This window comes from Paralichthys olivaceus, chromosome 18 (assembly GCF_024713975.1).
Source record: "Paralichthys olivaceus isolate ysfri-2021 chromosome 18, ASM2471397v2, whole genome shotgun sequence".
Taxonomy (NCBI): Eukaryota; Metazoa; Chordata; class Actinopteri; order Pleuronectiformes; family Paralichthyidae; genus Paralichthys; species Paralichthys olivaceus.
Window position 1 is genome coordinate 1,432,513 of NC_091110.1, and position 135,094 is coordinate 1,567,606.

Consider the following 135,094-nt stretch of genomic DNA (forward strand, 5'->3'; position numbering starts at 1 on the left):
TCTGAATACTGGGATATTTCACTCGTTTATTTTTAATACATTTACAAAACACTCCAAAAACAGTTTTTGCTGTGTCATTGTGGAGTACTGTTGGTAGATTGATGAGAATAAAAAGTGAATTGAATCAATTTTAAGACGGGTCTTAACATAACGTAGAAAACGTGAAAGGGTCAGAAAGCTTTCCGGATGCAGGATTAACAAACTGATGGGCATTGTCATTACAGGAATTAAATATAGCAAGGAAATGATAGGCGTTGTGTAGAATCGGTTGTAAAAGTGAAGCTGATATATTATGATAAATATTTCTATTTGAAGCGATTTATGTCTAGTAGGATACTAGTCATCACTCTTTAATTAGTCTTAGAATAGTTTTCATCTGTACACTGACACAACAGCAACTATACCTGTAAAGAACCTTATGATTAGTGATTTAGACTTTTTGGCATTCACCACACAGATGTCCCAAGATCACCTGGAAACCAGTAAAGGTTGACAAGGAGTGACAGCTAAATGATTGCTCTAGTTGAAGTCAAAATGAGCTGAACTACAAACTGGTGGCAAAATTGTGAGAGCCACTATTTCTACTCTATGTACAATGGATATCACAATGTGTAAGCAGTCGGTAACTCATTAACCATCATTATCATCAGAGTAAGAATTGACTAAGGCAGATATGCGCATACATTAGCAGCAACATAAGTGAAAGCATCCTTAAAGATAGCACAGTATACATACAAGTGTTCTGAAGTGCCCATGTTTTTAATTAAAAGTAAATATTTAAAATAATTTGAAGGACATTACAGTCAATTGTAGGTTTGAAGGACTTCTTAAAATGTCTCTTTTTAAAAATGTAGGAAGACCCAAAAACAACAGAACTGTGCATAAATCTTCCAAAACATCAAAAGGTGAACCAAATGCATGATGAGATGTACCACATTTTGAAACGGTATCCTAATGCCATTAGGAGGTAAAATAACTACAGCAGATTACTGAGACATGGTAATTGTAGAACTTAACATCAATAAGACAAATGTTGTGAGTTTACCTCAGTAGGTAGTGTGTGCTATTTTGATTCACAAATCTATACTGATACTATATTGAGCACTATGCTGAAGTCATGGCATTAAAGACAGAGGACATGAGAGGGTGCTGTGCAATGAATTGTGTTGGCATCTGAACATCTTACACCACGTTATCTTTGTGTGCAAGTTCCTTAATAACAAGATATCCAAATTCAGCAGCATTCAGCAGACACACATTTTATTATTTTTGTTGATGGTAGTGGAGTGGAAAGGTGTGTGTGTGTGTGTGTGTGTGTGTGTGTGTGTGTGTGTTTTATCACATGACAGTTCCTACCAATGTGACAAGGGCCTTCTATTGCAGTTAATGATTCATCAACTCTGATTTAAATGCACATTTTTACTCACAACACACAAGAATAGATGAAAATCATGAAATCACAGTCTTGAGCAAAAGACAGAAATCACTGTTAAACTGACAGTAAATTTGTTCATGATTACAATCTATTTTAAGATTTTGGTAGATTAAGTTAAGAATCTGTTTCTGTGGATTTTCTAGATGTAAAGGTTGATTTAATGGAAAGATGTTTTAAAAGTGGGGCATATTAATCAGGGGGAAGCTGTGGCTCAGAGGGTAGAGCGAGTTGTCCACCAAACAGAATGTTGGCAGTTTCATCCCTGTCTCCCCCATTCCGAATGTCCTTGGGTAAAATATTTTAACCCCCAAAATGCCACTGACAGCTGTACCAGCAGTGTACGAATGATGGGTGATACAGAGAGCTGCACATAGATGCACTGTGTAAATTTGTGTGTGAAAAGGTGGCAAAACTGTACTGTAAAGCGCTTTGAGTGGTCATTAAGACTAGAAAAGAACTAAATAAATACAGACCATTTACCATAATATAGGACAAAGAGGTCTGTATGAGATTGTCTTTATTATTCATTGGGGGAAATTTAATGTACATTACGCAACAACTGTGCTGAGACATTTCATTTCGGTACTCTATATCAGTTAACAAAGACATTTTACACGGTAAAACAGCACTAATGAGCAACTGTTGTTATTTGCATCATGTCCAGTGGATCTATAGTTTCCTGTGAATCCCTTTTGTGTTTGTACAATATTAATTTCACAAAGATAAAGGCAGACTTCCAAATAATAAGGTAAACTACTACATTCAGAGATAATTAAAGAATCCAGATTCAAAGGCTGTTGCTCAAATATTGCTGATAAACTTCAGATGGATTGCGACAAGGTGTGGCTCTGACACAGCAACTACCGGACAGAGATTCCATTTAGACCTGGAATTAACATCTGTCCTGACTGATCTGATCACAATGGAGACCTTTAAGTACAGGCGAACATACCCAAGATGCACTGAGGACAAGTATATGCTCACATACACAACTGAAACAATATCCTATCATTCAGACCATTTGGAAGTGGATTGGGACATATGTCAACCTCTCTTTAGCAGTGTCAATGTGAACGTGTCTTGGACGACATTGAATGACCATGTATTGACCGTGTTTGACCTGCTGCAGTTTCATAATGAACCCTGAGAATTTTTACACTTCAGTAATTAAGATCTTAAAATTAACATTGTTTTCCTCTGTGTTGCTTCTCTGGTTGCCATGGCCAAATGGACAGCATCAGAAGAAAGATGTTCAGGCACCATCAACTCAGATTGCACTGGAAAAAAAACATACATGGTCATAAGAGCCATATACACCCTGTCTCCCCTTGCCACAGCAGTCTAATACAGTTGGCAACAGCAACTACTTACTACCTGAATTACCCTTCAATGTTACAGTGAGCTTAATAATTCCTGTCTAGTAGTTTCATCTAGCTTTTGATGCCTATAAGTATTGTATTTACTATCTCTGGTAGTCTCTACTTTACAATTCATAATAAAATGTTTTCTGGCTTGATGAAGTACATAAATTGTGACATAACCTGAAGTTAAACTGGCATAATGCATAATGGCATAATTTACCCAGCATGAGTTCACATTGAATACAAAACAAACATTTAAGAATTGAGGATTAGGACAATTCTTACAGAACTTTCAAGTTGCATTCCACAGCAAGTGTTACATGCCAGGTAAAGCTATAATTCTTCAATGATAGTGAGTTTCGTAAGCAGAACAGAGTGTATTATAGCTAATGTGTTAGTAACTGCAATAGAAGGTCTGGCTGGTTCCAATAGCGAGGAAAGTTTGTGTAGTGACAGAAAGGGCACCTCAACAAACTTTAGTCAAACGTTTCCCACCTCCTCCGAAAGTCCTCCACCTTCTTATTTGGGGGTGTAGCTGGCTTGACCATAGTCAGCAGGTCCCCAAAAGGATCCTGAGTCTTCTGGCAGTCTCTCTCTGTAGAAAGAGGCTTTTCCACCATGTTCATAGCTGTACTGGAGACAGACATGGAGTCTGCCAGGCTGGAAAGGGCATGATTACTGGCAGAGGAGTGAAGCAGAGAAGTTTCTGAGGAGGAGAAGGTTGACTGGAGCAGTCCATAACTGTGTGGCAGAGTTGAACTGCTTGGCGAATGCTGTCTGTAAAGCCCTGGTGGTGTAGAAAGGGACTGTGGCTGAGGTGGAGAGTGTAAGTAAGAGCCTACTGGAAGCCTACACACTGTACTGAAGGGATTACTACTTGCAGTCATTGAATAATGCATTTGAGGGGAGGTAGGTTGCAGAGATCGGACAAAAGGGTTAAGTGACATGTGAGGATGCATTGGGAAAATAGGTAAGCCCTGAGGGTAAGACCTAGGTGGAAGTGTTGGTTTGCAGGACGATGGCGAAATGCCAATGCATCCCCCATCATTTAGTGAAGTGGAGTCAATCTTTGCTGAGCTATTAAGGGGGTCTAGCAGGCTTATCAAATCTATACTGCCCTCAGCTATGTTGGTGGATTTCAGCAGTTCTCCATCTGTGGTCATACTCAGAGCTTGCCTAAACTCTTTCCCCCCAAATGCAGTCCTTCCTTCACCAGTTCCTGCTGCTTTCGAGCGTGACTGGGCCATGGGGGGAGCAAGGACAGTACCAAGCTCAGGTGTCTTTCTGCCATGGGGACGTGGGATAGTAATGTTGCCAGGGGTGGAAGGCTTGAAAGGGTCAGAACCCTGGCCAAAGCTTTCATGGCTTGGGGAGTGGGCTTCTGTCTGCACAGGAAGTTGTATAAATGCACGTGTTTCACAGGTAGGAGGTGCATAAATGGGCATGGTCGGTTCATATTGCCCTATACTCCATAGCTTATTATAAGGGTTAGAGAGCTTGAGGCCTGGAAATGTTTGAGAGCTTTCATCGACACACAGGTCCATCCGCTGCAAACAGACAACATAATTTAGACAATAATTGCTAATGTAGGAAAAGTAAAACTTGCAGAAATCAAGTGTCAAAGCGCTCTACTACACTGTGAGCACAATTATCAGGCAAGTGAGTATTTTCACCATATCATAATTTGTATGCATATTTTCCAACTCTAAGCTGTATTAACTTGACTGCCTATTGGAATTAAGCATATCAGTTGATGTGTATTTGTGTAATGAGGGGGGGTGTGGCTTAAGGAGATCAACACCCTATATCAAGGTGTGCATAATTATTAGGCAGCTTCTTTTCCTCAGGCAAAATGGGCCAAAAAAGAGATTTAACTGACTCCGAAAAGTCAAAAATTGGACAAGGTCTTTCAGAAAGATGCAGAACTCTTGAAATTGCTAAGATATTGGGGCGTGATCACAGAACCATCAAATGTTTTGTTGCAAATAGTCAACAGGGTCGCAAGAAGACATTAAGAAATTAACTGCCAAAGATTTGAGAATAACGAATCTACAAGGAACCCATTATCCTCCAGTGCTGTTATATTCCAGAACTGCAACCTACCTGGAGTGCCCAGAAGTACAAGGTGTTCAGTGCTCAGAGACATGGCTAAGGTATGGAGGGCTGAACCCCGACCACCACTGAACAAGACACATAAGTTGAAACGTCAAAACCGGGCCAAGAAATATCTGAAGACAGATTTTAATGGACTGATGAGATGAGAGTGGCTCTTGACGGACCAGATGGCAGGATCAGTAAAGGGCACAGAACTCCACTTCGACTCAGATGCCAGAAAGGTGGAGGTGAGGTACTGGTATGGGCTAGTATTATTAAAGATGAGCTAGTTGGAACTTTTCAGGTTGAAGATGGACTCAAAATCAACTCCCAAACCTACTGCCAGTTATTAAAATACACTTTCTTCAAGCAGTGGTACAGAAAAAACTCTGCATCTTTCAAGCAAACCATGATATTTATGTACGGCGATGCTCCATCGCATGCATCAAAGTACTCCACTGCGTGGCTAGCCAGTAAAGGCCTTAAAGATGAAAGAATAATGACATGGCCCCCTTCCTCACCTGACCTAAACCCTATTGAGAACTTGTGGGCCTGCAAATTTACGGTCAAGGAAAACAGTACACCTCTCTGAACAGTGTCTGGGAGGCTGTGGTTGCTGCTGCACAAAAAGTTGATCATCAACAATTCAAGAAACTGACAGACTCCATGAATGGAAGGCTTATGACTGTTATTGAAAAGAAGGGTGGCTATATTGGTCTATTAAGTTGTTTGTTTATTAATCTCTCTTTAACAGATGAAAATAAACAAGTGAGATGGGAAAAGTTTTGTTTTTCATTTAGTTGCATAATAATTTAGCACACTAATAGTTGCCCAATAATTGTGCACACATAGATATTCTCCTAAGAAAGCCAAAACCCCCCTTTAACTTTCTTAAATATTCAGGTTTGATTTGTATTAACATTTTGGATTGAGCACTGAAGTTGTTCAATAATAATGTACAAGACAGTGATGTTAGATGAACATTTTTTTGGTCAACAACCATAAGGACTCATTCTCTCAGGACCATAAATCATCCAACACAAATTTTATAGATATCCGGGAGAAGTTGGAATGAATGACAAGGTTCATGGTTTGATTCTAGCCATAGACCTTTGTTGTCATACCCCTTCTCTATACTCCACGTTTCCTGTCTGCCTTATCACTGAAAAATTCCCACAAGAATAGACATGTGGACATTAGTTGGTATTTTGCTCTTGTCAAAAAGAAAGATGTTTTATCTGAAACCTCTTGTTATTCTTTTAGGAAATAACAAAACAAAAATGATGTTAAGCTATTTTTGGCTGCAGAACACACTAGCCACTGACCTGGTAAGTAAACGTAGCTTGTAGCTCCCCAGGGTCTTTGGGAGTTCTCAGGTCCTCAAGGCTTTTAGCCAAGGTAATTGGTTGGATGTCAGGCTCATCTTGGCAGCTGAAAATATCCCCAAGCAAGTTGACATTGGAGATCCTCTCATTGACTGGGCTGGGAGGAGCAGTGTGACTCTCAGCCCCAATACTAGGATCATCCCCTTCTCTCAACTCTACCTCCTTCAGGGAGTGGTATGGCTGTGGCCTGCAGGGACAGTGTTTGAATTATGGTTACACACACTACAGGCTTCATAGGTCGTAAAAGATCATAGGACCATTGATCTTACAGGAATAACCAGAACCTCATTTTGGCAAAATATGATATCCTTCACAAACACTACACAAAAGCTCTCGCCCAAGGGTACATGCATGGTGCACGGTAGCATCGCTAATTTAGCTAGCATCACTACTTTAGGTAGCAGACATTTAGATTAAAACATTGTGTAAATGATGTTGCTTCGAGTCAATTTTGAATGTGGAGGCTTACGGACACTTGGATGACACCAGAGGAGCAAATCTAAATCATCTCATGGTATATGTTTTTCCTCATCCACACAACTTTACTGTCAGTTCCATACAAAAGACGCTTGCTTTCATGTACAATTAAGAGATTGACTGTCAGGTTGAGATATCAACTACACAAAGTGAAAAATGTGCTTTGTGAGGTCGCCTTGACCCTGACCTTTGACCACCAAAATCGAATCAGTGAATCCTTGAGTACAAGTGAATATTTGTACCAAATTTAAGGAAATTCTGTCAAGGCATTCTTGAAAATTTGCATTCACTGGAATGAGACGGGCAGACGAAGGGTCAAAACCCTAATGCAAAACTCTACTGTCAGTTCCATACAAAAGACACTTGCCTTCATGCACAATTGAGTGATCGACTGTCAGGTTGGCTTTTTAACCTTATTAAGACCTTTATCACAAACACACTAAGACAAACTAACAAAAAATAACAGATATGAATGAGTTCTACTCTTAACCCTATAGTCAAAATCTAATGCAAAGTTTTCCCTATACCATGAGCATAATACCCTCCTTGTGAAGCTGTTAAACACATGTACATACATGCACACATCAATAGAAAAGAGAGATGGTTTGTGAAAAGCTTATTCATAAGATAACAGTGCAAAGCCAAAGAGAAAGATGCGTACAGAGGTGACCACTCAAAAGGAACAGAGAAGAGAAAGCTGTCAGGAAACCCAGAGATGGAGTCATTGTCGTACTGGAGCTCATCTCCAGATGAATCTTCAGAGAGAAACACAGTGTAGTGACGAGTAGGACGGATAGGGCTATGGTGAGAAGAGGAAAGAACACAGAAAAATCATTAAATGTTTATTTATTAAATACATTAAAACAGAACAGTTAAGAAGAGTAAAATTAAGAGTAGAAATACCACACTGTGGTAGGATGCCTCGGCCAACCAGTGCAGTTTCCATCTGCATTTTTTACCCAGATTCATATAAGGTCACTGTAATCTTTGACCAAAGAAATCTAATCAGTTTATCTTTGAGTGCAAGTGACCTGATCAAAAGTTGGCGAAATTCCTTTTAGGCAGTCTTGAGATATCACTTTTAAGAGGCTAAGAACATGTTTTGTGAGGCAAATATGATATTTCCTTTTTATCACCAAAATCTTATCAGTTTATCTGTCAGTCCAAGTGAACATTTTTGGCAGAGATATCCGGTACAAAAGGCAAAGCATGTGTTCTGAGAGGTCACAGTGACCTTGACCTTTGACCACCAAATTCAGGTCATCATTGAGCCCAAGTGAAATGTGTCAAATTTAATTAAATTCCCAGGAACATGAAGTCACTGTGACCTTGAGCTTTGATCTACATGGACCAAACTCTGCACTGAATGTTAGTACCAAATTTCAAGACATTCCCTCAAACCGAGCTTAAAATATCACATTAAAGAAAAACATAAACAAACTTTGTAAGGCCACTGTGACCTTGATGTGTGAAATGTGAAAAAGATTCCCTCAAGGCATTTTCGAGTTATCGCGTTCACAATAATGAGGCGGATGGACAACCTCAAAACATAATGTTTCTGACCACTGGCTGTAGCCAAGCTTGATTTGTGGTTGATACCAAAGTTAATCTGCGAGTCTAATGTTGTGCCACATTTAAAAGGATTCATTCTTAAAATAACAATGTTCATAAGGCAAACCCCCAGATCATAGCACTGCCCCCACAGGCTTGTACAGTAGGCACTAGGCATGATGGGTGCATCACTTCATCTGCCAAAAAGTTTTTGTTCACATTTTGTTATTTTTCTGTTATGTGTATGTTTGTTTGGGGAGCTTTTATTTTTAAAATGTACTCTTGTTTGACATTTTGATGTCAAAGGTAGAGATAGTTTCTCATGCGGTGCCCTGTTCTATCTCTCTCTCCCTTCAGATGTGTGCATGTGGGAATCCTGGTTTTGAGATTCGTTGGTACTGATATTATTCTGTTATACGTGGGTATTTGGCTACGTCAATAGTTTTTTATTGAAAAGGTATTATTTATATAGAGTAAATCATTTTTATATGTGTTTCAAATTTTAAAGTTACATACGATTTTCTGCCAGCAGTTGGGAAAATTGGTTTTCAATTGTCACAATTGTAACTACATGATGAAAATGAGATGTTCATATTGAATGTGATACATTCTGTATTTAAATATGATGACCATTCAAAGGGCTTTACAGTACAGTTGGGAGTCATTTGCCAGGACTTTCAGATTGTATAATACAGTCTTGACTTTCATCCACAGGACGTTTTACTACAAATGGGCCTCTCAGGTAACAACTTTTAACAACCCTACAAGTTAAATACCTTTGACTCCCAGCAGTCAGTTTGAACTTAAGTAGACTCTTTAATGAGAATTGAAATATCTTTTAAAGAAACTCAACCATGTCCAGTTGACCTGTTTTTTAGCACTTGCATATACCATGACCTGAGAGACTGAGAATCTCCGAAGACACAATGGGCAGCATGTTTTCTATGAGGCAATTTGGGGGTCAGTATCGTGTCCAAGGACACTTTTGTATGCAAATGGGGAAGACTGGGATATCTACCCCCTCAGCCGCCATACATAATGATAGAGGTGGGCATGTGTGAAACCTGGTTTTGAGAAGTCTCTGTACTGATATTATTCTAACTTAACAGGCAAAGGCAGCACTCCAGCAAGTTAAAATTGTGTGCCACATTCAACAAGGAGCAAGGGGCTAGGCCTAGGTCAGAGCAGACCTTTGTGGAACAAGGCAACCCTATCATAACATTAAAAATCTGATGGTCCTAAAAGTCTGCTGTCAGGAGGAGGCAGCAAGATACGCTAAAGCTGTCACTTGGGCAAAACAAGGGGAGAGGATGAAATGAGAGAGCATAGAGAGAAGGAAGTTTAACAGGAGGGACCTGTGGAAAATGCAAGCAAGCTGAATTAGCTCCATGCTTAGAGCAACCTAAAGCATCCTTCCTTCACCCATAACCTCCAGCTGTGGCTGAATGACGATCCATATTGTCCACTATGCTTAACTCCAGCTACCATCAGACACATCCTAACTGGTTATAAAGTAAGTCTCTCCCAAGGTAGGTACATGTGGAGACACAATCAAATACAGCAACAATTGAAACAAAGAGAACCACTACCAATGCCTTGCCATCCAAAACCGTGGAGCAGGGACAGAGAGGGCCTTCGTCACTGATCAGGAGTGATCACTTGGTGCAAGCCCAAGACTGGGAAATGCTGCCAGGCTGCAAGCGGCTTATTGTCCTATCAAGCATTGTCACCACCACTTTAAGACCAGAAGGGTACTCTGGTCCAACACCATGCGCAAATTTACTGCATAGGATCAACAGTGCCCTAGGAGGATGTTGTTGATGAAGTATATGAGAGGAATAGGAGAGTAGAGATGCATCTGAAGCAGAACAACATTGCTTGAAAATAATAGATTGCCCTGTAAAAGTTTACTGCAAGGTTGCTCAGAGGTCTAGGAATCCACAGACAAACCCTGCGCCAGACCATAAAAAAAAAACATCATTGACTTCAGAATGCGGCAGCCAATAGCTCTGGATCAGGAGGAAAGATCCCAACTGGGCACCAAGATGTTAGGGACAAGCACCCAGGTCTGATCAGGCTGTGCTGGGCCTGCCTTAGAAGAGAGTGTCTTGAGATAAAAAAGCAAAAACAAATCAACAGTAGACGCAAAGGTACACAACTAAAGATATGTTGCTAACATCTGCTGGTGGTTGCTGACATCTACTTACATCTTCTGGCAGTTGGGAAGTTAAATAGTGTGAAAGATCTTCAACATACAAAGGATATTCACTATCTTGTCCTATGTTCAAAAGATCTTGTATGAAAAACTTAAATTGAAAATAAAAAGACTTCGCAATAGTGTGGATATTGAATTAGCATTCAAAGTAGTAACTGATCCTTAGTAAACCAAACTTAAATTAAGCAACTACAGATATTCTTTAAAAATGTGCACATCTGAGTTGAGTTTTCAAGCATAAGATACATTTTTTAAGAACAAGAACTAGGGCTGCTAGCAGAAGTTACGGGCCCTTGTACGTTCCCTTTGTGTCTGGTTGTAGACCTGTGGTTGCAGCTAGCCCTGAAATGCCCATGGCAACATCCAGACACTGACCAAGAGAAACAGTCCATTTTGCGTGTGTTTTAGGCACCACAGGAATGACAAACGTGTCACTTCCTGGGTCTGTGATGCAGCGTCACTTATCATGCATTACGGTCCACAGCATCCATTGTAGACCACACCTTGAAAATTGAATGTAGATCAAATGAAAGTTGTCACATGAGGCTTACCTCTTGTTACCAGTACGTGGTGCAATGACTATGACTAAATACACACAAATACATTTGTTCAGGTCTGGGCTCTGATCAAATTAAATTTGGGGCTAATTCGACAATGCACAGTGGACAATGTACAACTTATTGTTTGATCGCAAATCCTTTAAATCTGACGCCATGCCGCAGATGTTCAACGAGAACTAGGTATTCACAAGACTTCATCAACAATGTCTTGAGGCCATTCTCACAACATCTGACTTGGTTATGGTCAACAGACTAGAAGGAGTAAATCAAAGTGTAAGATATTTAAAAACAAGACTTGCTGTTGCCACTAGGGGGAGAATGTAATTGTAAGTCAACACTTCTGTGTAGTCAGGCGGGGACTCACGTCACACATTTGGAGTAGATTGGACTTCCATGGCAAGTCATTTATCTTTGACGCCATGCCACGGTCACACCGTGTGACGAAAACTCACACTTTTACAACATTTAATCTCCAATGGGTTAAGATGACACTCACCAAATTAGAAGTTGATGTGATGAAATCTCTAAGAGGAGTTATTTTGGATACATCTGCCAAAATGGCCACTATATTCAAAATTACTGGCTTCCTGTTGGGTTTAGCATAAGGTTTTTGAATATAAAGAGCTAGTGAATCCCCAAAATTTGGCAGGTTGACGCACCTGCGAAATTAACAAAGTAAACCAAACACTGGATAGAGACAATTGTTTTTTACAAAATGAGAGAATCTTAAAATCAACTTCTGGGTAAAATGAAGCTGTTCTGGTGGCACATGGCTGCTCAACACCTTCTACTTTGTTACCTTTCTGTATTTCTTCACACTTTGGGACTGAATGAAGATTTACTGGCATTTAGGTAAACCTATTTGCTTGATAACACATTTCTCTCTCATTAAACTGAAGACAACTTTTTTAATTTTAACGTTTTTTTCTTGGCATGTGTTTGTATAAAAGCTATATATATAAGTATAAGTTATATACAATCATATTTTATAATTTTTTTCTTCTAAAATTGATGCACTTTCCAAAATATGATTTCTTAGCTAGATCACGATCAGGGTGACAAAATGGATGTAGGCTTACTGGTCAAGGCTGGTTTCCAGACTCAGATTGCTTTTTGGTCTTTTCAACAACACAGGTGGCCGAGCCTGTGGAGGCAAATAAATGATATAAAAAACAGGGAGCAAAAGAACAGTATGCATGCTAACTCATCAGAGAGACCCATTGAGAAGTTAATACTGTAACATTGAATATTTCTTTAAAGATTTTTATGGAAAATAATTAACACTTGCAGTTTACAATGTGAACGTTTGTATGCATTATTTCAACATCTGACAAATCAGGATAGATCCTCATTTATACAAAAACATATGTTCAATATTACCAAAGACAGTCTGCTTACTGAATTAAGACATTCCACAATTGTCTGATATAAAGGTTTTTGAAATTCTGGTGGGAGAGACATGAGGTCAAAGATTCACATGCATGTTGGTGTGACAGAACAACAGGTCTAGAATTGTAGTTTGGCTGTTAATTCTGACCAGATATCTACATAGTGAGCAGTTAGAGCAGTGGCTGTAACACAATACTCATGGAGGATAAATCCATGGTCACTGACATTTCTGGACTGGGATTAGCTGAATGATTTTTTCCCCTAACTTTAAATAACTAACACCAGCAAGAGGAGATTTTAAAGTTAGGTTTATTAAAGCTGAAGAGAAGGAAAAGAGAGGAGGGAGGAAAATGTGTTTGTGTGTGTGCGCATGTCTATTTATATTTATGAGGGCCAATTTTGGTTCAAAACCATCATTGTGAGGACATTTTGGCTGGTCCTCAAAATTTCATTGGGCTGTTTGAGGGTTAAGAATTGGTTTAAGGGTTAGAATTAGGTCTAGGGTAAGGCTTAGACATTTAGTTGTAATGGTTAAGGTTAGGGTAAGGGGCTAGGGAATGTATTATGTCATTGAGTGTCCCCAAAACTATAGAGAGACGTGTGTGTGTGTATGTGGCAGAGCGAAAGAGAGAAGGAGATACCCCATGTCAAGATATAGGATATTAATTTATTTCTGCCATTAATGTGGCTACTTGGAATTCCCCAAATCTGTTTAAAAGTAGCAGCTTAAGCCTTACGCAGCTTCACAATAAACATGGTTTTCAAAACACTCGTCTCTAAGGCTGAAAAAAAGTCGACAGTGCATAGCAGACTGAAATGCATATTATGGCCAACTGCATAGTGAGGGGGAAACTCAAACTACATCTTTTATTAAAATTTTAAGATGGCTTTTGCAAAAGCTCCTAATTTTGTTTTTAAAAGCAAACGTTATTTTACTTGAAACAAGAAAAGATAATTTATTTTATATTTTAGTCCAGTTCAGTGTTGAATTTTGCATTTATTTTGTTGTTGAACAGCTAAATGTAGATTGATTTATTCCTTTTACTTTGATGGAACTTGCACTAACTTTATTTTGAAGAGATTTTTGTATGGGACTGTTAAAGGCTGATATGCAGTTCAGACACAAATGACACAAGTTTTTAAAATTGCATTTTTGATTAATTCATTATTATATTAATTGAGTAATACAAATGAATCGATAAGTACAGCCCTACTGTAATCCATTGACAGATCAATCACTGTCAATTTTTTAATACTCCTGGTCTATAATACCACTATACTTGTTAAAGGGTGTTTTAATGGTACAGAAAAACTAGAGAACATAATTTCATGGTATTATACTGATTATATTGCCCAAACCTTGTTCAAACAAAAAGAAACAGATTCATATACTGCAGCTCTTTGATATTCTTTCTCTCCATATTTTCACTTTACCACATTCCTCCTAAATTCTGCCAACCTGTCCAAAGTGCACAGTGATTGCCCTGTGGTCATCCCAGGTTTGCAATGGACCCTCCCTCCTGACTCCACTGGGGGAGGAGACAATGCCAGCTGAGCTTTCATCATTGATGACTGATGAAACCCCTGTAGAGAAACCATTTTCTGCCTGCTCCTAAAGAGGGGGGACACAGGGAGATGGAGGTTGACATATTGAAAGGAGTGATGGCAATGCAAGAGAAGGAGGACGGAGGAGGTACATTGTGGCTAGGGTGATGAGATTCAGTTAAGGTAGATATGGTGAGTTAGGGTTGTGTTCAAGGTATTTTTGTGAGGCAAAGGTCAAGCACTGTCACCTCCTTTGCCGCTGTCAAAACAATGTAACAGTGTATACAAAAACAAAACGTGATCCACAGTCGTGCAAAGCTACTTACCTTCTGCTTTAGCCGGCTCTTGACTTCTTTAATACGCATTTTTGCATGGTCCTTGGCCTGTCAAACAAACAAACAAAGCCAGATCACTGCCATTTGTATTTCTACCAAACAATTCATTCTTAGGATAATTGAATCCAGGATGTGCTTACAAACTTGTAAACAGTCCTCATGGCTGGGTTTGCCTTTGTCTTTACTGTATTGAAGATAGCACCACCCCCTCTCTGTAAGAAAAACATTCACAAAAAATGTAATGACTGAGACATAATAAATGATATGCCTGATATGTATTACAAAGTAATTATGTATGATGAAAAGTCTGTTCTCAAATTAACACTCCCATGACTTTGTGTTTGCCTGTAAGTCATAAAGACTGTCTAATTTCCCAACAATTTGTATTTTGAATATCATATAATAATATAATATACCATATAATATCATGTGTATGAAAACGGAGCAAACAAATATATCCATTGTGAAATTTGTGTGAATCTGACCAGAAGATGTTGGCATAGTTTTTCTGGACATAAAATAGATGGACTGACATACTGTACATTATGCCCCCACATCCTTATCCTTTCACAAAGGGAAAACCAGAAATGCCAAAAATGGGTGTAATGATGTGCTGTCTGTGTGGGTAAAAGATAGCAGACTAGCTCACCTTTACAGTGAACAGCCACTGGTGGTAGGTCTTGTCACTTCCTGTGGGAGAAAGGAGAAACAATTTAACATTAACAAGTGAGCATGCTGGGCACAAAATGAGAAGTGTGTCCATTTTTCTCTCCCACTTATCACCTACTATAAATGTTGATATTCTAGCCAACAATCTGAAAATGCTCATGTGGAGCCCTGAGTGCTAGTGTAGGGCTGCTGCTAGTGCTTGTTCAGGGCTGGTTCAAATTGAGAATCTTTAAAGAACCAGTTTGCTTTTCCATGGGCTAGAACATCATTATGTCACTATATACGTCACTGTATCATCTCTACACCTCAGACCTAAGCAGTATCCATGAAAAGATAAAGGGCACAATTGAGTTGAAGATTGAGAGGATGGATAACATCTACAACTATGGAGCAGAACATTTTGGAGTGACACAGAAAGGGATAACAGCAACGACGATTAATGTTGATGACGCTAAGATGCATAACTGAGGTTATGTAGCCCCTAACACCTGCTCACATCTAATGATAGTTGGTAACTTAAATAGTGCAGAAGACCTTCAAACGTACAAGGGACATTCACCATCTTGTCCTATATTTTAAAATACATTTGTAAATAATTATTATTTTGTCATAACAGAAACATCCACTTAAACATTAGTTTGATAGTGGCTGTGAGGTATCAGGTAACATGACCTCATAAACTTTGAGAAGTGTACAGACTGTGTGAACTGATGAGGACAGAGACATTTTACTTACATTTACTCTTGCCAATAAGAATAACCAGTGGTTAAAAGATGAACCGAAAATGGATGTATTTGCATGGTCTGTTATTTTTAAGTGCTCCTTCCTCTGTTGTATGTAGGCCTACTTGGGGACATATCACACAAACACATCATGACTGGCTCACCTGCATATTCGCCCAAGTTGATCTCCTCCTCAAAGATGTCACTGAAACCCTCTCCTGAGTTCAACAAGTCTAGACGACCATCAATGAACTGCAGGGAGAACAATAACGTGTAAGGGTGTAAAACAAAAGGTAAAATAAAAGTCTCTGTGTGTGTGTCTGTCTTTATGATGACTGATTTAAGGTTTAACTCAGTTTTATGTAGAGAGTATTTCTGTACTGAAAGGAGATTTTGGCTGGAACTGAATACATCTAAGGGCTGTTAGAAGGCTAAGACTTTGTTTTAGGGTTTAGGTTAGGGTTACTGCAAGATTTGGGATTGGGCAAGTTGTGCACATCTTCAAAGATAAAAGATGCAAGATAATAACTGCAAGATCCAATTGAGCACATGTTCAAGTCAGCAGCAGTTTTAGATTACCGGAAAAATAGAGGAAAGTTTTGAACAGGAACTAGTAGATACTTAGGTGCTATCACTGTTGTTTCCTCTTCCAAGATAAGCACTATTGTCATGTACTGTAAGGTCACTACTCTGTTTACATAGTCCGTAATCTTCACAAGGAACATTTGAAACCAGAGAACCTGGTACAAAATACACGCTAAGTAAGCCAACAAGTATCTGAACATTAATGCTGGTATTGCAACCATTGTCTATGCATACATATTGGTATCAAATAAATTTCACTAGTGACCTTAGAGAATGGGGTATGTATTAGTTCAATGAAGGAACTCATGAATATAAAAGATGATCAGCTGTGTGTATACCTGTTTGAAGAGCTGCAGCTGAATGGCATTCTGAAGGAACTGTCTCATGGCACTGGTACGATGATTCACAAATGTTTCTTCATCGAAAGTTATTGGCTCTCCCTAAAAATACAAAAAGTCACAACTCTGGAGAAGAGGACAATGAACAAAAATATCATGGATTAACCCAAGCACCCTCTCTACCACATTCTGGACAGACACTGGAGCACCTTCTCCAAGAGACTCTTACAGTTTTGCTATCACAAAGACAGTTACAGGAAATCATTCTTGCCACAAGCCATTTGATTCACTTTTCCTCTGAAATCTATGTTCAACTTTAATTCTTTCTCCAGCACTTTGACATCATCACTCACAATATTTCATCACAGATAATGAAACAAATTAGGATGAAAGAAACAGCACTAGGATGGTTTAAAGGTCCAGTGTGTAGGATTTAGGTGAAAGGGATCTATTGGCAGAAATTTAATGTAGAATAATCCTCATGATGTTTTCTCTAGTTCATTTCATCTAAATTGTATGAATTGTAATTTTCTTGACCCCAGAAAAGGCCCTTTATATTTAAATACTTTATATTTACATCGAGGGGGGTCCTCTCTATGGAGGCTGCCATTTTTTACAGTAAACACCTTTCGCGTTTTTATGACAAATGAAGGCTGCCACAGGTTCTTTTTTATGTTTGGAAGGAGAGGGTGAGGTGAGGGGTGTTCAGCTGCAATATGAAATTTCCACACTAGATATCAAAAAATTCTACACACTGTACCTTTAAGAAGCATACATCACACACCAATAATCAGAGCTGGAGGTTACTTTCGATTACATTACCTTGGGCTTTACATTGGAGTTTTTCATTTTTGACCCGGACACATTGCTCCTGTGTTAGCTTTTCTACAACGCTCAGTCCAGAATATATTTCAAAACATTTCTCCTTATATAGAAAGCTCCATCGTATATTCAAGAACTCCGAGAATAGAATATTTGGAAGCTACCTGGACCCTCTCCTGTGGATTCAAATCCCAGTTTGGATTTAGAAAGCCTCTCTTCTTAAACGGCGTGATTTAAATGTTTCCTCTTTGATAAAACTTTTAGGGTTAGTGGTGGCTCTGGTGAGCTTTGAACTATCCCTTTGTTTTGCTGCTACAGATATAAACTGTTCTCTGATGATCAACTCAGAATAATCAACTATTATTATTATTGATATCATTAGCCTATAATCAGCATTGTTACTGTCCCTGTAATAATGAGATAATGTATATTATGATTTTACATTATACAAATGAAGCTGATTTGAATTAGGCATGTCAATGTGGCATGAAGTGTCCCGTTATACCCAAACCTGAATGAAAGAACCAATGTCATCATAACTATGAACATGCATCACTCATGTTACTTGTTTACACCATGTACTGACCAACTCAATGTGCAGAGCGTTTCTGTAGCTGCCAAACAGAGCTGCCTGACTCTTGAGGAAAGCTAGAGCGACTCCATCCCCTGTTGTTGTTGAAACCTTCTTCAAACGACTTTTTAAAGACACAATCTGTGGGACAATAACTCACAGACATTAGAATACAGTATTATCTGAGAAAGTTTAAATCCACATTGAAAATTGTTTCTTATTTTTGAAATAAGTTGAGCACTTTGCAGAAGTTCCTCACCACATCATTGGGCAGGCTTTCCAGGTCATTATAGGGAGTTTCCAATGTGTTTGTGTCTACATTTAGGACCACCACATCATCCAGAGCCAACCCTCGAACTCTCTATTAGAAGGCAGGACATATTTCAGTATTGACAGGTTCAACAGAAAATTAGTCATTTTCGTTGTAATACAGATGGATAGATGCAGTTACCTCCATCATGCTGGAATGCACTCCAATGAGGTAGGGCATTGGGGCACTAAAAAATAGCCAGAGACATTGTTACAACATGAATGACAAATATAACAAATGGAGTTCTACAAAGTGTGTCATGATTTGCCTTGGTTGATATTAAATCAAGGATTGCTTTTTGTTCATATTTAATGCTCCCTCAAATCTCCCCGATCTGTCTGATCACCTCTCATGCCTAAACTGAAAGCAGGAAATCCATAATGTAAAATTGTTTTGCTTTATTGTTTGTTGGCAATGGACCAAATAAGTATTCTTGAGTTATAGACAAACGTGTTTTTATGAGTTTATATTGACTTAAAAGAACAAATCCTTATCTTCATCAGTTTATCCTTGAGTCAAGGTGAACATTTGTTCCAAATTTGAATAAATACCTCAAGGATTAACTAATTCTAACTCAGATTTTTTAAGAACTTTTGTCAGGTCATAGACAAATATAAAAAAAGGAATATAAATTATTAAACAGTACAGGAACTTCTCTGTCATACCGTTCTCAGAGCACTTAAATGCACCACCCATCACGGGGCAGACGGCCCCGGAAGGAAATGGTCTGTATATATATAGCGCTTACCACTCAAGGCATTTTACAGTACAATTTGCCATTCGAACAAACATTCATACATGCATCTATGGGCAGTACTTTTTTCTATGAGGGGCAATTCAGTGTTCAGTATCTTGCCCAAGGACACCTGTCATGCAGATGGTGAAGACTGGGATTGAACTGCCAACCTTCTGGAGGACAACCACTGTAACCCCCTCAGCCACAGCCAGAAGTAAAAAAACTTGCCAACAGGCAAACAACACTAATCAGTGAAGTCATGTAAAGTTGACACAACTATCATCTTTGGATAGGCAGCCATTAAGATTATGACATGAAATGACTCCTGACGTTTTCCTCTGTTTGCTGCTCACTAAAGACAGTGTTCATGCTAGGACTGGTTTATGCCACAAGGTCTGGATGCCTGTTTACATTTGGCTAGCAGACAGTTAGTTGTTTAGTTATTGTTGCATGTGGTTCAGTGTGGTCACGATTTGGGTCAAAAACTAAAAGTATTAGTACAAGGAAATGATTGTCCGGGTCAATATAACCATAACTTAGTATTATTTCAAACAACTAAAATTATAAAATGTTTTGTTATAAATGTATATAATACAATTGATTGAGGGTTAGTTTTCGGTACAGACGGTACAGAAAATGAACTGTACCTAAACTGCACCATTATTGTATGATTAAAATTAATAAATATATATGTGTTTCCATTTTTTTTTTTTTTTAATTTAAAGGAATTTAGTTGTCCACATTGTTTGCAGCTGCTGGCACTAACAGTGTCTGCCGCTGTGGAGAACGTTCTCACTCTTGTGACAGAGGTTTATAAAGGAACAGTGTGAATTGTTGGCTAAAATACGGACAAGAGGCACCTTTGTAATGGGGCTCGATTACTTTCAGCGTGAGTTGAACCCTGTGTTCTCAAAAACAGAGAATGGTCGCTGCTATAAAAATACCTATGTCGCTCGTTATTGCTTTGACACGGTAGCTGCAAGTAGCCCATAGCTGGAAATGTTCGGTTTTGATACATGCAACGTTACACCCCTAGTTTACACAGAAGAAAAGTTGACTTCACATCAGCAAAAAAAGGAACAAAGTAGAAAAGGATAAGATGTCTTACCATCTGTGTAAGAAAGAGGCTTAATTGGTGTGTGTAATGAGTACGGTCTTGTTTTTGTTGGCTACGTGAGTTCATCTTTGAAAGTATACACATCAGTTTTGTAGAAAAGATAAGCAGTATACTCACCAGCAGTAGTCTATGAGATGTTGAGGCAGGACAGGAATGTAAACATGTTGCCAGTGCATGGGATATAGCATGGCTGCAGACCCATGTACACAAGCTGTTAACTGTAGCCAAGAACACAGATTAAATATATGATAGGTAATGTTAAATTGCTGCTCTTTATATGCAGTTATTTTAACAGTGAACAGGTTAAATAAAATTGTCGAAATAAAAAAAACTAAATTAAAATTGATTATATCAGCCCTACTGTACTCAAACTATGGAGCCTAGCAGGTGTTATGGAGAAAGAAAATTACCTATACTATGCTTACAAATACTAAAATCATTCTTTCATATTATCATTGTTACTGCATGTGTTTTCTTACCATTTTAAACACTGTTTAGTCATGCTGCCAAAAGGAATGTAGTGGGCCAACACATGCCCAATCAGCTCAGCATCATAAAGATAAGACTGTTGTTTAAATCACTACAATGTAAAAATATTAATTATAGCTACTATACTCGTCTTAAATAACTAGCACCGGGACAAATCCCACCACTTCACTGGGCCAGTGGATTGTAAAGACATCTGCCTATCTCCTCATTATTTCCAATGAACTGTCAGAATGGTAAAACACTATCCTATTTTGTACCAAGCATGACCATTGGTTGTGGTGCTAGAGAAATTGGAACGTCATAACATAATCACAATTTTTCTGTTTGTCATTCAGATTTCCAAAGAGCTTGTAGGAAGGATGGGGCATTGGCCAAGAAAGAACTAATTACATTTTGGGATGGATAAAGATGTTTTGTTTTTTTTTCTTTCTTTTACACTGCAAACATCTTTTTTTTTTACATTTTCTGCCAATTTCCCAGGAAATTATGCATGGATACTGATAGAGAAATTTAGGAGACTGATATCTAAGACAAGAGGGAGAGACATACATTTTTCATTACTTTCTTTAACATTGTAAGGGAGGTTACTTGTTAGTAATGAAACTTTGAAATCTGTCACTCATTTCTGGGAATATTTGTTTCAGGTATCAACTGTGTGGAAAGGCTAGATTTCAGCAGCTATCCAAAGTGGTTGCTGCCAACTTGCTTTGAATACGGATCACATTTCCAACCCCATACCCTGAGCTAACAGTCTCAAAATCCCAGTTCAAATAAATCTTAAAGCCCTTTCGTGAGTTAACAACGTAAATGCAATCTTAATATTATAATAGGCCTTAGAAATAGAAATAGTCAGAGTTGTAAAAGAGAGAGGAAACAGGAAGTTGACTCTACTTACAGTGCTTAGCTTGCTACAGCAGATGAGGATTCGACGTTCATAAAGCATACTAGCGTACAGATGAAGCATGTTATTGACATCTACTGCTACAAAGTACTCAGTTAGGTTTCTCTGCAAGGAAAGAAAAACAAACATATTGATAAGTTAGTTATGAAGGTAAAGAACTACAAATTGTGGTTCAGTATGTACACTATGAACTGTGGTTCAAGTCATAAAACTCAACATTGCACTAAAAGTATCCAGTAACTATTTTAATTGACAAGTTTTACGCAGTGATGACTCATTTTCATAACAAATGATGGCTTCAGGTTAAGAAAAGTGAAATTATAGTTATTTTCCAAATAATTATAGCATCAGGCGTTAAATTTAATAAGTCTTGTCATCTCATTAATAACATTCAAAAGTTCAATAATGAAAATCTTATGGATCAGATGTATCATTTTAAAAAGTCACCATTGTTTCAATTCATTTGAAGGGATGGTTTATCCAAAAATGTATTTTTTGAGTTTTTAGACTTTCAGGTGTAAACAGTGTTCTAGCCAAATCCAATACAATTGAAGTAAAAGGTGGCATTCAAATTCGACTCGAAATGGTGTCATTTACACCTTGTTTTTAGCCTAAATGTCTGCTGTGATCCAAGTGTGAACGCAGCTCCAATGATATCAGAAGACATTTAGACTTTTAGAAAACTTCATTATTGGATCTCGCCAGAGCTTTCACTTTGACGACTCCAAACCAATGCAATCCATCTGGTCTTTAACTTGCCAGCCTTGCTAGGTCGGCTAACATCTACGTCAAACACAACCACACTAATGTCAACTTCAGATTATTAAACATCCCTTCACATACGAGCAAGGGTCATATCCTCCTGGATCTTCTGAACAATTGTAATTTTGACTTCTTGTGTTTGACTGAGACGTGGCAACAACCTAATTACTTTTCACAAGTGAATTAATCTACTCCTCTTGGCTTTGTTTACATCTATCAACCCAGTGCCTCTGGCACAGAGGGAGGTCTCACAATTATCTACCGTGAGAGGTGGAAAGTCTCGCCTGTGTCTGTACCTGCTTTCTCATTTGAATCTATTGTATTACAACTGAATGGGCCTACCCCTACTATAGTCGACACTGTTTATCGTCTTTCCCATTTATGCTCACTCTCCCCTAACATAATATAGCTGGGAGATTTTAATAAACATATAGACAATATCAAGAGAGCTCTCACTACGGACTTTACATTTGTCTTTTTTTAATGTTGCTTTTCAGCAACATATGTTTCTTAAAGGATAACTTAGTTATTTTTCAACCTGGTCCTTATTTCCAGCATATGGTATGTAGATCTACTCACCCATAAAGGTTTGGAGTAACTTGGAGTCCTTCGGAAGCTTTTAGATCCACACGCGATCAGCGTTTATCCATACAACACATGTGATTGGGGCACCCACAATACAGCCTCTAAATAACGCATTATCTGCCGTGAAACTCTTTATGTACTATGAATTGCCAGCACTAGTCCCCTGTCAGTCCAAGTTGCTTTGTTTACATCCCGGGCTTTCACTGGGCTAACGTCACCGAGGCGCGCAGCCGCAGATCAGCTGACAATCAGTTGTGTTTGTTTTGGAGTTTGCTGCTGCTAGTTTTGCATAACATGGCAGAATACTTATCATTGCTTTACAGTACAGTATTTTTTTAAAGCAGCTGTGTCCTGGTGCTCGGGCATATTCACCTGGTTAAAGGCTAGCTAACTTCAGCGGGCTTATGAGCAGCCTCGGAGCTAGTGTTAGCTTAGCGAACCAAGAGCGAGTTGTCTTCCTGTTTAATCAACAAACCGGGTGAATGCGTCCGAGCACCAGGACACAGCTGCTTTAAAAAAATACTGTACTGTAAAGCACCTGATAAGTATTCTGCCATGTTGCACAAAACTAGCAGCAGCAAACTCTGTGTAAACAAACACAGCTGATCGTCAGCTGATCTGCGCGCCTCAGTGACGTCACCCCAGTGAAAGCCCGGGATGTAAACAAGGCAACTTGGACTCAGAGGGGACTAGTGCTGGCGATTCATAGTAAATAAAGAGTTTCGCGGCAGATAATGCCTTATTTAGAGGCTGTATTTTGGATGCCCCAGTCACTTGCGTTGTATGGATATATGCCGATCACGTGTGGATCTAAAAGCGTCCGAAGGACTGCAAGTTACTCCAAACCTTTATGGGTGAGTAGATCTACATACCATATGCTGGAAATAAGGACCAGGTTGAAAAAAAACGAACTTCTCCTTTAATTTCCTGGTCGGGTGTTACTCCTCTTGATTGTACAGCAGCCGATCTCTGATCATATCTCTATCACATGTTGACATCTTTTAATGTCAACCAATTACTATCCAAAACAAATCTCTCGTGTTATTTCTTTTCACAATTATTAAGGACATTAATTTAAATGCTCTTTCCAGTGGTATTGATAGTCTCCCCAGCATAAACTGTTGATCCACCACTGATGAATTAGTATCTCACTACAATGGTCTTCATAGTCTTTTAAGTACCCTGGCTCCTTTAAAACCCAGTCTATCTCCTAGTCCCATTCTGCGCCATGGTTTACACCTGCACTTACTAACTCAATGCGAAAGGCTGTCGCTTGGAACGCCTCTGCAAGAAAACTGGAGTTATTGTGCACGAAGAAATGTACAATGATCACATTCTTTACCATAATGACTCTCTATCTACAGCAAAATCCACTTATTACTCAGGTTTAATCAGCTTAAGTGGAGGGAACACAATCCTTGGTTATATACTTCGACCACCAGACTCTCTTGCTCCTCAAATGCACTGGGTTCTTTTGCAACTTCCACAACAGTGATAAAATCGAGGTTCTCCTTATTGGCACCAAATCCACCTTATCAAAATCAGACAATCTATCCTTCAATATTGACAATGCTTAATTTTCTACCATATTTATTAGTGACCTGAAATTAGTCAGGTTTAATCCATACTACTATGTTTTATTTAGAAATCTGTTCACCAAAGCGTTTTGGCTCCATAACAGTTTTAATGCCCATCCATCCCCACCTGAAAATACCTATGACGTGACCATTCACGTAAACTGGGCATGCACATGCCAGTGTAAAAAGGGAAGCATTTACTTGTTAGTTTTAGATTACTCAATTTAGATTGCTAGATATGCAGTAACCGCAAAGACCCAATCAGTAGGAAGTTGTAAGTGTCTACGTTATCGTTTCCGGAAAAACATCTGTTTCTGTCAGTCCAGACAAAGACGCAGCCCAGGGGTTTTCAAACTAAAATGGGGCCAGCAGCATTTCCAAACTATTGAAAATGTACAAGTATGGATTTAGCCTCACAAAGAGATAAAAAACAACACTTACATTCTCAGGTATGCTGGGGAGTTCCCTCGTGTCAGGGACAGTAAAGAAGGAATGCTGGAGAAAAATTAATACAAATGTAAACAGTATTAATACCTACCAGTAGAGACCGTCTGGAAATATGCAGCTATACACTCCACCTGAAAATGTGGCCATCTATCTACAAATTCAGAAAACTGTCTATCTTTTTTTCATAGGGTTTGCCATTAAATTGCCCAGGACTACCTTAAAGGTCCAGTGTGTAAGATTTAGGTGAAAGGGATCTATTGGCAGAAATTTAATGTAGAATAATCCTCATTATGTTTTCTTTAGTTCGTTTCATCTAAATTGTATGAATTATAGTTTTCTTTACCCCAGAAAAGGCCCTTTATATTTAAATACTTTATGGTTACATCAAGGGGACCCTCTCTACGGAGGCCGCCATGTTTTTTACATTAGTCCAGACTGGATAAACCTTTTCAGTTTTTATGACAACTGAAGCTACCACAGGTTCTTTTTCATGTTTGGAAGGAGAGGGTGAGGTGAGGGGTGTTCAGCTGCAACATACAACAATTTCAACACTAGATATCACACAATTCTACACACTTTACCTTTGAACAACAAAATGTAGTAGTCAAACCAAAAATCTCACAAATGGCTTTAGCGTTGTTCTCTTTACTGCTCCAAATGTTGGTGATTTAATAAAACCCAGAAATTTGATGTTTCACACAGCTGGTGAGGAGTAAATGGTCTGTATTTATATGGAATTTTTGTTTTCTCAAAGCGCTCTGTAGTACAGTTTTTATAGCGCTTTCTCTATCATACATCACTCACACGCTACTAGCTTAGTTGGAGAGACTGGGATCGAACGGCCTACCTTCAGGTTACCACTGAGGTTTACCTCAGAGCTAAAAAAAAACCTCTTCTATCTCATTTGTCAACATTCCTGAAGGTTATAAAGCCAAACTATTTGTAGAATTGTTTTTCTTTGGGAAAAATTAAGAGAAATACCTGCAGTGTTTGTAGTTTAAAATGAGCCAGACTCACCACACCGAGATGAACAGGGACCCCTGGCTCAGGGATGGGGAGCAAATGAAGTGATACAAGGAGCTCTTGCCATTGGCTTTCCTGAAACATATTGTAGATCCACAATCCATGCATGGTCACATTCTCATGCAACACACAAAAACCCAAGTTCAACATTAAGAAAATCAGTGCAAATAATTTTTTAGGAATCCACACTTTATATTTCCTACCAAATCTCTTGGTCAAGCTATCATCAGACATAAGTGTGGCTGATTATAATGCTGGGTCATGTTATTATCGTAACTTCCATAGATATGTCCAAAGAGTGACGTATCTATGGAGGGACACACCGGAGGCGCTCAAATATGCATACTTATGATTTTCCTGCTATTCTCTGGAGAACTGGAATTTCATTTTCCCAGATTTTTCCCACACACAATGATATTTCCTCATCTGCCCCTCCACTATAATTGTTTTTTTCAATGATGTACTTATTCTTTACATTTGTCAGTTGTGTCTAAACAGACAGACACACAGAAGCGCACAAGCAGACAAGCAGACAGACAGACAGACAGAGAGGGGTTGGTTGCTGTAGGCTTGCGTAGGTCCGTCACTTGTGTAGACCATCATCATTTACCCACAAACCCCTACACACGTCTACTATATGTGAGACTACCAAGGAGCAAAAGAAGCAGAATCACAGGCTGACAGGTGTGGAGAAATGCGCTTCTGGTGTCAGCGCTTCGCAGCGTGTTGTTGTGCTAGTATTGTTTGTTCAGTGTTATACAAAATTTGAAAATCTATTATCAAGTTTTCCATATCTTAAGCCAACATGACAAATCAGGGCAAATACTGGAGCTAATACTGGAGCTTTCGAATAACGAAAAACTGTTCAGAACTGACCTGTTCACAATTACATGTTCATGCATTGAGTCACCTGTCACAACTTACCTGGCCTTTGATTGTGTAATCTGCAAGGATATTAAGTAGCTTGTAGAAAACTTCAAACCAGGGCAGGTAGCTGAGAGAACAAAAAGGTGGTTTGTACATGTTACAAAGCTGAGCATCCCACTTCTTCACTTGACTAATCAAAAATCTTACAGTTGTTTTAATTAGTCAATCCTAAAACTTGAAGACTCAGAATCTATTTTCCCGATTAACTCAGTGAGGCAACTTCAGAATTTACCTGGTTAATCTGGTTGTAAGAGAGAAGGGTTTCACTGGGTTATATCTAACAAGCTAAATGTAGTTACTATTTTACTGTTTAAGATCCCTGTGCTGTAATGGCTACATTTGGTAAATATAATCTACAGTATGCCACAACACAAATTCAAAAGCATTGCAGTGACACATATACTAACATGCCAATTTCTTAGGCACACCTACTGTACATAAAATGAATGCAGTCTTGCAATAAATACTCCTTCATTTGGATTAAAATGTTTAGTTTTTATTGTGACTGTTTGAAAGAGGAGTCAATTCATTTTTAATTTGTTGAACTGTTTAACTTCACTGGGTCATACTGAGTGATCTTCCAAATATTTTGTCAACCAAATCCAGCTCAGTTCTTCAGCTCCATAATATATATCCTCCAGAATAGCCAGTAAAATGAACATCCTCTTAAAGAGTTTTATTGCATGTCTTTTGTATTACACTGCATTTGTTGTATCTCCTAATAAGAGAGTAAGAGAGTAGATCAATTTGATCACTGTCTGACAAAGTAACCCTTTCCCTGAACTGAGGAACTTAAAATGGGTGTTACAAATTTACACAAACGCTTTTAGCCATTTTGTTCGTGATATACGGCTGTTAAAGGAAACAGAAATATACAATGGTGGAACAACCCTTGTTGACCCATAGTGTTGATAAGAGCAGCCAATCCTGACATATCAGTCTGGAGACAAAAAGTCAACATAATTGTTGTGCTTTGGTGTTGCTGTTTTTTTCAAATGGGAATGGGATGTTTTACCTGCAAATGACTAGATAGATGTTATTCTGCTCTATTGAGGTTTCATTAAAAATTCTTCAGATACCAGAGCTAAACTTCTACTTTTCAATCAATTAAGAGTTCATGTGCCTAAAGTGTGACAGAAACTATACTTTTTTTTTTTTAAAAACACAAAAACCCTAAGAGTGTAATTTTTTATTGCTTAGGAAGATTAGAGGTTGAAATTTAACATGAACTCAACTACAATAATTTAATACTTAATAACAGTTTCAGTGCTGAATACAGAAAAAAAAATCCAGCTCCAAACTCGTCATCCATTGTCTCCTGACTACTGGGGCCAGGGACACCCACGCTGTTGGCTGATGTGCTTGGCATGGGGTCACACAAGGAAACACAGATCATCCTTCTGCTTTCAAATGTATCCTGTGCATCAACAGGTGCTTCATTAAGTTTGTCATGTTCTTTACTTCTTTCTTCTTCTTCTCTTGGTCTTTGCAGATTGCAAACAAGGTGCATACCACCAACTCTACAAGGCATGGTTCCCGGGACCAGGTAGCAACAGCAGGTGCCAGGTCCCCCACTCTCCCCTCGGTAAACTTTTGCATAAATTATAACCATACTTTCGACCATTTAGCTTTAAGCAGTTTGAGGTAACTACTAGTTAAAGCGGTTTTCATGAGCTCCGCAGAGGATTTAATGTATAAATTCTGCTGCAGAGATCATATGTTTTTGTTCATAGCACATCAACAGCCGCATTTGCACTTATCTTCATCTGTTTTTTGCTTTAAGTATACCACCACTGTTTCATCATGCGATATAATTTTTGCTTGTTTTTTTCATTTTTGCATATTACAGACGTCATCAATATGTCCACTCACTCACTTGAGGATACCCTGCTGTTTTCTCCTGAGGAAGCAATGCCTGATAAGTACCAGATTTCAGTATCCAGCTCTAGCTGTAATAAATTGTTTACACTCTGTAAAGATGACACAACAGATGATCCTCTGGGAGCCCTAACCAACTGTCCCTCAGTATTTGTCTTTCTGAGTCTCAAGATCAACATATCCCAAAAAGAAATTAAGTGATATCATCAGTGACATAATAAAGCATTGTGTCTCAATTCAAAAGAACTGTAACCACAATTGCAGTTTATTGTTTAAAATAAATGGACGAATATGTTTGACTTTCTCTAAAACAAAGATCTTTTGTAGCTTTTTAATCCCCATTTACATTTTTTCCTAGAAACAGATCATTACTTCTGGATACCACACATGTACACACAGACACAATGACAAATGGACACACACTCACCTCAGAATGCAGTAGCAGGTGTGTGCACCTGAAGACAGTCGACAAAAGCCAAATCTCTGTTTGCTCTCAATGTCAGTCAACACAAACGTGAAGTTCTGGCCAACCTGGTTGACCGTTGGGCTGCAGAGTGAGAGAGGTTCAGTCGGCAGACAGAGATAGAAAGAAGAATTTTTTTTTTTTATCAAATCAAAGTATTTGGGAGATAGTTGTTCTGTCAAACTGAATTCTTCACTCAGAGAGGTGTTTATCAATGTCCAACATAAGTTTATGTTTTTATAAATGAGAACTGGCTATTCGGTTGGATCATTGTGGTGGTCCTGACCTCTCCCACCAAGATACAGAGGTGAAATGCTCATGATCTTGTACTATTTTTTCCTGCTGAACTAGGATGAAAGTGACAGCTGAACGTAGAAACATGACTGGCGCCTAATTTGTAAAACAGTACTTAGGATTAATAAAAAAGTGTAATTGCACAAAAAAGCCAAACTAGGGCCTGATACCAAGGTCCCAAAAAAAATGTGTTAAAAATTGCTGAGACGGTAGTGCCGGAAAATGCTTCCTTGGTAAATCACTTAGTTTGAGTTCCATCTCAATGGGGAGGTTCCAATTTTGACACAGTAGCATGGGTTTTTAACTGTTCAACTTTGAGTTCATTCCTTTCCTTTGGTGACCCTTCAGTTACTCAGTGTTTTAGTCTGCTGATTATATGGCAGGTTAACTTCAAGATAAGCTCCCTATGTTGGCTTTAACAATCTGCATGTTAAAGAAGAACAAAATCAATTCAGCTCACTCATAACCTTGCTAAATAAGTAAAGAAAAACATAGTTAGCCACACAGGTCTCATACAGTTGTCCACAGGACTACTTAAGAGTCAGACAGAAATAATAAATGCTTTCACATTAAAATTCTCATTTGCTATTTATCTTTTATACACATACTTACAAATTCTTAAATGAAACCACACACATGGCTGATCCCAATCTATCAATCATGGCAGATTCAGCCGATTTGAAACCTTTTTTGACTTGGTTTATTTGGTTTTTGATAAAGCAACATTTACAGAATAAATGCACCTGTAAATTATCCAGTAGAGTTACAAGTCAATAGATCTTGAGTATTCACACACCATGCTTATCCCCACCTCTATCCAAGAAGGATAAAGCAAGATAAAGTAAGAAAATAAAAATGCAATACATATACAAACATATATATATAGACATACATCATTCTGAGATCGCAGGGAAATTTAATCTCTTAACATAAGAAAAGAAGGGGGCCCACATTGTATTGAAATTATTTATAGAGCCATTGAGTGTGTGGCTGATTTTTTCCAATTTTATGCAATTCAAAACATCTGTAATCCAAATAGCATGAGAAGGGGGTACAGAAGATTTCCATAAAATTGACCGTCTTGCCAACAAAGTTACAAAGGAAATTACATCCTTATTAATTTTGGTCAATGGTAACTTGAGTGAGGGACCTGCAAATAGCGCAATAAGAGGGTCTAATTCGATTTTTATACCACTTATTTATGAGATTGTGTTAAATATGTCTTTCCAGAAACTGACAAGAGATGGTCGACTCCAAAACAAGTCTACATGAATAGCAGGAGACTGGTTGCATCTCACACAGTTTGTGTTCACATCTTTATAGATTCTGGATAACCTTGCTTTGATCCAGTGGGCCCTATGAACAAGTTTACACTGCATGATACCATGATGAGCACATATGGAAGATGTGTGTACCCTTTTAAGTGCCCCTTCCCACTATTCATCAGGGATTGCCTCACCTAGTTTGACCTCCCATGAGGATTTAATAATGCTTAATGATGCAGTTTGTAAGAGAAAAGTTGACCATAAATTATTTATAAGGTACCTTTCAGAGTAGGAAGTGGGGTAAGAAATATATCGAACTGCATTTCAACCGGGAGGATGGGGAATTGGGGGTCTATGCTGCAAACGTAACTCCGGATCTGTAAAAACCTAAAAAAGTGATGTCTGGGAAGACCATATTTATTGGTCAAATGTACAAAATGTATTGTTAATATAGAGATCTTTGAATGTTTTAATACCAACATTAGACCATGTTGAGAAAGCACTGTCAAACATAGATGGTGTTTTTTTCCCACAGTCGAATATTAATTTTCACAATCGAATCTCTGTTTTTTTTAAATATTTGAATATATATTTGAATTTAAAATATTTGTTGACAGCCCTAGTGTGAGTGAGTGAGTGAATAAGTGAGAGAGAGAGAGTAAAAAAAAACCTAATGAACTAAATTCAGTCCAGTTTTATTGCAGGGAAGCACATTGAGGGGATGGCTAGAGAAAAGTGTGAGTCTCTCCTATTGCTATTGTACTATTTTTTCAGCTATAGTAACATTAATTGTTGGTAATGTAGCAGCCTAGTTTTTAATGACAAGGTCCCTGCTATCACATGTTAAAATATAACATTTACATAATAAAATCAACTACAGGCTTCCCAAATGCTGTAATAAATTAAGCATGATGATTTGAGCATATGTCAGCATGTGGCCCCACTTTTAACTCTCTCTCTTTTTTTTAAACCCGTATTGCAGATGGATAGAGTTAAGTTTAAAAGTGCAGTATGGAAGTATTACACTCAACCAACACCAGAGAAGGCAGTTTGTAATACATGCAATGAAGGTGTCAGCATGGGAGCAACAACAGGAAAAAACTAAAATACTTCAAACCTGTGGTCCCATCTTAGGATTCATCACCCTGAGTTGTATGAAACAGCACAGAAGAAACAGGAATCTGACTCTCATGAGGATGAGGCAACTTCATTTCAGCCAACAATAGAGGACATGTTTCAAAAACAAAGAAAGTGGACAAACTCAGATGACAGGTCGAAACTAATGGACAAACTAGTCATGGAAATGATAGTTATTGACAACCAACCGTTCACGGTGGTGTCTGATGTTGGCTTTAAGCGCCTCATGGCTGCAGCAGAGCCACGATATGCACTGAAAAGTGAAAAGTATTACCGAACAACCACAAGGTTGTGGACAAGATCAAAGCCCTAATTCAACCAGAGAATGCTGGCTACTATCTCTCCTTCACCACAGACTGCTGATCTGGTGTGACAGAGTCTCTCATGAGCCTGACATGCCATTTCATTGACACTGAATGGACAAGAAAGCAGGTTGTCTTAAACACAAGAGCGATGCATGGGTCCCACACTGGGGAATACCTGAAGGAGACATTCTTCAGTATGCTTGAGGACTGGAAGATAAGCAAAGACCGTGTAGCACTAGTGCTTCGAGACAGCGGAGCAAACATCGTGCAGGAAATGAGGCTTGCTGAACTCCCAGACCTCAGCTGCACAGCGCACACCTTGCAACTTGTGGTGAAGGACGGTCTGTCAAGTCAAAGAGCCGTCACAGATGTCATTGCAATTCTTAAGAAGTGTGCCACACATTTCCACCACTCCATTCTGGCCAAACAGCGTTTACGAAACATTCAGAGGGAACTAGGCCTGCCAGAGCATAACATAATCCAGGCTGTTCCAACGGGTGGAACTCAACGCTCCACATGCTGCAAAAAATGCTGGAGCAAAAGCGTGCACTCTACTGTGGTGAACATGGAGGATTTGCAGGTCTCACTGCTCACCAGTGGGACCGTGTGTCCAATTTAATTGAAACTCTTCTCCCAATAGAGGAAGTGACACATCAGGTGAGCCACAGCAACTCATCAGCATCCTGCATCAGTCCATGCCTGACTGTGCTGAAGATGCTACCTCAAGATGATGAGGGGCCCTCCACAAAAAGGCATCAGAATGCTCAGGCAAGCCATGAGGGAGTGCCTGGACAAGCATTTCTCAAAAGTAGAAGACACAAAAGCTGTGGTGCTGGCCTGTCTCTTAGATCCTCGTTATATGAGTCACACATTCTCCTCTGTCACAACATTGAGCAAGGCCAAAGGATGGTTGAAAGAGGAAGAGGAGGCTGCCACACAGCAGACCACTGGAGAGGAGCATGCTACCACAGAAGGAGCCAGTACGGAGGAGCAGGCTGCTGCAGAGGAGGCCAGTGTGGGGGATGACGGAAACATCCACAAAAGGCAACGGAGAGAAGACACATCCTTCCACAGCCGTGTTGATGAGATGTTCAGTTCTCTGCTGGCACCCCACACTGATGACCGACCGGACAGTCGCTGCGTTGAGGATGAGCTACATCTGTACCTGAAGGAGCCACTTATCGACAGGCGGAAAGGAGACATAATGAAGGGCGCATCAAGTTACTTGCAAAACTAGCAAGAAAGTTTCTTTGTGCACCACCCTCATCAGTCCCAAGTGATAGAGTGGCGGTGCGCAATGCCCAGCTAGATGCACATGAGTGAGCGAGCCCTACTCTCAATTCGCCGAGTGGGAGCCATGCGGCGTCCAAGGGCGCCACAGGCCGAGCCATTGTGTGCAATGCCCAGCAAGACGCAAATGGAGCGAGTGAGCCCTTCTCTACACTCGCCGAGTGGGAGCCGGGCGGTGTCCACGGGCTCCACAGGTATATACGATATACCTGTGGATATGGCCAAGTGTATGGTGTCAGTTAATTTTATTTCCAGTGTTCCAGAGATCCCAGTGCCTTATAGAATTTTTGTCACGCAACCTTTTCCTTAAGGTGACATGGAAATTGTTGGTTGGGTGGTGTAAACTGAATGATGGTAGCTTCCTTGCTGGGAGACCTGTCATTTTAGTTTAGTTGCACCATTAAGACGTAAACTGATTTCTGAACCCCTTATTGTGATTCCTTTCACATGTCACTGGGGACAGCTGAAGTCAGGCTCTTATATTCCCCTTACATATGATGCACTTCTTGACACGGCCTCTGACATCACCTTGATGTAGCCGGCACTTTTCAATAAGTCGCAAAGCGACATTAGATCAGAAAAACAAAAACTTGAATCTCCAATCCTTTTCTCCTTAGATCCAAACTTATGTTCCTTCAGGTCACACTTTGAGTACAATGTTGCTGCAGTTGATGATTAGACCCATGACTAGTGAATGTGTCCTTTTGTTGTTATCCCTCTTCTCATTGGCAAAGACTTCCTATATTGAACTGAACCCCAAAATAAAAATCCACTAACCTCTGCAATTTTCTTTCCCATTGAACATGGATGCAGAGTGCTATTTTATCAACAGTAGCAAGCCTGCCACCCTTATTCCCAGTTCCCCAACCATACATGACAGAGGTCGGCCAAAAAAAGTCCAGCGTCTTTTCCCACCAAGCTCACCCACCCTCTCAATGCTATTGCTCCATGTCAAGCTGCGACTATGAACCCAGAGTAACTGGCAGAATCGCTTGGCCCATCAGTCATGCTTGCTTTCTCAGATTTTTAACCTTTGTCCCTTCAACCACCTGATCCAGCCAGTGAGAATATGATAATTTCTCTTCACATCTCCGAAGCCGGCCCGCTTCTTAGCCACAGCCATGGTGTAGTCCAGGAATATTGAGACTCTTCTACCCTTGTAGAGGAGAGGAGATGCTTCTCCAGATCTCCTGAGAATATCATTGTGGACATGGAAGATACAGTTTGTACCCTGATGACAAATGGTCGCGAATGTTCACCATCATAGAGTCGGTTATGCAGGATGCAGTGAGCCCGATCTAGCAGTGGCTTCTCTTTGCTGTATGGGTTATGTATGGTGATGTGTGTGTGTGTGTGTGTGTGTGTGTGTGTGTGTGTGTGCATACCTGTCCATGCTGAAGGGGAAGCAGAACTTGGGCAAGGTCTGAAGAGTTTCCTGTGAAATACAGATGAAATAGGTAAAATGTAAAACGTTTCACCATTAAAATGTAATCATTTCCTCTTTGAGTCCAAGTGACAACTGATGTTAAGTTGAAGAAATTCCAACAACTCCGTGTTGAGATAACATTCAAGAGGCTAAAAACATGATTTTGAGGCCACCTTGACCTTTGACCTACGAAATCCATCATCCATGAGTCCAAGTGAATTGTGCCAGATGTACTGAAATTCCCTACGACAGTCTTGATATATCAATTTCACTGTGAGCTTGATCTTTGACCGCCAGGGACCAAAATCTAATCAGTTCATCTTTAAATCGAAGTGAACGTTTCTACCAAATTTTAAGACATTCATGTTCAAGAAAAACATAACCATACTTTGTGATGCAGCCCTGACCTTGACCTTTGACTACCAAAATCCAATCCAAGTTCAATTGAATGTTTATGCCAAATGTGTAAGGATTCCCTCAAGGTGTTTATATCAGGTGAGATATCAGCTTCGCAAGGCAAATTTGTGAGGCTATCATAACCTTGACCTTTTACCAGCACAATCTTATCAGTTCATCCTTGAGTCCAAGTGAATATTAGTACAAAATTTGAAGAAATTCAATCTTGGCATTCTTGCAATATCGCATTCACGACAATGGGACAGACGAACAACCCAAAAACATAATGGCTCCGGCAACTGGCTGTCACCGGTGTGGAGGCATAAAAACTCACAGGGTGAATGGAGTGTGTGAGGCTTTACAGAAAAGCTTTTGCCATTCACCCATTCACACACACATTCATACTTCCTGCAGCTGTGGCTGAGGGGTAGCGGTCGTCCACCAACCAGACAGCCACCGGTTCGATCCCAGTCTTTCCCACCTGTACGCTGAACTCTCCTTTGGCAAGTTGCTGAATGCCTCATAAAAATAAAAAGTGCTGCCAATAGATGCACTGTATGAGTGTGTGAATGAGCTAATGGCAAACTGTAAAGTGCTTAGAGTGGTCATCAAGACTAAAAGAGCGCAGACCATTTACTTATGAAGGGGCAATTTTGGAGTTCACTATCTTGCCAAAGGACACTTTGGCATACGGAATGGGGTAGACTGTGTAAATCAAACACTGCACACAACAGTGCTTCTGTGTACATTTGGGAAAGATAGTTGTGAAGAGGGCAAGAAAAGTAACTTCTTTCAAACCTGGTCTGTGTAGACCTCAGGGAACTGCCTTCGCACTTCTGGCCCTGTTGTAAAAGACATGAAAAGGTTATGTAGCAGTGGTCAGGACAGAATGCAGCACATTTATTTAAACTTTGACAAATAGACAAAAGTATTCAATTCTGTTTCACAAGGTTTTGATTCGATTGCAGATTCTAAAGCATATTTTCCAAAATGAAAGTTGAAGTCTGACCAGAAGGACACTGTTTATGTGTGTTTTGATTTTGGTGACCCTACATGGGTGGAGTTAATAATTATTATTAATAATTTTTTTTAAATCCTCAAAATTAGGCCTGAATATATTTGTAAGATGAGGGTTATAGTCTGACCATTATGAGACCATTAATATGTGAAGGGATTTTGTTGACTCTACACCCTTTTTAAGCCAAAGATCACTTTTACATTCTAATATAAATGAATATTTCCTTGTATAAAAGTAGTTCTGCGTACTCAAATAAATACTATAAAAATAAGTAAGTATACAATTTGAAGCTGTGCATTTCCCGCTCCTGCAAATATTTCACAATAAAACCCAGACACAGATTTATTTTGAAACGCATACAGGGAGTGTTGCAACCATTTATGCTTGTGAGATAAATTCAACAGAAACATTAAAACTGAGGTGAAAGATACATTTCTCTGTTAATTCTGCTGTGAACCACAATTGTATCTGTCTATATCACAAACATACGTAAGTCCAGAACGTTACAGGGATCGACAGTGAAGGCTTTCAAGATCATGATCAAGGGGCTGGCTTTTGCAGTATATTTTTGGCTTTGCACTTTGTTGACAGTCCCTGCCTACTCATCTCAGTACCTGCTGCACAGAGAACAATAGTTTTCCTTACATGAGATGATAGGTTTGCATTTGTATTGTATTAGGTTAGTATACCCGCAATCCCTCTAAGATTGTGTTTGTTTTTGTGTCTGATTGTTTTTGTCTCTCCTCACACAAACTGACAATCAAATTTATGTAATTATCTAATTGATCGATTGTGTTGAATTGTTGTTGCGGTAACTTTAACCTTGATGTCATGGCTGTGTGCGTCTCATGATATGTGTTTGTGGCAGGTGAATTTAGTGCACATTAAATGTTGGACTTTGTATTTAGAAACATGCCTGATAAAGCAAATTAAACAAACACAGAGTAAACTGAAAGCCAATTCTTATGTTATCCTGAATATAGTGCATTACAGTAGTCCAGGGCAGGCGAGAAAGTACACTGTTATATTCAAACAGGTCAAGATCTCCAAAAGCACTGTCAGCACAGTGACATCACATTACAGGAGCACAGGGTGGTGTTTTCTCCACTGACGCACTGACTACTAGGGCTGTCAAAATTGCTTCAAAATGATGTTCCAATATTCGCTCTAAAAAAACACATATATTCGAACCATTCGAATATATGCGCATGCATAATGCACATTATGTCAATAACAGGAGGACAAACTAATACAACGAGACATAACTACTTGTATAGGTATTTTTATTTCAGTTTTAACATAAATCATACCTACACATTACAATATAAGTAAATGAACTAACCGTAAAACTTAGACCGTAAAAAAAGACCACTCCGTCGCTCGTCGCAAATTTGTATCCACCCGCCTGGCAACCCTGGTCGCGTCTCACTTTCAGCAGTGAGTCACGCTGTGCAAGTGCAACTCCTGTGGCCTGTCCTGTCATGCAGTGCGCCCACTCGCAAAACAGCCGCTGATGTGCTTATGTGATGTATATATTCGAATTTAGAATATTTGTTGACAGCCCTACTGAATACAATCTGCATCCAGAAGCAAGCATGGAAAAATGAAGAAAACAGCAAAAAGTACAAATGGGTTGAGCTTGAAGTTGAGGAATTGCACAAAGTTTAGGGATGTGGTATATGGATTTTTCCGATAAATGATAATTACATGCTTGTTAATGGCCTATACTGATACCAATAATAATTTCATGTTTCTTAAAAAGAAGTTCATGGCCTGTAGTTTATGCACACCTGAGAGTAAAATTGCAAAATATATTAAGGAAATATGGATGAATTAAAATTACATTGATAACACAACAAAAACAGTTCTGACTCAGAGTGTTCGTTTAGTTTTTTAGTGAAGTACATCAGAAAACTTCAAACAACTTTCGGTGGAGGATAAAAAATTATCCTTCTCTAATTTAAGTTTGACATGTAAAAAATAAAGGCTTTTATAGAACTGAAAGTGAGATAAAAACTGACAAAAGCACATGGAATATTATGCTCAATAAAGAAAAGGAAAAAGGTTGAAGATAGCTTATGTATTTTAAGTGCATGAGAGTAAGGAAGGTTTCTCTATACTTTGGCCTTCATCTAACATAAATCTTATCAAATGTTTTAAAATAAAACTAAATAAATTAAATGCACTGACAATATCTCTGAACAGAAATATCATCATTAAATACAATTAGTTGAAACAAAATATAAAGCGCATCTTATGTCTGAGGGCCATATGTCTGTGGTAAAATCGCTAGCATCTATCAGACTATGAATGTGTGCGGCAACCACATAATATAGGGCAGGCAGGGACACATCTGAAAAGTAGTGGCAATTTTGCAGAGTGTAGCAGGGCTCAAAATGTGCCATTGGCCGGCAAAATCCTTAACTTCTACCATGGAAAAAAGCTGGTCATCAATCAGTCATTAATTGCTTGAGCCTGTGGACTGTTTCTAGCAATATTCCTGCAGTTCTCAAATGTCTGCTGGATAGGCACTCGATATAATGCTGGCTGCAAGCGCCCTGGTATTCTCGCCACACATTGTCGTTGCAATGACAGATTCAAAGGTAACTTATGAGATTGGGAGTGTTAAAATTTGCAAATGTTTTTCCCCCTCTCGGAACCTTTTGACATTTGTTGCAAACTGCAATCCTAAAGTCGCTCTCAGAAAGTGTGAAAAACAGGCAAAGCAGTTTTCAGTTCTGACATAAACACATCACGCTGGTATGGACAGGCACGGATGTATGACATCATAAGCGTGACCTGTTTTTATCAGCTATAATTGCAGATACCGATAAATAAATAATAAAATAAAATTTCCATTATCGAGCCAATTATACAGTGGGTACGGAAAGTATTCAGACCCCTTTAAATTATCACTCTTTGTTTCATTGCAGCCATTTGCTAAAATCAAAAAAGTTCATTTTATTTCTCATTAATGTACACTCAGCACCCCATCTTGACAGAAAAAAAAGAAATGTAGAAATTTTTGCAAATTTATTAAAAAAGAAAAACTGAAATATCACATGGTCATAAGTATTCAGACCCTTTGCTCAGTATTGAGTAGAAGCACCCTTTTGAGCTAGTACAGCCATGAGTCTTCTTGGGAATGATGCAACAAGTTTTTCACACCTGGATTTGGGGATCCTCTGCCATTCTTCCTTGCAGATCCTCTCCAGTTCCGTCAGGTTGGATGGTGAACGTTGGTGGACAGCCATTTTGAAATTAAAAGTAAAAATTGGTGCAAATATTGTAAGGTGCAGAGATATGAATTATGACAGATGGGAGGAGTTTAAAAGTTTAATGGCCTGGGGGATGAAACTGTCTCTGAGCCTGGTGGTGCGGGCCCGGATGCTGCAGTAACTTCAGCCAGATGACAGTTTATGGTTTGGGTGATAGGATTCCTTTATGATCCCTTTGCTCTTCTGGGACCCCTGGGTGTAGAGGTCCTCCATGGGTGGCAGCTCCGTCCTGGTAATGCACTGAGCAGACTTCACCACCCTCTGTTGAGCCTTACGGTTCAGGGCGGTGCAGCTGCCATACCAGGCTGTGATGCAGCCAGTAGCCAGGATACTCTCAATTGTGCACCTGTAGAAGTTGCAGAGAATCCTGGGGTCCATGTTGAGCCTCCACAGCCTGCGGAGGAAGAAGAGCTGCTGTCTGACCGTCTTTGTGATGGAGTCTGTGTGGTGAGTCCAGGTAAGGTCATCAGTGATGTGAACCGCGAGGAACCTGAAGCAGCTGACTCCCCTGTCTTCCTGTAGTCCACGATGAGCTCCTTAGTTTTGCTGATGTTGAGTTGGAGGTTGTTGTCCTGGCACCCAGATGTCAGGGCTCTGACCTCCTCTCTGTAGGCCATCTCATCGCCGGTGATCAGGCCTATGACGGTTGTGTCATCAGCAAATTTAATGATGGTGTTGGAGCTGTGGGTGGCCACGCAGTCATGCGTGAACAAGAAGTACAGGAGGGGGCTGAGCACGCAGCCCTGGGGGGCACTGGTGCTGAGAATCAGGGTGGAGGATATGGTGCTACTTATCTGCACTGCCTGGGGTCTACAGTTTGCCCGTCAGGAGGTTCAGTATCCAATCACAGAGGGCGATGTTGAGCCCAAGGTCTCTGAGCTTGGTGACATTGAAATTGCCGGCCACAATAAATGCAGCCTCCAACCGTGAGGTAAGTGTCGGCATGTGGGGGAATGTGCATGTTATAATGACCGATGTACACTCCCTAAGGAGGTAATAAGGTCGGCATCTGATCATGAGGTGCTCAAGGTCCAAAGAACAGCCCGAAGAAATAATCTCCACATCTGAGCACCATAGATCATTCACAATGCAGCAGACACCTCCTCCCTTGCTCTTCCCAGAGTTTACTGTCCGGTCCTGGCGATGAATGGAGACCCCATCTGCAACAATGGTGGAGTCCGAGGGGTCAAGCCAAGTCTCTGTGAAAACCATAACCTTACAAAACTTGATGTCCTGTTGAAAAACCATACTGCTCTGAAATGTGTCCAGCTTATTATCCAGGGACTGAACATTTGCCAGAAATATACTTTGTAGTGAAGGCCGGTTCTCGCGTTTCCTTCGTGGCCTCCGTGCTCCAGGTACAAAAAGTTAACACCACCATCAGTATTCCCTTTTGTTTGTTGGTGACAGTGAAAAAGTGTTTTCCACCATCGACCTGATGTGCAGAAGTTGTTCTCTATCATTTCAAGTGATAGGGCACGCTTGGTCAGTTTTCATAGTGCAGAATGAAGTAGAATAAATAACAAAGAAAAGAAAAAAGAGCAAAGCTGTGCGAGAGCTTGAGACACGGCAGCCATCCTCGGCGCATTTGTCTTATGTTATCACAATTGTTTAGAACGATTACTCATTGACTTTGGAAACATCATACATTTATTGACACACTGATGTCTTGGCTGTGCTTGTCTCTTTACGTCTAATGTAGGTGTAGTAAGTCAACTGCTTGCGTGCAAATGTTTTGACTTTTTTTAAAGAGGTGCCTCATAAACTCTTGATTGAATCAAACAAACACAAAGTAAACTTCAACTGTTCAGATCCTAATAATTTAGTATTAGTTTTGGTGTTTATGGTTTAAAGTTTAAATAGAGCAGAGGTCGCTTTTCTAGTTTTGATGACCAGTCAAAGTGCTTTACAGTACAGTTTTTCATTCACCCATTCACACACATTCATAGAGTGCATCTATTGACATCACTTTTTGTTTTATGAGGGGCAATTTCGTGGTTCAGCATCTTGCCCAAGGACACTTCGGCATGCAGATGGGGATTGAACTACCGACCTTCTGGTTGGAGGACGACCACTCTACCCCTCAGCCACAGCTGCCCCTCCAAGTGAGGAGGGAGGACATGCGGCAGGGTAATACAACATGGTACAAGGATACTATGCTTATAATGTGCGTCTGCTGCAATCCTGAAACAATAATTTTACTATTACTTTGAGATGGATCAGAGTGGGTCCTCTGGTCTTTGTGGAGTGGATGGACATGAAGGAGGTGTCAAAGTGCTCCACAATCCATCCAGCAATTTCTGAGGATGCAGTGAAAAGGACAATGAAGGATGTGAATGGAAACTGGGTAATGAAAGACATCCCCTGGCCACAAGCTTGTGTGCTAACTGTGTAAAGGGGATGGGACAGGTGTCCCCACCAACAGGAGCACTGGTCATCCCTGCTGCCACTGCCACAGTTACAAGTGTGAGAGGAAAGGCCAGAAAACACTGGAAGATGTGCCAATACTGCCACCAAGTGGATAAAAAGAGGAACCTCACACCGGGGGCCATAGTTAAATGCATCCCAGGGGCCAGAGCGGGCGACATCGAGTCTAATTTGAAACTGCTGGCTAATGATAAACGTAGATATAGTAAGATTGTTATTCACGTCGGCGGTAATGACACCCAGTTACACCAGTCGGAGGTCACTAAAATTAATGTTTCATCGGTGTGTGCATATGCAAAAACGATGTCGGACTCCGTAGTTTTCTCTGAACCCCTGCCCAATGTGACCAATGATGACATGTATAGCCGCATGTCGTCATTTCACCGCTGGCTGTCGAGGTGGTGTCCAGCAAACAACGTGGGCTTCATAGATAACTGGACACCCTTCTGGGGAAAACCTGGTCTGATTAGGAGAGACGGCATCCATCCCACTTTGGATGGAGCAGCTCTCATATCTAGAAATATGGCCAAGTTTATTAGTTGACCAAAACCGTGACAACCCAGAGTTGAGACCAGGAAGCAGAGCTGCAGTCTTACACACTCCTCTGCGCCTCCATTAGAGCAGCTGCCCACCCAATCCTTTAGTATAGAGACAGTGTCTGTCCCCCGTCCACCTACATTATTTAAAGATAAAATAAACAGAAGAGGATTTCATCATAACTTAATAAAAATTAAATCAACATCTCCAGCAGTCCAAAGTAAGATAATTAAATGTGGACTCTTGAATATCAGATCCTTGTCCTCCAAAGCTGTTTTAGTCAATGAATTCATATCTGATTATGATATTGATTTATTTTGTCGTAATGAAACCTGGCTGCAGGAGGATGACTATGTTAGCTAAAATGAATCCACTCCTCCCAGTCACTGTAATACCCATATTCCTCGAAGCACTGGTCGAGGTGGTGGAGTTGGAGCCATGTTTGACTCAAGTCTATTAATAAATCCCACGCCTAAACTAAATTATAATTCATTTGAAAGTCTTGTTCTTAGCCTTACTCATCCAACCTGGAAAACATTACAGCCAATTCTATTTGTTACAGTATATCGAGCTCCCGGTCCTTACTCACAATTTTTAACTGAATTAGCAGAGTTTGCATCAGGCTTGGTCCTTAAAACAGATAAAGTCATTCTTGTGGGGGATCTTAATATTCATGTGGACAACCACAATGATAGTCTTAGTGCTGCGTTTATCTCTCTATTAGATACAATTGGCTTCTGTCAGAGTGTCAATGAACCGACTCATTGTCTGAACCACACTCTTGATCTTGTTATCTCATATGACATTGAAATCGATCACCTAACAGTCGATCCACAGAATCCTCTTCTGTCTGACCATTTTTTAATAACCCTTGAGTTCATATTACTGGACTATAAGCCTTTTGGCAGAAACTCCTATAGCAGATGTTTATCTGATAGCGCTGTAGCCAAATTTAAGGAAGTGATTCCTTCAATATTGAATTCAATGCCATGTCTCAATGTAGCAGAGGAATTGTCTGCTTCCTTTAGCCCCTCACAAATAGATCGTCTTGGTGATAGTACTATAGGCTCTTCACAAACAACTCTTGACTCTATTGCACCTCTGAAAAAGAAGATAATTAAACAAAGGAGGTTAGCAACATGGTATAGCCAGCAGACTCGCAGCTTAAAGCAAGAGGCACGTAAATCCAAACGTAAATGGCGTGCCACTAAACTGGAAGAATCTCGTTTAGTCTGGCTAGACAATCTGAAAACATACAGGAAGGCTCTCCGTAATGCCAGAGCAGCCTATTACTCATCATTAATAGAGGAAAATAAGAACAACTCCAGGTTTCTCTTCAGCACTGTAGCCAGGCTAACAGAGAGCCTCAGCTCTATTCCGCCATCTATTCCGTTAGGTCTAAGTAGTAATGACTTCATGAGCTTCTTTAATGATAAAATTATATTATATATATATATCTATTCGAGACAAAATTCATTACCTCCTGCCCTCAACAGGCACTGATCTGCACTCGTACACAGCAAGTTTGAAAACAGCTGTAAAACCAAATTTATTTTTAGACTGTTTTTCCCCCATCGACCTTCATCAAATAACTTCATTAATTTCTTCATCAAAGCCGTCCACCTGTCTCTTAGACCCCATCCCAACCAGGCTGCTCAAGGATGTTCTACTTCTAGTTAGCCGTTCTTTATTGGACATGATTAATCTGTCTTTATTATCAGGATTTGTACAACAGTCCTTTAAAGTAGCTGTAATTCAACCTCTACTTAAAAAGCCCACTCTAGATCCAGAGGTTTTAGCCAATTACAGACCAATATCAAATCTTCCCTTTCTCTCGAAGATCCTTGAGAAAGCTGTAGCCAATCAGCTGCGTGACTTTCTCCATAAAAACACTTTATTTGAGGATTTTCAGTCAGGATTTAGAGTGCATCATAGCACAGAGACTGCACTAGTCAAAGTTACAAATGACCTCCTAATGGCTTCAGACAAAGGACACATCTCTGTACTTGTTTTGTTAGATCTCAGTGCTGCATTTGACACCATTGACCATCAAATTCTTTTACAAAGACTGGAACATCATATTGGCATCAAAGGAACCGCCTTAAGCTGGTTTCAGTCCTATTTTATTAGATCGATCCCAGTTTGTTCATATCAATGATGAATCCTCTGTACATACCAAAGTTTGTCACGGAGTCCCACAAGGTTCTGTGTTAGGACCACTTCTATTCAGTTTATATATGATTCCTTTAGGGAACATTATTAGAAATCACTCCATTAATTTAAATTTTTATGCTGATGACACCCAATTATACTTATCGATCAAGCCTGATGAAACCAATCAGTTAATTAAACTTCAAGAATGTCTTAAGGATATAGAAAGTTGGATGACCTCCAATTTTCTGATGCTAAATTCAGACAAGACTGAAGTTCTTGTAATTGGACCCAAAAACCTCAGAAACTCTCTTTCTAGAGACTTAGTTACTTTAGACGGGATCACCCTCGCCTCCAGCTCCACCATTAAGAATCTCGGAGTTGTTTTTGATCAGGATCTGTCTTTTAATGTCCATATAAAACAAATTTCAAAGACTGCTTTCTTCCACTTACGTAACATCGCCAAAATTAGACACATTGTATCTCAAGCAGATGCAGAAAAACTAGTCCACGCATTTGTTACTTCAAGGCTGGACTATTGCAACTCTTTGTTATCAGGTTGCTCCAATAAGTCTCTTAGGACTTTGCAGCTAAAGCCTTGTTTATGCTTCTCCGTCGTGTCGACGCCTTAGCTACGCCGTCGACGCGGACCCCTACGCCGTAGCCTGACGCACACCTCCAAAAAATCCTAACTACACGTCGCGTTGACGCGGAACTGCAAGCGCTGTGATTGGTCTGCTCTGAACGTAAGTTCCGGCAGTTGCTTTTTTCGGGTCTTTCTTCCTCGTCGTAAAAACGACCTCTGCAAACGTCTTCTCTGTCGCCTGCGCTTCAACATTTGCAATATAAGCATTTGTTCTTCAATATTGATGAGCTCCAACTCCAAATACAGCTGCTCCACCTCGGTCGCCATTGTTTACTGTTGTTTACTTTATGGAAGAAAAAGCAAGGATTCGGCTATAACCACACAAACACACAGCCACACCCCCCTAGCGGCATGGCGATGTGACGCAGAAGCATAAACTAGGCTTAATTCAGAATGCTGCTGCACGTGTTCTAACAGGAACCAAGATCAGAGATCACATCTCTCCCATTTTGGCTTCTTTACATTGGCTACCGGTTAAATCCAGAATAGAATTTAAACTTATCCTCCTTACATACAAAGCTCTTCATGGGCAAGCACCATCATATCTTAAAGAGCTCATAGTACCCTACTACCCCTCCAGAACACTAAGCTCTCAGAATGCTGGGTTCCTTGTGGTTCCCATAGTCTCCAAAAGTAGATTGGGAGCCAGAGCTTTCAGTTATCAAGCTCCTCTTCTGTGGAACAAACAACCATTTTGGGTTCGGGATGCAGACATGGTTAACACTTTTAAGAGTAGACTTAAGACTTTCCTCTGTGATAGAGCTTATAGTTAGGGCTGGCTCAGGTCAGCCCTTAGTTATGCTGCTATAGGATAAGACTACAGGGGGCATTGTTACATATTACCACCAATGACTGTAATCATTGTTTTTCATTGTAATTGTACAATATGTTTCTGTTGCTTTGTTCTGTCCGTCCTGGGAGAGGGATCCCTCCTCTGTGGCTCTCCCTGAGGTTTCTTCCACCTTCTTTTCCCTGTTAAAAGGGTTTTTTGTGGGCAAGTTTTTCCTCACTCGAACCGAGGGTCTAAGGACAGAGGGTGTCACTACCTGTACAGATTGTAAAGCCCTCTGAGGCAAAATGTGTTTTGTGAATTTGGGCTATACAAATAAAATTTGATTTGATTTGATTTGATGAAAATGTAAATCCTTTGATGTAACCCTCTGCCTCACTGTTGTCAGAAACTGATTTAAGAAGTGGCATTGCTAAAAAGAAGAAAATGAAATAAAATCCCACGGCCATGCTTGATTTTATCATAAATAGTTGTAGTTTGAGTTTGTGTCGATTTTAACTTTGTTATGTTTGCACATGTTGGGGTATATAAAGCAAGAAATATAGCACTTTGGGCCTGATCTACAAAGATCCCAAATAAAGAGTGCTAAATTGCATGTGCATTATAATAGATTGCATATTTGGTTGATGGGCATTTGCGGCTCATCTACTATAAATAATTGCGTAAGTGATACCAGGTGCAAACATGGTAGAGGCAGTAGTATTTAAATGGTTTTTGCCATAGAGCATTAGGAAGAGCAGAGTGACCTCAAGTGCAAAGAAGAAGGAGGTGTTAGTGGAAGAGGCAAATGAGTGGAAGAGGCAAATGAACATGTTGTTGAACTACAGCAAAGAAATATTAATATAATTCAAAGAAACACGATATGGGAGAGTATCTGCGAGAAAGTAAATGCTGTGTGTAAAACGAAAAGAACAACCGATGAAATTAAGAGAATGGGCAGGACATAAGAAGAAAAAAAGAAAAAATTGCTCACAATAAAACCTCTAGAAAATAAAAAAGTTAGGGGGCGGGAAGAGATGCCTCTGACCAATATTGAGCAGCAGGTGCAGTTTACTTCCTGAAAAAAACTGTTCTTTGCGTCTTTTTCCATGATGTCTCCTCCTCACCACAATAACTGCAGCCATCTGTGCATAACGCTGTGCCATAAGCACCTTTCAAATGTATTGAATATAGACGCAGTCACAGCCACTGCAATTGCTGTATATTCAGGCTTTGTAAATCACAATGCATGTATATTTAAGAATTTGCATCTACTCCTCCCAATATTTTCCGCACTCATACTAAATGAAGAATGCGTGTTATTCTGCACGCAATTCTCAGTGCACACCATTAGTATTCAATGGTCGATTCAGTAGTCTCAGTGTGACCGTTTTATGTTGCATGTGCAGAAGTTACTCTTTGGGAGTTAAGAGTTAGGGAGGTAAGCTTTTCTAATAGTTTCCTGGCTGCAAATTTTAAATATACGCCTATGATCACAGGTATTGTGTATTATTTCTTTATGATTGAGTTTTCCCATTTCCAACCTGTATTTTACTTTTGCTACGTTAAGCATGTTTGTGGTTTTTATATTTAAAAAAACACAAATTTCTATCTAATGATCTCGTGTTTTTTGTGTAGTTTTGGGTCCAATATGCTGAACTCCTATATCAAAGTTAAAAATTATCTGAAAATGTAGGCCATCTAAATATGTTTGTATATTAACTGATGGACAGACTAAATGCAGGTCATTAATATACAAGCTGAAAAAGAGAGAGCCCAGTTTTGACTCTTGAGGGACATCACTATTGGAGTTAAAGGTCCAGTGTGTAAGATTTAGGTGAAAAGGATCTATTGGCAGAAATTTTATGTAAAACTAGAAAATCTCTCCTGCCGAGACATTTTGAATGGGTGCCTTGCGCTCGTCGATGCCGGCGTTGCTTCGAACACAGAGACATTTCCTTTAAGACGAAGGACAGAGAGACATATATTATCCAGGTTTACATGACATCCGATTTCAGAGAGACATTACGTTTAAGAGAGAGAGAGACGGTGACAGCCAAAGACATTACCAAAAGCTGCTTGATTTTGTAAACATACATGATCCAGGTCAGTGAGAGACCAATTTCAGAGAGACAGAGAGAAACCATGTTATAAGGTCTAATCACCATCCATGGGATTTCATTTTAAAAATTCAGCCTCCTTCAGGCTTCCTGGGAACATCCTGTAACTATTTGGGGGTTTTATTTTGAAAATCCAGTGTCTTTCAGGCTTCCTGGAAACATTCTGTAACTATTTGGGGGTTTTATTTTGAAAATCCAGCATCCTTCAGGCTTCCTGGGAACATTCTGTATCTATTTGGGAGTTTTATTTTGAAAGTCCACTCTTTTTCCGGCTCCCTGGGAACATCCTGTAACCATCTGGGGGTTTTATTTTGAAAATCCAGTGTCTTTCAGGCTTCCTGGAAACATTCTGTAGCTATTTGGGGGTTTTATTTTGAAAATCCAGCATTTTTCAGGTTTCCTGGGAACATTCTGTAACTATTTGGGCATTTTATTTTGAAAGTCCAGCTTTTTTTAGGCTTCTTAGAAACATTCCTTAACAATCTGGGGATTTAATTTTGAAATTCTAGCTTTTTTTTACTCTTCCTAGGAACATCCTGTAACTATTTGGGAGTTTTATTTTGAAAATCCAGCATCTTCCAGGCTTCCTGGGAACATTCTGTTACTATTTGGGATTTTTATTTTGAAAGTCCACTCTTTTTCAGGCTTCCTGGAAACATTCTATAACTATTTGGGGGTGTTATTTTGAAAATCCAGTGTCTTTCAGGCTTCCTGGGAACATTCTGTAACTATTTGGGAGTTTTATTTTGAAAGTCCACTCTTTTTCCGGCTCCCTGGGAACATCCTGTAACTATTTGGGCATTTTATTTTGAAAGTCCAGCTTTTTTTAGGCTTCTTAGAAACATTCCTTAACAATCTGGGGATTTTATTTTGAAATTCTAGCTTTTTTTTACTCTTCCTAGGAACATCCTGTAACTATTTGGGAGTTTTATTTTGAAAAACCAGGCTCTGTACAGCTTTCCTGGTAACATTCTATTACAATGGGGGGGGGCTTATTTTCAAAATAAAGGCTCTGTACAGACTTCCTGGTAATATCCAGTTACTACGGGGGGGGATTGGGGGGCTTATTTATACGCTTAAACATAGGCTCTGTACATGTTTCCTTGTAATATGGGGGGTGGGGGGGCTTATTTTCAAAATAAAGGCTTTGTACAGACTTCCTGATTACATTCTATTACAATGGGGGAGGGTTGTTTATTTTTATATTCAAAATAAAGGCTCATTACATGTTTGCTGGTAACATCCTATTATAATGGGGGGGGGGCTTATTTTCAAAATAAAGGCCCATTACATGTTCCTGGTAATATCCAGTTACTATGGGGGGGTGGGGGGGCTTATTTTTACTTTTATTCATATGCTCCAAAAATTAGCAAAAACCACCACCCTCACCCGGATTCGAACCCAGACTTACGTCACATGATCCGAGTGCCTTAACCACTGGGCCAAAGCGGATGGTGGCAAAAACTTTGAATCTAGTAAATTTATAGAGGAGACTTGACCTCTGACAGTCTATGGGGTTGCTATGGTTACTCACTGATTAGATGAGGAACACCTGCTGCGCGCACACTTTGGAGACAAAAACTGGTTTCACACCACCCCTCAAACAAAAGCTTCTAACTCAAAATCTATAAGTCGTATCTGAGAAATGAACACATTGTGAGAATCACAAGACTTTGGCCGACGTCCACATATGTTTATATTTCATAAGAGTTAAGAAATGAGACCGTAGGAGCAATTTAGAAATTTAGTTTTCTCATCAGGAATCTTTTTTGGAGATCTCCATTGAAGTCAATGAAAACGGTAGAGGGCGCTGCTCTAGCGCCACTCTTCAAACAAATGCTTGTAACTCAAAAACTATAGGTCCTATCTAAGAAATGAAAACATTGTGAGAATCCCAAGACTTCCACGAACGTACAGATATGTTTTGGCGAGAAAGAGTTCAGAAATGAGGCCATGGGAGCGAGTTAGAAATTTTTTCCTGTATTTCTCCTTTCTGACTTTTTTTCCTAAAATTAACATGGGAGTCAATGGAGAGGCGAGACCGGAAAAGATTTCTCGGTAAATTGACTCAGCCTAAACTACTGGACCGAGAGATGTCAGAGTGGCATGTGTGCGTAGGAAACAAACTCTACTTTCACCAGATGTAAAAATCATGTCTGTCGGACTCCGTTTGTGGCTAGGAGAAGTGTTTAAAGACAAAAAAAGTGGCTGAAAAACGCCCGTTTTTGGAAACTCGCTCTTTTGATAAAGCGAGCTTGAGTCCCATTCATCGATTTCGGACACGTTTTCGCGATTTTTGAGCGAATTATTGGACGAAATTCTTAGAAAAGTCATAGCACACGATTCGACGTAATTCCGCATCGTATTTTATAGGTCTCGAGTATGTGCGACGAAATCTGTGGGAGGAGTAGCGGGACAAAGTTTTAGGAAGAAGAAATAAGAAAAATAAACGCAGAAAGTCTCGAGGAATAATAATATAAGTGCCAATGCATTGCATGGGGCTTCGCCCCATGCAATGCATTGCCAGCTGGGGGCTCCGCCCCCAGCTGGCAAGGCACCCATAATAATCCTGCTGATGTATTCATTAGTTCGTTTCATCTAAATTGTATGAATTGTATTTTTCATGTTTCTCTTTTCATATTTAAATACTTTATATTTACATGGAGGGGGGGTCCTCTCTAAGGGGCCGCCATGTTTTTTACAGTAGTCCAGACTGGACAAACTAAACACCTTTTGATTTTTTTAAAACAACTGAAGGCTACCACAGGTTATTTTTGATGTTTGGAAGGGGAGGGTGAGGTGAGGGGTATTCAGCTGCAACATGCAATTTCATCACTGATAAATTCTATACACTGTAGCTGTAAAACATGTCGAGAATTGCTAAACTTTCTTTCCTGTTTGTTAGATGGCGTTCAACTATTTGGTAGAGTGGCTTGGCCATTAGTTGGAGGTTGTATGCTGACTCCATTTATCAAGAGTTGTAGATTTTTTAAAATCTTCATTGTTGGTATGATTTGAAATGGAGCAATGCACAGTGAATCAGAGTAATGCAAACACCTAACCTAAGAAAAGCAGTTTATGAGCAGCATTAGAAGTGATCAGCTAGTGCAGTATATTGATTTTGTGTGTGTTTAAGGTGCAAACCAGGTTTATGGGAGAATGTGGTAATGTACTCCAGCCACACCTATGGATTGAACACTGTCGATTTGAGTTACCCTCTTGCAATTGTTGTCTGGGACAGAAATTTAAGTATCACAGAGACTGTGGCTCTTGGGAATTTTCAATAAAGCAGAACATTTTTGTACGAAGGGGTGTACATTTTGAATTTTGTTTCTTAATCAACAAGATTAAAATTAGTGTCTGTGAAAAGGAGTTAATTTATATACACGCTTATAGTAGCATAAAATATAGAATTGAGTTTTTACACATCATAGCTGTTGTTAACAAAATAAAATAGGCCTACAGTCCCATTTGTCCCACCAGTTTAAGATTTTACTCTTTTCGTAACAATCTCTGTCTTATTTTGTTTTATGCAAATGCATAATTATAGAACTGTGTGCAGCGCAGACGATTTTACTTAATTACTAATAATCTGAATCAGCCCCGAAAATAACAAACAAAGATTGCATTTCTTCAAGTCTCTGGATTTGTTTGTGTGTTTGTGTGTGTGTGTGTGTGTGTGTGTGTGTGTGTGTGTGTGTGTGAAGTGTATATTTTATGGTGCTTGCTCATTGTGGGAACTATTGGGTTTCTCTATAAATTAAGGTCTCAACTTTAATATGTTACAATCTGCTTTTGTTAATTCTTCTTTTTGTGAAGCACTTTGTAACTGTGTCTAGATAAGTGCTATACAAATAAAGTTATTATTATTATTATGGTCGGCCATCACAGACAAGGTTCTTAATGGCAAACACTGATCTTCAGGTAAACAAACCTCCTGTTAAATCACATCATTGTTAATTTGTTTTTTCTGGTACATAAAGACTGAAAGTTGAAATGTGGCATGATACATAAGGTAATCCTTGGCTGTATTATTTTAACAATTGTGTAAAATATGCATGTGTTCCAGGATTTGCTGAGGCTGAAGCCTTAATAAAACTTACCTGAGCTGTGTGAGCCTGGATGGGCTACCTCTACATACACCTCAAAGGTGGACTCTGGGCTCTCCCTGGAATAGAGAAACACAGTTCATCAATATGTTGTTTGCAAATTATATACATATTTATTGTTTAGTAGAGTCTTTTATTTAAAAAATATGTTTTTATTAAGCCAATTTCACTAATGGCAACAGGAACTCTACATATCAAATTAGTGGTCAGGTGTCCTTATATATGGCAGCCAGATTTCAACCTGATGCTGCCTTCGGCCAGTCAATGACCAGTTATATGTGCATGCCGAAGTGTCCTTGGGCAAGATACAGAACCCCAAAGTTGCCCCTTCTCATAGAGAAGGTGATGCACTGTATGAATTAATGTGTGAGTGCAAAAACTGTCCTGTAAAGCTTTGAGTGGTCATCAAGACTTGAAAAGTGCTATATAAATACAGAATTACGATCAGTTTTACAAATATCTGTTTTCAAAGTGATTTTATGTTCCCAATTATTAAGTCACTTAGTCTGCAAAGATCCTTCAACATCTGTTGAATTAAATCTGACTCAATTAAATCCAAAACAGAATGAAGGCTCTCAAAATGAGGTCAGTTGAATATTTCACAGTTCAAAAGTGGCGGCAACAAAAAAAGGCAACACAACAAACTTGCATGCCCACCCAAAGCATAACCACCCGACCCAGTTTTCCGAGCTGGGGAAAAAAACTGCACCTCGAGATGCAGAGCCTTCGTCCCGACAGTCAACACTCACTGAGGCGTTTGGTCGACAAAGTAAATATAAACGGAACAGCGCAAAATGGTGTTCGCTCACAGAAAGTGTAGTTCGCTACATTGCAAAATAAATGCTGCCCTTTAGTACAGTGGAAAAGCCAGCATTGAGAAAGATGCTGCAAACATTTGACAGACAGTACGAATTGCCTGCGAGAAAATACATGTCACAAACGGCCTAAATGTTCAATATTTATTGAAGTGCAATTTTGTTTGTCGAGACTTGATAAGCCATTTTATTTATTGTTTTGGTTGTGTGTGGTTTTATATGTGCTGTTTTTCTTAACAGAGAAAGATCTATTTTATTGTTTTTGGTTGTGATTTTTATTCAAGTGCAATTTTTGCTAACAGAGACTGAGAGTCCATTTTATTTTTTGTTTATTGTTTTGGTTTGTTTTATTTATTTAGGTTATTTAAAAGTTCTTGAAATTACAATGGTAAAAAACACTGAGAAATAAAAGTGTATTGTATTTGAAAGGGTGTGCATTATTATGATATATTATCATTATCAATAATATTGTTTTTCGGCAATAATTTGTGGGACAATATATAGTCCAGCAAAATTTGTTATCGTCCCAGGCCTAGTTCAAAGCTTGTTTTACTCCACACTTGCTGATTTAGACTTAGATTCTCTTACTCGTGCACACGATACTTCAGGAGTTTTTACCACTATAGCCCTTATGTTAGAAGATTAGAGCTGGCACACTGGCTGCAGAAGTGGTGCTAGAAATTTGAGGTCTCACTGTTTGTTTCTGCGTTTCGCACATGGTTCACAACAGAACCGACAGAGAAAATGTTCTTTCAGCACAGTTTCGATGTTTAACTGTTGAATATGTCATTAGCATAAATATTTGCAACACTTCCTGTAATCTACCTGTTTCAATATAAAGGCACTCCAGCGTTTTAGTTTGCAGTGCATCTATGGGCAGCACTTTTTTCTATTAGGGGCCAAGGACACTCGGGCATGCAGATGGGTTCTGGTTGGAGGACGACCCTCAGCCACAGCCACCACAATCCATTCATTTGTTTTAAAAAAGGAAAACTCTGGAAAGTTGAATGGCGGTCATTCTAGGTTTGCCAACAAGAGTGATTTCAGTCGGGAAAAAAAACTCAGATTCATGAGGTCACTGTGAATTTTGACCACTGAAAATGAATCACTCAGTGTTTGAAACTGACAACTGGTCATAATTTGAAATTCCATAAACACAGACTTGAAGTGTTACATTCAAGAGGCCAAAGTCTAATATAAGCAACCACCATTCACCAAATATAGGTAAAAATGTACATTGGCAAATTAAATAAATAGGTCACTGGCAGGTTTCTACTTCACTACACACTATAACACAGAAGTGCAGTGACTCCATCTCAAAATACTTGGATTAACCTTCGCTGTTAACTGCCATTATAGCGCCACGCAAGAGATATGGAGACATAATTTTTTGGACCAGGAATGGACACTTGGTCAAGCTAAACATTGCTTAAGTGCTACCACTGACCGTTAAAATCAATCTGGAGGTAAAAGAAGAGTCTGACAGTACCTGCCAACAAATGTTTTGCCATGTACTGCATATATGCATATTAACCATAAAGAAGCATTTGCTGCAGGTAATCGTCAAACAGGTTTATGTTAATGTAGTGCTTAAGGTTTCTGTGATATTGCTAACTCTGATGAAGGCAACCAAAGACAACACTTTTTAAGAAGTCTCCTTCAATGCGGTAAAGCTAAAGAATAAGTCCTAATTTCATCCTGGAATATGCTGATTGACAGGCTTGTTAACAGCATTGGAGACAGGTATAAGGATGTGAGTACCGGTCCTCTGCTGGCTGCAAAGTTAGACTGCTTCAAAAATGGACCACAATCAGCATAGGAGGGAGCAGGTCAGTTCAGATTCAGATGAAGCTGTGTCTGACACAGATAGGAATACAGTAGAGGAGTCAGAGCAACGTTCATGAAAAGGTTGTGTTATATTCCATGAGGATATAACAAGTGCCGAGACTTGCCAATGTAGTAGGCTGTACAGTAAATAAATTAATAGATATGCTGTTAAATTGAAATGTCTAGCTGGATGACATGCCTTGGAAATATAATGGGAAACAAGTGTGAAATAACATCATTCATATTGTTCTGTGTTGCTCAATTCACATGTAAGGAAATCTGAGGAAAACTACAAGGCACTAGGGGTGTAACGGTACACAAAAATCATGGCTCTGTACATACCTTGGTTTTGAGGTCAGGGTTCGACAATAGTTGTCTTATTGTGGAAGGTTGGTCAGTGAATTTGTGTTTCCTGTCACCATAAGCAGTGTATCTGTATGGGACTTTTATTGTGAATGGTCACCAACGGAAGTTGTTTTTGGGAGAGAGGTATTAACTAGTTGTGAAAAGGTAAACAGGTAAACTATCCTGGTTCAAGCCACATTCTTCATGACCTTATTATACTATTGCCTCTCAGTATAGGTGAATTTAACTCCTGGCTACATTTAAAAAGGTTAATAGGTAAAGAAAGAGAGGTGTGGGTGTATCAGCCGCTCCTGTGGAGCTGGTTAGAAACCGAAAGTAAACAAGGATTAACTTTTTGATTTCTTTTATTCAACCCTGGTTAAAGGTACCGTGTGTAGAATTTTCTGATATCTAGTGTTGAAATTGCATGTTGCAGCTGAATACCCCTCACTTCACCCTCCCCTTCCAAACATGAAAAATAATTGGTGGTAGCCTTAAGTTGTCATGAAAACTCAAAAGGTGTTTAGTTTGTCCAGTCTGGACTAATGTAAAAAACATGGAGGCCTCTGTAGAGAGGGTCCCCTCAAAAATAATTGAGGGGACCCGCCTGCAAAAAATTCAGACCAAGACAAAGCAATAACAAGTCACTTAGGTGTTTTTAGCAGCGGACATGCATCTCTGTTTTAATGCATGGTTCCTACACACTGAAAGTAACCATGCCCCATTACAAAGTTCCCTCTCGTCTGCATTTCTGCCAGTCACTCCAGCCCTTTATAAACCTCTGTCCCTAGAGTGAGTGTTTTCCACAGCGGAGACATTGTTAGTAACAGCAGGGCATCAAACCTTCTCTGTACATTTTTTTTGAATAAATGTTTTTAATGAAAATGTATATATTTAATAATAATAATCATACAATAAAGATGCAGTTCAAGTACAGTTCATTTTCTAAATGTTGCATGCTAAGGGATTATTAAATAAAGGATATTTATCAGAATCAGAATCCTTTATTGTCAGTGTTCAACATTGTCAAGATTCAACAGTGAAAATTATTTTAGCAGCTCTTCTTGTTACAGCAGCGTTTAACCGATTTTAGAAATCAGAACAGAATCAAGAAGTAAAAATCTAAATGTACAGTTTTTTTATTTTTTTATGTTTTCCTTTATAAAAACACAGCTAAGAGATAAACATAGTAAAGTGTTATGACAGTGCAGTAACAGTGTAATAATGACAAATTGTACAGTAGGACAGTCAATCTGACAGTCCACCTGAATAGTCATAATAAATCATAATAAATAAAAAAAAACTTTACTTATTTATTTACCTATTGTTATTTTGTAATTATGAGAGTGTTTATTTTAGGGCTGGACGATATTAGGAAAACATGCAATATGCTTGTTGAATATTGCAATGTTAATATGACTTGCGATAAACAAAAACAGTCCCTGGCTACAGAGGCTTCACAGCTGGGAGAAGGCGCACAGCCTGGCCACAGTGTCACCAAGTCAGGGGCAGACACCAGGGAGTCTTGCACAGTTCAAATAAGTCCACTGACAGTGTTAATTTGGGGTCTTTTCATACATATTTTGGTAATTTTTTTTACAATATTTAGCAGCTCTGTCAATTATTTACATCCTCTCTTGTGTCTCAGTCATTGGCGCTGTGCGCTACACCAACTGCATCAAACCAAATGGACCACGTCACCATCTCCTTCAGCTCCATACATTTACTAAGTTTATGAAGTCTGAGTTTACCTGTGTCTGTGTGTCTGATCACAGGTGTAAACTGTGTGTGTGTGTGTGTCTGAGAGAGAGAGACAGAGAGAGGGAGGGAGGATGGAAAAGAGTGAGCGGCTGATGAATGTGCTGCTCTGAAGAAAGATTTAACTCATTAATAAAAGTATGGATCATAATGATCAATCTGATTTGGAACAAACGTGATCACTAGCAGTTTCCACAGCAGAATTTAGGAGGAGGAGGCAGAGCAAGATTTGACGGAGCTGCCTTGCTCTGTCAAATCTCTGTTTTCAAATTATGTTTTCTCTCTATTCTCTTCTGACAATGATTCATTGACCCATCAATGATCTGACTGTCTTTGATTTATTATCTAGGGCAGCAGGGCTCCATCTGATTGGCAAAATATATTGACTTGCAGAGGGCGAATGCGTGGCGCATGGAACACCATTATCGCAGTTTTGCTGTCTATTGCACAAGTTGATATCACAATGACGATAGATTTTACTTACTTAACATACTTGGGTAAAAAAGACAGCCATGGTTAACCAGGGTTAAATAAAAATAAATCAAAAAATCAAAAATAGGTCATGTCAATGTTATAAAATAGTAGTTCACACAAAATAATGTGCATTGAAAAATAAAGGATATTATGGAACTGAAAGCCTGATAAAAACTGACAAAAGCGCATGGAATATTATGCTCAAAAAAGAAAAGGCCATTCGGGGTTCAGCATCTTGCCCAAGGACACTTTGGCATGCAGATGGGGAAGACTGGGAACGTTTTGTTTACGCGAGCCACTGAACATTAGTTGAGAAGAGGGAACTGACTTAACAGCCTTATTTCCACCAATGCTGGTCGAAAAACTCTATCGGAGGCGTTCACAGGGACAGGTGAAATCCTTGTTTACTACGCACGCACGCATGCGTTACTTTTACAATTACTTTTAAATAGCCAAACGTTAAACTATATGCATATTGTTGATGTTAATAATACATATTTTAGTTCATTAGCTATATCATTAGCTATATATTACCTATATATTGTGTGCGTCTGTCCTTCTATAGTATCAATAATCATGAAAATCATGAAACTGTGATATATCCTCTGACAATAATCGTGGGACCAAAATGTCATATCATGACATCCTTAAGGGACACATCTGTCAAGTAGCGGCAACTTGGCAGAGTGTAGTGCGGCTCGAAATGTGCCATTAGCCGGTGAAATCCTTGTCTTTTACCACAGAAAACGGCTGGTCATCAAGAGCAATAAATTCCGTGATTTTATCATGAATGGCTTTAGTCTGTGGAGTGTATCTAGCAAACTTCCTGCAGTTCTCAAATGCCTGCTGGATAGGCACTGCTGCACTCACACTCACTTTTTTCCCCCTAACTAACGCTGGCTGCAAGCGCCTCGTATTCTCGACATACTGTACATCATCGTCGCAATGACGGACTCTAGGTGACTTATAAGATCTGTAGTGTTCAAAATGTTCCCCTCTCATAACTGTTGCACATTTTTTGCAAATTACAATCCTACAGCTCTCAGAAAGTGTGAAAAACTTCCAATTCAGATAAATAAATAATTATATTTAATTCCCATTATCCAGTCAATAATATATTGGACCGATATATATCGTGCATCCCTAGCTGCTACTATGGCAAACACTGCTTGCAATGGTTATGGTTTAGACTTGACATGATATCACTTTGTCTGAATCCAAATAACATCCATTAATAGTTCATAGTTGCTGACGTGTTACTGTGAGCATGTTCCATCATATCCTGTTTTCCTGACACTTGTGGTGGTTATTCTCTCTGTACTAGCTTTTTTAGCATTATCTGCTCATTCTGATAATCAGGGGTTTACTCTCAATTTTTTACCAAATTCTCTTAATCAATCCTAGTCCTTAAAACAGATAAAGTAACTATTGGAGGTATTTTTTGTGTGGACATTGATAATGATAGCCTGTGTTGCATGCATTTCAATATTAGACTCAATTGGTTTCAGTCAGTATTTATCAAACCACTCATTATGTTAATCACCCCCTTGACCTTGACCTAACATATGGTGTCAAAATGTAACATTTAATCGTGCTTCCACATAATCCTCTCCTTTCAGAACATAATTTAACAACATCTAATGTCGTACTTTCAGACTACACGCTGACCTGCGTTTAGTTTTAACACCATCACTGATCAGAAGTTACCAGGACACGTACAGTACTGATGCTAACTTTGTGTTTGTTTGATTCGTTCTCAAGAGTTTATGAGACACATGTTTAAACCTGCGAAGACACGCACACAAAGAAGTTCTTCCTGCAGATTTCAACTTCACGCTGTGTTTTAACTTCATTGTTGCAGAAGAAGCGACACCCCATTTATCCAGAAACATAAATATGAATTCAGCAGGTTTTTATAAAGATCAGTTCTACAAGTGAGTGATTAGAAAATGTCAGAGAAGCAGAGTCACTTGTCAACCTGACCAGAGTAATGCGCCTTAGTGCAGTGGTGCTGATTTGATCCATCACGATTAGGGGTGTGTGACATTTATCATCGATACGATAATATTTTAATTGTTGTTTTAAGGATGTGCAACCTCATGTTATCGAGTATTGGGTAGAGCCACACGGAGGGTGCGCCTCTCTCCACCAGCCCTTGAGTGAGTGAGGGAGAGCCAGGCACCTCGCACAAGCTTGGCCAAGCTGTGGTGCGCTAAGCCAGGATACACAGGCATACGGAGTGAGCGCTTCTCTCCACCAGCCCAGTATTTGATGACAATAAATAATTTTCCCGCATTCTAGAGATCACAGCCTTCCTTCTAATTTACGGTGTGTGTGTGTGTGGGTCTCTCAGCCTTATCCCTCTCTCTTTTTCCTTCCCTCCTTCCTTCCCTCCCTCCCTCACTCTAACTCTCATTCACCCACACATTTCGGACAGAGAGCCTGGCCCAGACAGCCTCTACCAGTGGTCTAATTATTATTATAGGCAAAATCCCAGAAGATATCAAGATATTAATTTTTAATAGCGCACATCCCTAACTGTGATATATATCGACTGATATTAAATAATTCTCTCAATAAGGTTTTTACCAGATTGCCCACCCTACTTTGTAGGGTAAATGTATAACTCAAAGAACTTGGTTTTTACATAACTTCTTCCTTTCACTGATCTTGGCAGCAGTCATAGGTCTCATCTGTGGATACAAATGGTTTCTAACTGAAAAAGATCTCTGTATTTCATAAACTGTTAACAATTAACCTACTATTGATTGTGAACATGGAAATTACTTTTTTGGCCATCAACAAAAGTGGTTTTCTGAAACACATTTTTAATGATCAAAATGTCCCACACAAATTTGGGACTTTTACAGCAGGCATTCCAATCATGTTGACTCAAGCATGTCATTGTCTCAAGTGTGTGTACATTCTTTAACTCAGTTTAGTCAGAACTTCTGCAGTGCTTTATCCCTCTACAGTGAAATGAAGGATCCAAATTCACTGCCTCATAAAGACCAAATAATCTTTTCTGTATTATATTGCTGTGGCGGTATACAGGTGACATTGAAGGGGTGTAGGGGTGGCTGTGGCAAAAAGGTTAGCAGTAGTTCACTCTTCCAATGTGTCCTTCTGCAAGATATTGAACCCCAAATTGTCCCTCAGAAAAAAAAGTGCTTCCCATATATGTATGAATGTTTGGGAATGGATGAATGGCAAAAAACTGCTGTAAAGCGCTTTGAATGGTCATCAAGTCTAGAAAAGCAATACAGAAATATAGACAATTACCATTTAATATGAAATCATTTAATTTTAATAACTCATAACGTATCTCCAATGAACAGGTAGTGACAGTTAAGCCGGGGCCCTGTAATGTCAACAGTCAATCAGTGGACTGACATTCGGCTACAGGCTAGCACAGATACGTGTAGATCCTTCTGTCAAACCACAGCAGCTCTGTTCTGCACTTCAGTCCTGAGAACTATCAGGAGGTTCAGCATTCAAACGTGACCGTGTCCATGTTTACCTGAGCTGAATGGTCCCAACTCACTCCCACTATCTTAACCCGTACCCCTCTGACACGTTTCCGCTGTAAACGACTGGCGGAGCTCAAACCAACGGGGACATTTCACATGCATTGTCGTTCTGATCGAGACAGGATATGATAGTGCCATCAGTGTTTTTAGCGGGTGTCGCAACAAGTCAAGGCCTTGCATCGGACTGCATCTTCCCCAATAACGTATGACAACAAAGCTAACATAGCAGCAGGATGCTGACAACCTGATGTAGAGTAACGGATGAACGTTCTTACTTTATTCGGGACCCCATCCTTCTGTGTCGCCCTGCCGTCGCTGGCAGCAGATATCAGTGCGCAGACGCGTCTGTCCGGAGATATTTTCCGATGCTAACCTGTCACGGAACTGTACTACACTGTGGTTTGCCTACAGGCGTAGATCACGCTCTGCGTCGCGCTGAACTCTGGGATTTGTAGTTCTATTGCAAAGTGCATATGTATTGGCGATACGGAGTAAAGCAGTGCGAGAAACTACAGCTTCCACAATACATGTGGCAGATGAAGATCGAGTCACTTGAGGGTGCGTTCGACTTGGTCTGTGTCTGATTTTATCCGCCGACGTGATCTGCCGGCGGCTGCAGGGGTGGAGTTAAAAAAACAGACATATCGGACAGTTTTTACTTCTCGTTGCGTCAGTGAGACCAGTTACGGAAAGCCTCGTGTTTTTGAACAAAGGATATTATGAAGAAGGAAGTTGACTGAAAACTTCCTTTCAGCTGAAAGTTTAAACTGTTGTGTATAGTGACCATGTATAGTGAGATCAATAGTGAGAACCTTTTTTCTTTAGTCACACATGAAATACATAACAGAATCAAAGAGAAACCAACAGTTATGTACTGCAGTGGTTATATGTTAAGTGACTATTATATGTTCAAAATCATATATGTATATATAATTACATATAAAATATAAAGTTTTAATTCTGAGGTAAGACGTGGATATTGTTCCTTTGCTGGACATTTTTCTTGTACAAAAAGAGGCTTTGGCTTTTGACACCTTATATTTATGGATAAAAATCCATCTGACCAGGTCACATGACCATAAACCATTGCAAAATCATATATAATATTCAACCACTGGCAGTGTATCTGTTGGTTTTTGTTTTGTTATTTCATATGTGCCTTATTTTTTTATTCTAATGTGATCACAGTTTTTACCCATTGCTTACACACATGGTGTGGAATTTGTCTAATTTTTTGTCGTAACTCGAAACACATGCCAAATATTAATTAATATTAATAATTCGTCGAACGGCATGATAGAGGCTTAGCGTAAAACTTCAACAAGTCACCATGACACACGAAAATGCTGTAACTTCCGTGTACATTGTTCAATCTCACTCAAATTACATTTGTGTAACAACAGCACCCCCCCTTGAAAACATTCATATGGATTTAAGAAATGGGCGTGGCAAAATAGTTGAATAGTGCCCCCCTAAAATACAGCCCCAGCACCACAATTGACCCATATGTACATAAATAGGGAGGGAAATGTGTTCAAACAAAAAAATACCTTGCATCAATATGCTAGACCAAACAGGAGGTCGGCCATTTTGAATTAAGTGGCCATTTTTTACCATTTACATGTGGTGTATTAGAACAAACTCCTCTTAGAGCTGTCATCAGACCAACATTAAACTTGATGAGTGTCATCTCAACAACATGGAAACTACCTCAATTTTTTGGTATGCCTCACACGGTCTGACCGTGGCATGGCGTCAAATTTTGATGATTCGCCAAAAAAGAGGGATTTATTATAACTCCTCTTTGCATTGTCTAATCAGCCTTAAAGCCCATCCACACAATCACACTCCTGCCCTATACAGATCCATATGTCAATATCGACTCAGCGTCAGAGCGTCACCCGTTGGTGACAGGAAGTGACATGTTTTATACTTTGATGCACTGCTGCTCGCTGCTTTACAATATACAGCTCAATTGAGTTCAGAAAAGCTTTAAGAACATGGTCAGAATTGGGACATTTCCTCAAACCATGTAAACATTGAAGCGCGGTGAAGGTTAATACTTTGCCAAAGGGGCCAAAGTTGTCATAACTCCACTGCACATTGTTCAATCTGCACCAAAATTTAAACCAATGAGCACAGTCTTGGCCTGAACAGCTGCATATGTGTCAAAACTATGACAGGGTCATAGTACCACCTACTGAACAGTGTGAAAATTACGTTGTTTTTGACTCCATTGTACATTGTCTAATCAGCACCAAAATTTTAACCAATGTTCACAGTCCCACCTTCTGATCAGTGGGAAAATGTACTTGTTTTAAACTCCACTGTTGAATGTCCAATTGGCACCAAAATTAAAACCTAAGGTAACATTCCCCGGCCTGAACAACTCCTTATGTCAATATTAATTCTGAGTTTGCATATGATCGCTGCCTGCGGGTGCATTTGCTTTACTTCAGAGCAACCCGTGTGAGCGGTTACTCTTTAACCTGGTTTCATCCACTCCCGCCCTCCACAGCTTTATTATATGGACTTCCACTTGCTTTCTATGACTTTTTGGAATAAAAGGACAGGAGAAGTCCATATAGTAAAGGTGCTTTACAAACCCCAACAACATCACAAAAGTGGTGGTTTCTGGCCAACTTAGGGTTGAGTCTGAGTAAGATAATCAGCTCCCTTACACACATGCTGGGGTCCTTCATTTAAGGAGCCTGGTTGAGCTGTGCCCTTTGGAAACATCGTTTCTGTTTTGTGAATGAACCTGTGCAACAAATAGTGATATTGTGAATTGACTGAAACTGTTGTGAATTGCTTAGACACTGATTTACAGAGCTCTGATGACAAAAATGAAAAGGAAGAAAAAATGTATGGCAGTTCTATCTGACTCCATTTGCTGTGTTCCAACACCTGCACAAGGCTGATACAGAGACAGTAGCAGAGAAGGAGGGATAAGAAAGTGCAGGAATTAAATAGTTTGGTCTGCGTCTTTTCGCTGTGTATATCACCTGCTAAAGTCTTATGCAGAGACAATGGCAGAGAAAAGAGTGATAGGCGTTTTTCTTCTATATCATTGCAATGGGATCCAAAAGCTCAAAATCAGCAAAGCAACAGGAATTTGACAGACCTAAAACTACAAAACATCTGAAAAAGAAAGGCTTGTGACTAAGAAAAAGGATCTTCTAATTCAAACTGGCACTCCTACTGTTACTGTTGTTAAACAAGCAGGTGAATACTTGATACCTTTAACCTATGAGTGAAATTAGTGGACTGATAAATGGTTGTATTTATATAGCGCTTTTCTAGTCTTGAAGACCACTCAAAGCGCTTTACACTACAGTTTGCCATTCACCCATTCACACACACATTCATACAGTGCATCTAGAGTAGCACTTTTTTATTGTTGTTCTATGGGGCAATTTGGGGTTCAGCATCCAAGGGCACTTTGGCATTCAGATGGGAAGACTGGGAATCAAACTTCCGACCTTCTGGGACCTTCTGGTTGGACGACCGCTCTACCCCTCAGCCACAGCTACCCACAATGATGGTGAATGGCCAGTTAGTGGGTCATTTGCCCCTATGCAGTTTAAAAGTATGGCTGATATAGTTAAGTAAGGCAAGGAAATTCAAATTGGGATAATCAATTTTTGTGTGCATGTCTCTCAAAATGAGAAGAAATTGGATCGCAGATGTGTACTTCAAAATCTTCCAAACAACTGGACTCCTCTAAGCCAGGGGAGGAAGCATAAGAGATTAAAGGCGCAAGGTCACAAAAGCGGGACAAAGCCTTATGCTCTCAAATTAGCTCCAAACATTAATGCAAACCCATTCCCATTATTTGCACATGCACGGACACTGAAAAGCTCCAAAATGGCAGCGTTAAAAGCCTAATATCCAGCACCAAAAAAAAAGACTGTGCCGTGTGCCATACATCGGCAGATAAACACTCTCATTCCAATGTGGACAAATTACTCACTCAGCTACCTTGATTGGCATTCTACTATGCTACTTTGCAGATGCACACAGGCCAGTACACTAAAGACCTGTAAAACGTAATGATAGTAAAAGGTCTCTTATGGAGTATGCTGCTGTGCTGGACAATGATCCAAATGCAGGCAGAGGAGAAGCAGGGGGACTACTGCTTGAGCACACACGCTCCATGACAGCTGCAGAGAGAAAAAGAATAAAAGGAGGTAAAGTAAAAGAGGAACCAGATGATAAAGATGAAGAAAAAACAGAGGCTAAAATAGTAAGACCTAAACAGAGAAAACTAAATGGAGCAACAGCTAGAGCACCTATTGATCAATCTCATAAAATAATGGAAGTGTTGCCATTCTGTCAGTGTATGGTGATGGGATGCATCAAATTAGGGCAGCAGACATGTTATATGCAGTTATCGCAATGTTTTAATAAGTATGTCCACTCTGCTTTTATACAACCCTCTCTTGATGCTCTTGTTCTGAGAGTAAACATATCTTCTCAATAAACAATGCCACTGAAATAACATGCTTGTAAATATAACATTACTGTAAGTTAACAGGTTATGTTCACCCTGAACAGTTACAAACGCTAACAACACAACATTCAAGTTATCTTGAAGCCTAAACAAACGACTGAAACATATATATCCTGCCTTTGCAACAACAGCAAAAATATATTTTTTACAATGTTTTTATAAATATCATTCGCACCTTTAATGCAGTTAAAAAAGTGTTTTAATAGATACGTCTGCTCAGCTTTCTACAACCTCTTGTTGAGAGAGTCAACAAGTCGGCACCAAGACTGGACATACAATCCCACTAGTGAGGTTTTTGGTATTAAATACATTAAAATCAACAGTTGATTGGTGGGCGTTTTACCAGTGATCTACTAAAAATAATTGCGTGTGCTAAATTAAAGCATTTGCATCAACTCCTCCAAATATTTTGGGCACTCGGGTAGAAACACAGGAAATTGCATTTTCATTAAGGCAAACGTACTAAATGAACATTGCACAGTATTTTGCACGCAATCCTTAGTGCACACCATTAGTAGATCTTGCATGTTTTTGCAGGTGAAATCAATTTAGCACACTTTTTTACACGTGCAAAGCTTGAGTAGAGGTTGAGAGTGTGAGTGAGAGTGTTTGCAGTCTATAATTTTAACAGTCCATGAGCTTTATCACAGCTATATTCTCTAGTGGACACCATTCTCTGTGTGAAACTGGGCTGACCAGATTTATCATATTTTAGGGTCTGGGTTTTTTTCTTCTCCCATTTGGGATTTCCTGCTCTGTGTCCAGGATCCTCCATCATTTCATTGTCAGAGTCCACACCTTCTTCTTGATATCCAATGTCATACTTGTCCTCTGTATCATCCAGCTCTCCCACACCAGCTATTAGGTCCTCATCCCGTTCCTCAGCAGCCCCATGGAGCAAGTGGAGTCCATCTGAAACATAATCTTTCTGTGCTGTCAGACTCAATGCTGATCCTGCCGTTCTGTCAGTAACCAACAGAGTACTCCTGTTGGAAAACCCTCATCTGATTCCTCATTAGTGTCTGTCTCTATTTGATTTTATTACTCTACTCCATACTCCCCTGACTGACAGTTTCAAACCAAAGGACAAAAGAAAAACCTGTCTGGCTAAACTAAACTAAACTTTCAATTCAATTAAATTTTATTTGCATAGCACCGCATCATAATATAATATACATTATTTCTGTCCGCAAGTCCTGACATTCATATTCGACTCGAAACAAGGTAATTAACATCGTGTTTTAAGTCTAAATGTCCGCTAATAACTTCAGACAAAGTGCAATAAGGGACCACTGGACATGCTAACGTCTGCTACCTCAGCCACTTCTGGTGGACTTTTAGGCTGAAAACCTAAATGACACCGTTTCGAATCAATTTATGGGCGAACTATTCCTTTAATTCAACTGAAAGACAAAGCCCGTACAAGTAGGTGTATTCAGGAGACAAAGAGCATCACAAGACAAACATATGTATTCATGTCTGCAGCTGTTGTTTAGGATATGGGGGCAGGTTCCATCAATTAACCTCTCTTTGCAATTTATGCTTTCTTAGATTAAACAGTTTGTTGGCATTTTCAAATGTGGCAGCTGGTTAATATAGGGTGCTTGGACACCACCCCCTCTATCATCCTGAGACAAAAAGCCTGGAAAAATTACTATATAAATAATAATATAATTTAATTCGATTATTTACTCATACAATGCTCCTGGTAAACTGTAAGCACCTGTGAGCATTCAATAATAAGTTGTTAGCAAATTGCATGTGGTTAATAAATACTTATACTTGCTGGTGTGAATGGGGGTCCTTAAACTGCAGCAAATCCAGTAATTTCTTTACAAAAACACCCCAACAAGAAAAAAATGTGATAAAGGAGCTTGGTCTGGCCGACCTGATTTACAGATTCATCACCTGGTGTCTAGGACGAGTTTACAGTGTTCTGTAAAATACAGTGAACAGTGTTGCTTTTATTTATTGAAACAATAGATATGACATAATAATGGCTTGGTCAAAACACACATTAGGTGGATATGCAGGTACACTAACAATACCAAGTTAGTATATTTCAGTAACATACCCATAATAATAGTATATAATCAAAGTTTCATAAGAATACTCACATTTTATTTAACCATATTAATTTAAGTAAAGTATTTTTTATAGAAAACTGATAAATCACATTCTGCCCAATCCCAACTGTGCCTGTAACACTTTGCATTTAATCATGCTGCCATGTATTGTCCTTGAACAGGACAGATGTCAGCTTGTTGCCAGCTGGATTTCAAGGTCAGGTAGGAAATGGGCTCCAGTGAGGTGGACAAGATCAGATAGGGCACCTCCACACCACACGATGGGTGCATTATGTTGATTAAGCCTTTTACTAAAGCAGAGAGGGCAAAAAAGGTGACTGAGAGTGTAATCGTTGGGATCTCAGTGACTTATAACAAAGGTTTAATGTGCTCTGACTTTAACCTGCTGGAAGTGTGCTTTCCCATTAACCACTGTCTTCATGCCCCATTTTAGACTGTGCAGGATGAGTCACCAAATAATTAAAACCATTGAGCAGGAAGAAAAAAGATACAGATGTTTATGTAAATATACTATAAAATAGTTTTTATAATAAGAGCTAAATGAACATGACATGCAATACCACAACTGTGACTATTTCACTGTGCACACCCATAGTCTCTCTCTCTCTTTTTCTCTCTCAGGACAACAACTTTACCATTATCACTATCATTAATTACAATATCTCAGTAATTAATTATTATATGAATTGTGCATGTTATCAATAATAATTATGGTCTTTACACTGTTGTTTACATTTTAACTAGTCAGATCTGATATCTGATGGTGCTCAATTTTTCCCAGTCCCCCCCCCCCCTCCTCCTCCCCCTCCCCACTATCATTCTCTCCCCTCTTTTTCACCCATCACCCCTCTTCGTCCCCTTTTTTCTTTGCTCACCCCACCCAGTCGAGGCAGATGACCGCCCACATCGAGTCTGGTTCTAGAGGTTTCTCTCTGTTAATGAGGGAGTTTTTCCTGCACAGTCTCCAAAGTGCTGCTCATTGTGGGAACTGTTGGGTTTCTCTATATTTAATACGATTTTAAGGTCCTGACCTTCTATGTAAAGTGCCTTGAGATAATGTATATTAAGATTTGGCGCTATACAAATAAAATTGAACAGAGAGAAGTGGAGAAGTGCTCAGTGCATGATGGGAGTTCCCCCAGCAGTCTAGATCTATAGCAGCATAACTAAGGGATGGTTCAGGACTCACCTGATCCAGAACTAACTCAAAAAGGAAAGTTTTAAGTTTAACTTTCAATGCTGAGATGGTGTCTGCCTCCTGAACCCAGAGTGGGAGCTGGTTCCACAGGAGAGGAGCCTGGTAGCTGAAGGCTCTACCTCCTGTTACTCTTACAGACTCTTGGAACCACAAGAGAGCCTGTGTTTTGGGAACCAAGTGATCTATTGAAGGGGCTTGATTGTTAAGGGCTTTAAATGTGAGGAGCAGGATCTTGAATTCTATTCTGAATTTTAAAGGGAGCCAATGTAGAGAAGCTAAGACAGGAGTAATATGATCTCTCCTTCTAGTTCCTGTCAGCACTCGTGCTGCAGCATTTTGGACCAACTGGAGAGTTTTTACAGACTTCCTGGGACATCCTGATAATAAAGAATTACAGTAATCTAGTCTAGAGGTAACAAATGCGTGGACTAGTTTTTCAGCATCCTTATATATTGCGCAGGTGGAAGAAAGCTGTCCTAGAGATTTGTTTTATGTGTTGGTCAAATGACATGTCCTGGTCAAACATAACTCCAAGGTTGAAATATTATTACATTTTCATATGTCAGAAGAAGATCAAGAGTGTGATTTAAACAGTGAGTTGGTTTATTCGCATGTTGAGTGAAACCAATCGAGTTGAATGCTGAACTAAGGCTGTCGTTGGCAACATCTACATGATTGTTGAAATCACCTACTATAATGATTTTATCTGTCCTAAGAACTAGTTCAGAGAATTCAGATAAAAATGGGGCAGGCAGACGATATATGATAACTAGATTAATTGGTTTATGTGATTTTAAATTTTGGATGGATGAGGCTGATAATCAGATTTTCAAAGGATTTATAACTTTCTTTCGGTCGAGGGTTGATAGACAAGTCAGATTTAGCGAGTTCATAGCAGACTCCATTTTCCCCACCATCGATAAGGAAATCCTTGCTAAAATGGTGGACTTCAGTATCTCGTACTCATTTCATTTTCATGAAAGAAACACTGCAAAAATGTTTCGATAAAAAAATACAGCAACTTACTTTATTGAAATCATTATAAAAAAGGTCTTGAACTTTGAAATCAATATTATTATAAATAATAAATATTCTTTGGCATTGTGTTGCAGGCATGATTAAAACCAATTAAAAAAGATCTTATTCACCTGCAGTGCCAATTGGCAAATGTTTGCAAATTAACGTATTTTAGTTAGTTTACGTTTCATTTGCATATCAATGTGGCGATTGAGATGACATTATTAGATACAAATTTGACTGTATCCACCTCTAGTGTCTCCCCTTAAGGACAGTATATTAGCCTGTATGCTCTAACTTATTATATTAGCTAGTAGCTCATGCATGTACATTAGCAAGACACAAGTTAACTTTATTTGTTTTTGTCTTTTGGCTAATTAGCTGTAAACCTGAGGCACTGGCAAATTAGTCCTTTGTTTATCACCACTCAGCTCCAACTCCTGACATCAGTGGATAAGGTCATTTGAACAAAAAGAAAGTGATAAAGTATGGTAGAATTTTACAACTTTACAAAGAAAATGTATCACACCTGAAGCATGGCAGGCTGTAATATGGTTACCAGTTGTGTGTGTGCATAGCCTGTGGTGGAAATTCATGAGAAGTTAAATAATATAGAGTGGTGAGACAAACTTGTCTTTATAAGTTTTATTTAAAGTAACACTAAGAGTTGCAGAGAAAATCTTAATTCAGCTGGACAGTGTTTATACACACAGGTGTGTTCAGAAGCTCTGACCAAGAACATCACAAGATGACACATATTTATACCTAGATGCAGTTGTTAGTTTCTTGTGTCCCTAAAAGTTCAGGTTTCATCAATCAATCCCTTGATGTTAGTAACGACAGCTTTCTGAAATGGGAGCAGGAAATTAAATCAGACATTGGGGATAAACACATAAGTCACTGAAACCGCACAAAGTACATAAAATCACATCTCCCTCATTATGTAAGGTGATGATAAGGTAATGGTGAATACAAGTAAAACAAAGATACAATTGTTTATCAAATTTGTCACAACATAGACAACCTGTGGTATTGATTGCAGTAGGTTTACTACACCTCTGGTCTTAATCTGGCTCTTAAGTGGATTTGTGGCCTGTTGGATCACCTTCATTTGTACCCAGCTAACTCAAGATGATCAATTGAAACAATAAGAATAGTAGAAGGGAGGGAGTCATCCTGCAGAGTCATTGTATCTGGTTTTAGATATCTTGGCTAACTGAGGCCTGAAGCCAGGCCAGGAATGTCTCACTGTGACATACATCCAGTCTACTCAGCGTTTGTCTCACTGTAAAATACATCTAGTCCACTCAGCCTCTGTATCACTGTAAAATACATCCAGTCTACTCAGAAGGAAAATAAAATGCTTCAGTTAAGTACATGTAAAGGGAAATTTGTGATTTTCAAAAGTACTCCAAAATGTGTAAAAACACAAAAAAAAAACTATTTCTAGTAGTAATGGGAGTAAATATGACTTTTCCACCTTTTTATATTCATGTGATTGTCAGATTGCTCCCTTAATCATAAGACACATTTTTTGTTTTTATAACCAATTTTCTATTTATGTACTTTATATTATTTTTATTGTATTGTATATATACTTACTAATATTCTGTCACTCAGCACTTAAAATGTAAAGGATAATTCATTGTATAAGACATTCATCACAACTTAGTAGCAACATGTGCAGACAGTCTTCATGCCAAGCTGTGCCTCACACGGAGCATCTCAGTGAGCAGGTTGTTGCAGGGCACTTCACCAATAAGGTGTCTGCAGTACAGGTAATCTTCAGCAAGAATGCTGAGAGCACGTAACTCTGAGAGACACAGTAGCAGATTAGTAAAGCGTCCAAGGTGCTGAGAAGAGGTGCACAGGGTATATTCCAGGAGGGCTCCTTCAGTCTGCTCCTGCACACTCTCTATGAGCTGATGTTCTTCAAGTTCTTTAACATCTGGTTAATGAGGAAAAAGGAAACCAGGAACCAATTAATATACCATACATAGAGTAAAACATCACCCCTTGTGTGATCAACTGGAGAATTGTAGAAGCACATTAGTTATTTTGTACATTCTTGACCCAATATTACATTTACCATTTATAGTAATATATTTCAGCTCTTTAGACAGAACCTTTTTGGCCACACAGTTCCAGGATTTAAAGAGCAGTTCAATTTATGACCTCTACATATTAGGTAAATTAGATAGAAAAGAAAACAATGGCAATGTTTCAGATATGTATGAATGTAATGATTTTATCTAAAAGATACATGCCAAGGTGGAAGCTAGATGATCTGCTGATTGTCCTTTTGTTGAATGTTTTATTTTCATAACTAGGCTAAAATAAATGGTATGTTCTCATTGCTCTACACAATCACTACAAATTACACCTTGACAATTCCTGGGCCAATGAAATGTACAACCCAAAGAGCAGGAATTTTTGAACCCATTAACAGTGATTGATAACCTATAACTAGACTTTGATTGCTTTGGACCAAATTCAATTACAGTCCCTGACATAGTTCCTGTGGCCCTGGAGAAGTTAATTTGGAAACTGGCTTTAATTGTGAAGTTGTCTGCATTATTAGACATTAAAAGGAATTTTGGTTAAAAGTACAATTTACCAATTCAAGTGATCATGTTTGTGTGGAACACAAAAAGTAAAATCTGTTACTAACCAGGGTTAAAGAGGATGAGAAACTTGATACAGGCAAACTCTTGGCGGTCCACCTTTAGGATATGGAGCTTCTCAATCAGCTCTTGTCCACTCTGGAGCAGGTTGGCTAAGGTAGGAGATGCTGTGTCTGACAGCTGCACCTGAAACAACGAATACACATTTTGAGTACCTTATTGAAGTATTATCCTTTAAGTTAAAAATAAAATGAATGTTTGGACTTAATATTAGTTGTTAAGGCTTTAGCCACAAGCTTGGACTCCATCTCTTCACAAGTTTTATTAATATGTTTTTTATATATACTAAATACTAAAGTTTCTCTCGGTTACATCATCTGTCAGCTGCTGGCTGAACTTTTAAAATCTGTGTCAGGCTCCACCCATTCTGTCTCTCAAATTGCATACAGGACTAGTAGCATTGCAAATCATAGGTGATGTTTGACACTTAAATTGTTTAATACATAGGACACAAGGGTTGCAGTGATTTATGGGACATCCACACAGGGTTGGGAGGTGGTGACTTTACTTAGTACTGGCCACAACTAGACATTTCTGCTCAAGAGGAAGTAAAGATTGACCAATCTTAAGACCAATCTTAACATTCTACAGTCATTCTCTGATCAAGTGTTAGTTTTTTTGGTTTTGTTGTATGTTTTGTTTGCTCTTTCTTCCTTCCACTTCTGTTTCTTTGTCTCCTGCAGGACATGTGTGTGGCAGAGGTTGAAAAAACAGAAAAGGCCTCCATACTGCTTCTGTGGTGTCATCCAAGTGTCCGCAAACCCCAACATTCAAATTCAAGGAGGTCATTTACACCATGTCTTTAGCCTAAATGTCCAATGATGTCTTCTGATGAGGTGCATGCAGGGAATGTTGGAAATGCTAATGTCCGGTATGTTAGCCACTTCTGGTAGACTTTTAGGCTTAAAACCCAGTGTAAATGACGCCGTCTGGAGTTAAATATGAATGTTGGGGCTTACTTCAATTGGATTCTGCTCTAACACTGTTTATCCCGAGACTATTTAGTTTTGTGGAATCAAACACTTCACCCACCCCTTCATCTGCATAGTGGTGGGTAGATAATGAGTGAATTTTTATTTCCAGGTGAACTATCCCTTTAACAAATCATTTATTTGTCCCATCCACTAACCATACAGTACAGTGAAATGCTTTTCTATGACTCTCCTTGACATAACAATAAGATAAAAAGATACAAAAAATAGTTTACTATTTTGCAGAGAAAACATAAGAAGAGGAAGGAAGGAAGATATATATACAAATGTATAATGCAGACATGAGCAAGCTGTGCAACTGCTCCCGTTGATTCAGAGAGAATGGTAGCTCCTCTCCTGCTTCGTGCTGAAGTCAACTCTTTTGTCTTGCTGACGTTGAGGTTGAGGTTGTTATTCTTACACCACTTATCTAGGCTTTTAATCTCCCCCAGATAGGCCCTCTTGTTGTTATTAGAGATCAGGCCCATCTCCACAGTGTCATCAGCAAACTTGACAATGGTGGTAGAGTTGAAAGTGGCCATGCACTCTTGAGTGTACAGTGAGTACAACAGGGGCTCAGGACACTGAGGACACTGGAGTGTTAAGGGTGAGGGAGGATGAGACATGTTTGCCCACCTGTACTGCTTGTGGTCTGCCTGCCAGGAAGTTGTGGATCCATTGGCACAGGAACAGGCTCAGTCCCAGGTCCACCATCTTGGTGGTGAGTTTTTAAGGAATTGTGTTAAACACAGAGCTGTAGTCAACAGCATTTTGACATAATTTCCCCACCTGGTGTTCAGATGACTTGGGGTTGTTTGTAGGAAGTATTCAATGGCATCATCTGTTTAATGACTGGGGCAGCATGCAAAATGTAATGGGTCCAGAGTGTCAGGTATTGAAGAGGTGAGGAAGTTAGGGCTGGGCGATATGGAAAAAAATCTTATCATGATAATTTTTTTCATATCAATATCAATATACAGTTGTGGTAGTGGGGGGTGGTTAGTGTCGGTGGCAGGAGGGAGACAGTGGGCAGGTGGCTCAGTGATTGGTGCCAGGGAGAGAGTCTGATTGTGTACAGGTGTACTGCGTTGGCTAATAACTCTCTCCCCCCTTTTATCAGCAGTAGTGTGCTGGGACAAGGGCGGTCTCTCACACACACACACAGGAGGAGAAGCTGGAGGCAACCCAGGAAGCCCAGCAAAAGAACATTAAAGTATGCATGTGTATATGTGTGTACGAAACGAATAAAGGAAGTAAACCGAAACCTGACTGAATCATCTGTGACGAGAAACCCGCTGTGGCACGAGTCCTGCTACAACAGTATATTGCAATATAAATCAAATCAGCAGCACTGCCCTGAGGCGCATTACTCTGCACAAGAGACAACAAGTGACTCTGTCTCTGACCCCTAGTTCCGATCACTTTAACCCTGATGTCCTGACTGTGCTTGTCATGTTACACCTTGTGTTGTGTAGCAGGTTTAAACATGTGTCTCATGAACTCTAGAGTGAATTAAACAACACAAAGTAAACGTCAGTCCTGTATGTGTACTAATAACTTGTTACGGGGTTCATATTTTTTATATTGACTTGTTACGGGGTTCATATTTTATATATATATATATTATTTTTTTAACGTTGAACTGAACAAATCAGTTTACATATGACAAATGTGAGTGACGTTCATTTTATAAATCTTCATCATATCAGGCCAACATGAAATGCCAAGAGCAACAGAAAATGTTTTGGGCCCTGGGACTCCTCACTCGCTCAGAGCGACACACGCATAAGATCAGAGCTCGTTCACGTGAAGCAGCTGCCAAGTGACTTTGTCGAAGATCATTGGAAAAAGTAGAACACCGAGTATCTCTGGTCACAGCTTTTCAATGATCTGCAGTTGGTTTGTACCAGGCTGGAGTTTCTGTTTCCTCCTCCACTCTGACCTGCTCTCACTTTAACTAATAAACACTCATCACTAGTTATCAGGACCTGATCAGTACGTGAAGTAACTTTTTGTGCTCAGTTCAACACGAGACGTGATCCTCACAGTCAAGACTCAGTGTTAAAATGATTGGAGAGATCCAGATTCATGATAGAACACCATTGATTAATAACTAAACACATGATCGTACGTTTGTCACCTAAATGACCCATAAATCATCATCTGTATGAACTGAACTTTGAACTAGTTATTTTTAAGTGTGAACTGTCACACTGTCCACATCTATGCAGGAGCCCAAACATTAGCTCTAGTGGTGCTGCTCCTACACTCTGTGCTGTGTGTGTCAACCTAACCTGACGGGGACTTAATTCTATTCCAGCCATATGATTTGTCTGTCCATGGATGGAATGAGTTCTATCAATGTTGTATCGACCATGTCATATATTTTTATTGAGTAAAAATTATATTGTGATAATTATGTTTATTGTTTTATCGCCCAGCCCTAGATGAAGTGTCTGACCAACCTTTCAAAGCACTTCATTACAATTGAGGTCAGGGCTACTGGACGGTAGTCATTTAGACAGACAGCAGGTGTGATTTCTTTAGTAAAGGAACAATAATAGACCTTTTGAAGCATGTGGTGATTACTGCCTGTGAGAAGGAGTGGTTGAATATCTCTGTGAACACTGGTGCTAGATGGTTGGTGCAGGCTGTGAGGAACCATCCTGGAATGCCATCTGATCCCACTGCCATCCTGGTGTTTACTCTCCTGAAAGCCTTCCTGACGTTGTGCTCCGTGATGATGAAGTCGCTGTGCTGTGGTCTTCTCCACATGCATGCTGCTATTTGTTGAGGAATTTTTGACTATTCTCGCACATTACTGTATATTCCACTATATATTATGTATATATAGTGTATAATACATTATATCTGTACAGGTGCATAGTGCCTGTCTAATTCCACAGATGCTCCCTTGTCTCTCTAAGCTGTACCCAAGGTCAGGTTAGAGATAATGGACCAACCAACAGTGCATTGTAGTACACTACTTTCATATCTAACTCAGATGCCCCAGACAGAGAGGCAACAACTTCAACTCTCACCAACTTCATTGTGGTTTAGGAATGCATATTTACAGCTAACTATCCAATAGAATGGGAATACCTGCATGTGACAGAGAGTGACAGCAATTCTAGCCATTCCTTGGTGTGCTGTTAGAATGGGTGACACAAGTACAGGAAGATATATGGGAATGCTGTGGGATAAATCTTGACAATTGCTCATGTTACTCTGTTAGTGTTTGTATATTGTTCCACCTTCTGGTCTCCTTGATGCATCAAGTCTACATTAATATCTTCTGCATGAGACATCAGCTGCTGTATGAGTTCTCCTTTCACCAGCTTCCAGAATACTTTCATAACACTATTGACACTGTTAGTGCTGAGAGCCTGCTAGCGTAGTTAGTTCTGTTAACTACAGCCTTGAAGCGAGCATAAAAGGTGTTCAGCTCATCAGTTAAGGACATATCTGCATACCGCATCTTGTATGCCGGTGTTTTAAAGTCTTATATTGTCCTCAGATCCTCCAACAGGAAGGTAGGTGGCTTGAATCCCATCCAATGACGAAGAGTCCTTTGGCAAGATACTAAACCCTGAATGGCCCCTCATAGATGTTGAATGCACTATTCGAAGTTCCTTTGGATAAAAGCGTCAGCTAAATGACATGCTTCTTGAGTAATTATGTTGGAACTGCAACTCCAGTTTCCTCCTGTAGCGCAGCCTCCCTCTCTGCACACACTGTATGATGCAGTTTTTTATTCATCCATGTTCAAAGTGGAAAGCCCCCTGTTGTAGGCAGTGGTGTGGGATCGCAGAGCATCGCAGATGTTTTTATCCACCCACGGCTTCTGGTTTGGGAATGTTCTAATTGTGGCTTTCAATCTATCAATCAATAAAATTTAATTTTAACTTCTTTTAACTTTTAAAAGTTCTTTTAACTTTTAAAACTTTTGACTTTTAACTTCCCAAATCTATTGTCCTGTCAATCAGGTGAACCAAGAAGAACTTGGCCAGATGCTATGGTCACATACTGCTGGGTTCAGCCATGTCTTGGTGAAGCAGAGGAGGTTGCCTTCACGGATGCCCCTCTGGAACTTAACCCTGCCCCTGAGGTCATCTACCTAGTTCTCCAGAGACTGGCTGTTGGCTAATGATTAAGTCGGACCTTAGACACCAAACACTGACCTGTTCCACTGTTGCAATAAACGCTTGAATGTGAGTTGTCTGACTGAACTTGGTTTAATCTATAAACTTTAAAAAAACATTGCAGATGCTGAGTTTGTTAAAGGTGGAACCATGTTGCATGAAGATGCCTGAATCCCACTTTGCCCCTTTCTTTTTTTGATGCTGTTACATATTAGATGTGACAAAAATTATAAATATTACCTCCTGCCCAGTGATCAGAAGCAAGCTGCCCTCCCTGCTGTATAGGACATGTCCAGAAATGACATCCAGGATCAACAGTTCACTCCAGCAGTTGTGCAGTAACTTCATCTGATCACACACCTTGGAACAGAAAAAGAACAAATAAAGTTTGAATACAGTGTCATCACATCTTTTAGCAGAGTAATCCTTTAAGTTAAAAATAAAATTAATGTTTGGACTTGCTATTAGTCGGTAAGGCTTTAGAGACAAGCTTAGACTCCATCTCATCGTAAGTCTTATTAATTAATTTTGTTATATACTAAAAGACAGTTCCTCTCGGTTACATCATCTGTCAGCTGCTGGCTGAACTTTTAAAATCTGTGTCAGGCTCCACCTATTCTGTCTCTCAAATTGCATCCAGGACTGCCAGCATTGCAAATCATAGGTGTTGTTTGACACTTAAATTGTTTAATACATAGGACACAAGGGTTACAGTGGTTTATGGGACATCCACTCAGGGTTGGGAGGTGCTGACTTTACTTAGTATTGGTGAAATGCAACCCGTCTTCCATTTCTGCTCAAGAAGTAACTATTGACCAATCTTAAGACCGATCTTAACATTCTTCAGTCACTCTGATCAAGTTTGAGTTAACACCCATTTTAGTCCATACTCACATATAGATTGAAAAACTGATTATTATATCTCACCATAGTTTCTGGGTAGGCAGCAAGATTAGTGTCACAATTCAATATCTGACCAAAAGTGAAATCTGGTCACAATCTTCCCTTCTGTTCCTGAGTTAAAGCATTGAATGCTGGTCATACATCTTTATATATACATACATTATTATATCTCAGTAGTTGACCTTTGACCTTTCGGATATAATATGTCATGACTTCATCATTATAATACTTCCTAGAAAAGCACAGCTGAATCATGGTGCCTCTCTGGCATACCAATTTGTGTAAATAAATCTATTTATAATAACCCCCCCATTTATATCCACTGCCTTGATGATGTATATGCAATTATGTACATACTTGTGGTACTATATGAAGATACCAGAGCCCAGAAGGAAACCCGGATATCGAATATGAAACCTGTGTACTGTCCTTGTGCTCCAAACACAGCAGTAAACCATGGTGTCCCTGGCACTCTAGTAAAACTTTGGTCACAATGCCTGCACTGCTGCATCGACAAGGCATCAAAAAGTAAACCTGACTCCCTTTCTTTAAGAGGTGGTCAGCTCCCTATGCTCACCAGACTCATGTCTGCAATAAGCCTCTGAAGACATAAACAAAGGAAAAACAAACTACATCATGTTGACTGTATGGTCATGTCAGAGATTGGGGTTGTAGGCTCTAAAATAATAACAGGTTGAAATGTCAAAACATTTTCCTGTCAGATACTTTATTATTCAGTGGTATCACTTATGTTTTACAGGCAATGACTGAAGTGCAAATGATACTACACAGCCACTACACAGTAGCATTATTCGGTAGGATGTTAACACAGAGCTGCTGTATAAACACCACTTTAATTTGAATTGGTCTTGTTGATATCATGTAGACCACCAGGGACCACCAGGGACCGGACTGAAGCTATGCAGGTTTGTAATTTACCTGCATAGCTTCAGTCTGGTCCCTTTTAAGTGTTTCTAGTCTTTGTCTGCCTCTCCATCTTCTTCCTCTCTCTTCTCCTAATCCTCTCCCTTCATCTCTGTGCAGCTCTCAGCTGCTTCAGTCTGCAAACGAAGAAAACATGTATCCTGCTAAAGCCATGTCGCTGTTATCAGACAAAACAAGTCCAATTAAATCACTTGTTTGAGTGGCACCCCTAAAAGGTTATTATTTTTCTTATTTTTCTGCTAAATTAATTGCCTTTTTGGGAGACTTAACATACTTGAAAACTCACCAAATTAGAAGGGCGCGTTTGGTGAAAATTTACGTATTTTGAATGTCCTTGGAATTTGCATCTAAAAATGGCTCAATAGCGCCCCCTACAAAATTTCAATTAGGGTCTTCCTATTCATTTACTTTCGCCAAGGGTAATGAAAATTGGCACACATGCCTCCATACTACTTGTGTGGTGTCATCCAAGTATCACGACATTCATATTCGACTCGGAACAAGGTCATGTACACCCTGTTTTAAACCTAAAAGTCCACTACTGGAAGTGGTGATGCAAGTGGATGTAGCCAAACGATGGTGTGCCCAAGAGTATGTTATGTTTTTTCTGTTGTTTTATTACGTCTGAAGATGTGGTTGCAATTTACTTCAATTGTATTTGATATGGCTGCAATGCTGTTTACACCTGAAAAGTGTTTTGTGGACTTAAACACTTCACCCATCCCTCCATCACCATAGTGGTGATTGGATAATGAGTGAATTTTCATTTTTCTGGCCCTTTAACATCTCAGAGAATCACTGTCTGACCAGATAGTCACCATGGATGGTATTAGGTTGGCCCACAGCTCCACTGTGAAGAACCAGGACATGGCATTTAACCCACACATAAACAAATCTCTAGGACAGCTTTCTTCCACCTATGCAATATTGAAAATTAAAAACATCCTTTCTCAGAAGGATGCTGAAAAACTAGTCCACGCATTTGTTACCTCTAGACTAGATTACTGCAACTCTTTATTATCAGGATGTCCCAGTAATTCTGTGTAAAGCCGCCAGTTGATTGAAGGAGAGATCATATTACTCCAGTCTTAGCTTCTCTACATTGGCTCCCTGTAAAATTCAGAATAGAATTCAAGATCCTGCTCCTCACATTTAAAGCCCTTAACAATCAAGCCCCTTCATACATCAAAGACCTGATAACACCGTTGTGATGGCGGGGTGTTGTTAGGGCACCAACTGCTGGATAACAGGGAGGAGTGGCTCAGCCAGGGGCATTGGTAGAGGCGTTGTGGGTGAAGGTGAGGTGTGTGCATGGGATGTTCACGAATACCCAGTGGTGACTCTGCTAATTTCATATAAGGGGAAAAAAACATAGAGTTGAGGCTGGGGTTAGTTCCCGTCTCACGCACCCCCTGATTTTGGGCACAGATTGCCCGGGGTTCCGGGGACAGGCGAGAGCGGCAGTGGGGGTGCGTTCACGTGTGTTAGGGAAATGTGAGTTGTGTGCTGTGCTCACCGGGGAAACGGAGCCCGAGACTGTCGAGGGGGCGGCAGGAGTAGAGGAGCTTCTCCCTTTGATTGAGGTACCGTTTGAGAGAATGGTTTCAGGGCATGGACCTCACCGGGCCATTAGACCAGAGCGCACGGGGACATCGCTTTGCGTTGGTTCTAGTGGAGTACGCAACGCGATATTCCGAGGCAGTGCCGCTGCGAACCATCTCCACGGAGAGCGTTGCGCAGGCATTGTTTCACGTCATCTCCCGCGTTAGGATTTCGAAAGAAATCCTGACTGATCAGGGCACATCTTAGATGTCACGCACACTACGCAAGCTGTACGAATTGCTGGGCGTCCATTATATCCGGACTAGTGTTTACCACCCACAGACCGACGGGCTGGTGGCACGGTTTAACAAGACACTATAGAATCGTAAGTTCATGCACGAGGATAGCCATAGGATAAATGGTTAGACCCTCTGTTGTTTGCAGTGCGGGAGGTTCCCAAGTCCTCCACAGGATTTTCTCCCTTTGAACTTTAGTTTGGCCGGAAACCTTGGGGCGTCTTGGACCTGGTAAAAGAAGACTGGAAGCCCCCTGGAATTGGGGTATTATCACGGGAGAATTTGCTCCAGACCCAGCAGCGACAGCAGCGCCTCTACAAGGGACAAAACTGAGAACATTTGATCCGGGAGATAAAGTATTACTCCCATCCTCTAGCTCCAAATTACTCACCAAGTGGCAAGGGCCCTTCATGGTCACACGACGAGTGGGGGAGGTAGACTATGAAGTGGTGCGGTCTGACAAGGGTGGAGCAACACAGGTTTACCACCTCAACCTCCTTAAAGAGTGGAGAGAGGTGGCCTCTGTGTCTCGGGCTACCACTGTGATTGAGAGAGATGAGTTGGGACCGGAGGTATCAAAACCTGATTATTCTGCCCGGGTCTGTTATGACGACCATCTCTCGCCGAGCCAGAGAGCAGAGGTTGCTTTGTTGCAGCGGGCAGTTTTTTCGGAGCTGACCAGCCCCCTGACCGGCCTGTCTCGAAAGGGTGCCTCAGATCCGGTCCAGTGGAGGGAGCAGTGTCAGCTGGCATTTGAGCGGGTTAAGCTAGCCCTCTGTGTTAAGCCACTGCTGTATTCTCCTAACTTTTCTCTCCCTTTTGTCCTGCAGATGGACACCTTGAACAGTGGGCTGGGGGCTGTTTTGTCCCAGGAGGTGGAGGGGACGACCGCCCTGTACTGTACAATAGCAGGAAGCTGGCTAAGAGTGAGCGGAACTACAGTACGGTGCAAAAGGAGTGCCTCGCCATTCGGTGGGCGGTCAGGGCCCTCCGCTATTACCTCTTTTACCCTCTGGTCGGACCATGCCCTGCTCCTGTGGCTCCACCGCATGAAGGATGCTAACGCGTGGATCACTCGCTGGTATCTGGCTTTGCAGCCGTTCAACTTCCAGGTGATCCACAGGCTGGGTACCCGGATTGACTTCCTCTCCCGCTTGGCAGAGGGGGGGGGGGTAGGCTTGCGGCCGCGGGATCCCGGCCTGAGTCGGGCGGTGGGGATATGTGACGCCGGGGTGTGGTTAGGGCACCAACTGCTGGACAACAGGGAGGAGTGGCTCAGCCGGTGATCAGACAGCTGTGCAGAATCGAGTCATCAGGCAATCAATAAGAGCACGCTGGTAACCTGGTTCTGTTCTCTTGCAGTAGGCTGGGTTCCTGACACTGGAGCAGCCGGTGGACGTGTGTGGCATCCTGAAATAAAGACTGTTGTGGAAACGCCATTCTCTCCTCCCTTGTTTACCCGGAGTGGGCCGAGTATTCCCACAACCCCATTATCCAAATAGATTACTTCGTTCATAAAACACAGGCTCTCTTGTGGTTTCAAGAATCTGTAAGAGTAGAACAGGAGGTAGAGCATTCAGCTACCAGGCTCCTCTCCTGTGGAACCAGCTCCCACTCTGGGTTTGGGAGGCAGACACCATCTCTGCATTTAAAGTTAAACTTAAAACGTTCCTTTTTGATTAAGCCTATAGTTAGTTCTGGATCAGGTGAGCTTTCTGTCTCTCTGCCCCCACATTTATTTATTTTATATGTAACTAACTTTGTATTTTTTCCACTCCATCATATCTCTCTATTTCTTTCTTCCTCTCTGCATGTATCTCTGCAGGATTCAGAAAACAACTATTATTATTATTATTATTATATGAACTGTTGCTGCTATCATTACTAACATCTATAATTATCACCCTTATTGTTTTCATTATAACAACCAGTCTGCCAAAGCTTAAATATGATGGTTACACAACTGTTGCTGGTCTCCCTCCTCCCTGGACACAACCCATTTACACTTACCCCCGTATTTCGGTTTGGTAGTTTGGGGCTGCTGTTGCTTTGCACTTAAGGTTTATTTACAATGTGAACAGTGTATATACAGAAATGAGGTGCCAAACAGTTCGAGTTTGTGTTTCTGCTCCTGCACATTGATTGGTGGAACAATCAAAATTGTAGCAGGGAACTTGCAGAAAATGGCAACATTCAATTAAGTTAAAATATGTAACATAAAGTAAAAATATCCATAAATTCATACAGAAATTCAGTGCACTTTCCACCACTGGTAAATTAGATGTGGCACTGTTAAATAAAGAAAATCAAAGTATACCACAGTCCCACCAAGTCTATGGTGGACCAACAGAAATACTATTAACCATACATATGAATCTATTTGCTTGAAAGGAAAAGTAAAGCAGAATAATGTGGACTGAACGAAAAGTGTTTTTAAATTACCTTTGTGTTTATGTATATAAATACAGAGACACAAGGTAGGACCTTACCTTGAGATGTTTAAAGAAGATGGATTTGCGAGCCCACTCCACAATAGAGACCACCATCTGGTCAGCCATGAGGCACATCAGGGTGAAAGTACTAGGGTTCCTGTGTTTCCTCCAGCTAACCATCTCCTGCTGGAGAGAAGTAGTGACCTTTTTCTGGAGTTGTTGCTGATCCAGATCACACAGCAAAAACTCCATCACTAGCTGAGGTATCCTTGGACCTTGTGGAGAGTTTGAGTATAGATTGTCAGTGTGGATTCCTGCAGCAGAGCCCTGTGACCTTGCACAGTTCTCTGTGTGCTCTGATTTGATTGTTGAGTTCGAAAAGGAGAAGCACTGATTCTTTGTGGCAACAGGTAAGCTGGAGGGCAGAAGTGGTGGAGACTGGTAGCTGATACAGTCATTCTGGGCTTTGGTCACCAAGGCGCTGTGAAGGACTGATTCTGGTTGGAGGCCACCAGTAAAGTTAGAGACACACTGGGATTTTGAGGAGATCAGAGGTGCTCTGCTCTCACTTCTGAATCCACAAGCTTGAATCAAAGCCTTTCTCTGCTTGAGGGCACGATCTTGTTTGTATATAGGGCCAAACTTGTTTCTGCCACCTCGCATACGATCTGCACGAACAGCTGTTGAGAAAAGTTGATTTGTTTAGTGTAATTGTTTACATAAATAATTTTTAAAAAAATGTATTAGTAAATCTGTCACAATTATGTCCTCTGAACTCTTGTCATTGAAAGACTATTAAGAGACCTATCTGTTTTCTGCTGTATGGACTTTTTACATTTTGAACATTTACCTTGTTTACCTTTGTGTTCTGTATTTGGTTGTTTGCACTCTTAGTTCTTTTAATTGTTTAACGTTTTATTTTAAAGTTTAGTTTTTGGTGTGTCTCTTCTTCTGCTTAACTTCCTGTCTGTGTTATGTTTTTCACTTTTGTTATTGTCTGCACTTATTTTAATGTTTTTTCACATAGTTTGCTATTGTGAATGATATTAAATGATTTCATAACGTCTTGTTTTAGTTTTGAAAGTTTAAGAGTGAGGTAGCTGGATGCTTTGATATGGTTGTGTTAAGATTATCTTGTGAGTTATATTATGTGGTATATTAAGAAAATGTGTGTGTGTGCCTGTGTGTTTGTGTGTGTGTGTGAGTTCAGTTTGAAGACACGTGTGTAAATTCATGAGTTAAACTACACAAACAAACTTTTCTTTGGATCATTATGGAACCTTGGCAGGAGAATTTAGACTATATTGGGTCACCATGTACCTCAAATTTAGCTACTGCCATCTTATGGAACTTTACAGTTTTACTTTACTTTAACTTAATGTAGCTAGAATGTTAAATACCTTCCCTGTCTGTTTGGTGTAGTTGTTCAATGTTTAGGTTTTTCAACAAGTGACACATGAATGAAGAATATTTTTAGACGGCACAGCCCTGTCTTTGTGGTGTAGTTGTATTAACACGCATTTGAATTATCAATTACATGGGGCTAATTTTGCCTGTATAAATCAATACCCAGCATTTCTTTAATAACTCTAAATCCTAGAGTTGCTTACACACACACACACACACATATATATATATAATATATATATATATGATCCAACCCTGAACCCTAAAACTTGAAACGTTGACCAATGCTATATATTTGATCAACTGTTATCAAACAAGTTGGGGGACTTGTCAATATTCAACTCGAAACTGCATTTAAACCATGTTTTAAGCCTAAATGTCCACCTATGTCTTTCAACGAGGTGCGTACAGGGACAGCCGGACATGCTAACTGGTATATTAACTTCTATGAAAAATGTCTTCCTTACCTTCCAGTCGCATGCCAACTTGAAGACACTTTTGAAATCTGCAGAACGGACACTGTTTCCTCTGAGTTTTATCAATGCTGCACGCCTGGTTTTCTGCACAGATGTACTTCTTGTTGTTTTGGACCGTTCTTTTGAAAAAACCCTGCAAGTGTTTATGAAAAAGAAGGATCTCTTAAAGCATTCTGTAACCATGACTTTTTTTTTCATAGACACTACATTCTTACTTTTGTCACATTCTATTTTTGTGTTAGTATCTTTCATAAATTAGGTTGAACTTAAATCTGTTTTTTGTTCACAACAATTTTTTTTCATACATACAAAACATGAAACTAGGTATTTATATATTTTTCTATTCATAGCTTATCCTATACTAGGCTACTTTAAAAGTAAATATGGTTCTTCTTGTTTTTCATACTGTTTGAGTTGTGTGCACTGACACTGTGGGTAGTGTTGTGGATCCAGCCCCCAACTAATTCCAATAAAGCAAACATTTGAGCCAAAGGAAAAAAATAAATGTCGCATTCTAAGATTAAATGTAATAATAGACTGATGCAAATATAGTCAGACTTTGAAAAGCCAGAACCAAGCTGAAAAATCCTCCTAATAACAACTTGACAGGATAGAAAAAATATTAAATTAGAAAAAAGAGATTTGATTGCAGCTTCTTAACTGAAATTCTGTGTGACAACAGATCTGCCTGAACTGCATAATGCCAGGTAGGATTGTTAGATCTGGACTGATCCTCGCTCTACATCAGCGATCATTTATGGTTACAAATATTTAACGAATTCACGGCTATTGAGCCTCGTGCGTAAATGCACACAGAAACACGCTTTGGAGATGTCGACACAGCTGCTTATGAAAGCAAAAGATATTTAATAAACGTTTTACTACGAACAATAATTTAGTCAGGGCGGCCGAATGTTCATCCACTTAACGGCCAAAAGATCATTACATTTTCTGAAGTGATATATATTTATACTTTAAACGTAGAACTTATCCAGTTATTTTAACTTAAAGGTACAGTGTGTAGAATTTTGTGATATCTAGTGTTTAAATTTCTCACGATCTCCTGAAAAAGAACCTGTGGTAGCTTCAGTTGTCATAAAAACTCAAAAGGTGTTTAGTTTGTCCAGTCTGGATAAATGTAAAAAACATGGCGACCTCCATTGAATAGACCCCCTCCATGTAAATATAAAGTATTTAAATATAAAGGGCCTTTTCTGGGGTAAAGAAAACAAACAAATCATAGATGAAACGAACTAGTGGAAGCATCATGAGGATTATTCTACATTAAATTTCTGCCAATAGATCCCTTTCACCTAAATCTTACACACTGGACCTTTAAAACATAAAGTTTAAACAACTTTTTGTTTACTAATTCATCGTCCAATTGCGTCATGAAAAATATAAATTACCTTGCAGCTTTCGCAGGTCAGCAGACCGTAGTGGTATCCTGAAACTTTATCTCCACAGACTGGACAACACTCCTCTAAAGGGACAAAATGTCTAAATTCCATTCTGGAAAACTCTGAAAAAAATGCAACATAAGACTAGTGACAAAAATTTTAATAAACTTAACACGCATGCAGCAGATGAAACTAACTGTGAAAAGCAGTAAACATATTACCGCACCACCACACCGAAGAGATTTGGATATTGACCGCCTTAACTGAGCACTGGGTTCTGATTGTGATCTGAGCAACACTGGGCTCTTAAACCTTCGTAGGAGGGGCACTCTCCATGGTGCTGGGGTCTGACATAAGGGATGTACCACGGAGCAAACGTCAGGGTTAACTTTGTGTCGTCAGGTGTCAGGTTCATGATTAATGATTGACCAGATATGCTGCCTCTTAGCCAATCTCTTTTCCTATAATATGTCTATTTAAAACAGTCTAAACACAAATGCCCGCATCGCAGAGGTGGCAAAAGTACTCACATTCTTTACTTAAGTACAGATGCTTGTGTAAAAAAAGACTGGTAAAAGTAGTACTGTACTGAAGAAGCAAAAGCAAAAGTAAAAATTATTATTTTTACTTCAATTATACACATGACTCTTTTGATAAGCAAAACGAAAAAAGTTGTAGGCAAACAAAATAGGATAGTTTTCCTCTTCTGTTAACAACCTGCACAGAGCTGGTACAGAGAAAAAAATCACTGGACACAATTTAGATTTGCCGCCAAATTTCAGACAGAATAATAAAGACTGAACTGAACCGAGGTACTGCATGAGATGGATGGGGAATGTGCTCGCGTTGATTAAGTCCCTGCCCTTTGTACACACCGCCCGTCGGTACTACAGATTGGATGGTTTAGTGAGGTCCTCCGATCGGCCCCACCGGAATCGGTCACGGCCCTGGCGGAGCGCCGAGAAGACGATCAAACTTGACTATCTAGAGGAAGTAAAAGTCTCAACAGGGTCTCGCGCTGCTCCCGAGCGTCTGCCGAGACAGGGGCAAGCGAGTGAGTGAGAGGTGCGCCGTGCGTAAATGCGTGAAACGTGAACGTGAAACCAAGCAACGAAACCCATAAACCTTACATTTGCATCTGAAATAATGTGTCCTGTTTAAAGGACTGAAAAATAGAAACTTATTGAAGATTTAGTAATTGAAAAATAAGATAAAATAAGATAAGATAGACTTTATTCATCCCACACTAGGGAAATTTGGACATTACAGCAGCAGAAGGCCATTAAGTTAGAGGAAAAAAAAAAAAAAATAGGAATAAATATATTCATATATATATATATATATATATATATATAAAGAAAAATGTAAACACTATACAAGGATACCGGAAATTCACAGTGATATTGCACATGGGAAGTGGAAATATACATTGTATGCAACAATTAAAAAAGTATTGCACAACACATCAGAAGATTGAATATGAATATTGCACATGAGATAGAAATATATATAGGAGGTTTAACATATATCATTTTTTATAGATGTTTTAAGGGGGACACTACAAAAACAAATGATTAAAAAAAGGAGCAAATATTCTCTTTATATAAAAACTGGGTTCCTAAAGGTGCTAAGAGGGAAGTTTTTTAAATGTCACCCTACACAATAATATGAAGCCATAGAACTCTTAGTTATGCTGTAATAGGCCTACAATGTAAGGGGAGACATGACACATGAAGCTTTTATTTTCTCTTCTCCCTCATGATTTTGACATTAATATGTCATTAATACATGTTACTGACTTGACTTCTTCCCAGGAGTCCTTATGCATTATCGTTTGCATATCCAGTACCGCAGTTGCAGGCACATCATGGACCATGATGGCAGATGGCCAATAAGAGATTTTGATGGTGGATCGTGATTGTGTTGGCAGCTGATCACAGATAGTGGGGGTGAGTAACAGTTAAATAGCATGTCTGCCCTCCTGAGAGTGTTAAATTTCGTCAATATATTGTCTAATGTACGATATGGGGGCAGCTGTGGATCCCAGGATCCTCCAGTCTGTAGTTTGCCCCTGACAGCTGTGTGTGATAGAAAAAGTGAAGCATATAGGTTCATGTATGAAGGTGTGTGTGAATGAGTGAATGTAGCTTGTACTGAGTGGTTAATAAGACTAGAAAAATGCTATATAAGTTCAGTTCATTTACCATTTATCAATAATATTGTAGTGTTGAAACATGTCAGTTCTAATTTCAATTAGACTATAGGAATCAGCTCAATTTGGTTGATTTTCAAGGTGAAATTACAGAGTTTATTTTTATACAGTTTGAATGTTTTGTATTGGTTCACTTCACAATAGACAAATAAATGAATAAATAAATGCATTTATTAATAAATAAATAATAAAAGATGGTTTTTGTATTCATTTACTACCTGAAGTCTGGAGGCCATGTCACCAAATTAGGAAAATACTTTATCTGTGCTCATTGAAAACACAAGTCATGGTTGTTCTTTTTGACATTTTTAGTGCCAAATCACAACATACATTATCTAAAGGGATTTACATAGTAAGGTCGAAATCTTGCAAAATTATAGGAAAACACAAACATTCCCTTTGACTGATTGGGGTAGTGGAAAAGAGAGCGCACAAACTATGAGAGAGAAAAAACAAAGTTAATGGTATGTTGTAAAATAAATGGGGTGACATAGAGAGAGGGAGAGATAAGTGCTCAGTGCATGAGGGGAGTTCCTCCAGCAGTCTAGGCCCATAGCAGCTATATGCCTCGACTAAGGAATGATTCAAAACTCACTTGAGCCAGCCCTATACTATGAGCTTTATTGAAAAGGGAATGGGAGCTGGTTCCACAGTAGAGGAGCCTGGTATCTGAAGGTTCCCCCCCCTATTCTACTCTTATACATTCTAGGAACAACAAGTGAACTTGTATTAAAGGTTCAGTGTGTAGAATTTAATAGTGAAGTTGCATATTCCAGTTGAATACACCTCACACTCGCATTCCCAAAAAAAAAAAAAATCAGTTGTAGCGTTCAATTTTCATGAAAACTCCAATGGTGTTTAGTTTGTCCATTTTCGAAGACTGTTAAAAAAAATACGGTGGCCTCCGTAGAGAGGATCCGCTCCTGATGTAAATATAAAGTATGTACAGTAAATATAAAGGGCCCATTCTATAGGGTAAAGAAAACAACAATTCATGCAATTAGATGATTACTCACTAGGATTATTTTATATCAAATTTCTGCCAATAGATCCCTAAATCTTACACACTGGACTTTTAAGGGAGAGAAGTGATATTGGGATAATACAGTGGCATGAGCACTTAAATATTGAATGGGGCAAGATTATTATTAGCAATAAACAATATATTGCGGAAAGTAAACCAAATACACATATGGTATCTTATTTATAAGATAGTTGCGTGCATGAAAAGCTGTTTCAGGAAAAAAGGAATATTGTGCAATGAAGCAAGTTTGCAAAAGTTAAGAGAAGGACAAAGGGAGAAGGGACGGGACTAAAACATTTAGTTTTTCTCTGTGAATGAACAAAAGCTAGTTACGGGGTTAGAGGTTGTAATTGTAAGACATGTAACATTTGTGATGGATATATGTGCATGTACAAAAAAGGGTGAGTTTGGCTAATAGTGCCATTTGCTAACAGATGTGTCCAGATGCTGTATATGAGTGAAAAAAATGATCAGACGGACTTGATCAACATTTTTACAAGGATTTTATCAACAATGTTGAAATTTAGATCCCAAGACTTTTACGTATTTTTGTGTAAGACAGATATTATTTTTTTCAATTTCTATGAATTCTAAGGGAATATATAACCAGTGATAGATTTGTATTGTTAGTTTTGTGTTTTTGTGGTGTAGTTATAAGTTTATAGCTTTGTGGAGGTCTTGTTGTGGGCTGCAAGCCATGAGATAATTAATAATAAATAGTAATTGCTGTATATTTTGTTGTTTGAGTCAAAGTAAATGGATAAACCAGATGAATGAATACATTCACTAAAATCAGTCGATGTGGCAGACTTGGTGCCAGGCTATTCTAACTCTAAAAAACTGTCTAATCCAATATCTACTATACTATTGTTTTCATGGAAAAAGAAGAACTATTTATCAGCTAAATAATCAACAAAAGCGTAAAATATTTTGTCCCACACAACAGTTATTAGGTCAGCAATGACTAACTAACTATAGTAACCAGACGGAAAACACATTTATAAGTGACCTTTTAAGAAGAAATGTTAGTGTTGCATAAAATATATGTCTCTCATCATTAAATTAAATTAAATATTACTTTATTTGTATCGTGCCAAAACATGACACACTATCTCAAGGCAATTTACATAATAAGTTTGTCATCTTCCAAAGTTATACGTATATACACAATGACCCAGCACTTTGGCAACTGTGGAGAAAAAAAACCTCATTAACAGATAGAAACCTCGAGTGGAACCAGACTCAATGTGTGCGGTCATCTCCCTTGACCGGTTGGGGTGAGCAGAGACAAATGGGGGAGAGAGAAGAGGTGGATAGAAAAGAGGAAAGAGAGGAGGAACAGATGTGTAATCGTAATAAAAAAATTATATTTATCGATGTAATGATGTTCTAAATGATAGCAGCACAATACTGAAACTATGGGAGGGGAAAAAACAAAGTAAGTGACATGTATAATAAATAGGTGGTTACAGAGAGATGGGGAGAGAAAGGTGCTCAGTGCATGATGGGAGTTTCCCCAGCTGAACTATAGCAGCATAACTAAGGGGTGGTTCAGGAGAAAGTATTGATCCTGATCCAGCGCTACTATAGGTTTTCTCAAAAAGGAACGTTTTAAGTCTAACCTGAATGTAAAGATGATGTTGACCTCCCCTTCTACTCGTGAGCCTGTATTCAGTAAGCAAAGCGATCAGTTGGTACAATTTGGTGCTATGTACTTTCTAATATGTGATGGGGCTTTGTTGTTAAGGGCTTAGTCTGTGAGAACCAGTTGGAGGGTTTTCACAGACTTACTGGGACATCCTTATCAGTTTATGCTTTATTTGTGCACATCCCTCCGTAAGCTTACCTTACTGTGGTTCGCTTTAACTTGGGCTCTGAAGGCCGTTTGAAAGTCAGCGCTTGTCTCCATGATTGCTCTCCAATGTTTGCTTACTGTGATCCTCTTCCTCTTTTCGTTCAATTCAACCGATTTATCCGTCTGATGCTTCTTTGATGCCTGTGTTATGTAGACAAAAATGTAGCGACTTCGTGAAAACATCCGTCTCTGAGAGGCTGAGGTAGGGCCTAATACATTAAATGACGCGCTGATCCGAAAATCACTGTGATCCGTAAATGCGTTTTTACTTTTATTAAAGAAAAAGGAAGATCCAATTATGTGTCTAACTCATAATTTCAACCAAACGGAAAAAAGCAGGTTGCGTAACGAAGTTTAGCGGTCAACAAAACATCCAGCGTTCCCAACTCACCCTCTTTCCCTTCCTACACAGGTAAACAGGTGCTTAAACTATGACCCCCGCCCTTATCCTTATGACCTATTTCCTACCAAATTAATAGGATCACAAGTAAACAATAAATAACAAATTAACCAAATAATACTCTTATACATCTTATATGATCATAACCAACAAAATAATAATATCTTTCTTTAACTTATTTATGCACGTTGTCATGTTATGGTGAAAATTAGTAAATGATTGTATTAGTGCAGACTCAGAGAACTGAACCTATATGTCCAACCATGACTTGTTTAAATAGATTTTGTCAATGTTCAATACCATACTGTGTGTATCATAAGAGTAATGGTGAAGATACATATTTTTCTTACTGTAGCAGCTCAGCATAAAGACAACACACAACTTTGGTTGAAACAAAAACAAAGTGCTGATTTATATGGATTATAGCACAAACGGTTCTATTTTACTGTAGCTTCATACAGAATGTTTGATGATGGCAAATAAACGTACGAGATCCCTCAACCTGTCACAGTATCATTCAGTCTGAACCTGATTTTTTGCCGCAGTGAAAATAGAAAAATACAACTTCAAATGAAACGCCAATAATATCAGCGACAGTATTAGTGTCAGTATAAAGTGAATCTGTAAGTGTGTTGGCAGCGAAATATGTTTATGAAGTCAGTGCTCTGCCATGTTTCCAATTAACTTACACAACTCTCTGGAATTTTTTAAGTCCAGTTTCACAATAATGCAAATTAACATTCTCCCTTACAAACCACGTCCCAAGTATACATGCCAATCATTAGAAAATAAAAGCAATAATAAACAACAACAGTTTTGCTCTTTACTGCGACTCATCTCCAGAGGTGCTTTAATCTTCACCGTTACTACATTACTTAATAAAGTATAAATGTGTTAAGTAACATTGTCTTATTTTTTTGTTTAACCAATTATTTATAAAAACTTAAGATACACATGTATTAATATTGAAAAAAAGAATACAAATAAAAAATCCTTAAACAGTTACCATCAGATGTGTTTATTTCTAAACTGCCCCACATCATCACGATAACAGTGACACTTTGTGCAGCACTGCCATCTAGTGGCTTTTGGAAGGGAGGAAATAAGGATCTGGTGGTTAACTGTGTCAAATGCAGCAGAAAGGTCCAGAATGATGAGGACAGAGGAGAGAGAGGCTGCTCCAGCAGTGTGAAGATGCTCAGAGACAGCAAGGAGTGCAGTCTCAGATGAGTGGGATGCCTTGAAGCCAGACTGATGAGGATCAAGAAGGTTGTTCTGGTGAAGTTAGGGAGAGATGATTAAAGATGGCATGTTCAAGGAGGTTGGAAAGTTTTTTGGGGTTGGGTAATGAAGAGTTATATTATTATTGATAAAAAAAATCAAGACAGAAAAGGAGGAGAGTATTTATTGGATTTATGAATTGCTTTGTGGGGTATAAGACCTGGAAGCTGGACATTCCCCACCCATGTTAAAATGTTTCAAACAGCGCAGAATAAAAATGTCTTTGCTAGATATAAACAAGAGCAGCACTTATTATTGTGTATTTGTGAGCACTTCTGATTCAGTTTCATTAAGTTTTATCAAAACACTACTACTGTAGTCACAAATGCTACTACTGTAGTCACAAATACCCCCAAATGAAATTGGGCAACACATCCTATTTTGAGAAGAACAAAAGCAAATATAAAAAACTTTATCAATAGTCCAAAAACTAGTCAATCCCCACCCTTTCAGCTTTTCACAAGGGCTTAGGAGTCAAGATTTATTTATTTGTCTTTATGTTATTATCATTACATATAAATTAGACTTATTTCATTTATTGTTCTGGTAACAGAGCTGCTCGTCATATTATTTTTTAATCAGCTAAGTGTGAAATTCCAGTGCAAAAATGAATGGAGTCAAAAATGTAGTTGATCTGATAAATGGAAACATTGGAACCAACAAGAAAAGAGTGTATGTTTTCATGTTGCCAAACTGTCACCATCACATGAATTTAACAGTAGCTCAACAATGATATTTTCAGTGATAATCATTGACATTGTGAAATTTTATTCCACACTCACTGTAAAATGTAGGTGATTAGTATTCACTTTTCAGCAGATGCAGGTGAAAATTATAGTGGTTAAGACACTCACAAAAAAATTCAACATACGTTTGTCACAGTTTAATAAAACTTCCTTATTATACAAAGGCATCTGATGTGGTTTTGTTCATTCTAAAGTGAATAAAATATATTTATGAGGCAAAAATCTAACTTAAAACTTTTGCAAAAATAACTGTCACAGAAACCTCATACATGCAAACTAACAGACAATCAAAAGAGAGCTGTGATTTGCTGTCAATGCAGACATCATATTAGTGTGATATTAAATGTTTCTGCAGAATTGACTAGAAGTTAACACCGTAGCTGACAAATGACATGTGTAACTTAACACAGAGCAGCCAGATTCATATATACAGAATGTTACGTAGGTATGAGCTGTGTTTTTTCCCTCCGAACATGTCAGAGGTGCCTATTGCATGGGTTACAATTCTGAAAACATTGTCACGACACTGAAATGACTAATAGATTAATCAAAAAATTATAAAGGGACCTAATCCATGTATTTACGAATTGAAAATGATGCAGAGACACTTGTGGCAAAAAAGGAAAATAGTAGTTTCTTGTAAACATCTGTCTTTTGTAACAAATGGAGTGAACAAAGAAAAATGAAAAAATAAAACACCAGTCATTGGTGCAACTTTGTACAATACTGTATTACCACAAAGAATACGCGCCACTAAAAACACAGACATGAAGTGATTTTAAGAGTAATACCTCAATAAATACATGACTAAATTTTGAGATTGATTTTTGTTTATCAATAATACTTCAAGGTGCAGTGTGTAGAATTTTGTGATATCTAGTGTTGAAATTGCATGTTGCAGCTGAACACCCCTCACCTCACCCTCTCCTCTCAAACATGAAAAAGTTTAGTTAAGTTTGTCCAGTCTGGACTAATGTAAAAAAACATGGCGGCCTCTGTAGAGAGGACCCCCTCAATGAAAATATAAAGTATTTAAATATAAAGGGCCTTTTCTGGGGTAAAGAAAACTACAATTCATACACTTGATGAAATTAACTAGTGAAAACATCATGAGGATTATTCTACATTAAATTTCTGTAAATAGATCCCTTTCACCTAAATCTTACACACTGGACCTTTAAGTTCAAGATGGACTTTTAATGCTGATATGTAACATTCAGCTTTAGCTCATCACTGATGTGTTTTTCGAACAAATTAACAGCCTGCCAAATAATGAAGATGATTCAGCAACTGACAGGTTTTACATCAAAACATCTGGAGTGTTGAAGTGATGTTGAGATTCACTGACTTCAGCTTAAAAGCAATTTAAAACAACTGGGGGGTAAAAGTGAAACAATGGATTGTGCAACTCCTTGATAGAAATAGTCTATATTCTCAGCCACCAGAGCACCAGGAGAAGCAGTGAGGACAGATATGAAAATAGACTGCTTTTACTAAAATGATGAACTTATAAAAAAAAACCTGCAGGTTTAAGAGACTTCTAAATGAAGCTTGTGATCCACCAATATTATTATACAGTGCTTGTGTTGTGGGATAACACAACTGTGAACATGTGAGAATGAAGTCTGGTTCAGTGTTCACTCAGAGCCATTCTCGTTTGAAATGAATTCTGGTGGTCCTGAGTGGATAGTGGTCTTCACATGTCAAATGGGTTAAAATAATTTACATTTCTAAAATAATTTTTGCTCATTCAGATCACAATGAAGTTTAAAAAGGTTTGAACAAACTGAATCAAAGATCTACCACATTTTTCACATCTAACAAGTTCAATTGAATAACAGCACTTTTGCTGGATCACTTATGTGATGATTCAACTACCAGTTTTAAAATCCACACTGCAAAATCTTGTCTTTAACACTATCCTTGGAAAAGTAACTCAAAATGGGCAGGAATGTTTTTACATGGTTAACAGAAGTTTCGGACCTCAATACTTTGTTACTGACTTAATTGCGTCCAAGGCACAGACCATCAGTGGCTGTCAAGAACCAAACGTGAGCAAGTATCGTAAAGAGAAGAATGGCAATTAAAAAAAATCTTATTCTCAGCTGTGAAGGATCGTTCTCTGACCAGAAGGTGGACCGTTCCATCCCCTCCTTCCCTGTTCCACATGTCAAAGTGTCCGTGGGCAAGACACTGAACCCCAAAGTGCCCCTGATGGCTGTGCCCGCAGTGTATGAATGATGTGTGATAGAGAAGGTGCTGCACATAGAAGCACTGTATGAATGCTTGTGCGAATGGGTGGACGGCAAAACTGTAAGCACTTTGAGTGGTCATCAAGACAAGTAAAGCGCTGTGTAAATACATCGAAGATGATCATAGTGGGATTTTTGTATGTCCGCAAATCATTCAATCATTCAACACTGATTTGAACATGACGGTTTCTACTTCTGATATCAAGATCTGCAGTAGACACTCAATATAGACTGTAAACCCTTGGAACACATTTCTCTTTCTAAGAGAGGTCGATGACATGAAGCTCTCATGAGGGACTTATAGTTGAATAAGCTAGTGAAACATCAAAAACATCAAGAACCCCACTTAATTACATCTGGCACTCTTATTACTAGTTGTCATTTGAAAGGAGAGATTAAGAGAGTGACCAACTGTAGCAGGGTCACAGCTCCTCTGCTGGTGTACAAATTGTACATGGATGACTGTGGGAAGGACATAGTGTGAACATTTTAAGGAGAGTGTTAGAGCTAAAACAGTGTTTTTTAGACGTTCAAATGTTAAAACAATCACTTTGTATTGGGAAAAAAGTATTGTTTTGCCACCTGCAAAAATCTTAGGTATTGAATCATCACTGACATGGAAACATTTTCAGCAACAACAGTAGACAATACATTTAAATATGGTTCACAGAATCCTACAAACAGTGCAGTGTAACCTGTGTCCTGGTTTCTAACTTTTAAACACATACAGTGGTTCTGTATCCAGCCAACGTTGGCGGCTCATGTAGAGACTGAAAAGGAGTGGTTTACAGATTATCTGTGGAAACAGGAAGCATACTGAAATTTCCAAACACAAAGTGCACTCACAGTTACACAAGTATATCACAGAAACATTTAAAGAACAAGGAGATCATTACCTACAAAGAAGATCAGTACAAGCATGAAAAAAATCCCACAAAGATTCCTTTTATATTTCCAACAGATGAGAATCAGTCCATTTTGGGCAGCAAAGGCCAGACAGGGGCCATCCATTGTGGCAAAGTATCCTTGTACTTCAAGGGCTGTGGTTATTTGTATATGGGACCAACAATTCTCCATTCTTTCGAGAAAAATGTGTTTTAAAATCATGTAAGATTCTCAATTTCAAAATCCTTCTTCAAAACACCCAATGGGCCATTTTAAAATCCATCTCATCAATGTTGTACATAGTTGTCTCAGCCACACCTCCAGAGCCCCTCTCCTCGTCTCTCAGAGTTTTCAGTTTCCTTTTCATTTCAAAGCACAACTAGTCCCAGAAGTCTTTTTGTTCTTCTTTCTGTTTTCTTCTCAGTACAGTCGTTTTGGAGAGGTGGGATGTCACTGTTTCCTGTAGCTAGGTCAATAGTTGCGTACAGGTCTCTCGCTGTTGTCAGGAGGGGAGAGTGTTAATGGGGTCTCAGGCCTCAGAGCTCAGAGAGGTCCTTGTTGGACTCGGAGGGAGGCGAGCTGCTGCGCTGTGCTCTGTGCGGAAACTGTAATCATACTGACAGAGGGAGAGATGTACATTATTTTCTACTCTGGATTGTTCATCAAATCATCTGGGGCCTTATTTATAACTGTTGCATACGCACAAAACAGGGCCTGAAACATGCGTACTCCACTTCTCACGCAAATGTTGGATTTTTAAAAAAAATTTTTTAAACATGACGGCAAAATGTTAGCATTTCCATGCAAACTCTGACTCACGCGTACAAACATTTTGGAGACGGAAAAGTGGCAATGCAGACGTGAGGTGGTGAACTGAAGCGGATTATTGATCCACTTCATCATTTACATTAAAACCAACAGCTTTACTTCTGCTCGCGCAACATAACTGTTCCATAAGAACCTTCAATTGAAAAAGATATAAAAACTAACAGCGAATTACGTTCAGATAAACAGCAGAGTTGCAGAGTCATTCATGTTTTTTAATAATATCTTCTAACACTGTTTGTGTATCATTAAGGACGAGTGTCAGTAAAATCGCTTCAGTGAACGTGACTGTGCCATCAGGTGCACAGAGCGCACTGGAGATCACTCACAAAAATATAGAAAAACGATTTACTTTCAAACTTCTATTTCCAAATAATATCCCAGAGTGGAGGTTAAGATCCACTGGTGTTTGAAGGAATCAGACTAATTGCTCTAAATATATAAATACTGCAGTGACAGCTACTTAGACAGCTTCTCTCTGATCATCATAGCACAAAGAAAGCCTTGGCAAAGGTCACTCATGACCTTCTAATAGCCTCAGATCAAGGGTTTGTGTCAGTGCTTGTCCTGTTAGATGTCAGTGCAGCATTCAACACTATTGATCATCAGATTTTATTACAGAGACTAGAACAGTTAATTGGCATTAAAGGAACTGCCATAAACTGGTTTAAATCCTATTTTTCAGATCGATTCCAATTTGTGCAAATGAATGATGAGCCATCTGTGTGCACCAAAGTTAACCACGGTGTTCCACAGGGTTCTGTGCTCTGCCCAATTTTATTCTCATTACATATTCTTCCACTAGGAAACATTATTATCAGAACACACTGTAAATTTCCACTGCTATGCCAATGACACCCAGTTATACTAAAACCTGGATAACCCGCAATTTTCTCTTATTAAATTCAGATAAAACAGAAAATGTATCTCTAAGGTGTTTAGGGCAGAGTATTAGAACCTCTAATGATATAGCTGCACTAGATGACATTGCCCTTGCTTCCAATGAAACAGTCAGGAATTTGGGAGTCATCTTTGATCCTGATTTTTCCTTTGATTTTCACTTAAAACAAATTTCTAGGACCGCCTTCTTTCACTTACGTAACTTAAAATGTCATGTCCTGTCTCGAAAATGCAGAAAAACTAGTCGACGCATTTGTTACATCCAGACTTGATTATTGTACCCATTAGCTTGTCCAAAATGCTGCAGCACGTGTCCTGACAAGAACCTGTATTTCCTATGATTCACAAAAATACAGTGGATCAAACTAGAATCCCCACTGACCTCTGGTGGACACATAGTGGAACCACATTCTTCAACACAAACCAGTGGAGCATCTTATTTTCATATACAAAAATATCTCTTATACAAGTTAGGGGACAATTCCTGTCTATTACAACTTGTGTCTTTATAGAAATACTAAAATTAAGTCCTGGGTACATTTCTGATCTGATTGTCCTGTTGACTGCTCGTGTACTTGACATATTCCCACATCTCAGGAGCTCTATTGGTGACAACAGGGTTATCATGACCAATGGAAATGATTGACAAGCTTTAATTCTGCTTAAATATTATGAGAACTGTAACCTGTACCTGACTACATCTGTCTACTCACCTCTTTCTCGATCTCAGTCAGGGACTTAATCGTGATGTTCATCAGATCCACCTGCTGCAGCTGGACATAAACAGAACTGGTTGATGAGTTATAAGTACGTTCAATCACTGACTTCAAAGTTCTAATTATTCCCTTTCCGCTTATTCCTCTGTTACATTAAACATTCACCAGTGCAGAATTGTTAAACCTAAGACTCAACTCAGATAAGTTAAAGGTAACTTACATCAGACGAGGCACAGGCAAACTTCTCAGATATCATGAAAGGCACTCCATCCATTGCTAAAAAAAGACAGTTAAAATAGGAACTGTTACATAAATGTATCTTCATCAGCAAAACCACAGAAATAACTGCAAAAACATAAATTCATCTATTAAAGGTACAGTGTGTAGAATTTTGTGATCTCTAGTGTTGAAGTTGCATGTTCCAGCTGAACACACCCCTCCCCTTCCAAACATGAAAAAGAACCTGAGGTGAAAAACATGGAGGCCTTCACAAAGAGGACCCCCTCCATGTAAATATAAAGTTGTGAAATATAAAGGGCCCATTCTATGGTAAAGAAAACAACAATTCATACAATTTAGGTGGAGGAGCTGGTGAAGAGGGCCGTCTGCTCCGTGTGGCTCTACCCAATATTCGATAACGTGAGCATAGACGATAAATATCGCACATCCCTACTGGTTGGAAGATTAAAACTTTTGGGAAGAGAATGTTGAGAAGAAGACAGAAGTTATTCTTGCTGACCTGAGATAGCATACAGGCTAGAGTTCTGGTGCTCATAGTCTGGTCTGGTCGTGTTTTTCCCTCTGAAGCTAGCCGGTAGGGTCATGGAAATATGCCTTTGAACAAAATAAACACAAGAGTATTAAACATCTGGTTAGTTCAGTGCTGAGTTGAGTCCAAGTGACAATTGATCAAAGGTTTAAGAGATTCCCTGAAGGGAAATTCCCTGAAATTCAAGAGGCCAAAAGAAATGATTTGTGAGGCCACTGTGACCTGGCCCTAGGACCTTTGATCACATAGATCTAATCAGTTAATTTGTGAGTCCAAGTGAACATGTGTGCCAAATTTGAAAGAATTCCATTACTGTGTTCCTGAGATATCCCATTCACAAGGCAATACATGTGTTTGAGAGGTCACAGTAACCTTTATCCAAAATTGAAACATTTTTGAATCAGAATTTGACCAGATGTAATGAAATTCCCTAAGGGCAGTCCTCATAGAACACATCCACAGGGGTGCGAGGTCACTGTGTGCTTGATCCTTGATCTTCAGGCACCAAAATCTAATCAGTTCATCTTTGTGACCTAGACTTGTGCCGACCAAAATCAAATCCAAGACCAAGTGAATGTTTCTGCCAATTGAAAAGTTTCCCTAGAGAAGTTCTGGAGATACTGCATTCATAGGGCAAAAATTGGCTTTTTGAAGAGGCAGTGACCTTAAACAATGACCACAAAATTCGAATCAGGTCATCCTTGAGACCAAGTGAATGTTTGTGCCAAATGTAATGAAAAATCCCGACATACATTGCTGATATATCACATTCACAACATAAGGTCACATTACATTTTTACCTTCTAATCAGTTAATCTTTGAGCTGAAGTGAATGTTTATATCAAGCTGATCTTAAGCACGTGATTATCACGTTCAAGAAAAACATTAACATACACTGCTCAAAAAAATTAAGGGAACACTTAAAGCACACATTAGATCGTGATGAGCAAATTATTCAAGTTGAAAATCTTTACTGTATAATTTGCTGAGATCAAAATACAATGGTCAATGGAAACCAAAATCATCAACCCATTGAGGACTGGATTCAAAATCACACCAAAAATCAATGTAAAAAATTGAAATCACAAAGACTGATTTAACTTGTTTGATTTTCATCATGGCAACTCATAATGTGACTCAGTAGTGTGTATTGCATTCCTGTATGCACGCCTGACAACGTCTGGACGTGCTCCTGATGAGTCAGCGGATGGTTTCTTGGGGGATTTCCTCCCTACCTGGATCAGGGTATCAGCAAACTCCTGGACAGTCTGCGGCAGTATTGGTGGCGTCGGATGCATTGATAAATAACGTCCAATATGTGTTCAATTGGTTAAAGGTCAGGGGAACAGGACGCCAGGTTAATGGCATCAATGCCATCGTCATCCAGTAACTGCCTACACACAATGGCTCTGAGGATTTCATCCTGGTACAGCAGTCAAGGTGCCTTTGGCTATGACATGGAGGTCTGTGTGTCCCCAGACCATCCCTGACCCACTGCAAAACCAGTGCTGGATGATGTTAAATGCAGCATAACGTTCACCACAGCGTCTCCAGACTATTTCATGCCTGTCACATGTGCTCAGTGTGAACCAGCTCTCATCTATGAAGAGAATTGGGCACCAGTGGCAAACCTGCCAATACCAGTGTTCTCTGGTGAATGCCATTCGAGCTGCATGGTGCTGGGCTGTGAGCACAGGTCCCACTAGAGGACATCGGGCCCTCATGCTAAGTCTGTTTCTGACAGTTTGATTAGAAACATGCACATCTGTAGCCTGCTGGAGGTCATTTTGTAGAGCTCTGGTTGTGCTTCTCGTGTTACTACTCACACTAAGGAGCAGATAGCAGTCCTGCTGCTGGGTTGTTGACCTTTTACAGCCCTGTCCAGCACCCATTGTGTAACAGCCAGTCTCCTGGTATTCTCCATACCACCTTCAGGAGATGGACTACCTGTACAACCTGATTGTGCTGCAGATACTGCCTCATGCTACCAGTAGTGACAAGGACAATAGCAGAACACAAAACTAGAGAAGAATCAGTCAGGAAGGATGAGGAGAGAGAGAAGCTGTCTGTGGCCAGCACATGCAAAATCATTTCCTTTTTGGGGGTTTGTCCTGACTTTGCTTCTCCATTGCACCTGTTGTCACATTCATTTGCAAATCTTACCAAAGAAACTGATTCATTATCACCTGAGCTTCCTAAATGGACAGATTGATATCCCTGAAGTTTAACTGACTTGGTGTTATACTGTGACTATTAAGTGTTACCTTAATGTTTTTGAGCAAGGTATATTGTTATAAAAGATGCCTTCTTGTTAGATACTTTCCTGTGTCGAATCAAATTGCTAATGCCTAATTCCTAATCAAGTCAATATCATTAGACCATACACCACACTGGAAGGATTAGGGTTAGTCAGGTACTAAAATACAGTCTTGTCTCATCTGGCTACATTTTTCTTCCTGGTCTTAAACCTCAAAAAACCCCTATGAAGTTGTGGATCGACTAAAATTGGAAACCCATAGATATCTGTCAATACCAAGTCCAATCCCATACTTGTTTTACATTATTTAAATGGCATGTTTGTAAAAGGTTTGTTTTTTTGACAAGATATGAATGAAGAATCGTTTCAAAGACATTTAAATCACTCTGAATAAAATGCATAATGTACTAGAAACTGAACTTCACAGCAGACAACTTCATTTGTTTCTTTCTGTAAGTAAATGGACCATTCCTCCTCAGTCTTCACTGTGATCTAAACATAGATGTCCCAGCCGATAGTGTAAATGCATGTATATTTATCAGCTTGTTACATTAATCAGACAAATGTAAGTACACACATACAAACAGAATAAGTGTGAACATACTTAGGCATAGGAGCTGCTGGGACTGGGGCTGAGCTGGAGGAGGAATTCACATTCTGGATATTGTTGGTTGTTGGTGTATGCGTAGAATCCTGGGTCCGAGGTACGTTCCCCATGCGATACCAAATTCCCATGTTGTTGAGCTCTCTGTCAAACAAGTAAATTCACATTATCAAGCAGAAAGAACTGAAAATAACTGAAAAAAAAATCATAAAATGGGAGAAATCTCAGGCAGAACCAGCCATCTTCCTCAACCGATCGTGGTGTGAGGAGATTCAACAGTTGAATCTTCCTGTACGAATTGGTACCAAAGTATTGGTTCTCATGACATCCCTAGTCCTTTGATAAAGTACAATCCATCAATGCCATCGTCTGACGCTGGCTGTCAGCTGGATCGAACCATGGCTCAAAATTACTGCCAGATCATTTTAACATGTATTTTTGTATTTCAACATATCGGACTGAGACAGACACATCCAATCAAGGGTGCAGCGGGTCCTGGAATCATCATGAATTAACAATTTTTTGCTGCAAACTGCCATCCTACAGTCTCTCTCAGAAAGTGTGACACAAACAAAAAAACAAAAAAGTGAGTTTTCAGTTCCCATGTAAACACATGCTGGTATGGACAGGCACTGATGTATGACGTCATGAGTGCAAAAGGTATATATAAATATATATGTATAATATAAAATTCCCATTATCAAGCCGATAAAATATCAGACCAATTAATATCATGCATCCCTAGTACAAATTTAATTGAATTGAATTGAGTCCAGTGTTGTTCTGCAAATTGAGTATGTTTGACTCACAACTGTACACATACAGTATCTACTGACTCTGTTGCCTGTGTCTGGACTGAACACAACATATTCTGAAATATCAAAAATACTCCAGCTTCTCCTCGCCCTATTTGAAACATGCCTCAGTTACTGGACACCTGAAGAATAACTCATATAAGTGTTGTGCTTTAACTTAGTGATCCATGTGATTAGTTATCTAGAGAAAGCTATAAATCCATTATAAATTATTTGCAATGTCTATACATAACCAAAATTTAAATGTATCCCAAACTACTCACCCTATAAAGGTGTACTGAGGGGGGGCCTGCTTGGAGCGTCCCAGGATGCGAATGTCACAAATGGCTGCCTCTGTGGAGTCCCGCGGAATAAACTTGATGCAGAGACGCCTCTTCCTGAAAGCCTGTTCCTCTAAGGGACATACAAAAGACAGGAAGACTCAGTGTCACTTCAACCGGCTCATTTACTACACACGAGTGAAGTGCCTGTTCTAAACATGTCTCTTTGGATTGGGCTATTTGCTTGGCCTGTGGTATTGCCTGTTGCAGCTTTATTTAGTAATTTTCAGACATGAAAATGTCCACACATTCTTATGTTTTTTTCACATATGAAGAACGTAGAACAGTTTCTTCAGTCTAAACAACACAGAAATCTCCAAAGCATTCAGGTAAGAAGTGATGCTGCATTCAGGATGTAATTTATTCATTCAGCTGCCAAGATCATGTGTTTTTGATTAAAGCACATTAACGACAGCATTGGCCCTACTAACCAAAAGCTCTCGAATCTCGTCGTCTTTCTAAGAGGTGTGGAAATGCATTGATTTTTCGATGCACAGTTATGCGGACGTAGGCGACTCTGCATCGATGCAGCGACAGAACATAATCGAGTTTTCTGCAATGTTTGTTGTTTTAGCAATGTCCCACCGCTGCATAATTATAACCACCACTGCTTCAGGGTCAGGAAAGGCACATGCACACCTGAACACAATGTTTACTTTATAAATCACAGTGCACCTGGAAACATGCCCATGTTCAGCCATAAATGGTCAATGCAAAGCACCTCATGAATATTAAATTATCCTGCTGACAAATGGATCTCCACAGTAAGTCATTGCATCAAGTGATGACACTGACATCTAGGTGTGCGTTAGTGAGCTGGAGGTGAAGAGAGAAAGATTGTTGGTGGCCACAGCATTAATCACATTAGTCACTAATAAAGAAAATACATTGATACACTGCTGCTACGGATGATACACTGCAATAATGCTGTTGGTTTTAATGTAAATGATGAAGTGGATCAATTATCTGCTTCAGTTCACATCTGCATCGTCATTTTCCTGTCTACTACATGTTCGTACGCATAGGTCAGAGTTAGCATGTCCAGTTTGTTTTTATCCCATCGTCTGCGTGAGAAGTGGTGTAGGCACGTTTCAGATCCTGTTTTGTGCGTATGCAACAGTTATAAATGAAGCCACTGAACAGTACATGTCTGAAAGCAGCTTTTCTGGAGCTATAAAAGCGACCTGCAGCTGTGGCAAGAACAGACCAACTGCGAGACTCAGTCCTCAGAATCTTGAAGCCGCGCCACAGCTGCTGCACAAAGCTGTATTCACCTGTTTATTCAAATTTCAATGAATCTCGACTCAGATCCCAGAACACAAAACGGATCAGTTGTGGTTGCTGCTGTTGTCAAAGTGACTCTTGTTGTGAATGCACTGTTGTCACGTATTTTGATCAGTCCAAGCTGCCACTGCTAATGAGTTGCAGCAGTCACTGCTGTAGATCGCCTGTTAATTTAAATTCTATTAACATTGAACATATTGTGTCCAAATCACACCAAGTTTGACACATTGCACATGCCAGTTGTGAAGAAAATAAGATGTAAGGTTCTCAAGATATGCGAGCCACATACATATATACAGACAGACAAGACAGAATTTACAGATCACCAATTGACAGATTAAAGTATCATGTCATTAATATTATTTTCAGACATATTTTACATCACAGTGATGCTATCAATGCTTTTATCTTGACTTGATAACTTACGAGTGTCAACTGTCTCCTGGATCGGGATGAAACCCACAGGCAGAGTGTCCTTTATATCTATAAGCTTCATGTCCACAAGAACGTTGCCTAAATGGCTCTGTAGATGAAAGCAGGGAGAGGGGGGAAATTGACTGATGAAAGAGAGGTTATAAAAAGTTATAAAAAGAAAGAAAGATTTTGGAATAGAATAGTGAGTGAATTCAAATTCTCCACCAAATGGTTAATTCAAATGTTATATATATATGTTCAAGTAGTATCACACGCATAGCTGGCGGATGATGTGAAATTACTTACATTTTCTTTAGAGAAGACCCTGGTAAAACAGAGATAGCGGGTCACCTTAGATTTAAAAAGGCCATCTTTCCATAAGTCAGCATCCAGGCCATCTGTTGTTGTTGAGACCTGTGAACAGTCAGGGGACAAGATGTCATCATTACATCATTACAGTATCTTACTCAGAGTTTTTTCCATCAACTAGAAAAATTACATCTTTAACAGGCTAAAATCTTGATAAATGGCACTATTACTTAAAGGTAGTTTGTAATTAAGCTTAGTATAAACCATGACAATTGCAATTATGGGGTTTCAAAATATACAAAGTAACTCCTTACATTTGGGCTGGTTTTGTCACATCTACAGGATTTTTTATTTCTACGAAATTTTTATTCTCACAACTTACTTTAGTGTTTCCCAATATTATATAAACTCTTACAGCCCAGCATTTTTACTTTGTTTACAGTTTCAAAATGAACCAAAATGTTTTTTACACTTCTCATAATAATATAGGAGATCTAACTTGATGTGTTATTTGCCATGTAGGGTTGGGTTAAAGAAAGGCCCTGTGAGGAACAGCCATCACAATGTTAAACCAACTTCGTAAGATCCTGCAATTGATATTACTCAGACTATTCTAGGAGTTGGCTTGGTTCTGCAATAACATAGTGTTAAATTCTGTCTACTAAGTATTCTTAAGCCCTAGTGTGTGTGTCTGCTCGTCTGTTTTTCCTCAAACACAAACTGTCAATCACATTTATCAAAATTTATACGAAGTGCCCAGATGAAAAAAGTCTGCAGTAACTCCAGAGGCTTTCACTCTTAAATTTGCATTCACACATACAGGCCCTGCAGAGAGAGATCTCTGGAGATCACTGCATGTCTTAAAGCTTTAAAGCGCATACAAATGTGCTAGTGGGCATTATCATAGATTCTAGGATTATTAAGTAAAAAGGGTGAATTATTTTGGCATGGTTATTTGGTATTCAGGTGTCCAACTGTGCTGAGTTGCATTCCGTGACATACCACATCATATCCTGTGGGTGCCCTGTTCCTGGAGGCCACTACTCCAACCCCTGTGATTGGATCCATTGGCATCTCTGGCAAAGCTTCAGAAAGATCCCGAACCTCAGGCATCTTTGTAAATTTCTGCAACAAAAGGTGACAGAAGAGATATCATGATTTTTACAATTATCAATACTATAGAAGGAAAAAGACGCATGACAAGCAATATCAACAATCAATCAAATGTTATTTGTATAGCCCATATTCACAAATAAAAATTTGTCTCAAAGAGCTTTAACAAGGTGTGACATCCTCTGTCCTTAACAAGAGTAAGGAAAAACTATGAAAAAAAAGAACATAGAAACCTCAGAGAGAGCCACATGTGAGGGATTGCGCTCCCAGGACGGACAAAAGTGGATAGATGCCACATGTAATGGAGAATGTGTGTCCCTCGACATGCTAGACCTATGGCAGCATAACTAAGAGCAGGTCGAGGACAAGCCTGGACCAACTCTAACTATTATTTACTTATTTATTTATTTAGCACTTTATAAAATATATAAATACAAAGAAATAACCAAAAAGATCAGTGCAGGGAGAGGCAGAAAGCCCAAACAGGCGTATATAAAGCCTCCACCTAAAATTTTTTAAATAAACCACAGGATTAAATTTAAACAAACAAACAAACAAAAAACATCAAATAACCCATTTAAAATTTAAGTAATAAAAGAAATATTAAATAATAAAAATTCAAAGAATGAGCATGTAAGCAAACTAAGACAAAAGTACTATAGAGAACCAGCTATAAACCAGCAATTAAATGAGCTTTTAAACTTTTTAAAAAAAATGTTTAATAGTATAACATTTCAATGCCAGATGTGAAAAGTTATTCCATAGTTAAGCACCCCTATAACGTATGGGGAATTGAGCTTGACTTGTTCGAAACTGAGGAGGGTGAAGATCTGCAGCTTGCGTACTTGCATAAGAATGAGCCTGTGAATTTGCTTTAAAATAGCTTAAATGATAGCTTAATGATATAAGCTTTATCATAAAGTATGGTACTGTGAGCTCTTTAAGGTATGATGGTGCCATATTATTAAGGGCCTTGTAGGTGAGGAGGAGAATTTAAAATTATATTCTCGATTTAACTGGAAGCCAGTGTAGTGAAGCTAATACAGGAGAAATTTACAACTTACTGCTGGAGCCTGATAATAAGGAATTACAATAATCAAGTCTGGATGTAACAAATGCGTGGACTAGTTTTTCTGCATCTTTTTGAGACAGGACATTTTTGAGATATTACGTAAGCGAAAGAAGGCGGTCCTAGAAATTTGTTTTAAGTGAGAATCAAAGGACAAATTGTGATCAAAGATGACTCCCAAATTCCTGACAGTTTCATTGGAAGCAAGGGCAATGTCATCTAGCGCAGCTATATCATTAGATAATGTATCTCTAAGGTGTTTAGGGCCAAGTATTAGAATCTCTGTTTTATCTGAGTTTAATAGAGAAAATTGTGGGTTATCCAGATTTGTATGTCCTTGAAACATGCTTGAAGTTTAGTTAATTGATTACACTGTTCTGGTTATTATTTATTATTTAAGTATAACTGGGTTTCATCCGCATAGCAGTGGGAATTTACAGTGTGTCCTGATAATGTTTCCTAGTGGAGGCATAGATAATGCGAATAAAATTGGGCAGAGCACAGAACCCTGCGGAACACCGTGGTTAACACAGATGATGCACAAATTGGAATCTATCTGAAAAATAGGATTTAAACCAGTTTAGGGCGGTCCTTTAAAGCCAATAAACTGTTCTAGTCTCTGTAATAAAATCCGATGATCAATAGTGTTGAATGATGCACTGAGATCTAACCGGACAAGGACAGACACAAACCCTTGATCTCAGGCTATTAGAAGATCATTAGTGACTTTTCCCAAGGTTGCCTCCGTGTTATGATTAGCTCTAAACCTTGACTGAAGGTCTTCATATACATTACTTTCCAGGAGAAACTCACACAGCTGATTGGCTACAACCTTCTCAAGGATTTTAGACAGGGAGGGGAAGGTTGGATATTGGTCTGTCGTTGGCTAAAACCTCCAGGTCCAGGGTTTTTGAGATGGGGTTTGATTACAGCTAGTTTAAAGGACTGTGGTACATATCCTGATGATAATGATAGATTGATTGTATTCAGTAAAGTAATATTAATTAGGGGTAGAATTTCTTTAAATAACTTCGTAGGAATGGGATCTAAGATACAAGTTGAGGGTTAAGAAGATTAGATTATTGTGGCCAGCTGATCAAGGGTGATCAGAGAGAAGCTGTCTAAATAATTGTTAGGATTCTCAGCTGTTTCTGAGATTTCTCTGCTTGATGTTGTATTAGTGTGAACTGAGGGCAGGAGCTGGTAGATTTTATTTCTAATAGTTAGAATTTTATCATTGAAGAAGTTCAGTACATTTAATAAAATTTTAAAAATCTGGAAGAAAAACTGAAAATGCACTGCAAGGCATTAATCCACAACAAAAAATAGCCTAGTCTGAACAGCCAAATTGCCTTTTAAAGTCCCACACCTCTCGAAAATAAAATTAGTGAAAGAGCTTATTCCGTTCAAGTAAAATTAATATATCAATCTACATTAAGCGGTCTAACAACAAAATAAATGAAAAACAAAGTGAAACTCAAGTAACTTTCTGGAGGAATATCAAAACACTATAACAGTTTTTAGTAAAATTTAGCAGTCTATTGGAAAAAAATAGCCTAGCAGTTGTATCAATGTCTGAAAGTAGTAAAACTGACTGTCATATAAATTTTAAAAAGTACACTTCAATAGTATTTCAGTTTATTATTAATTATCACACAGAACTGGAGGGTACTCTTATGATAAAAATTTTTTTTTCTCTTTTCAAGTCAAATAAGGTTTGCATTTAATGTAGTTTGACTTTCCCATTTTCTATTTTTTCTTAATATATAACTCCATTACACATATAAACAGTCTCAACAAATCTCATTCTGTCAGAATCTAATAACAGGTCTGCGTCTAGGTCTGGTCCGGACCACGGACACCTATTGGTGACTTATGCATGAATGCAATGAATACTGCCTAGACAACAGGGGCCTCTTGCACAGCATCTCCTTAACTACCAAAATCCTGTGAAAGAGCTGTGACACAAAAAGACAAAGCAGAAAAGGCTAGCTGGCTTAATATTGATGAGTTTCAAGATTAAAAAATATAAAATCTGGGCTTTTGGACCCAGGGGGCTCAAGACTAATGAGCTGATTTGATACTCCTGATATTATTTCTATGGCACATACACTTTTTTTTTAACAAAAGTAACAAAATGTTTACTGTCAACTTGGAAAAATAGATGTTCTCTCTTTGTTTGTATTCTTCCAGTTAAAAGCATTAATTTCTCTACCATGTCACCAAATTTACAGGAGTTAATCAACTGTCTGCTGTGACTTTTTGTGAACCAACTTTACATCTAGCAGCCACACATAGCACTTTTCATGTGAAATGGCACTATTGCTACGACTACATTTAATGTTTCTAAAGTATATTAGCATAAAACTAGAGTTAACATAAACATATAATTACATATTCCAAAACAATTTTCTAAAAGCTGAGCTACAGTAGCACCATCACCCAATTTAATGTGTATACACTTTTAAAGGTACAGTGTGTAGAATTTGGTGATATCTAGTGTTGAAATTGCATGTTGCAGCTGAACACCCCTCACCTCACCCTCCCCTTCCAAACATGAAAAAGAACCTGTGGTAGCCTTTAATTGTCATAAAAACTCAAAAGGTGTTTAGTTTGTCCAGTCTGGACTAATGTAAAAAACATGGCAGCCTCCGTAGAAAGGGTCCCCTCGATGTAAATATAAAGTATTTGAATATAAAGGGCTTTTTCTGGGTTAAAGAAAACTACAATTCATACAATTTAGATGTATAAATAAAACCAAATATAAATACAGATCTAAAAATAAATAAATGAAACAATTCAAAAGACTAACAAAGCCTATAAATGATGGTACAGAATATGTTAAGTGTATTTAAGAAAAAGGGAAAACAGTGCAAGAATAGAACTTAAAATTCAAAAGTAGCAATAAAAAAATATACAGATCAAATGAAGAAAATAGCTAGTAATGGAGACAGTCCGGCAGCCTAGTAAAATTAATATCTAGCTAGCAGTCATCAGCTCATAGCTAAGGTAAAGGCAAAGAAAGATGGGCTTTCAGAGCATTTTCACCCCTGAGCTTTTGTATCACAGCGATTAGTTTTAGGTTTTTCTCATATTTTGAAATGTTGCTCATGGACAAAGTGTACATACATCTCTATACTGGTCATTTTGTAGTTAAAGTCAAAACTGAATTCAAGAATACCGTATCACTTTTAAGTTGCTTATAGTGAGTTTATATACATGGAACAGTTTTTGTAAAATGGACATAATATTGTTTCATATAAATCCAGGGAAGATTTTGTGATATTGTATCATTGTCCAAATAGTAGATATCATATCATAATGACAATGCAGATTTACAACCTTAGTAGTAGGTTATGGTAAGGTTTGGGTTTCGTTAAGGTAAAGGGAAGAGAGAGACAGATAGAGAGATGGAGAGAGTGGACCCAGGAGGGCCTGAGTGACTTGACGTGTGTAGCATTACAATGAAAAACAAATTCACTCATTTGGGTAAAATAGAAAATTAATATGCAGCGGTAAGCCCTCTGATTTTGTTTATCTTCACATGACTCATAAGGTGATAATGACCGATTAGTGACAGCATCATTTGCAGCAGGTCACTTTGCAGCACCACAGGAAACGAAATGTGCATGAGGATGATGTTTTCGTGAAGTGCCTCATATCAATATCCACCGACTGCTTAAACCTCCTCCAGTGAAATGGAAGTGGCAGGTCTCTGACACCTTTATTTTCAGGGTTGGGGGCTGAAATGTCCTGGTTTATTACATCTCAGCTCTTTGCGTGCGCAATACATGATCGTTTTTCATCTCATCTATAAATAAATCCGATTTTGAGGCTCATTGCTGACTTTAACATGATGATTCAAAACCTTTCATAACCAGTTTGAGCAAACAATTAATACCACAAACAACTACACAGGGGTAAGAGCACCAACACATTACACCAGAGTACACCCCAGTAACATCGGGGTGTTATTGTTAACTAGCAATACACCGAAATCATAGCAGCAATGTAGATAAATGTCACATCAGCATTCACCGAGGAAGTCCAATACCCTTATTACACAGAACATTTTTAGCTGTCCATTAGCAGGAGCTAAATATTGCGGAGACAACAATTCTATGCGACACAGCTAACATGCTAGTCAGCTAGCATGCTAGTAGTAGCCACACACCAGCTGTGATCGAGGCTGTCAAACTTGCCCAGGGTGCTGCAGGCCAGGCCGATGCGCAGACGTTATCCACCGTGCGATTACAACATGTATCTTTAATATCAAAGTCATTGCACTACCCAAGTCTCCAAGGCAAAAACAGCCTTTTGTAACGTAATGTCGCGTGAACACACCAAATCTGCAGTAGATGCTAATGCTAGCTAACTTGCTAATTATTTGAGGAGTCCACTCACCCAGCGGTGTTAACAGTTGGATCCGATCGGTCGTCGTCTGTTTGTTTGTTTTCTGTGTTAACCACTCTTAACTCCTTTTCACAACGTTGGGGAGATTCGCATCTCTACGAAATCATCAAAGCACTGCACAGCACAAGATGATGTTTGCATAGTGGTGCTTCAGCTAGTGCTTTCAGAGGGTTCAGGGACGGGAGTGGGGGTGTGATCAGCGAACCGACAGTGGGGGCTGCCACAAATTGTAAGCGGCAACAAGCAGCGACATACTGGGAACTTCCGCCGTTTGTGGCAGCTGCCGCAGCTCATTGTGTGGCTGTCAGTCAAATCGCTTGCTCGCTGTTGCAGCTACGTCTTTTCGCTGTTTGTGGAATCTGCTGGTATCTGTAGCGTTAAGGGTTCATTTAAAAGTGTAATTGGCCTACACTGAATATCGGCAGCTACGTCTGCTCGTGGCAGCTGCCAGAGATTCGAACCTGCCAGCTGTCAACAATGGCAGTTGTCATGTCATATCATGTGCAGGAGCACATGATATTACCATGTGTATAGTGAGGTGAACAGGTAATGGACTGATGAACTTCAGGCCTGACTGATTTTGTTGTGAGGTGGTTATGTTATGAAAGGGGGGGGGGGGGGGTTGTTTGCAGCTGGTTTGGTATGCTGGCATTGAGAACCAGCAAGATGGGGATAAGCTCATTTCTATCAGCAGGGGAGGTCTTCCATTGTCTTTGGTTGGTTATGGGTGGGGACAGGAGCTTAAGCCGCTATGTAGGCCTACAGTGTGTTTGTTTGTATAATTTATGAGCATATTTGTTCTTGGTCTATCAGAACGTCTATTTTGGGTTTGTAAGCTGAATTAACTGGATATGTGTAGCTTATTGATCTCTCTAACTTCTTGACTGGATCATATACAGGCAATCACAAGGTGTCCATAACAGTTTGCCTATTATGTGCATAAGCTGGTCATGATTACTTATAAATCTACAGGTCTACAGAATTACAGAAATAGACACAACATTTCCATACTGGTAAAATGAAATAAGCATCTTCCAATACAGCAATACATTTAACAGGTTCACATATTAGCAACAAGCCTATATCAAGCACTGTATGGGATTAGTGAGCTAGCCACAACGCTGTTCCAAACCCTAACTCCCAAAGTTGGGACGATATGGAAAATGCAAATAAAAAAGACAGGAGTAATTTCTAAATTTAATTTGACTTGTTTTTCATTGCAGACAGTATGAACATAAGATATTTTATGTTTTGTCTGGTCAACTTCATTTTATTTGTAAATATACATTCATTCCTGCCATTCAGGCCTGCAACACATTCCAAAAAAAGTTAGAACAGGGGTAATTTAGGGCTAGTAATGAGGTAGAATGATTAAAAGATGAAGTGATTTGAAATAGGTGATGTCAACAGGTGATTGTTATCATGATTTAGCATAGTCCTTTAGGAGCAAAGATGGGCTGAGGATTGCCAGTTTGCCAACAAATGTTTGAGAAAATTATTGAAATGTTTAAAAACAGTCTTCCTCAAATAAATATAGGAAGGGATTGGGATATTTAATTATCTACTGTGCAAAACATTATTAAAAGTATCAAGGAATCTGGAGGAATTTCAGTGTGCAAAGAGCAACCCTAAGCTGACTAATTGTATTCTCCAATGCATCAAGAACCATCATTCATCCATAAGCGATATAACCACATGGGCTCAGGATTACTTTGGCAAACGTTTGTCAAGCACTACAATATGTAGTTTCATACACAAATGCCAGTTAAAACTTTACCATGCCAAAAGGAAGCCTTATGTTAACCGTGTCCAGAAGCACTGCCAACTTCTCTGGGCTCAAAGGCATCTGGGATAAACCATAACACAGTGGGAACGTGTATTTTGGTCAGAGTAGTCAGTATTTCAGGTCTTCTTTGAAGGAAATGGACACTGTTGTGCCAGTGCCCTTAGCAAAGGTAACTTACGATTCTGTGATAGCACCATTACTGCTAAAAAGTACATTGAGATTTTGGAGCAGCATATGTTGCCTTCAAGACGACATCTTTTCCAAAGACATCCAAGCATATTTCAACAAGACAACGCAAAACCACATTCTGCACACATTACAAAGGCATGGCTGCTGAAGAAGAGGGTGGGGGTGCTGGACTGGCCTGCGTACAGTCCAGACTTGGCCACAATAGAGAATGTGTGGCGCATTTTGAAATGCAAAATGCAACAACAGAGACCCCGTACTGTTTGCAGGAAGAATGGGACAAAATGACACCTGAAACGCTTCATCACCCGGTGTACCTTGAGTCCCTAAATGTTAAGTGTTGTGAAAAGGAATGTCAACATTTCAAAGTGGTAAATGCTGCACTGTCCCAACTTTTTTTTAAAATATGTTGCAAGATACAATACCTTATTGGGTGTTTGTACATTTACAATAAGGAATATACTGTGGGGGTGTTTGTACATTTAAAAAAGCTCAACACCATTGACCATTGAAATTGGAACAATATGGCATCAGAGTAATAGCACTGTCATGGTTGAAGAGTTATCTTGAAGACAGATATCAATGTACACTTAAACAGTGTTGATTTTAATTAACTGAAGGTCTCTTGTGGTGTGCCACAAGGTTTTATTTTGGAACCCAAACTGTTTATACTGTAGTACTGAGATTTGCAATGTGTCTCAATTGCTAAAATTTGTTCTGTTTGCCGATTATACTAATATAAACTGTTTAGGAAAGCATTTGGTACGACTTTTACATATAGTAGAAAGAGAGCTGAAAGTTATAAATTAATTGTTTGACACTAACAACTTATCACTGAATTTAAGTAAATTTAGATAATGACTAATTGAATTTTGCTATAATGTTATTTTGTTAAATTCATGCTTTTTGTGCAAAAAAACGTAAATCGTCATTGCGTCTATTACCCAGTAAAGAAATGAAAACAGAAGTTAAACCAAGCTAAGTGGGAAAGAAAGGGATGGTAGATAAAAACACTTTTTAACCTTTTCAACTGAGGGTAATATCAGTATGTATAGTATAGGAAAAAGGTATAGCTCAAATTATGTTGTGGAAAGTTTTATTCTGCAAGGGAGTATTATCAGTCCAGTTCAGTCCTAATAAATAACTTTTGTATATAAGTCTATTAGTGTGACTTTATTTGCTGATGATGGGGTCATTTGAAGAAAGGGGAAGGAATAGTATTGAATACATAATAGAAAAAAGAATAAACAAAGGAAAAACATGGGCAGTTAAGTGGGGATTTAGATTTTCTGTGTTGATTTTAAAAAGTTTGTTTTACAAAAAGGAAAATTTGAGATGAGATTATGGAGATCAAGTGGACCAGCTTTAAAAACTTAATCAGGGTAACTCTTTAAGGTCAGTTTTACAGTGACTGTTAAGATCTCAGTTGTGGACGTAGTTGGTAGGATTCAGGGGCGGACATGCAGGCAAACCAACGGCTGACTGGTTAGTTACTTGACTCAGGCAGAGAAACAGGTTGATGGATCACAAGGACAGATGTAAAACTCGAGCCAATACTGGTCGATATTAGCACATAGTTGGACTGTATAATCTGGTGATGAGTGGAGGAAAGACCAGAAGATGATGTGTTGGTGGCGGTAATGCTTTTTTAAGCTAGTTCGGCAACCTTGGATAAACACAGTATCTTGAGCTTTCTCCTGGAGAAAAGAGTCCAGCTGTTGTTTTTTAAAGAGCAATTGGTTAGTGTTGTTAGACACTCTCTCCAGAAGAAGAAGAAACTTCAAATAGCAGAAATATTCAGCTCTAAGGATTTTAGTTTAAAGCTCAGTTTTGAAGAAACTGAAGGACCATCTACACAGTATTGGACAATCACATGAATGACGGTCAAAAGGAGCACAGATAACAAACAGCAGATGGCAGCAATACGCCCTTGCAGCGTCTAGTCCGTCAAATCTAAGAAGAAGAAGAAGAAGTGGAGGCGGAAGAAGAGAAAAAAAAAGAAAGAGTATATAATTGGGAGTTTGGGTAAAATGGGGCTCTGTCAACGTTTCTTCGGGTGGACCTTTTAAAGGTGAGACGCCGTCATGTACTAAGTGCTCTGTCAGGTTTGGTAGTAGTTCACTACTACAGCACAGCTAACTAGAGACAGCGTCAGTGATTTTAGCCTGAACAAGCTTACAAGCTAACTAGAACAATCGATGCAGTTTCCATCGTATTTCGTGGATTAGTGCTTTTGCAGTGTGAATACCACTTATATATCTATGTTGCCATATTAATCGTGTGAATGGCGATTTGGTTTGAGTACAGAACCTTTTTTGACTGCATTTTTGTTAGTTTTAGTAAAGCTAGGAAACACAATAGCTTCCACAGCCTACGTCAAACTAGCTAGTGGGAACAATCACGACTTAACTTGGGTAACGATATCAAAGACACCCGTGATAAATATCAGCCACTTCTTTCTTTATTACCGCTGATCAGGACACTGTTAGTATGTATGTTTTGTCTCATGTGACTACGCAAACTTGTCATCACACTGCAGCTTAGCATTAGTTGCATATGGAGAAGCTTTTTTCTTGAGATCACCTTTTAAATATTTAATAACGCCACGCACACATTGAAAATACTGATTGCAACAATATATTGTTGGTCATCTGGTGTTTGTTTGCTAACGTTAGAAGAGGTCATGTCGTTGAAGTGTGCTAGCTTCCTGCATTTGAAACGCTGACTGTGGTCCCTCAGTGACCACGTACTGGACTTGGTTTGTCCTTGCTCACGCGTCTTATCACTTTGTGGTAACGATCAACAACCCTTTGTTCACAGTGTAAATATACAGGACAGTGAAACAACTGCATTTTGAAATGAGGTACTTTGTTTAGTGTTGAACCCAAGCAGTCTTTGACAATATTTCAATATTGTGTCAACACTAACATCATTTGTTCAGAGATGCTTGTCCACATTAACCTGTATGGCCCTGGCTAGTGACATTATCTACTATGTTGATGCAAATTGTTGAATGGCAGATGGTGTATAATGCAGTCATATGGAGGAATGTTCTACTTATCACATCTCACTAAAACATGTTAGAATACATAACAGGCCTGTAGTATATATTCAGACTGTAGGACTGGGTCGTCAGGCTCTACTTTACTTCTGTTCTTTACTACCTTAAATAACTTTTTAATAACATATTACAACAATAAAGTGGGAATTGTAAATGCACTTACTTTGTAAACCAGTTTGGTTCTATTTCTCAAGCTTCAGCCATGGAATAACTTTTAACTTGCTCCAAACAGGCACTGGAACCTTTCCTTCTTTAGAGCACAGCGAATAATCAGGAGAAGGAGATGGAAAAGATGACATCCCTCCACTTGTCATCAGCCACTGCTTTAACACCCTCCAAGAGAGACTGAGAGGGAGTTAAAGTGATCTTCTGGCATACAGACAAGACAGGGAGACAAAGAGAAAACACAGAAAGCTATTAGCCACACTTAAAGCAAAGGAAATGGCTTTCTTGGACAATCCAGCCATTATTCTGGCCCACATCAGACAGTCCCATGTTACCAGTGATGATACAGGAATGTGTGAGATGGTACTAATAGACCAGGATGTGGATCTGGAGAAGTGCCAGCTGGCTCTGGTACCTGGCAGCAGCAGCTGTGGGTCAGGCTCCCTAAGTGAGGAGGGAAGCAGTGTGACAGATAATCATGCTTGTGACCTTTCCCAGTCCATGGACATCACCTCCAGCTGGGACTTTGGTATCCGTCGGCGTTCTAACACAGGTAAGCCCATCTCCAGGCTCTTGCTGCTCGGTTGCGCAGGCTTTCTGTCAAGCACAGTTCCCTTCTGTCTTTATAAAAGGAGCAGCTTCAAAGCCTGTTCTGTTGTTGTTTGGAGAGGGTTTGTGTGTCTAATCTGGGCTTGTGGCTTACTGATGCTTGTGTCAAATTGTGTGTGCAATTGAAATTTGTTGTTGCGCAGGTAAAGGGTATGGGGTTACATTGCAGGTCATTGTGTGAATTCTCAGTGCCGTTCATAATGATTCATGTATTTCTTGTATGGCAGTATACTTTGTGAATCAAGCAGTCAATGTCAGCTTGTTATTTTATCGTTGTGCCATTGAGTGAAAAGCTGAAGATACATACTCCCGGACATGGAACTCAAACTTCTTGGTGCCTTCTGTGTTTTCTTTTTTGGGACATAAGTTTGACAGTAGAGATGGATGTAAAAATATTGTAGAGAGACCACCGAAATTAAACTTAAAAAAGGTACCCAGTTGGAATCTGGAGGTGTTGCCATAACATGATGTCTGCCTTATACCACTGAGAATCCTGCGGGGATCCCCTGCTGTGAACTTCTCTTGGATTTCTACAGTCATTATTCTAGGGGACCAGGCATAGAAAGTGAGCAGAAACTGCAGAGCATCTCACTTGGACATTTGCATTCACAGATGCACCTCCTCTGGAGAAAATACAGAGGATCTGCTGTATTCAGTGCATGTCTGGAAGCAGTTATAGTAAGGTGGAGACACAAAACCATACCCAATCACGTGACATCCAATCAGTGGTCACAGGAGACAAATTTAAGATGCATTTTTATGCCAGGTGTGAACAGTCGAACTCAGCTGCACTTGTGCTCAGACCTCTAAGGATGGATTTTAATGCCAGCTCAGATGTGGGTGTTCGACTGGATTCACAACCACTGAAGTTCACTTAACTTATTTGCCCAGTTAAGACCTGGTATCAACTACCATCTAAGGTGAAATGAAAGACTAAGACTGTATGCAGCACAGTTGTAGCATATGTCTTTCTAGTTTGATCTGTCCATCTCATTTTATGTGTTTCCCTCTAGACTTTATGATTTGGGTTCGGCTGTGACAGTTTTGGCACTGGTTTTATTGGTTAGTGTCTTATGATGATCAGTTTTTACCACTCCTTACATCTACTTTCAGTTTAGCGGTTTTGATGTGGCAGCAGCAGTCATAATCATCTAGGCAGTTTTACACAAGAACACCAAAGGGGTGTGGTTGCCTTTTTGACAACCACATAAACAATATATAATTATTTCACTGACATTGAAGTCACTTTTCTCCAGTACAAAAACATGACATATCTACTTCAGTTCTCATTTCTCTATAACTTAATAACAGTATTGAGTTCTTTTAATTTTCAGTGGCACTGGCTTATCAAGTTTTGGTGTTCTAATCAGCAATAAATCGTTAAAGGAGTCATCAAATGAATATAATGTTCTGTGTTTATGTTGGGACATGGGTGTGTTATCTGTTGTATAGTGAGTTTCAATCATCCGTGTGAAGCTACATTCAGCTGTTTTATCTGGAAGGTAAATGTGGGTTTGGTGATAGAGGGAGTCCAAAGGTAGACACAACTCTCCTTTTGGCTCTCTTGACTTTTGTATTCAGTTTGGTGGAGTGCTGGTAGTGGTTATGTGTTGTGGTTAGAAAGCGACAATCCTCTGAGACTTTCAGACTGACCTGTGGTGGCTGTCTCATCAGGACTTCAGCAAGATAGCCGTGAGAGACCGGGGGCTGCTGGTAAGATAAGAGGGATGAACAGAAGTATAACAAAGTATATAAGCTTTATTTGCTGTTCCTCTTTTTGTGTCACACAGTATTTGTGTGAGACTGTTTTTATAGCATGGCTCATGTCAGTGAAAGTATCACACTTCACACGGCAATGTTTAGAAAACTACCTTTTCCTCTGGTATTGCTCTCAGGATCCCAGTATAAGAAAAGACATTAAACCAAAATGTACAGATCGCTAATATGTTTATTGTGTTGTTCTCTATTTTTCCATAGGTGTGTGGCAACATTGACTTGTTTTTATATAACAGAAAGGTTAAAGTTGTTCTTTCTTTTCAGCCCAAAAACTTGAAAGGCTAAGGAAAGAACGGCAGAACCAAATCAAATGTAAAACCATTCAGTGGAAAGAGAGATCATCATCCCAGTCAGGTAGGATTTTGTAAAATGTTTAAGTACATATTAGGATTAGAAAATGTCAAAGCTGCATTCATGACAATTTTGTAGTAAAACACAACCTGTTACTTTGCACTTACTGATGTTTCTTTGCGTAGTGAATTTGTAAGTGGCATGTACTAAATATAAATACAGTTATATAGAAAAGTGTCCTGCCCCTGATTTCTATTTTTGCTTTTTTTTTTTAAATATTTAAATGTTTCAGAGCATCCAACTCATTTTAATAAAAGATAAAGAAATTATAAGTAAACACAAAATGCAGCTTTTATATTAACATTCAATCAATCTAACATAAATCTAAAAATAGAAGAAAGCAGGAATGGGTCAAATACTACTAAAAATAATATCACAGCACTGTAATTATGTGAAATACTTACTGAAACCAAATTAAACTGCTTGATCAGTACCAAATGTCAGTGGTCCAGAACCTAGGGATTGGAACCTGCTAAAGGGGCCAATGGAAAAATGTGTTCTGAGATGATGAACTGGAATTATTATATGCATGCTTGTAGCAAAACTGAAAAACTACAGCTGACAGTAGTCACAACTGCTTGTGGAATGAAATACATGTATGCTGCACTTTCTCCATTATTCTCCCAGGTTTTGATGAAATCAAGGTTTTGCAACATTATGTTTTTTTCCTTTTATGCTTTTTGTCCAGTGGAGGATCTGGGGTCTGTGTTTGAAAAACGTGACTTCAAAGACAGGCCGCGGTTAACAGGTACTAAATCCACCCTTTCACTGCGATTGGAGCAGTGTCCCCAGCAGCTCAACAACCCCTTCAACGAATACTCCAAATTTGATGGCAAGGTGAATTATACTACATTTATACAACACTGTGCCTCAAGAATGACTTGAGGAAATTTCTTCAAATTTGGTACAAAAGTTCACTTTTACTCATTGATAAACTAATTAGAATTTGGATGTCACTGGTCAAGGTCAGTATGACCTCACACAATATCTTTAGAATGCCTCAAGAGAATCATTTCAAAAAACTTTCCCCTAGATCCCCCCCTCCCCTTCCCACTATCACTCTCTCTTCTCTCCCCTCTTTTCCACCCATCTCTCCTCTCCTCCCCTTTTTCTTTGGAGTTGGTGTTGTGTAGTGTGGAGACTTGTGTGGTCACATTCTGTTCACTATCTGAACTCAATCCATCCTGGGCCAAATATGAAGGACCACTTAATCAGTTGATGTCCTCTGACCCACCACAATTTTTGCGCTTCTCTGAGACCATGATATGATATGTTTGTGGCCACAATATTAACATTGACCAACACATAATATTTTCTTCATTGTAGATCTATGCAAATCATCAATTCATTAACCCCTTTTCTGACTGGCTTGCTCTACTTCTCTCCTGCATTTGATCACAAACACTCAAAAACACATGCAAAGCACACACACAGACGTTGTCGGACACGTCACATGTAAACTCACACTGGGTTAAAACTACTCGATTTTGTCTTTGTGAACAATATTGACAGTTGTGATCATTTGCGTAGAGAGGAGAGATATGATCACAAGTGGACAGTAACAGTAACACTTTCCTCTTTTGATTAGATATTCCAGAATGCATGTTATTCTGGGTCTGAACAGGGCCTTAGACTCATGGATTAACTGATTTAGTTTTGGGTTGTCAAGGTCATAGTGGCCTCAAAATGCGTTTTTGGCTGTTTGAAGATGACATCTCAAGTCTGCCTTTTAGGAATTAATTATGACTAGTTGTCACTTGGATTCCAAGATAAATTATTGAATTTTAGAAATTATAAGATTGCAGGGGTCAAAGGTGAACTCTTGGTAACCTCACATAAGTCTTGGAAAAATATTTCTGTAGACTGAACTTCTGCCTTTGTTGTCATAGGCATTTCTAGGTATTTCCAGTTCTCTTCATGATTGTCTTTCATCACTTCATGTTTTAGGGCCATATTGGCACAACAGCCACAAAGAAAATCGACGTCTACCTTTCAATGCAGATGGCTCAAGAGAAAGTACATCCAATGACAGTGGTGACCATCGCAAATGCCCGTGTCCATGACCTCATCGGGCTCATCTGTTGGCAGTACACAAGCGAGGGACGAGAACCCAAACTCAAGTGAGGGAAAACATGTTAACAGCAGTTTCATTAAATGTATTCTATGTAACACTTCTGTCACACTCTGCACTTGTTTGTCACATCTCTCCACAGTGAGAATGTGAATGCATACTGTCTCCACATTGCAGAGGATGATGGTGAGGTGGACACTGACTTCCCTCCACTTGACTCCAATGAGCCAATCCACAAGTTTGGTTTCAGCACGTTGGCCTTGGTGGAGAAATACTCCTCTCCTGGTCTCATATCCAGACAGTCGCTGTTTGTCAGAATGTAAGGAGTACAACAGTTCAGGGTTATTTAATGTTGAATCATCACACTCATTTAGTGAAATAGGAACCCCATGCAACCAAAAGCTCTGGTTTCTCCGATAGCAGTTAAGGGAGATTTGGGCGAACAAATTTTGAGCTTTTTTGGAAGGAGACTGGTTGTCACGTTGTATTGAAGCTATTTTCCTGCTCTATATTCAACCTTTATTTTAAACACTATGCTTTCCCCTATACGAAAATAAAGAATTATGGGTGAAAAAAACTGTTAAAGTTGAATTGCAAAAAAAAAAACCTGTACACATCCAGAAAGTTTCAACTTTGGTTTTTGAGTCATTGCTGAGATATCATTACTGGCATTGCATAACTTGAACTGCATGATCAGGCACATGTTAAAGGGACACTTCACCCAAAAATTAAAATTCACTCTATCTATGCACCACTATGCTGATGGAGGGGAGGTTGAAGTGTTTGAGTCCCTTAAACACTTTTGGAGTTTCAGGGGTAATTCAGCGATGCAGCCAAATGTAATACAATTGAAATAAATGGTGACCCACTCTTGAAATGTAAAAAAAAAAAAAAAACTGAAAAAACATACTGCTCCTGTGGTGTCATCCAAGTGTAAGTAAGCCCCGGCATTCAAATTTGGTGTTTACACCTAGTTTCTATCCTAAATGTCCTCTGTGATCCATGCGTGAGGATATCAGAGAACATTTAGATTGCCATTCTAGCTATCATATGCAACCACAATGTAACTTTGCATGCAAATTTGCATGTTATTTCAGATAAGTAATGATATCTCAGCAACAATTCATAGACCAAGTTGTGGATGTTTTGATGACAAGTTTTATTAATGTCTATGACAGAACAGCCTAAAAGTGTGATGTTTTGACAGGAAATGATTCTTGAGTCTGAATTTTATTTGTTGATTGTATAATGGTTGAATAGTTGATATATATTTTATATATTGATCTCTAATTTTTTTAGGTTGAAATGCCCATCCACAACAAAAACACCCAAAACCTTTTCTGCTATTTCCATTTTTAGAAATGCTGCCCATGGTTTTTCTCTGATCCCTGTGGACAGTATGAAGGTTACTATGAAGGAAATTCTCCAGAAAGCACTCAAGAAGAGGAAAGGCTCACAGAAAGGCTCCGGTAATTATGCATACAATTTCCTGCTCTCTTTGAATGTAACCTTAAAGCTAAAGCCAGAACAGATAAATGTGGTAATGTGGGGTCTTTTTCATTGATTGAGTCAATATATGTATTCAGTTAGTTTGTTCTTTCTCCTTTTGTACACTGGTACTTTGCATTTAGGCACAAGCATGTACACTGTGGACCACAAATAATAATAAAGAAGTTAGTCTGTGAGATACCAAACTGAAGTTGCATTTGCTGCCAGATGGAAACATAAACCACCCAACCCTCACCCTTTACAGATATGAGGGCTTATGTTTTTGATAAAAAACACAATGTACCCGATATTTAAGCAGCTACCTAACATTAGTACAAAGCAGAAACAACTTCTCCTCATGTAAATGATCAACTTCTGTAAATTGCAATTGTTGACATGTGTAGCAGGAAGTACACTGTAGTTCTCTGGCACACTTTGAAAAGGGAGGGGATGATGTGAGGTATTCAGTTTGTTACAATATGCAACTTGAATATTAGATGCGCTACACACTTAACCTTTAAACCAGATAAGGGTGGTTCCTTTAATGCCAATCAAATGTTCCAGGCTCTGTAGTAATGTGATGATTAATCTAATGAATATTACATTTCTTGTGTACAATTTGCTTCAAAAAAAGCAAATTAGTAGTGTTATCACACAGTTTTGAAGGTTTGAAATTTCTAAATTTAGGTTTTATTTTCATACTGTCATTCTGTTTTGGTCATTAACATTCCTATTAGTTACTTTGGTGAATACAAAGTTCTCATAACTTAGTGAGCTCACTTAAAAAGAGTCTTGGCTGGTCAACAGTCAGTCAGACAGGTTGGAAACTAACTAACCATTTAGCCTAAGTACAAGGGTGCAACTTTATTATTACTGATAGCACTGGAAAAAGGTCCATATGAACACAACAAAAACATTGAATAAAAAAAGCTGAGTTCTGTTACTGTTTTCTTATTCCATCATTCTCCAACAGGGCCCATGTATCGCCTAGAGAAGCAGACAGAGCCAAATGTCGCAGTAGACCTGGACTTGACACTGGAAAGTCAAAGCACCCTGGAGTTTTGCCTGGTCCGAGAAAACAGTACGTAGTCCCCAGTAGGTCAGTTGGGTTCCACTAACCCAACTGCCTTATCTTCTCAGTGATGAACTACAGCTGGTCACACTTCACCAGCTTCACTTCAATAAACAATGGTTGTAGACGTAATTGTTTCAATAGTGATCTTACCTCCTTAGGAGAGTTTGGACTTTACTTGGATATCGAGAATGAATCACTCTGAAGTCATGTTAGATCAGTTTCTTCACTGCCACAGTTTCAGATCTGCAATGATAAAGCACAGGGACTCCTGGAAAGAAGTCAAGTCAGAAAAATGATGAGACATTAATGTGATAAAGAGGGAGAAGAGGACAAATAATCTCCATGTGTCCTCCAACAATCTAAGCCTATAGCAGCATGCCTACAAGCTGTTCCAAGGACGACCTAAAAGAGGTCCAATTATAAGCTTTATCAAAAAGGAAGGGTCCCCTCAAACAGAAACTGGGAGATGATTCCACAGCAGAGGAGATAGCTTATAGCTCTAGCTCCTACTCTACTTTTTGAGACTTAAGGGATGGCAAGTCACCCTGAATTCTGGGAGTGCTGTGCTCTAGTGGGGTGATATGGTAGTATGAACTATTTAAGCTATGTTAGTATCATCAAGGGCTTTGTAGATGAGGTTGGGAAGAGTAGCTTTTTTGTTTTAGAATATAAGACAAGATCGTGAATGTCCCTTGTGCATTCTTTTTTTTTTTTTTAATTGGTAATATTGAGCTTGACATGAGTACAGCAATGTGATTTTTTTGTTAAAGCCTTATACCAGTGCCAGATTATATAGTGACCTGTCCCACATTATCAAATTCAGGTAGCATTTTCTTTTATAGCACAAAGAACACCACTAGCTGTGTCATGTCTCTTCTGAGTATGATATCTCAGTTTTTTCTTCTGGTGTGGTTAGAAAACATTTTATGGATTACAGAAAGGTATAATATGTTGATTTAATGTGTAAAACAGACATTGAAATAAGTCATGGAAGTCAGAATTTCAGATTAATCGAATTCACCCCATGTATTATAAACTTCTTTTTTAGAGGAGTCTAGTGTCTAGTGCAGTGCTATCAACACAATGATCAACCTGAGTGGAACAACGGTTTTCAGAGGATATCCCTGTTAACTTTAGTATTACAGCACCAACTTAAGAGAAAGAGAGTAATTTTCTGTCTGATTTGGGCTTAAACCCAGAATTTCTGTCTGTATCTGTATTTTGGAAAGAGTAATTTTTTGTGTCTGAGGCTTGATCCCAGAATTTTTGTTTGCTCATCTTTTGTCTCTAGGCTCTAGGGGAGAGGAGAGTTCAGAGGAAGACCCTCCTGTTGACATCACCACAGTCCAAGACATGTTAAGCAGTCACCACTACAAGTCCTTCAAGATCAGTATGATCCACAAGCTACGCTTCACCACAGATGTCCAGCTAGGTACACACTGCTTGCTTACTTAAGCTGTACAATTTAGATGTAATCATTTTTCTTTGTTTTCTTAAAGTTATTCAGGATAATGTTTATTGGAAAAACTCTTGGTAATTTTTGAAACAATTGGCCCTTGATTCCAGACAAATGACAAAAGTAGCATACACAGTTTCAACAACTATCAAATGCTGGTTGTAATGAGCATGTTCTAGCTGCAGCTGGTTAGTAAATTAACTTAGAACTTTGATTCAAACTGTTGATTGCTAGTTAGCCTTGATATTATAATAAGCCAGGTCTTCATTTTTATCTGTCAGTCATGCTTAGCTGCTTACTGCTTGGAAATCTTTGAGCAATCGTGCCAATTGATGAGTGTGACAAACATTCAGGGTAAGATTCAGGGATTAGCTGATTAGATTTGGATGGTGGTAGGTCAAGGTCATGGTGGCCCCCCGCTTTTGACCCATGATATCTCAAGTCTGCCTTCACGTCATTTCTTCACAGTGTTTGCCAGTTGTCATTTGAACTTTATTTGATTTCAGTGGTCAAAGGTCACAGTGACCTCATGTGCGTTTAGAAAAATTATGTTTTAATTATATTGACTGAAACTGCATTGGTGTGCGGAGGCATACAACCACAGGGCAGCAATTCTAGTTTATTCATGAATTGACATACCATTGCTTCTTCAGGCATTTCAGGAGAGAAAGTGGAGATTGATCCTGTTACCAATCAGAAGGCCAGTACTAAGTTCTGGATTCGGCAGAAACCCATCTCTATTGACTCAGACCACCTCTGTGCCTGTGACCTTGTAGAGGAGAGAAGCCCCAGTGAGTGTACCATGGCTTATTTTATTCACCTTAACATATAAAGCAATTCATACTTACATTATCACCGTGGAGCATAAGGACTTTACCCAGTTGTCACACAATAGTAGATGTTTACATTCTTTTCAGTCGAACACAGCCAGAAGTTAATGGGGTCGATTTTTTATATTTTGAGATTAGTGTCCAATGCCTTCACTCATAGAGCTGATAAAACATATTCTGCAGGTATTGTGGCTGCTGTGGGATGATGCCAGTGCTCCCCCTAGTGTCAATTTCACCATTGTACAATTAAGATATTTTGAACTTAATGTTTCAATGCCGGATGTAATGTACCTGAGAGAAAAAGTATGCTACTCCCAAGTAGCTGGGGTTGTAAAACATTTATCACACTTTGGGATTTGGGGTTGTTGTGGGACATCAAGCAGTTGTAAGCCTTTCATCGACCGTTCTTAAGCACATTACATAAAATAAAAACATTTTGTTGGCACTCATAGATTAACACCAGTACTCTGCTAGCAGAACTAGAGGATGAACACAAGATTGATACTGATCAGTTTAATATGAGTGTAAGTATATTAGATTAGATAATATTAAGGCAGATAGAATATATGAGTAATAGTCACATATTCACTTTCACATTCAAAGATTCTTTTGTCATGTAAAGATATTTCAATTTTTTTTATTATAGTGCTTTCCTTAAATTCTGTGGTAATCCCTGGAAATCTGGAAATAACATTTAATTGCCAAAAATCATTTACCCTTTTTATCTGCATCTTTCCAGAGATCTGACACTCATTGTTTCACACATATAGTTCCCACAAACTAACATGACTTTAGATGTGCAGACATGGACAGAAGAAGTTATAGATGTGATTTGTTCATGACTTCTGATGTCTGTCTCATCAATGTTTTTCTTCTGTTTTACAGCTCATGCAATTTTTAAGCTAACTTATCTCAGCAACCATGATTACAAGCCCCTCTATTTTGAGTCTGATGCTGCTACTGTCAATGAAATAGTGCTAAAGGTGAGTTCTGACTGAATGTCTGTATTCCAGGGTGTCTGTCTTGGTTTGTTTCTCAATCAAATATTATGTAGGGACATGTACAGAGCTGAGTAAATAGATGATGAGACCAGTCTTCACAAATGTGGAAGGAGAAACAGACACTGTCCCCAAAAAATTAAGGGAAAACTTAAATCACACACAGGATCTTCTGACTCAGGTCAGTAATTCCGAGCTCCGAGGTATAATGGAACTAGTGATAGACCGATATGGTTTTTTCAGGGCCGATACCGATTATTAGTAGTCAAGGAGGCCGATAACTGATATTTGGAGCCGATATTCATTTGCAGTAAAAGTGAAAATATTGGCGTCAAAATTTTGAATAATACAAACTCCAAAACTTAAATTTGTTTAAAACAAAGATGTCTATTGTCTAACAAAAAGTGGCTCAGCAGCATGTCTAATAAAGTGAAATGAAAACTTAAACAAATAAATAGCTCCCTGAAGTTTTCAAATGTAAATAAAGTTTACAGTTCAAACAAAAACAAAAAGTGCAGGGAGTTCCAAGGCTGACATATGCTCAACTCAGCATGCTTAATTTATTGCAGCATTTGGGAAGCCTGTAGTTTATTTTATTATGTAAATGTTATCTCTCTCACTTTCACTCTCACACTAGGGCTGTCAACGAATATTCTAAATTCAAATATATATTCGAATATTTAAAAAAGATTCGATTGTGAAAATTAATATTTGACTGTGGAAAAAAACATATCAGCGGCTGCTTTGCGAGTGGGCGCACTGCATGGGTTAGGTTAGGATACGTTATAAGTCAATAATCAGTAAGGGTGACTATATGGCGCGTTATATCCAGCACAATCAGGATCTAGTCTGTCCTTAGCCTGCAAAATAAAGTTTGTAAATGTCTGTGTGTCTAAATGTCTAACCCACACACATACGTCTACTATCACAGACTATTTTCATATCGATATGTTCAGCAGCCCGTTTGGAGGACAATTATGTTTATATAACGTTATTGGGCTCACAGTAACTTTACTAGTAGTTGTGAGTTGTAGAGAGCTAGATGTTTATTACAATTTCAGGAGAGTTTGCTGCCTTAACTTACCTTTGAAACATATATCTGCTCTCTGTAGCTTCTCCTCTCGTCAAAACTGTTTCTCCTCTCTGCGGTGTGCGTGAGCAGTGTGCATGCACAGCTCTCACTGCTGATTGGCTGTTACCTGGCTCTGTGTGTAACCAATCAGATGGTGCTGTGGGTGGGACAATGCTGGAGACAGAGTAGAGACCACAGACAGAGAGGCGGGGCTGCTTCAGAGCCAAAACAACCCGGTCTGAAATTGATCTCTTATCGGCCGTCGGATTTAAAAAAAGGCTAATGCCGATATGCGTCAAAATGCTGAAAATCGGCGCCGATAATCGGTCAATCCCTAAATGGAACACAGCACAACTATCTCCATTTGACAAGACTATTGTTTTGAAAACTTGTATAATATCAACTAGACCTTTGTCTAAGCATGAGACAGCAGAAAGATGCTTGCTATTGAACATATATACTCATCAACTCTACAAAGTAATTTGTCAGATGTCAGTCTTGTGTTTTCTTTGTGTTTTATTAATGCGATCGGAATGCATGAAATCATACAGAGTTTGCCAATTTGTCATGTTAAGAACAATACAAAAAATCAATACATATCATACTATGTATGTATTGAGTGTGGCAAATAAAAAATTTTGGTGCTTTTGATTATCAGGTGAACTATATCCTGGAGTCGCGGGCCAGTACCTCTCGTGCTGATTACTTTGCTCAGAAGCAGCGGAAACTGAGCCGCCGGACCAGCTTCAGCTTCCAGAAGGAGAAGAAGAGTGGCCAGTAGACACCTGTTTGTCTGCATACACACAGACATGATAGTCTCATACACTGACAGCATCAGGCTCAACAGGAGTGGAGACTGACTGGACAGTCAAGACGGAGCAGGAAACACAGCTCAAGCTCGTTTAAATTATATTGTAAAAAAGAAAGACTTGTGGGAAATGTTGGTTGTCATGTTGCCATCAGTTCCTTTTTTATTCACTGCCTCTGAATTTATCCATCCTCCAGGATATATTTGTACAGCTTGGACACGCTGGTTTGTACACCCAACAAGCAAATCAAGAGCTGCATCCTATCATGCGACATGTTTTCTACATGTTCGCCCCAAGGTTCCTGCATCTTTTTCACAATATAATAAAGAAAATGCTTCACGTTGTTAATGAACTGTACATAGGCATTTTACATTGAGTAGATTAAATACTTATGATGAAATAGCCCTGTCTGGATTAAAAAACAAACAGGTGAGTACCTTCTGTCTGGCTCCTTTACATTATCCACACTCAATTGGCAGTTTATTACAGTCTAATATAATGCCTAACACCTCAAAGGTGTTTGTAGCTTTCTTTCTGAATGGTTTTGTAAATGAACCTTTTCGAATAAGACAGGCTGAGGGACTCAGAACCTGCAACACCGCTGCTGCTCAAAGAGCTGCTTACCTCTTTGTTCAAAGTTCAGTGAAGCTCCTCTCAGTACGCACAACCCCTAACTGGAGAATCAGTTCTCGTTTCCATTGTCGTTAACACACCCCAGGTGACGTGAACACACTGTTGTAATGATCAACAGTGTTACTTACATTGATGAATCTCAGCTGCTATTTCATTCATATCGAACGTATCGTGTTCAAATCACATCATGTTTGACACTGCACTTCCCCGGGCCATTAAGGAGACACATACAAAGTGTGAGGAAGTGTTAGGCCAATAAGATTTATGGTTTGCGAGGTATGTACTTCACATACAGACAGATGTTTGTAGAATTAGTGGAGAGATGAGGTGAACAATATAACATTAATATGTTGTTCAGGACTGCACTAGTGTTAGCTGGGTTTTCCTAGTGAGGAAAGGTGTTTGAACTCCTTAGTTTAAATGCTTTATCCCTTATCCCTGCACATAGTCTTAGGCTATTTCATCCAAAAGTGAGCAACAGAACAAAATATGCCTGCATCCTTTGTGTCATGGCTGACTTTTATGAAGGTTGACCAATATTTTTAAGCAAGAAAATACATTTTTGGCAATTGCACACCAAACCAGGTATAGAAACATACACAGTTTAAGAAGAAACCAAAATTGTCATGCTGAGCCTTGCCTACCAGTTTAGGACAGTAAAAACGCAATGGGTTTTTGGGAGGAGGGAAGTGACAGTTTTCCTCATTAATATGTCATTTACCTTACCATTCCTATCCCTAACCCTAAACAGTCCTGTCCTATGCCAACCCCCAGCATTCATATCCAGGGCAATTTCCTCCTGGAAAGTGGTAGGAGTTGGAGATGTGTCGTCCATCTTATAAAGAGTCTTGGATTTGAACAGTCAGAAGTACAGCTTGAGTCTTTATGCAGCAGAGCTTCTCGAAACTCGTCCGTTTTTCACAAACTCAAAAATACTGTTGGTTGTCAACATAATACTGACAACTTTCACAATAGTTTTAATGTCTAGACTATATCTGAATATGAAACAAATCATATTATTTAGTCATTTTTATGACATGTATCACATGTCAGAAGGTTAAAGTTGCATGTAGTTGCAAGTTGCAAAAATGAAAATTCACTCATTTACTCACCACTATGCTGATGGAGTGTTTGAGTCCACAAAACACACTGCCCCTATGGTGTCATGGGTGTCATGCAAGTGTCTGTAAGCCCCGGCATTCAAATTTGGCTCAAAAGCTAATTTATAGTGTTTTTAGCCTAAATGTTCATTGTGATCTGTGTGCAAACTGCTCTGGAGGAGGATAACAGCTGGCTCATATGGGGTCAACATTTCTGTTACGTAGTTTGTGGCCAGACCAAGGTGAGATTTAAAAGTAAAATCCGAAAATCAATTCTCAACCGATCAGACAGCCAGAGGAGCAAGTCTTGAAAATATGAATGCGTGAATGGTCAGTGGTAAGGTCAGAGCGTAAGAGCATAGTTTTATGAAGTGAAGGAAACATGACTGGGCAACTTTTTTTTTACCTGTGACTTACTAATGACAACTGATAATTTGAAAGTAGGAACTGGAGCATTATACCACAGGCCAAGAAAACAACTTGTTGCAAAATGGAAGGTTTAGAACAGGCATTGCACTAGTAGGAGAAATTTGGGAGAGGAATAATAACTTGAATACACTAGTTCAATGATATCAATGGTCCTATACATATACAGTGTTACAGCTTGGCTCAAGGTTGTAATAACAGAGAAATCACACACACCGATAAGGCCGAAACAACATCATTTATTCAAATAACCAAAGAAATAAACTCAAACGATTACAGTAAGTATGGTGAGTATCAGTAGCGTAAGGCATGTGTGCATGAGGGAAAGTGCAGGTGAGAGTGTTGAAACAAATATAGAAACAAACCAAACTAAACCAATACAGAGGCCATGATGTCAGGTGGCAGCTGCCCAGGGAGAGAGAACACAGACTGGGGAAGACACCCCTTTATGCCTTTTGCTCCTTCCACCTCTCAGCTCTCACCCATCAGTTACTCTGACGACCCACCCAGGCTCCTTCAAGGAGTAACATCAACAGGAAGTCACTTGGTGGGCCGTCACAACGGTAATTGATAGGATAGATATGGTTACCTACAATTCAATGTATATTTGTTTTTCAAACCATAATTTTAGTTCCTCCAAAGTATTCAGTTAAACCGTTTTGCATCTTTGTTTACAAAACACAATATAAAAGTCATAATTTTAATAGTACAGTAAACCCAAAATAGTATTCTCAGGAACACAGGGATCTAGAATAATTCATCAATTAAACTCCAAAGTGTTGTGCTAATCTGGGACACAATGCACACAATGGACAATAAATACGTTTTACCCAGACTCCTCTAATCAGTGTGTGAAGTGAAGCTCTCAAGACTCCCTCATACATTATTTTTGGCAAAAGTTAACAAAGTATGGCAGGGAATCCTGGAATGGATATCTGCAACTTCACACAGCTTCACTGCTGAGGTGTATTTTTCAAAATGTAGAAAAGAAAAAACCCAAAACTTTGGGATGGAAGATTATGTTTTTATCCCTCCTTTTAAAACAATGGGAAAAAAACAGAGGCTCCTAAAAATGTTCCTTCTTTTTTCAAAAATAAACTAATGAGAAGACTTCGGTTTTTGAGTTTTTCATACCAAAAATTTCAAACAATAAATTTATACCAACTACTTGTGCTTTGTAAAGATAACAAAACAAGGTCAACTTAAATGTTTATTTAAAACTGTCTGTTCTGTATCCTTCAAGTTGTGACAGACACATAATGGTCATCTATTAGCCTTTGTAAGATCTGTGTGGACAATGCACTCTTCCAACACAACTATACTTCACTTTGAGGGGGTCACAAATGTCAACTGGCTGTGGGCAGGGAGGCAGTTGCATCCACGTCTTCTTGACTCCTGTGGTCTGCCTATCATCTGGATCAGTGTCCGGTCGAAAGGATGAGGTTGTACCAAATTAAGATTGAATACTCACGCCTAGCATTCACCCTAATAAAAATCAACAACATTTCTGATTGCTTATCCATCATGCAAGTGGTGAGAA

The 135,094-nt window shown here is 39.2% G+C and overlaps 4 protein-coding genes across 13 annotated transcripts; 1 reads left to right on the plus strand and 3 right to left on the minus strand.

Annotated features, from left to right (window-relative positions):
• Positions 1–738: 738 nt before the first annotated feature.
• dennd1a (DENN/MADD domain containing 1A) lies at positions 739–61,624 on the minus strand. Of its 8 annotated transcripts, XM_020106701.2 has the most exons (24): positions 61,462–61,622; positions 52,432–52,496; positions 36,181–36,224; positions 34,946–34,995; positions 29,234–29,353; positions 26,926–26,995; positions 25,996–26,076; positions 24,973–25,026; positions 21,602–21,712; positions 20,335–20,435; positions 18,506–18,551; positions 18,314–18,415; positions 18,070–18,195; positions 16,662–16,763; positions 15,903–15,990; positions 14,997–15,037; positions 14,488–14,559; positions 14,339–14,395; positions 13,927–14,079; positions 12,158–12,222; positions 7,414–7,551; positions 6,216–6,462; positions 3,292–4,343; positions 739–2,712 (listed from the first exon to the last, which is right to left on the minus strand). In XM_020106701.2, the coding sequence occupies exons 1-24, from the start codon at positions 61,476–61,478 to the stop codon at positions 2,703–2,705; spliced, it is 3,012 nt and encodes a 1,003-aa protein (XP_019962260.1). In that variant the 5' UTR covers positions 61,479–61,622; the 3' UTR covers positions 739–2,702. The 8 variants fall into 8 exon arrangements, with proteins under 8 accessions (XP_019962260.1, XP_069370519.1, XP_069370521.1 ...); XM_069514418.1 differs by lacking the exon at positions 7,414–7,551 and having other exon boundaries at positions 61,462–61,624; XM_069514420.1 differs by lacking the exon at positions 3,292–4,343.
• A 9,030-nt stretch (positions 61,625–70,654) lies between these two features.
• nr5a1b (nuclear receptor subfamily 5, group A, member 1b) lies at positions 70,655–87,486 on the minus strand. Its single transcript, XM_069514257.1, has 6 exons — positions 87,209–87,486; positions 85,791–85,932; positions 83,974–84,596; positions 78,039–78,158; positions 72,673–72,811; positions 70,655–71,949 (listed from the first exon to the last, which is right to left on the minus strand). Exons 1-6 carry the CDS (start codon positions 87,308–87,310, stop codon positions 71,696–71,698), a joined length of 1,380 nt encoding a protein of 459 aa, XP_069370358.1. The 5' UTR covers positions 87,311–87,486; the 3' UTR covers positions 70,655–71,695.
• A 7,353-nt stretch (positions 87,487–94,839) lies between these two features.
• Positions 94,840–113,860, minus strand: mvb12ba (multivesicular body subunit 12Ba). Of its 2 annotated transcripts, none has more exons than XM_020081911.2 (10): positions 113,654–113,860; positions 108,070–108,192; positions 107,065–107,172; positions 106,771–106,867; positions 105,004–105,133; positions 103,926–104,069; positions 101,035–101,129; positions 100,516–100,571; positions 100,293–100,352; positions 94,840–98,470 (listed from the first exon to the last, which is right to left on the minus strand). In XM_020081911.2, exons 2-10 carry the CDS (start codon positions 108,178–108,180, stop codon positions 98,384–98,386), a joined length of 888 nt encoding a protein of 295 aa, XP_019937470.1. In that variant the 5' UTR covers positions 108,181–108,192; positions 113,654–113,860; the 3' UTR covers positions 94,840–98,383. The 2 variants fall into 2 exon arrangements, with proteins under 2 accessions (XP_019937470.1, XP_069369649.1); XM_069513548.1 differs by lacking the exon at positions 113,654–113,860 and adding an exon at positions 113,424–113,446.
• A 3,700-nt stretch (positions 113,861–117,560) lies between these two features.
• On the plus strand, positions 117,561–131,797 carry mapkap1 (MAPK associated protein 1). Of its 2 annotated transcripts, XM_069513549.1 has the most exons (13): positions 117,567–117,705; positions 118,928–119,413; positions 121,144–121,182; positions 121,510–121,599; positions 122,285–122,433; positions 123,544–123,716; positions 123,810–123,986; positions 125,027–125,136; positions 126,129–126,236; positions 127,522–127,662; positions 128,340–128,477; positions 129,402–129,499; positions 131,245–131,797. In XM_069513549.1, the coding sequence occupies exons 2-13, from the start codon at positions 119,137–119,139 to the stop codon at positions 131,365–131,367; spliced, it is 1,623 nt and encodes a 540-aa protein (XP_069369650.1). In that variant the 5' UTR covers positions 117,567–117,705; positions 118,928–119,136; the 3' UTR covers positions 131,368–131,797. The 2 variants fall into 2 exon arrangements, with proteins under 2 accessions (XP_019937469.1, XP_069369650.1); XM_020081910.2 differs by lacking the exon at positions 121,144–121,182 and having other exon boundaries at positions 117,561–117,705.
• The last annotated feature ends 3,297 nt before the right edge of the window (positions 131,798–135,094 follow it).

What these genes read in the sequence shown, in the direction of transcription:
- dennd1a (XM_020106700.2), bottom strand. An exon ending in TCCAGGCTCACACAGCTCAG is followed by an intron (nt 36,225 to 52,431) that starts GTAAGTTTTATT and finishes CTTTTACAACAG; the next exon opens with GGCCAGAAGTGCGAAGGCAG. An exon ending in TTCCCCTTCAGCATGGACAG is followed by an intron (nt 29,354 to 34,945) that starts GTATGCACACAC and finishes CTCACTCTGCAG; the next exon opens with CCCAACGGTCAACCAGGTTG.
- nr5a1b (XM_069514257.1), bottom strand. Translation starts at nt 87,310, where the DNA reads ATGGAATTTAGACATTTTGTCCCTTTAGAGGAGTGTTGTCCAGTCTGT. An exon ending in TCTTCTTTAAACATCTCAAG is followed by an intron (nt 78,159 to 83,973) that starts GTAAGGTCCTAC and finishes TTCTGTTCCAAG; the next exon opens with GTGTGTGATCAGATGAAGTT. An exon ending in TCTCATCCTCTTTAACCCTG is followed by an intron (nt 71,950 to 72,672) that starts GTTAGTAACAGA and finishes CTCATTAACCAG; the next exon opens with ATGTTAAAGAACTTGAAGAA.
- mvb12ba (XM_020081911.2), bottom strand. Translation starts at nt 108,180, where the DNA reads ATGCCTGAGGTTCGGGATCTTTCTGAAGCTTTGCCAGAGATGCCAATG. An exon ending in CCAGCAGCTCCTATGCCTAA is followed by an intron (nt 101,130 to 103,925) that starts GTATGTTCACAC and finishes TTTTGTTCAAAG; the next exon opens with GCATATTTCCATGACCCTAC. An exon ending in TTGCCTGTGCCTCGTCTGAT is followed by an intron (nt 100,353 to 100,515) that starts GTAAGTTACCTT and finishes GTTTATGTCCAG; the next exon opens with CTGCAGCAGGTGGATCTGAT.
- mapkap1 (XM_069513549.1), top strand. Translation starts at nt 119,137, where the DNA reads ATGGCTTTCTTGGACAATCCAGCCATTATTCTGGCCCACATCAGACAG. An exon ending in ACTCCAAATTTGATGGCAAG is followed by an intron (nt 122,434 to 123,543) that starts GTGAATTATACT and finishes TTCATGTTTTAG; the next exon opens with GGCCATATTGGCACAACAGC. An exon ending in CAGTCGCTGTTTGTCAGAAT is followed by an intron (nt 123,987 to 125,026) that starts GTAAGGAGTACA and finishes TTCCATTTTTAG; the next exon opens with AAATGCTGCCCATGGTTTTT.